Below are 144,179 nucleotides of genomic sequence, written 5' to 3' on the forward strand. Positions count from 1 at the left end.
AAAGGGTTAACAAAACCTACTCGCTCATCACTAGTTATCACAGTATATAGGAGTGCGGTTCAATATCTTTAATGCACAGGCAGGCACATTTAAGTGCAGAACTGACATTTATGGGGGCAGTGCATGCTCCAAGTATACTCTTTGGTGCGCATTGAATCCCGATGTCATGCACTAGATGAAACACGGCATATACGTTATGCCTGTTGTGTTCTTTTTAAATAACAAAGAATAAAAAAGCATGAGTGGTACATTACTCTAAAACATATTAAAGGGAATCTGTCAGCTCAAAATGACTGTTCAAACCAAACGCAGGCACTCTGTGCACACTTAGCACCACTGATCAGCTCTGTACACCTTCCCTGCTACTTGTTTTTATTTTTTTTTATCTGTCACCCAACCCCTAGCTCCTGTAAAATTGTCAATCATGGAAGAGGGGGCGGAAATAGATGGAAAACGAGTAGGTGGGAAGGTGCTTGTTTTCATCCTGGGTGCACCAACTGCCGAAGCTTGGTTTGAACAGTCATTTTGTGCTGACAGCACTTTAATTGGATGTTTAATTGATGCCTTTATATGAAATCTTAAAATCGAAGTAAACACACTTGTCTTGTAAAGAATCCTTGTTATATATTAATGACTCCGTACAGTCCTCTTATATGTAGCGGCAGATGTTTAACCAAAGCTACCCTATAATACAGTGCGTAAGTTACCGATAAGACGCCTACTACTAAGCAATAACCGTGCTTACCATTATTCACTATAAATGGGTTCTTAGCAATATACCAAGCAATACTGGTGTGACGGGCAATGCATTTATTAGGGCTTTTTACTCTACAGTTCGGGAAGCTAATACATGACACTTCTGGTTCTCTCTATTGTAATCTGTTTTTCATTCTGACCAGTAACTATCTGGATTAATACTTTTTTTTTTTTCTGCAAGAATACAAAGCAGAACTATGTAAACCTAGTCGTATGTATACATTATAGCACTTTTAAACGTACATAATCAGAAATGTATTTGTTGTAAGAGCAGGTTACAATACTGAAGCCATACAGATTTATATGGGACTTTTTCAATAGTGAATGAAATAACTTTAATCTACAGGTCGATGCTGGTATCTGCCGAATGTTGTGTGTAGCGAGCTGGCTCTTGCTTTTGTACACCGTTCTATCCTTGTAGCTGCCTCTTGTGTAGATGACTTTGTAAACACTGAAGCTAAAGTACTCCTGACTTTTTATGGAATGTTCTTACTTTTGATTGTAAATTAAAAAAAAAAAAAAAAAAAAAGTTTATCTTACAAAAAAAAATTGTAAATATTTTTTTTTTTTTCATAATGTAAATTTTACAAATTATGTTGCATCTGTAATAAACCTGTAATATATGCATAATTTACGAAACCTACGCAGTTGTGTTTTTTTATCTTTAGGCCCCCGATTCATCAAGACTGGAGTAAGATACTCCAAATTCATTAAAAGTTGTGCACCTCTTAATGAATTCGGTGCATGTGTCAGCTGTTATGCGCCACTGCAAAAAATGTACTCTGGTCAGATACTGGAGAACATTTGTTATAATTTACTCCACTTTTGTAGTGGAAATTTCCATGACTTTGCCAACCGTACTCAATCACACCCATTCCATCTAAGTTTCGTTCGCTTTTCAAAAAGTTAGGAGTTAGCCAGGACTTGCATAAAAATACCAATAGTCACAATTTTTGCAACAAAATTTTACAAAATTTTAGACCGTTTTAAGGTAGGATTCTGGCAAAAATTTTGTTCAATTGGCCCTATTGATTCAAGTCAGATCAGAAGCACATCATAAGGGCCAATTCACACGAATAATGCTCATGAGCAATTGCTGAGTATAGATGGGACAGCACTTGGGCTGAACAATGATCCATTAAACTCAATGGGCCAATTCACGTTGATTTTCTACGTGGACAGTTGGTGCATGCAGAGAAAATCGGGGCATGCCATACTTTTGTCCATCTTTCAGATGAGTCTGTTGCCAACTTGAGTTTTTAATTTTATCAAATAATTACGGACAGACTATTTTTTACGGACACATTGGAAAACCATAATTCATTATGATTACAAGTGATCCATGTCTACAGCCCATAATTCTGATATTAAGACAAGCAACATTCACTGTAAAATGATAGTTACAGTCAAAATCTGTATAAGTTTCTTCAGCTTAAAAGAAAAATCATGGACTCCTCAAATTTCTTTACGGACAGAGCAAAAAAGTTCCATATTTTTACGGACTGTCCCGGAATTTCTGGACGGTTGGCAATCCTGGGTCTTTCCTATTCAAAGTCAAAGTATCTGTGAAAAATGGAAAGCATACAGACACAAAACTGATTCAGCTTGGATGGAAAATAATTTTTCACTGGTGAAACGCAGACAAGTTTTTTAATAACTTGTGTGATTGACTATTTCAGATGCACATATGACCGGCTTAAGCTTCAGCCTGGCCCCAGGTCTAAGGACATAAACTGGCAACATAATTTCTATGAATCTGTTCAGGTACTTTGGCTCGCAGCTGGAAATTGCATCAGTGATACTGGCGCTTTTATAATATTGAAACTGGCCTTGGTTAAACTTCTTTAAGGGGCAACACCTACACCAAATTCAAGTTTTATGAATGTTGAGTATCTAGGTAAATGGAAAGGTCTTCAGCGTTCCCAAAAATAAATGTGGATAATGGTAAATGAAAAGTGGACATGGTGCCAACATAATTTTAGCACCTTCAAATTAGTCTTTGCAAAGGTTGATGGTACCTACCTGGCGCTCTTGTCTTAGAGTACGCTTGTGCTTCCACACCCTGGAGTGATACTGTATTGTGAGAATGCTTGCTCCTGCCCAACATATACCACTGACCTGTTGTCCAGATGTCACGAGGTTCCATAATTCGTCACCAAACTGCTGAAAGGTATCTTTGACTAGAGCATTCAGGTGTCAAACAACGTTATCAGATTTTCCCGACATCCCATCTTGTTGGAAGTCACCAGAGAAGCCTGTGCTGGAGGAACAAGAGTTAGAAGGCTGAGAATATATTATCCTGTTTTTAGCATCTAATACGTCTGTATTTTTTTGTTGTCAAGTACACATCTCTTGCAAAATACAATCCATTCTTTATGTGAAAATAAAGATAAAAAAAATCTTATTGTATGCGCCAGCCAAAGCATAGGGAAGATAAGATGAGAGCAGAATTGTACGTAAAAGATTCCACTTTTTTCAAATACAATTTAATTAACTCCTAGATTTGACTAAAAAAAAACACAAAATCTCAGCAGCCCGTGTGGTAACATCCTCAGGCTGCAATTATTCTGATTAGTTTCCATTGTTTAATATCAGAATCTTGGAGAAATTAAATGGCTATCAGTAGTTTGACTGCTGATGTCTTAGTACACATTAATGCATTTTCCAACCAGTAGTTTGAAGAGAACATCCATTAATGGTTTATATTATGTCCGGTGGTTGGATAGAAGGCGACTCATACAGAGTACATGGATATCGCTGGGTAAATGATTATCCGGTTTTATCTGACAACGGTTTCGGATGTGATGATTCATTGCAATAGTGCAGCATATGAGCTTGATCTTTCATATGTATTGCTCCTCTTTTATGCTGTCTGTTGAAAGCCAGGGCATAGTTCTGGACCGATGTTTATGGGGTTTGTTTTTACATGACCTATGATGAAACCCTATTGTAATGTTCATTTTTGCTTTGTAATTATTTTTTGAGGATCTTCTAGAACTATTAAACACCATTTTGAACAGTGCCTCTCAGTAATTAGAATGTGTTCAGGAAAATTCACTGAAAAAGTGTTTTTAAAAAAATTAACATATGAACTGCATTCTCAAAACGGCATGCTGTGCCTATGTTCAGTCCTTTTCAGCTGCTTTTAATCACTTCAGGCTTCAAAAGTCATAAAAGGAGTGACCTGACCATTTTTCAGGCAGCTTCCATTTGGAAGTAACTCACTAGTTTATACAGTTAAAATAAAAAAAGACACCAGCGTGCAAAAATCAACCAAAAAGACACCAAAGAAAACACTTCAGTGGGAACGCTGGTGTCTAAAAGATGCCATGTGGACATACCCAGACAGTACTTTCCTTTGCTTGTGTGCTGCCTCATAATTGGGACATGGAAAGTTCTACAGTGGGTATGGAAAGTATTCAGACCCCTTTAAATTTTTCACTCTGTTTCATTTCCGCCATTTGGTAAATTCTAAAAAGTTCATTTTTTTTTCTCATTAAAGTACACTGCACCCCATCTTGACTGAAAAAAAACAAATTAATAAATTTGCAAAAATTTCTACAAGAAAAACTGAAATATCACATGGTCATAAGTAGAGATGAGCGGTGTTCGACTCTAACCGTACGCCAATCTCTAATTCGAGCTGTTTTGGACGGTGTTCGAGCCGTTCGACGAACACGAACGATTTGAAAAAAATCCGGCTGTTCGAGGCTATGTTCGATAACTGTTCGTGCACCAAAATCATAACTGGATTTTTTCACAGTAATGCTGTTAATCAATGTTAATACACAGTTTGAGTGTATGGGAGGAGGGGCAGGCGATGGACCTCTGCAGAAATAATGAAGATCTCCATTTTTTTTTTCTTTCCCGCATTTACAGTGGAGCGGTGCAATCTGTCAGCCTATCAGCAGCGCACACACGCAGCAAAGTGCTTTTTTTCACACAAGCAAGGGCATGTGTCATTGGCAGTGTATGTCACATGTCCTTGCCCTATAAGACCCAGCCATTTTCCCCGTCGCCACCATTTTCTCACTGCTGCAGCTGAGTGTTAGACGGCACTGCTGCTGCTGTTAGCGCTATATTGTGTAACTGTATTGCAAGCGAATTTTCTCTTAAATAGAAAGGTTTAGGGAGTAGGGACTAGTTTGTAATTGCAGCCCTTTTGAGGGCTAGGTTACAGCAGTTCTTAGCACTTTTTGCCAGGCAGGTCTGTGCCAGTGCTGTGCAAGTGTTTTTCACAGCATTTGGCTAAATCTAGCTAAGCAAATCCTTTTGGGCCTCTTGCAGTGTGTGTTAGTCAGTGGAGTAGCCTATCTGTGTTGCAAGCTACACCACCTGTGTATGTAATACAAATTTTTTACTGCACCTAGCCGAGTAAAACCTTTTGGGCATAGTAGCAGTGTGTGTGTTACTCATTGTATTAGGCCATCTATATCAAGCTCCACCAGCTTTGAAATTAATAATAATTTTTAGCTGCATCTAGCCCGGAAAATAATTTTGGGCATAGTAGCAGTGTCTGGTACTCATTGTATTAGGCCATCTATACCAAGCTCCACCAGCTTTGAAATTAATAATAATTTTTAGCTGCATCTAGCCCGGAAAATAATTTTGGGCATAGTAGCAGTGTGTGGTACTCATTGTATTAGGCCATCTATACCAAGCTCCACCAGCTTTGAAATTAATAATAATTTTTAGCTGCATCTAGCCCGGAAAATAACTTTTCTTCCCAATAGTGGTAGCAATAGAAATATGGGGCGCACGCCTGGCTAACAAAAATATACGCTTCATAACAAAAAACACCAGCCTAGCGCACTGCATTAATAAGATGGCATCATCGTCTCTCCCAGTGCTAGGCCTACTACGCCGGCTAGCATTCCTGTGCCTAAAACACAATGTATGGGTCCGCGCTAGCCACGATGCTGAGGGGTCTAACACTGCTGCTAATGCTTTATCACAATTCAATTGGCAGATTTTCACAGAGCTCCTCCCCAACGCCCACCCATCGGGCAACAGTTGCCCACCCTCCCTATGGGATCTAGTGGCGAATAGTTGATGCCATTAATCAGAGCGTCAGTTGCCCCGTCGACGTGGCAAGCATACGGTAAGGCATGGGAAGAGTGGACACGACTAGTAGCAGGCAGACGGGTTGACCAAGGTGAACAAGCCAGATTACAAGTCACCAAAGAATTTCTCCACCAGCTAATGATGAGGGGCATATCAGGGGCGTCAGCGCAGCGGTGTCTGACCGGAGTAGCATTTCACTTCCAACTACTGAATTGGGGAGATGTGACAAAGAGATTCATCATCAGACAATCCATAAAAGGGTGGAAAAGGGGTCAGTCAAGTCAGGAGTGTAGACGTCCCGTCCCGTGTCACTAAAACTGATTTCACACATCATATGCCTAACACCATTAACATGACACTCACAATTTGAAGCAACACTACTGTCTACTGCATTTGCGATCGCCTTCTTCGGGGCGCTATGCATAAGCGAATTAGTCCCTCAATCCAAAATTACCACCAGTGGAGGCTTATTACACCAGGACGTAGTCATAGCCAATAATGCAATACGTCTACGCATACACAAATCGAAAACTGTTCCAGCGGGCAGGGGCACTTGGGTACTTCTACAACCCACAAATGGTACACTGAGTCGGGTAACAAAAGTAAAAACATATATAACCATCAGATCACAAATTTCTTCCTATCACACAAATAGATGGAACGCCATTATCAAGATACCAGTTCCAAGCTACATTTAATAAATGCCTAACATCGGCAGGGAACCACCCCAAAGATTACGGGACACACTCATTCCACATAGGCGTGGCCACGGAAGCAGCAAGAGCAGGACTGTCAGAAACGGAAGTTCAGAGGATAGGGAGATGGCGATCCACGTGTTTGGCGAGATACATAAGACCGGACTTATTATCCTAACGTGGTTTGTTTCTTTTACAGGTGACGCTAAGCCAACAGTGTGGGTGATAGGCCACTCGTATATATAGTGGGCAGAAAAGAGGGCGAAAGTCCGCCCAGGCAGGAGGAAATTAGAGTTTCATAACACATATTTCAACTGGAGAGGTATTAGAGGCCTGCAAAGGCCACAGGTACTAATGGAGGTAATCAAGGTAGGGAGAGAGGCAAGAGGTCCAGTCATCTTAGTTATACAGGCCGGGGGAAACGACCTAGGTCATCACAAGAGCGCATAACTAATGGCAATAATGAAACTAGACACTGAGCGCTTCAGAGAATTTTTCACAAAACTAACTATAGTATGGTCAGAGATTGTGCCGATAGCGGTATGTCAAGGTGCGTGAGACATCACGGCCATCGAACGGACAAGGCGGGTAATAAATATTCGGATGGCAAAATTTAGAAGAGACAGAGGCGGTGTAGTGAAACGACACCGACAACTGGAAGGAGATAAAGCAGGACTCATACGGCCCGACGGTGTTCACTTAATATTGGACTGGACATATTCCTGTCAGGACTCCAGGACGGAGTGGAACAAGCGTTAAGAGTGATGGATGGGGGTCAGAGTCCTGCATACGAGTACGCAGGATCCTCCGTGGCCTGGAAATAGAAAGGACATGTTGGAGAGTTACACTTGTTGACCAACTTGCCGGTGTGGAGACACAGGGCATGCTGCAACAAGCTGAATTATTTTAGAAATAAAATGCCTTTCTAATGGAATGAGTATAAAGAGTTAATAAAGCTGTGACCGATCCTCACCCATCCAGTTGTAAGAGTTACATTATTGTATTGTCAAGGACAGGGGGGCGGTAGGGGGGCTGAGCGTCTGGGTTTTGTTGGGGGTCCCCACAGTCTGCCTAGGCTAGATGCAGTTAAAAATTCTTATTAGATACACAGACGGTGTAGCTTGCTTCAGAGCTGGGCTACTACGCTGACTAGCAGACACTGAAGCTTTGGAGCAGACCTCTGAGTAAACAGCTCTTCAGACTCAACTATCTGTGTTACCCCAAGCCATAGTGTATGTAGTTTCTTACGGTTAAAAGGGGGGGAGCGACCCAACCCACCTGGAATTGACGATGCCAACGTCACGTAAAACACTGCAAGGGGACTCCAAAAAGAGTCTCCATTTTTTCCAAAAATTGTGGCACAGACACCACTTAAGTGGCAGCAATTGCCCCAGAGTTGCTTAAAACGGTTGGTGAGGTGATTTTACCAAATCCTCAAGCTTTTAGTCTCCCCAGGATGACACAGGGGTAGAAAAGTCCTTGCGGATCCATGATTTGTTCATCTTTATGAATGTGAGTCTGTCTACATTCTCAGTGCGCTTATCTGTCAGCACACCACCAGCAGCGCTGAACACACGTTCAGAGAGAACGCTGGCTGCGGGGCATGACAAGATCTCCAAGGCGTGAGTGGCGAGCTCCGGACATTTTTCCAGATTAGAAGCCCAAAATGAGCAAGGGTCCAGTGACACAGTCATGGCTTCGATGTTCACTTGGAGATACTCCTGTACCATCCTCTCTAGGCGTTGACTATGTGTCAGGCTTCTTGTCTCCTGTGGCCTTGCAAAGGATGGTCTAAAAAAGTGGTGAAACGATTCCACAAAATTGCTGTTACCAGCAGATACTGTGTTACTATTACGGTTTGAGTGATGAAGACTCGACAGTCCCACGGTTGGCAAGTTAGAACTGTGAGATTCACTACGTGCACCACTGGTGTTTTGTTGAAAAGCACATGTAAGATTCTGCAACAGCCTCTGCTGATACTCCTGCATGCGTGAATCCCTTTCTATGGCAGGAATTATTTTGGAAAATTTACTTTTGTACCAGGGATCTAAGAGTGTGGCAACCCAGTAGTCAAGATTACTTCGAATTCTGACAATCCGAGGGTCATGTTGCAGGTAGTGCAGCAAGAAGGCACTCATGTGTCTTGCGCATCCAGGAGGACCAAGTCCTTGTTGTGTTGGTAGCGAGGTAAGAATCATGCTTCCTTCCTCTGCCCTCTCCCCCCAACCTCGCACAACAGAAATGTGATCAAGGTCTCCCTCATCTGATGAGTCTTCCATGCCCATCGCCAGTTCGTCCTCCACTTCTTCCTCGGCTCCTGCACCTTCCTCAACAGTTTGGCTGCTACCATGCGCCCTGGTTAATCCCTCTCCCCCACCCTCCCATGCCTGCCGCCTTGGTACTGCCGACTGTCTGGACCTTGGAGATGTTATCGTTCCGCATACAACTCCTCCTCTACTTCCTCCACCTCCTCTTGTCCCACCACCTGACTCCGAATTCTGTTTAACGTGTGCTCCAGCATGTAAATCACTGGAATAGTCATGCTGATAATGGCATCGTCAGCACTAAACATCTTCGTCACCATTTCAAAACTGTGCAGAAGGGTGCATAGGTCCCTCATCTGAGACCACTCCTGCAGCGTGATTTGCCCCACCTCTGGATCTCGTTGGCCCAAGCTATACGTCAGAACGTATTACACCAGGGCTTGTCGGTGCTGCCACAGTCGCAGCAACATGTGCAGAGTTGAATTCCACCGTGTCGGCACATCGCATTTCAGCCGGTGAACTGGCAGGCCCAACGACTTCTGTAGAGATGTAAGTCGTTGAGCTGTGGGATGCGAACGGCGGAAGTGAGCACACAGCGACCGTGCCTTCTGCAGAAAGCCATCTAGTCCGGGATAGTGGGCTAAAAATTGCTGGACAACCAGGTTCAACACATGAGCCATACAAGGCACGTGTGTGACATTGCCCTGGGGAAGGGCCGCACCCAGGTTTGCAGCATTGTCGCACACGGCCTACCCTGGTTGCAGGTCCAGTGGAGACAACTATTCATGAAACTGGGTCTCCAGAGCTGACCACAACTCCTCAGCTGTGTGACTCACATTTCCCAGACCTTTCAAAGTAAACACCGCCTGATGCCGTTGAGCCCTGCTGCCAGCATAGTAAGGAGGTGTGCAGGATTCCTTCTGCGCAGTTAGAAAGCGGGTGGCATTACCAGACAGGCTTTGGGTGCAGGTGGACGACCAAGAGGAGGTTGAGGAGGCAGAAGCAGTGGAGGAACTTCTAGATAAAGAGGATTGACGCACAACTCGGGACGGCAAGACTTGGACAGCAGCCCCTTGTCCTGCTGTCACCATAGTTACCCAGTGCCCAGTCAGCGACATGTAACGCCCCTGTCCGTGCCTACTCATCCAAGTGTCTGTGGTGAAATGCACCCTGTCACACACAGAGTTTCTCAAAGAAGCGGTGATGTTGTGTGCGACATGCTGGTGGAGCGCAGGCACACCTTTCTTTGAGAAGTAGTGCCGACTGGGCATCTGGTACTGGGGCACTGCGACGGACATAAGGTCTCGAAAATCCTCTGTGTCCACCAGGCGGAAAGGCAGCATTTCTGTAGCCAACAGCTTGCAGATGGTGAAATTCAACCTCTTAGCTTTGTCATGGCTAGGAGGAAATGGTCTTTTACTTGTCCACATCTGAGGGACCGTGGGCTGGCTGTTGTGCTTAGACGGGGTTGATAAGGGTGTCCCCGGCAAACTGCCGGTCTGTGAGGAAGATGCAGGCGGAAAAGTTAGGTTGCCTTGATCCAAAGGTGGTGCTCTCGATGTCGGAGAGTGCTCAACACCAGCTGGTGTTTCCACTTCCAAATGAAATGATGACCTGCCAATCACACTGGCTGTTGCGGGTAAAGAGGTGGCAGGTCTGCGTCCAAAAACATGTGTGACTGCTGTCCCCCCAGTCACAGAGGATGAAGAGGCCGCGGATGCACAAGATGGGGCAGATGGTGGTTGGCCCGGCCCGCTAGGCCGCATTGTAGCACAGTGAGCTTCCCACTGCAACTTATGCTTCATATCCATGTGACGGCTCATGCATGAAGTACTCAAACTATGAATTTTTTGGCCTCTACTTAGCTTTTGGTGACAAATATTACAGATAACACGAGTTGGGTCATCCTTATCGATCTGAAAAAATGCCCAGGCTATGCAAGGCTTAGAGCCCATGCGACCTGAAGAGCCACCACGACTTGTGGTCAGAGGCAGAGTTGTGGTTGAGGATGCAGTTGTTGACATGCTTCCAGTACTCCGTCTCTGTCCAGGAAGGCGCAACCTAACCTCGTCGTCAATAGCATCCTCCTCCACCTCCTCTGCTGACTTCATCGACTGGCTGACTGTGGGTTGACAGTAAGTGGGATCTCCAACCTCGTCATCATCACCCTGTGTGTTCTCACACCCGTTGTCCTCAGAGCCAACCTCTTCCTGCCCTGACCGAAAAGTCAAGTTGTCGCTCCAATCAGGTATTTGAGTCTCATCATCGTCTTCATCATTGTCTCCACCAACAGGAGTTACAGATTGGGAACGAGAGTGTACAATATGCTCAGAACCTTCTTCATCTGGTCCTGGATCCGACTCATAAAGATTCTGGGCATCAGTGCAGATCATTTCCTCGTCTGGATTAACAGAAGCTCTGGAGCAGACCTCCGTTTCCCAGGCTATAGTATGAGTAAACAGCTGTGCAGACTCAACCATCTGTGTTACCCCATACTCAGATGGGCAGCTGGAGACTTGGGAGCTGTGAGGAAGCAAGTGCGATTGGGGTGACACCTCTGAGGACTGGATTATTTGTGATGTTGAAGTTGAGGTGGAGGAGAGCCCACTTGAAGGAGCACTTGATATCCGTTGAAGCACCTGCTGTTTTTGTGCCTCATCTGGAATTTGTAGCGATGGGCGTGTCCGTAAGAAAGGGATCGTATCACATTGTCCACGAAAAGAAGTAGACATCTTAGTTTGGCTGGAAGATGATCTTTCTTCTGCAGATGTTACTCCCCCCCCCACCGCGGGGGGGCTTGACCCACCAGCAGACAGGCACCAGTATTGGGAGAGGGGGGCTGGCCGTCAGGGTCCATCACGGCTCTGGCACAAACCCGGCGACAAGGAGGTGGCACGGGCAGGAACGGACTGACCGTGTCGGCTTCGCACTCCAACGTAGTCCCTCTGCCCGCTCGCGCCCGTAACCTCAAAGGGATGCGCAAGCGGCTTTTCTTCGCAGGGCTGTTCCCCGCCCTGCAGGAACGTGGGGGAGCTCAGGTCGACCTTCCACTGTACTCCCTTACCCCCCTCGCCCTCTTTCCTTCTTCCGTTCTCCATCTAACCCCTCGGCTCTGTGGTGTCCGCTCTTCCTCCAGCTCTCTCCTTCACACAGGTGGACTACCGCGTGTATTCACACTGAGGCGAATCTTTTGGGCCCAGGCATAAGAAGTTGTCGAGGTAATGGATAATATGTGCCCCCTTAGAAAAGTCCATTACAACCCATTCGAGGAAGCAACTAAACGCCTCAAATAGTGAGCAGGATCTGGACCACCCCATGGGCAAACAGCGATCTATATAGTATGCTCCTTCCCAGAAGCAGCCCAATAGGTGGACACTATTCGGAGGCACAGGTAGTAAGTAACCGGAACGCCGCATCAATGTCTGTTTTGGCCATTAGGGTGACCCTTCCTAACTTCTTGATCCGCCTGATTGCCTTGTCAAAGGATGTACAGTATATACTACTGTACTTGGTTCCGCATCGATGTTGTCATTTACTGACCTGCCCCTTGGATATGACAAATGGTGGATTAGTCCGAATGTATTGGGTTCCGTTTTTGGCACAACTCACAACGGGGATACCACTACGTCTTGTAAGGAAAGTGTTCTGAATGGAACCGCCATTCTACCTAAAGATATTTCATTTTTAATTTTCTTGTCACGACGTCTGGGTGTTGGTAGGCTGATTTTAGATTTTTACTCCAGCCTTTCTTGATTTTAGAAGGACATGACATGCCTATATCTGTGTCTCCCCCTCCTTTTACTCCTCCACCTCTTTTCTTTTCGCATGACTATATGTACTTGTCACTTTTCCATGTGTTAGTTGTGTCTTCTGAGCAGTTTGTCAGCTTTTGGACACCTTTGAAGGTGGTTTCTATGTGTTTTTGTTTGCCTGCCATTGGTTTTAACGGTGTTCGACGGTGTTCGATGAACAGTTCGACGAACAGTTCGGCAAACATACCGGTGTTCGAAGAACCGAACGCGAACACTACGGGGATGGCTCAACACTAGTCATAAGTAGTGTTGAGCATTCCGATACTGAAATATCGGGTATCGGCCGATATTCGTGGTATCGGAATTCCGATACTTAATTCCGATACTTTTACAATATCGAATACCGGAATCGGAAGTTCCCATAATGCATGCGCTCTGCAGTGTCTCTGAAGGATGACAAGCTGGATGGCAGCGCTCAGCTGAGATCCAGCCTGTCATCAGAATGCCATCCCAGCGTGGGAGAATTCTCCTGATTGTTTAAAAGCCGGCGGGCGGTAAAAAGCCGCCGGCTTTTAAACAATCACACAGCCCCATACTGCTTTCCCGCAGCCTCCCACCCCGATCCTCCGCTCCCCTCGCCACCTCCCATCCCGATCGTAAGTTAGGACCGGGCGGGGAGCGCAGCACCAAGGAGCGGGGAGCGAAGAACCCGGGCGGGGAAGCCGGCAGTGAAAAGACTTCACCGCCGGCTTTCCCGTTCTGTGCTGCGCTTTCCCGCCGGTTATTTCAAATGAACAGCTGAGGTATCAGGTGATGCCGATCAGCTGTTCATTTGAAGTAGCCGCGGTGCCCTCAGAGGGTTCATGTGAGTTCATGCTTGACTGCATTGCATGAACTCACATGAACTTTCCCACGGCCGCACAGGTCAGCCTCACCTCCCAGACCGGTCATGATTGGTGTGTGTGGGTGTCTGTGCGGTGTGTGCGGTGTCTGTGCGATGTCTGCGAGTGTGTGCGGTGTCTGTGCAATGTCTGCGGGTCCTTAACAAGGAGGTGGGCACTGCTATGAAATAATAAATGTTATGGGGTGCTATAGTAACCTGATATAGTTGCATAATATAAGAAAGAAGAGAAAAGACTCAGGATATACAACCATGCACACCCAATATTAGAAAAATGAAAAAATCTTTATTACATGATTACAGACTGACAACACAGAAAAATAAAAACAATTAAAAACAGACAAAGCATAGCAATATTCATAGGGGAGGAATAATGTAGTGTTCCAAAGTAATAAATCCCCCTAAAGCCACAGGTATCATTTAATATAATATATTTACCATCTCATAATACAATAGGGCTTATTGACCAAGCTATGTCACCCTAATAAAGGGTGGCACAGTACCACTAGACCAAATAAGGATAATAAACCACGTACTCCCAAATAATCGGACCATACATAATAATAAATAGATCAAAGAATAGAGGAATGAGTGGAAGTAGTAGTCTGCATCTCCTTAATTTTAATTTTACAACAAGCTAATCTTTGGTCATCATTGCAAATGCCATGCCCTTACATCTATATGCATATTATATGTATTGTCATTAGACTTTATCAGCCACCTTGTAATGGCCCACAATCTGTATATGATTGTTGTCTGTTTTATGTTCATTTGTGGTTGGTTTGTCTTATGTCTATGTTTGTATTGTCATGATTGGTCACACTCTTATGCACATTTGGTGACTTTCTGATTCTAATTACATCTTTTATCTTGTTCTTGGCCTAGTCAGGCATTTTTCTTGATTAGGGCTAGCCCTCTTGTCTCTGTACCGGTACATTTTTTGTAGCGGACGCGCTACTTCCGGGGGTGTTTATTTACATATATATATGTTTTTTGCGCCTTGTTTTTTGTTTTCTTTTTTGTGGCTGTGGGACCATGTCCCGTGCGATCCCAATGGGGGCGGCTCCTAGAACCGGATATGATGTTTCCTGTCTAGTTCCGGTTGCGTTCCACCATGGCGTCTGGGTGGAACGCATGAGTGATAGGAAGGGGCGGCGCTTCGCCGACCGGATATGACGTCTTATTCAATTCCGGTTGTGTCATACCATAGCACGTGGGCCGCACGCTGTGGAAACAGGAAATGATCGTTCGATCCGCCACGATACTGGATAGATTTAGTGAGGGTATTTATTTTCACCTGAAGGGAATCACACTAAATTGGATAGACTATTTAATATACACATGTGTCCACTGACAACATACCCCTGACGAAGCTGCGGTCTAGCAGCGTAACGCGTAGGGTCTCTGGTGCCAACAGGTAACTATGTCACTTTATTATTTTTGACCTTTTCCTTTGACCACTTAAGAGTGTCTGCTTGGTTATATATAGGGCCTTCATTCATGATCCCATATCGTATACCAGGTGGGATGATATGTTTTGACATACGCTGATATTACAAGGGCCCCTAGTTTAAGCAGACTACTACTTCCACTCATTCCTCTATTCTTTGATCTATTTATTATTATGTATGGTCCGATTATTTGGGAGTACGTGGTTTATTATCCTTATTTGGTCTAGTGGTACTGTGCCACCCTTTATTAGGGTGACATAGCTTGGTCAATAAGCCCTATTGTATTATGAGATGATAAATATATTATATTAAATGATACCTGTGGCTTTAGGGGGATTTATTACTTTGGAACACTACATTATTCCTCCCCTATGAATATTGCTATGCTTTGTCTGTTTTTAATTGTTTTTATTTTTCTGTGTTGTCAGTCTGTAATCATGTAATAAAGATTTTTTCATTTTTCTAATATTGGGTGTGCATGGTTGTATATCCTGAGTCTTTTCTCTTCTTTCTTATACAATGTCTGCGGGTGTGCGCGGCGTCTGTGCGATGTCTGGGGGTGTGTGCGTGCAGGCAGACATAGGCCGATGTGACACTACTACTCCCATCGGCCTATGTCTGTCCCCCGTCCACTCGTGCCAGCAGGATCAGCTCGATGGGAGCAGTAGTTCCCATCAGCCTGATCCTGCTATTTAAATTGCCCTACTGTGTCCCCAATAAATTTTAAATACATGTCATTGGTGGCCAGTGGTTACCTACAATAAATTAGTTCATACATTACCTGTCCCCGCCGATCGCCACCTAAAATAAAGTAAAAAATAAAAAACTACACCTATACTCACCTAGACACCTAATTCCCCGAAGCCATCGATCTCCTGTAATAAAATATAAAATAATAAACCACAACCTTATCCTTACCCCTCCGTAGTAGTCCACGAGTGTCCCACGATGATCTCCAGTTTAGAGCAGCCACATAGAATGTGACCGCTCTGAACCGCTGCCGCCACTAGAATGATGGGGCCGTAAAGCAGCCCCGTCATTGCATAAGCGGGTTCGCCGGAGTTCAGGCAGCGCTGCTCCGGTCAGCTCCTTTACGGCCCTGCTGTATCGTGAGAAATTCCCACGGTACAGCAGTGCCGTAAAGGAGGTCTCCGGAGCTGCGCTGCCTGAATGCACTCCGGTGACCTCAGTCAGTGGCTCCCGCTGCCGGGAGCGGACGTGTTCCCGGCAGTGTGAGCTTACAGCAGCCATGCACAGCTGTCATCATCTCCAGATGTGACAGCTGTGCATGGGAGATCAGCGCAGGAACGTGGACAGGTAACTATTTTTTTTTAGTAAACTAAGAATTAAATAAAATGGTGTGTTTTATTTCAAATAAATTATTTTTTTCTGGGTGTAGTGTGTGTTTTCTTTTTAACACTTTGTAGGTTAGTAATGGGGGTGTCTTATAGACGCCCATCATTACTAACCTGGGCTTCATGGCAGCTGGCGCTGACATGAACCCCAGCCCCATTATCCCACTGCCACCGCACCAGGGCAGCGTGGAAGAGCGAGGCTAAGTGCCAGAATTGGCGCATCCTATGGATGCGCCATTTCTGGGGCGGCTGACGGCTGGTGTTTCTAGCCTGGGAGGGGGCCAATATTCATGGCACCCTTCCTGGGCTATTAATATCAGCCCCCAGCTGTCTGCCTAGCCTTTGCTAGCTATTAAAATAGGGGGGACCCCACGTCATTTTTTTGGGGGGGTCCCCCATTTTAATAGCTAGTAAAGGCTACGTATTCAGCTGGGGGCTGATATTAGTAGTCTGGGAAGCTCCGTGGGTATTACCCCCTTCCCAGGCTTCAAACATCTGCCCCAGCCGTCTGCTTAACCTCCGCTAGAGACTAAAATTACGGGGAACCCCACGCCAATTTTTTTTTTAAATAAATCCTTTATTTTAACACTAAATGACATTTGAGGAGTTAATAAAGATGCAGTCCCTAAATTATTATTTATTTTTTAATTAATTTTTCCCAAAAATTTTGACATGGGCTTTGCCATATTTTTGTATGCCAGCCAGGTACAGCATCCAGCTTCTATGAACGCGCCATTTTCTGGGGTGGCTGCGGACTGCAATTTGCAGTGGGGGGGAGGCCCAGAAAGCTTGGGTCTCCCTGCACTGCAGATTCCATCCCCCAGCTGCCTAGTTGTACCTGGCTGGACACAAAAATAGGGAGAAGCCCCACGTATTTTTTTTTTAAATTATTTCATGAAATATTTTTTTTAAAAAAGGGCTTCCCGATATTGTTGTGTCCGGCCAGGTACAAATAGGCAGCTGGTGGTTGGGGGCAGCCCGTTCCTGCCTGCTGTACCTGGCTGGACACAAATATAGTGCGAAGCCCCACGTCAATTTTTTTTTAATTATTTCAGGAAATTCATGAAATAATTAAAAAAAAATTGACGTGGGGCTTCACACTATATTTGTGTCCAGCCAGGTACAGCAGGCAGGAACGGGCTGCGCCCAACCACCAGCTGCCTATTTGTACCTGGCCGGACACAACAATATAGGGAAGCCCTTTTTTTCTTAATTATTTCATGAATTTCATGAAATAATTAAAAAAAAAAATACGTGGAGCTTCGCCCTATTTTTGTGTCCAGCCAGGTACAACTAGGCAGCTGGGGGCTGGAATCTGCAGCGCAGGGAGGCCCAAGCTTTCTGGGCCCCACCCGCTGCAAATTGCAGTCCGCAGCCGCCCCGGAAAATGGCGCGTTCATAGAAGCGCCATCTTCTGGCGCTGTACCCAACTCATCCAGGGCCCTGGTGCGGTGGCTCACTGGGTAATAAAGGGGTTAAGGCCAGCTTGGCATTATCAGCTGGCCCTAAGCCCGAAATTCATGGGGTCACGCCAATATTAGACATGACCGCCATGAATTTCTAGTAAAGTATTTAAAAAAAACACAACACCCAGATTAAAGTCCTTTAATTGAAATAAACACACAATTCTTTATTGTTCTAAATTAAACCATACCTACCATCACGCCCATTCCAGCTGAAGCCAACGATCTCCTGCAATAAAAGAAAAATAATAAACCAACCTCATCCTTACCTTCCCATGGATCCCACGACAGCTTCAGCTCTGCTACATCGAGATGACAGGCTGGACCGCAGCAGAATGCTGCCATCCAGCCTGTCATCCCGCAGACACTGAGAAGCGCAGGCATGCTTGCGCTCCTCAGTGTCTCTCTGTGACGTCATCCAGATGAGCCGAGTTCATGTCCAATGAACTCAGCTCACCTCATGCACGTCACTGACAGAGTGGGAAAATTCTCACGCTGAAGCGCTGAGTGCAAGGAGAATTTTCCCACGCTGTCAGTGACGTGCATGAGGTGAGCTGAGTTCATTGGACATGACCTCACCTCATGCACGTCACTGACAGCGTGGGAAAATTCTCACGCTGAAGCGCTGAGTGCAGGAGAATTCTCCCACGCTGTCAGTGACGTGAATGAGGTGAGCCGAGTTCATTGTCGGCTCATCTGGATGCCGTCACAGAGAGACACCGAGGAGCGCAAGCATGCCTGTGCTTCTCAGTGTCTGCGGGATGACAGGCTGGATGGCAGCGTTCTGCTGCGGTCCAGCCTGTCATCTCGATGTAGCAGAGCTGGAGCCATCGTGGGAACCATGGAAAGGTAATGATGAGGTTGCTTTATTATTTTTCTTTTATTGCAGGAAATCATTGGCTTCAGCTGGAATGGGCGTGACGGTAAGTATGGTTTAATTTAGAACAATAAAGAATTGTGTGTTTATTTCAATTAAAGGACTTTATTCTGGGTGTTTGTGGTTTTTTTTTAACTTTGACTATGGGGTTAGTAATGGGGGTGTCTTATAGACGCCTCTCCATTACTAACCTGGGCTTGATGTCAGCTGGTATTATAAGCTGACATCAACCCCAACCCTATTACCCCACTGCCACCGCTACAGGGCAGTGGGAAGAGCGAGGCTAAGTGCCAGAATTGGCGCATCCTATGGATGCGCCATTTCTGGGGCGGCTGACGGCTGGTGTTTCTAGCCTGGGAGGGGGCCAATATTCATGGCACTCTTCCTGGGCTATTAATATCAGCCCCCAGCTGTCTGCCTAGCCTTTGCTAGCTATTAAATTAGGGGGAACCCCACGTCATTTTTTTGGGGGGTCCCCCATTTTAATAGCTAGTAAAGGCTAAGTATTCCGCTGGGGGCTGATATTAGCAGCCTGGGAAGCTCCGTGGGTAATACCCCCTTCCCAGGCTTCAAACATCTGCCCCAGCTGTCTGCTTAACCTCCGCTAGAGACTAAATTATGGGGACCCCCACGCCAATTTTTTTTTAAATAAATCCTTTATTTTAACACTAAATGACAAGTACAGTAAGCAACACTGTCACTGTACTTCATATATATGTGACTGACATGTTTCTATCTATCTAATCTATGTATGATTCTCTATTCCTTCTATTCTAAATTGTCGGGTACAGATGCTGAATTGCCGGCCGGCTTTCTTAAAGAGACGGTGCATGAAAACACTAATATTTTTTTAAATAAATCCTTTACACTAAATGACAAGTACAGTAATCAACACTGTCACTGTACTTCATATATATGTGACTGACATGTTTCTATCTATCTAATCTATGTGTGAAGCTCTATTCTTTCTGTTGTAAATTGTCGGGTACTGGTGTATGCGCTGATGAATTGCTTTTCGCATAATACATTCTACATTATTCTTAGTTGTTTTACTTCATGTAGAATTAACCTACAAGGAAAGAAAGGGTTTATTTTCATTCCGATATTTATGTCCCATTGACTTGCATTGGTTTCCGGTATCGGAATCGGCGATATCCGATACTTTTTGAGTATCGGTCCGATCCAATCCGATACGATATTTCCTGATATCGGAAGGTATCGCTCAACACTAGTCATAAGTATTCAGACCCTTTGCTCAGACCCTCATATTTAAGTCACATGCTGTCCATTTCCTTGTACTCTTCCTTGAGATGGTTCTACTCCTTCATTGGAGTCCAGCTGTGTTTAATTAAACTGATAGGACTTGATTTGGAAAGGCACACACCTGTCTATATAAGACCTCACAGCTCACAGTGCATGTCAGACCAAATGAGAATCATAAGCTCAAAGGAACTGCCCAAGGAGCTCAGAGACAGAATTGTGGCAAGGCACAGATCTGGCCAAGGTTAAAAAGAATTTCTGCTTTAATTTCTGAGAAAAAAAAAATGAACTTTTTAGAATTTACCAAATGGCTGCAATGAAATAAAGAGTGAAAAATTTAAAGGGGTCTGAATACCTTCCGTACCCACTGTATTTCTGAAACTACATGCATTAGGCTGCTACATTGTCCAAGAGCCGACTACATGGCCGCTTCACTATTCCTTCCTGTAGACATGTGCTTGATTTGATAGTTTAGTTTCCTCTTGGCCAGTTAGTCTGATAAAAGCACAGGGCAGATTTTTCGCAAAATGGGATGAAAGTAAATGAGAAACCTGAAGTGTCATGCACACGTTGAATATTTTTGACTTGCTGATTTGGTGCAGAAAATAATCTGCAACATGTCAATTCTCTGTGCCTTTTTGCCTGCTTTTTCCCCACTTTGAATGCAGGCAAAAAATGTGGCACAATTTTGGCAAAAACGCTGCAAAAAATGCAAAGTTTTTGAGGCTGCGGTTTCCTGCCAAGAGATCCAGAAAGGGTGCAGAAATTTCTGCAATCAAATATTCAATGTGTGCACATACCCTACACTTAGTGGAATGAGCACCGATTAACTACATGAATCTTTAAAGGTGAATTTGCATAGTAGGTTGTTTTTTTTGCAGAAATTTGACTAAAAATACAATCCTATACATCAGAATATGAAGGCCTCTGCAGTATGTACTGGGACATTGATTTCTTCAAGTTCCATTCAGGTGATTGTATTTGGAAAAAAAAATAAAAAATCAGCTCACCAACCTAATAGAAATAGACCATGTAAACTGCATACGTCCCATCCACACATTAAGGGCTTATTTACACTTCAGTTTTTCACGTACGCGTATTATCCACATTTTTTTCACGGATAGTACGCATACCCATGATAGTCTATGGAGCTGTTCACATGTCATATTCTTTCCTTAGATGATTGGTCCTTGAAAAAATTGCGGAGATCAAAATTTACAATGTAAGTCTATGGGTTCGTAAAAAAAAAATAAATCAGACATCACTCAGATGCGGTCCGTGTGCCGTTTGGTTTTCACTAACTGATAGGAGAAGTTGGAGATACTTTTTTCTTTTTCTCATCAGTGAAAAAATACTGATGAAACCATTGTTTTTATGTCTGATAATGGCTGGTTTAGCAGGACTTTTATCAAGTGCGGTATTCTGATCACTTACGATTCATCATCTTGCATTCATGGGCTCCCTCTCCTGATGTAATAGGAGGTCATTGGGTGGGAGGGAATAGATCACCTTTTTTTGCTAATTAAAAGCCAATAGTGGAGTTTTTGTTTCTAATAAATTTGTTATCTTCTGTTCTGTACGTATGTATGGCGGCTCCCATCTTGCTTCAGTTTACCAGTGGCCAGAGATATACTCTACAGCAGCCACAAGGACCACAGTAGCCTAAAGATTGGAGCTGTTCATTGATCACTTTGGGGTAGTGCTCTAAGCTTTATGACTTTTGCAGAGAGTGTATTTTATAGCATTTGAGTCCAAATTCCAGAACGTGGGAAGCCCCTTTAATCCAATAGTTTAATGCTCATGGCCTAGGTTATTGGCCACTACTGCAGTGTATCAGGTGGCCAGGTTCCTAGCCAAGCAAAGCGTGCTTTCAAACTCTTAGAAATTGCTAGAGCAACTCTAAACATGCCAGTCACTAGATCCAGCCAGACTCGGGGTCCTTGAGCTTCCCCCAGGCTTTCAGAATGATGGAGCACACAGCTTGGATAGCTTCATGGTTGTTCTGCTGAACTGTCAAAAATTCAGAAGAGTACGGCCCCAGGCAAGCAAGGAGGCGGGAGGCAGTGGAGTGGTACGCTCCTGAAAAAGGTTATACAGCCCCTTTAAGCAGGGCCGGCTCCAGGTTTTTCTGGGCCCCGAGCGAAAGAGTCTCAGTGGGCCCTTTTAACACATACACGATTCATGATGCACAGATACGGCGGAGAAATATATATATATATATATATATATATATATATATATATATATATATATATATAGTACACAGGGCCCAGCCTGCCACCTCATCCTTCACATATGCAGACATGTGCACGCACACACGGTACGCAGACGCGCACGCACACACGGTACGCAGACACGCACACACACGGTACACAGATATGTACACATACAGACAAACACATATTTTTACACAAATTCTTAAAGACATATATAAAACAGACAAATATATATACACAGTCATACACACTGACATTCACATACATGCACTCACACAGACCCATTACAAGTATTTTTAATATGGGGATTGGGGAAGCCTCACTCACCTGTCCCCGGTCCAGTGTCCTGTCCAGCAGCTCCTCAGGTATGGGGCAGTGCAGGGCCCCCTGGACCATCAGAGGGGCCCACTTGCGGTCGTGTCCGGGCCACTCCCCCCCCATCTGTGCAGGACCTCCGCTCCGACGATGTTTGATGGCACTCCCCCAGACATGGCTGCGCGCTGTGCGACTGTGTCTGCTAGTAATGACGCGGCAGGGGCGACACACAAGCAAAATTAAAGGTGCAGTGCTGTCGACCCTGCCGTGTCATTACTAGCAGACACAGCCTGACAGCGCGCGGCCATTTCTGGGACTGGGGGAGTGCCGGCAATCAAGCAGCGTCTGCGTCACTGAACAGGTGCCGAAGATGCGGCCATGGCCCCGACAGTGAGAGGGCGGGTGGGTGTGTGGGCCCGGCCCCGACAGTGAGTGGGCGGGTGGGTGTGTGGGCCCGGCCCCAACAGTGAGTGGGCGGGTGGGTGTGTGGGCCCGGCCCCGACAGTGAGTGGGCGGGTGGGTGTGTGGGCCCGGCCCCGACAGTGAGTGGGCGGGTGGGTGTGTGGGCCCGGCCCCGACAGTGAGTGGGCGGGCGGGTGTGTGGGCCCGGCCCCGACAGTGAGTGGGCGGGTGGGTGTGTGGGCCTGGCCCCGACAGTGAGTGAGTGGGCGGGTGGGTGTGTGGGCCGGGCCCCGACAGTGAGTGGGCGGCTGGGCCCCTCTGATTTTCCAGGGCCCCGGCACTTGCCCGGGTACGCCGGGTGCTGACGCCGGCCCTGCCTTTAAGTAATAGTGAATAATCCGATGACAGCTTCTCCATTATAACAGATACAGCCACATGGTATGTATACAGGCACTAGTTGCTATAATTAGAAGAAAACAGTCATTTTATTAAAACTGCAGCAAGCAGCCCAGTAATTAACAAATCGCTGGAATCAGGGTCTCTGTCCCTACCTCATGCTGCTCTCAGATGGGGGAGCAGAAACCTGCTGACAGATTTCCATTTTGATTGTTGTACACGAGCTAAGGATTATGTAGTTATTTAGTTCTGAATTCTTATGGCCGGGCTTTGTACACAATAGCAGTACTTAAGTCACTGTAAGAAAACCAGTTGTTCAAGCACTTTACTGGTGAAACCGTTTTATAGATTAGAGAAATATTTGAGCCGTGCGATTACACTTCATACCTTTCGTCATACCTTCAGATGATAAGACTGTGGAGAGCTTCAGCACAACCAGTACGTGAACATCCCTCCCTTTGTTCCCTTTTATTAATCAGATAGGGCACAGAATCTTTTGGATCGGCCACAGCTTTATTTGCTTTAATTCTTTTTATCAGTATTAACTCCATTATCAACAACCAACCAGAATGCAACCAACACTTACATAAACTGGACTTGAAGACCTATGCCAACCTCCAGCTTCCCAGTGGTGCAAATCCGTCTTCAAAGGATATCATTTATTGACCGGCAGGAGGATCAACACCAGAACCAAAGAGAACTAGCCCCCTCTACCCAGGAGGAATGCACAGAACGGGAGGGGAGAAGATCATGTACCAAAACCTGCCTCAGGCAGTCAGGAGGCTGCCCACCTATGTGGTGCGTTGCCCGGCTTTTTAGCAGTGAGATTTCTGTAGCTTATATTTGCTTTGAATAGTTAGAATGCATGTGATGTGGCATTTTATTTATTCCAACAAAAAACAAAAAGCTTAGAATATATACAAAAGTAGTCACTCTTACTACTACCAACCAGCCACCATTCTGAGTTACTTCTGACACTTCCCTACTTCCCATTAGTATCTGCCCCGTACTCTCTGCAACAGATTATTTGCTATCCATCTACATGGCCGCTATGTTAATTCTATTGATACGAATGAAAAAAGTTGTGCCAGGTTTTATTTCTTCAAGATGTTTGTACATCCTGGCCCAATGAAGCCTGTATGGATCACAAAGGCTGTGAAGGTCTGAACAGCTTGGGGGCCATAATGCCAATGTGCATGAGTCTTTAAAGGGACTCTGTCAGCACAGAATGACTGTTCAAACCAAGTACACGGCGGGGCGATAAATTTACACTGACGACCAAAAGGGTAACAATGTTTTGAACTTTTGACTTTCAGGCTCCATATCTCACCATCCACTAATGGTTCTAACGTGAGACTACCATAATTTTATAGGCAATCATCTCGACCATCTCATACATAAATTTGACTTGCAACTGTTTAGCATATGATTAGTTATGCAGAGTCTTGTCATGTCACTGCATTGTTACTGTTTTGTTCCTGGTGGTGGAAAAAAATTTTTCTTCCTGTATTTTACAAAATACAACCTGTTCTCACATTCCCTAATAGCTCAGCGTGTTATGAGGTTGATTCCCAAGTGAAAAGTCACTGGCTTGAATTGAGGAGCAGCCATGAAGAATATTTCCCAAGAAAAGAGAAACAGCATCATCCAGCTCATCGACAGCGGTCTCTCGGCCAAGAAAATTGCCAAACTGCATCATGTGAGTGCCATGACAGTTGGAAGAATATGAAATGAAGTCCATCCTTTCATTCAAAAGCCAAGAGGTCGACGTCCAGGCAAAATATGAAGTCAACAAGTCGGCTCATCACAAGGTCTATGAGTTCTGGGCGACAAACACGGCAGTGGAGGTGGCTCATATGTTTCGTAATAGTGAGATCACAGACGTCCATGTAAGCACTGTGCAATACATGTTACACAAGTCTGGAATGGTGGCTCGAAAAAGGTGAAGAAGCCTCGACTTCAATATCGTCATAAGGAAAGTACGGAAAAGTGGACAGTAGAAGATTGGAAACAGGTGATTTGCAACGATGAGACAAAAGTCAATAGACTAGGCTTGGATGGGTGCAAATGGGTCTGGAAGAAACAAGGGAAAAAGGGGCTAACGGATCAAGAAATTGAAGGAACTGTCAAGTTCAGTGGAGGAAGCCTGATAATATTTTGTTGTTTCACAGCCAAAGGCGTTGGATACTTGACCAGGATCGATGGTAGTCTCAATGCTGAGCTATATGTGAGTATCCTACAAGTATCCTATCATACACACCAGTATCCAATCATACACTCGAGTACTATGGGCATGAAAAGGACGATATAGTGTTCCAGCCGGACAGTGACCCGAAGTATACATCGAGATTAGCGAAGAAATGGTTCAATGAAGTAGAGGTGCTGGATTGGCCCTCACAGTCCCCAGACCTCAACCCAATCGAACACTTGTTGGTAGAGTTGAAGAAAAAGCTGTATACATACCCAAGTGAGTCGACTAGTATGCACCAACTTTGGGAACATGTAGAAGAGACCTGGGTTCAGATTTCGGTCGAGACTTGCTTGAGTCTGATCAAGAGCATGCCCGAAAAGATTCAGACAGTGTTGAAAGCCAAAAGGTGGATTAACAAATAATAAAAATTAAAATATTAAAATTTTGATTTTAAGGAGCAAAACAGCAACAATGCAGTGACATGACAAGAATCTGCATAACTAATCATATGCTAAGTAGTTGCAAGTCAAATTTATGTATGAGATAGCCAAGATGATTGTCTATAAAATGATGGTAGTCTCACGTTCGAAGCAGTAGTGGACGGTGACATATGGAGCCTGAAAGTTAAAAGTTCAAAACATTGTTATCCTTTTGCTAGTCAGTGTATATACACATTACCACCTGCTTGGTTTCCATCTATCTCCTTCCTTCTTTGGTTCTATTATGGAAGAGCTGTCAATCGAAGAAGAGGGGGTGGAGATAGAGGGAAAACAAGCAGGTCGGAAGGTGTATATAAATGATTGGCCCTGCTGTGAGGCACAGAATGGTGCTACTTAGTTCGAACAGTCATTGTGTGCTGACAGTCTCCTATAAAGGGAACTTGATAACTTGGAAAATACTACTTATCTGCAAGTGAATTGCTACAAATGCGTGAAAAAAAAAGACTTTTCCTACTTTATCCTTATTTAATCCCTATATGATCTATGACTTATATGTACGTCATAGGTCGCCTCCCTCTCTGATGCGGGCTCCGCCGATGATCCCACATTTTTTCAGGCACATGACAGCTGATTTGATCAGCGGTCATGTGCCCCTCGTGGAATCGCGATCCACCCACAGCTGTTAACATGTTAAATGCCGCTGTTAGTCTCTGACCGTGAACAATAATGGTTTTCCTAAAGGAGAAAAAACGTGGCGCTATCGAAGCGTAGTAAGATTTGATCAATTAAAAGGGTGAGTATCTATAGGAAATTGCTCACCTGATGCGGTTGTGTAAACAGAGGTACAACTCCCTCTTGAAGAATGGATGAATTTGCAAAAGACTGCGGCTGACCTGGTGAGGTCGGATTGAACCCTGAGGCAGGAGTATCCCACAACGAAAATGCCAAAAAGGAGAACCAAGTGATGGCGCTGTATTTACCATTGAGTGAGATCAACATGCAGGAACTTCAGGTTGCTTATAAGTAAGGCTGCGTTCACACATTGCGTATTTTCCTGCGTTTTTTTACGCGCGTATTTTCCTGCTTTTTTTAACTGCGTTTTTTTACGCAGGTAAAAAAGCACCTCCATTCACACACTGCGTTTTTTCCTGCGTTTTTTTACGGAGGTGCAGGAGAAATGAAGTGTGAGGAGCATGGACACCTGTATGTAATGTAATGTATGTGTCTGTATGTGTATGTATGTAATGTAATGTATGTGTCTGTGTGTCCGGTGTGTACTGTCTGTGTCTATGTGTCGTGTGTGTGAGTGTCCCCCTAGCAGTGTATGTACAGACAGCTTCTGGCTGCAGTACATACACTGCTTTAAAAGAAAAAAACTATGGATACTCACCTATCCGATGGATGGGAGAGGCGTCCGCTCCGGTCCCGCGGCTTCCAGCATCTGCCATGAAGCGATCAGCTGACTGTCACGTGATCGGCTTGTAAATCAGCTGACCGGAAGCCGGTAAGCTACAGGCAGCTGAACGGTTCTCCGGCAGATGCTGGAAGCCGCGGGACCGCGGGACCGGACCGGACGCCTCTCCCATCCATCGGATAGGTGAGTATCCATAGTTTCTCCTGCGCCTATGTAAAAAAGCGCTGGAATTACGCAGTGTGTGAATACAGCTGCGTAATTCCATCGCTTATAATGGGCACAATAGGGAGAAAGCGCAGGACGCAGCTGCGTAAAGAATTGACATGTCAATTCTTTACGCAGCTGCGCTTTCGCGCTGCGTAATATTAGACTGTGTCTGAAAGGCAAAGTGAATTTCCCATTCACTTTGCTGGCAGACACAAGGCACATTGCGTATTTTGAAAAAGCGCACGCAAAAAAGCGCGCGAAAATACGCAATGTGTGAACGCAGCCTTAAATTGTTTTATTCACACTAATATCAAACAAATAAAAACTATATACACACACAGCCTTCTTCAGGTGTACACAAATACAGCACCATCACCTGGTTTTCCTTCTTGGCAATCTCTGACAGTGGCATTTAACTCGCACTTACTGCAAGCGCTTCACAAACCATGCCCATAGCCCTGCTATGTGTAGCACAAGCAATCGGATGATGGCAACATCAAGTCTCCTACGGGCACTATTGAAGCAAGAAAAAAGTGTGAACTAAATGTTTTAAAAAATATAAAAAATATTTTGCCCCATTCATTCAAAATAAAATGTAAAAAAAATACATGCTTGGTTTCACTGTGTTCAGAAACCACCCAATCTATCAAAATATAAACTAAATTAATCCGATTGGTAAACGGCATAACAAGAAAAAAAATTAAACCACCAGAATTACGTTTTTTTTGTCGCTGCAACATAGTAATAACAGATACGATATTTTGATTATCTACCCCAAAATGGTATCAATAAAAACTTCAGCTTCGACGCACAAAAAATAAGCCCTCACCCAGCCCCAGATACCGAAAAATTAAGATGCTACGTATCTCAGAGAATGGAGCCTTTTTTCTTACAAACTGTCAGGGAAATATTAAGAAAAATAAAATCCTTTCTTCTCCCATGTCATAAATGTTAAGAGAATATTAACCATTTCTCCCAAGCCCCTCTACCCCTCCCTTATTCCCCATTTGTCGCAGGAGAGCTGACAGTCCAGCATCTGTCCCTCTGCAAATTATCACCTACAGTAGAAGTGACTTGTAAAGCTACAACCTAATTAAAATGCGAGCATCTTTTTCCCTGGCAGACGCAGGGGGCGATTAGACACAGGCTTGTAATAATTTACGTGTAACTGTTGAAGCTTGCTTCCCGAGCTTCAAAAGGAAGTCTATAGTCTCACCGGCACTGATACGGAATATGGAATATTGTAAGTTCCATAATTCCGATAATAATGGTACCTATATTTTTAGTGGCAGGGACAGCCAAGGAGCGATATGCATATTTTCTCATTGCTGTAAGCCAAACCAGGGAGCTGTGGCGCAAAAGTAGCAAAATAGAAGACTGCAACTATGTCATGTGTGGTCTCTAAATGAAGGTAAAATCATAATAGAAAATATGGTACCACTTTTGGGCTTCTGGGATCAACCAGCGATAAGTTATCTCAAAAATCAGATTTTTAGTACAAACATGAAGGTTGAAGCCCCAGCCCATGTGATGTTGGCACAAGGGGGTGTGGACAGGTCTCTCCCTTAAGCATAAAATAGTTTGCTGAGGTTGGAGCAGTACTCATTGCCAGGGGGTATAGATACTATAAGCAACGGGTCACGTTCAATAACGTTCAAATCAAATCGGGGAGCCCTCCTCCACATATGCTGATTCATCCCTGCAAACCGTATAGAGTAAGTTTCTTCTTTAATCCTTATTATTTTGTGTAACTGCTTATGTATCGTATGTCTCCTTTGTAAAATCTTGTATATTTTTCCTAAACACTGCCTCCCTTTTGGATTAAATATAAAATTGAATAGTTCTGTTTCTTTTGTCCTGTAATCGTTCCCTCCCTAGAAGCCATATACGCTACCAGAATGCAGGCGTCCGCCCGGCCTGTATTATATTTCAAATCTGAAGGGTGGTGGCAGAGAATAATAATAATTGGGCTATCGTGAAGCTGACAGTGACTACGGAGGGCATAAACACATATTCCATGCTTTGGAATCCAGAGGGGTGACGCCATACGCTCACTAGTCTCTTGCCGATACCTAAGAAGCAATGGCATACGGTCCATAGAGGCAGACCACGCAGCCACTATGGGGCCCGTGAGCCATCAGGGCCCGGGAGTCGGGAGATGAAATCCGCTCTGTAAAACTTGTGCATCCTGGGCAGCAGAGGATGACTCCCCAGCTGCAGTGCAGTGAAGGAGAGGAGGCTCCGCCCACCAGCTGAGCACAGAGTCTGCTTACAGTATGGCCATTGCTCTCCCTGTCCTCTCCCCTGCTCTGCTCTCCCCCTCCTGCCCTGCAATTACACCAAGAGAGCTCTGCAGTCGGGCCCAAGGAGGAGGGGTGGCTACATTATAGAGAAGATGGAAGAACCTGCATCATGTGCAGCCATCTACAGAAAGGGTAAGTCCATGTGCAATGTGTGGTTATAAATATAGAATGTCTAATATGTTTGTATAGAAGTGTGTAATATGTCATGTCTATGTATTTGTGTACATATGTGTATGTGATGCCCATGTATTTATCTGTGGGTACATCTATATATTCACATATGCAGGGCCGGCGTCAGCACCCAGGCAGGTACTGGGACCCTGGACCATCAGAGGGGCTCACTTGCCGTCGGGAACCGGGCCGCTTCCACAGCATTTGTGTAGGATCTCTGGTGCTGCTTGATTGCCGGCATTTCACCTGACATGGCCGTGCGCTGTGTGGCTGTGTGCATCGCCCCTGCCGCGTCATTACTATCAGACACAGTGGCACATCGCACTGGGCACGGCCATGTCAGGTGAAGTGTCGGCAATCAAGCAGCGCCAGAGGTCCTACACAAATGCTCTGGAAGCGGCCCGGGCCCCGACGGCGAGTGGGCCCCCCTGATGGTGCAGGACCATGTCTGTGACACGCCAGCATCACTGCACTGACACATGCCTGAGGAGCTGGATGAGACACAGGCCGGGGCAGGTGAGTGAGGCTTGTCGCCAGCTTCCCCAAACCCCATAATAAAAATAATTCTGTGTGTATGTGTATGACTGTGTGTATATATTTATGTCTGTTTTATGTGTTTTTAAGAATGTGTTCAAATATGTATGTATGTCTGTATGCACGTGTCTGCTTATTGTATCTGTGCATATCTGTGTACCAGGTGCATGTGTGTGTATGTTTGCTTACCGTGTGCGTGCATGTCTGCGTACTGTGTGTGCAGGTGTGCATGTCTGCGTACTGTGTGTGTGCAGGTGTGCATGTCTGCGTACTGTGTGTGTGCGCATGTTTGCATATGTGAAGGATGAGGAGGCAGGCTGGGTCCTGTGTTGTAAACCTATATTTCTCTGCGTCATGTGACACTCTCTCTCTCATCATTCCTCCTCTGCGTCTGACGCAGCGGCCTGATGACGCGCCACACTCTTGTTATACAGTGGAGCTGGCAGCTGCTGAGGTGATGACAGAGACGCGCTGCAGAGACTGAAGCAGCAGGGAACGAGGAGCGGTAAGTATATATTTATTTTTAAATCAGTGAGTACGGATAATACTGGAGGACTGGGGCTGCATTTTACCCTATGGTGGGGGCTGCATTTTACCCTATGGTGGGGGCTGCATTTTACCCTATGGTGGGGGCTGCATTTTTACCCTATGGTGGGGGCTGCATTTTTATCCTATGGTGGGGGCCGCATTTTTACCCTATAGGGGGGCTACATTATACTGCATACAGGACCATGGGGAGTGTAATATACTGTGCGGAGGACCATGGGGAGTGCAATATACTGTGCGGAGGACCATGGCGAGTGCATTATACTATGTAGAGTGTGAAGGTTTGTGCGGGGCCATTATACTGTATATAGACCCATTATACTGCATGGAGGGCTGTGTGGGGGTCACAGTTGGAGGATCATACTGTGTTGGGGTCACCATACTTTGCCAGGGCAGTTGAGGTGAGGTACAGTAGGGTCATTATACTGCGCATGTGGAGGAATTCACCATGGGGCTATCATACTGTGTTTGGGGGACACTTTTGTTGGCATCACACTTTATGGGGCAAAAAAAAGGAATCTAGGACTTCAGCAGGAAGAAAATTATTATGTAAAGGCTGGAAAGTTGTGAGGTTTACATTTTTTGGGGGAGGGGGAGGGGGGCCCAATGATTCCTATGTACGCCCCTGCTAAGAAGTGAGTAGTCTGGATCGTGTGCTCGCGATTCCGGACGAAATCCGTGTCACAGTGACGGCACGGTGAAATATTGCATGATCTCCCCGGTGTCGTCTCTGTGGAATACCTGACAAATACTTTGACTTTTTTTTTTTTCACCATTTAAATAAAAAACCTATACATGTTTGGCATCTACGAACTTTTAATGACCTAAAGAATCAGAATCGCAGGTCATGTTTAGTATTTACTGAACATGGTAAAAAAAAAAGCAATTGTGGTATTGCACTTCTTTTGCAATTTCACCGCATTTGGATTTTTTTTTCCCCATTTTTCAGTACACTACATGGTAAAATAAGTGGTGTCATTCAAAAGTACAACTCGTCCTTCAAAAAACAAGCCCTCAAATGGCTATATTGACTGAAAATTAAAACAGTCATGGCTCTGGGAAGAAGGGGAGCAAAAACCAAAAATCCCTAGTGCTGTTCATTTTTCAATAACAGCGTGCTAGAATCCTCCCTTTGGGAACAAGTACAATTAATAATATGAAAGATCTTGCATCTGATCTGAACCCTGCTCTCATCCTTCTCCATCATTGCGACATCCCTCTAAAAATATATAAACATTCTATACTGAGACACTTAATTGTGATTGTGGTGGGGCTCTGGTTCTCTAAAATAAATGAAGTTATGTTGATGGAGAAATTGACATCTACATAGTTAGTAATAACAGAAACAAAAAAAAAACTGGGAGAGAGTATAGTTCGGAGCAATGGTACGAACTTCAATCTTCAGGAGCACATCAACCTCGGTAAAGCAGGGAAGGGATCACTCTCTACACCACAAGATCTGTTTTGGACTGCTGTGTATAGTGGGCGGCCCTGCAATCTGCAAATGATTGTGGATTTTCCCTTGGGCAGGACTACAAGGGACACCCAGACAAAGGTTTTGACTCTTTGTGCTAGTGCGGAAAGAAACTTCCCATGAACTACTGATCTACAAGTGCTGATGGAGCCTTCCTGTATACCTGCAACCGCCTGTAGTGAAATATACCTTGACCTGCACAGGTAAGTAATATAGTGGACTGTACCAAGAATACGGTGCTGTCAATTGTGATAAGTGGATCTCATGAGTGATAAACTGTGGGGATATACCTTTTACAATTGCCTGCTGTGAATTATATTGCTAAGTGTAAGCGCCATGCTTTGGTCTCTCTACTGCTCTATGTAACTGCCAAGCCTTGTATCATCTATTATCAAGCTCTACGCCACTATTCTGTGTGGAACCATCAAGCTCTGCGCCACTATTCTGTGTTGAACCATCAAGTTTTTGCCCTCTGCTGTGTTTAGTTGCTTCAAACTGAGCAAAACCTGTCAACGTTATTACCAGATGAGTCTGTGTTCACTGCATTTTCCCCACGTGGGGTACAACATTTAGGGCCAAAGGCCACACTTTGAAATCAACACAGGAGAAGCAGAGCAATTAGGCTGCCACATAGTGAGATGACGCGCCCCCTGGGACATATTCCTTTTTGAGGGGAATACCCGGCACCGGATCAGATGGGGGGTTGTAGTCTCCGAGCGGCTGTGACCCGGTCCCGTGCCCAGGGCGTCAAGCTCAGTGTTATGTGGCAGTCCTACAGATGTTATTAAGAGTTCTTTTGTGTCGACTACGCCACCCGTTGTGATGCGGTCACTGTGGCCGCCGCTGCAGCAGGGTCCGCTGAGGCTGATGGTGGATGTGCAGCTTGGTGGGATAACCCCCAACGGGAGGGGTATAGCCTCAGAGGGGACAGGCGCAGAGGATGGGGGTTGTGGTGGTGCGATGCAGCCGGCAATGAAGACAGACTCGGGTTGTGCAGTTAAGGGTGTTTACTTACTGCTGATGTTGTACTGGTCACTCCAGCTGCTAGTGACCACCCGAGCCGTGCTGCGTCCACCAGGTCCTGGATCCGGCCAACCCCCAAACAAGTCCAGAGCGTGGCCCTGAGCTCTCCCTCTGTCCTTTCTTCAGCCGTCCCCACCAGTGATTCACCTAGGTCCAGCTCCCTCGGGCCTTCTTTTGGGACACCCTTGGCCTTGGGTTCCCTGACCCTCCACGTGGTGTGCCTTCGGGGTGAATGTGGTGGGTGACCGTGACAGACACTGCCCACGGTCTCCGGTCTCTGGCTGGGGAATGTCTTTGCCCCCACCAGCTTGGGTTCCGGTACCCTCTTGCTGACTCCTCACCCGGTGCTCTAATTTGGGTTCTTGGGTCCCTTCAGTCTTCCCCTTCTGGGTCTTTCTCTGCTCCACTCTCTCTCTCTCCAGGGCTGCTGTTTCCTTCTCTCTCCTCTCCAACTGACTTGTTCTCAGCGTCTGACCCTGATCTAAGTTGGTGCCCTCCTTATATATCCCTCTATGTGTGAGCTCAGGTGACCAGCACCCAATGAGCTCCTATCACTACCCAGACTGCTCCCCCTATCTGCCCCTACACTACATGGGATGTACCACCCCCCCTCCCACTCCAGCCAGGAACAGGCTCGGTTGTACCTGCACATTTCTAAGTGGGAGTACCGTCGGCCTGCTCCTCTGGAATGGGATGTATGTAGTGCATGCAGTCTATCTGAGCTCAGTTCCACACTCCTTCCTTACCCGGGAGTGGAATATCACACCTCTGGGTTGAGGTGCAATACCCCTGTAGCAGCCGAATCCTCAGGGTGCTACAGAGACACTATAGAAAAGGGTTTCCAAAACTCCAGTCGTCACGGCCCCCAACACATCATGTTTTCAGGATTTCCTTAGTATTGCATGGGTGAGATCTTGTGGCAGTTTCTGATGCCTTCATAATAATTCCATCACCTGTGCAACACTAAGGAAATCTGGAAATCATGATCTGTTGGGGGCCGTGAGGGCTGCAGTTTGGGAAATACAAATGACAATAAAGTGTCTCAGGTGCCATCACTTTCTCTGCCCTTCTACAGAGCTTTTCCAATTGCATAGAAAGAACATGCAGCAAATCACAGTTCAAATCCTTCAGTCCTGATCTCTAGCAGCATGTGATTGACTTTGCTGATGAGGGCCACCAATGGATTAACCAGGGGATGCAGCCTGCAGTGCATGCATTTTTTAACTTGGATTCTGAAGAGGACTCTGTTCCAAAAATTTTAATTAAAAAATTGCTTCTAATACTTTTTGAATAAGCTTTCTATTCATTCTTATTTGAAACAGACCTATGGTGTAGATGGTTCTATTTTTTTTCCATATAGAAAAAGAAGCATCATGTAGGTTATTGAGGCGTTTCTGCTTGAAAAAATAAATGTTCCAAATTTGACTACCTAACCACATCAAAAACCTACGTATAAATGTAAGGGACCTAGGGTGGCTGTGATGGCGACAGAATACTGTACTCCTTCACCCCGCTCCCAAACAAAGACAAAAGTCCCAATCTTCCCATGTGGTGATTGTGCTGCATATCACTTACTTTCTGATTGTAGTTCTGCTCCATCCGTGATCCATTTCCTTCAGGGACTGCCACATGAACATTAAAGGACTTCCACTCCATTTTTATATCAAAACACAACTTTACTTTCATCTTCAGCACAGCAAAACATTCACGGGAGGACAGTCACATTGGCAGAGTTACAGTTCTTTACACAGCACATGTTCTTGTTTACCGTCCATTTGTTCATCTGTCCTGAGCTATCCCTTTTCTTAGCTAGCCGCTTTGATCCTTGAGATAGCTGAGACACTGCAGCATTGTGAGTCCCACACAGCCTTCTCTGGACTAATCCCCATCCATGTGATCCTCCGCTCTGGGAGGTTTTAGAGGAAGTCTCACGGCTACTGTGGTGCCCCTGAGAGTTCAGTCGCCACAGAGGTACTGCACCTCACCCAGAGGTGTGGTATCTCTCTTCTCTCAGGTAAGGAGGGAGTACTGCACGGAACTCCAACACCTGCATCCAACACTACACTGCTCCAGACCGGCTGGAAGGGCAAGATGCAATGTGTTTTCTGCTGAGCCCTGTCCCTGGATGGAGTGGGGGGAACCAAAGGTAAGGGGAACCAGTAGTGGGTGTGGATGGAGGAAGCAGTTTAGAGGAGCACCATAGAGGGAGGTATATAAAAAAGGGGAGCCATCTTAGAGAGTGTGTTCAGTCAGAGGAGGAGAGTGAGAGGAGCAGAGGCGGGCCTAGCCAGTGAGGCCCAAGTCTGAAGAGAACAGATCAGTTGAGCAGTAGAGGAGAGCAGTTCAGAAGAACAGCTCAGGACAGTTCAGAAGAACAGTCCGGGGGCAGAGTCTCATTAGGAGCTCTGCTCCACAAGTAGGGCATGGTCTAGAGGCCCAAGAGGGGAGCAGGGAGTAGGCTCCGTTCTAAGAAGGGATCCTAGGGGGTACGGCGAGTGCAGGACGGCACCCGTACGCCCCGCACGTAGAAGACAGAGGGATCGTAATCCCCGTGAGGGTCAAGCAAGTCTGTGAACTCCGATGGACAGGAGGGACTTCAGAGCACCCGAACAGGATTGAGAGTGGGCAGCGCAGGGCAGGAGGGAGAAAGACCCAGTGTGAAGACGTTCAATATAGGAACACAAGAAAGTGGGGTTCTGCCAGGTACTCCTAATCTGCCTGAGGAAGAACTGAACCCCTGCCTGGTGAACGCAGCGGGAGGCTGTAAGCTGACAGTGCACCCTGAGGAACTAAAGAACTGTGAGTAAAGACACGGATGACTACACCGCACCGCCTCTGTCTAATTACTTCGTCTGCGCCATCTTTCCCCCTGCACTACAACGCCCAACGCAACTTGCACTTCCTACACTGCCCTGGAGCTAGCTCTACCTGTGGAGAGCCACACCATCCCTGCTGCCGTATCACCAGCTCCAGAGGACTGCTCCACAGCGGCGGCTCCCTTTAGCCGCAATCCACAGGTGGTGTCACGAACACTTATAATCCCATAAAAATATCCCCTTTTGCACTGACCGCCCTGGGTCACGGACCGGGCCAGCCACCGTGATATCCCCGCCATACCGGCATCCAGAGGCCCGGCTGCCGAGTACCCCACGGTCCTGGGGGCGCGTCACTACCTCTTCTGGACCGTAGGTCCAGAACGCTATGGGAAAGCCTGTGTCAGATTTACAGGCCAACGGTTCTCTGCTGCTTGACCGACAGTCTCCTCTTGTTCCTCTGGTGCTGCAACTCACCCCTCAAAACAGAAACTCCCCTAGTCCCCACTGTCCTGCTCCTCCCACACTGAGCAACTCCTAATTCTTTAATTATTTCCTACCTTAACTCTATCCTATCTTAAAGTGCCCACCTCTGCACTACCCCACTCTTACCTACATAAACCGAAACTTGCCCTACAGCTACACGTCCGACAGTAGTCACATGCATGTTCATATACATATAATAAACAGAGTATAATACATTGTGCACAAGGAGGGAAGAGGCGCATGACCTTTCTGGTCACCCCCTTGCATAAATATACCAGAAACAGTGGCTCAGTGAAGTTTCCAATTGTACACTATTTGAGGACAGTGTAAGATATAAGCGATAACACGGAGCTCACAGATATAATGGTAATTCAGTATTCTAATGAAAAAATGTGTTTCCTTGATTCTTTTTATGGTGCAGACCATTTTTTAGGCTATGTTCCCACGATGAGCTTTTAGTTGGTTTTTGGTGTTGCAGATTTTCTGCACCTAGCATTTTTTCATTGCTTTTTTTGAGTGTTTTTCATGCATTTTTATTGCGTTTTTGATGCTGCGTTTTTTGTTTCTTGTTGGTATGTCATGCTTTAAATAAAGCTGCTTTGTTTTTGATACTTCCTGGTATTTGGCTTTGACAAAACTTTATTGATAAAGCCTTGTGCGGATTACATGCATTTTTTTTATGTGTTTCTGACGCGCCCCCTGGGCCAGTGTTGTTTGGGGGATACCCGGAGCCGGATCAGAAGGGGGTTGTAGTCTCCGAGTGGCGGTGACCCGGTCCGTGCCCAGGGTGTCAAACTCTGTGTGTGGCAGTCTTTACAGATGTTGTTAGCGTTCTTAGTGTCGACTACGCCACCCGTTGATTTGCGGTCAATACAGCCGCCGCTGCAGCAGGGTCCGCTGAGGCTGGTGGTGTATGTGCAGCTTCTGGTAGTATAACCCCCAACGGGAGGGGTATAGCCTCAGGGGGTCAGGTGTAGAGGATGGTGGTAGTGGTGGTGCAGTGTGGATGGTAAGAAGACTCAGAGTCGGGCTGTGCAGTTCAGGGTTTTTACTTACTGCTGTTCTGTTGGTCACTCTGGCCTTGAGTGACCGCCCGAGCCGTGCTGCGTCCACCAGGTCCTGGACTCGGCCAACCCCCAAGCAATTCTGGAGCGTGGTCCTGAGCTCCCTTTCTGACTTTCCTTTCTACTGGCCTTTCTCACCAGGGGTCCACTTATGTCCGGCTCCCTCGGGCCTCTTGGTGGGTGCACCTCTTCGGGGTTCCCTGACCCTATACCTGGTGTGCCTTCTTAGTGGACTTGGTGAGGGGCTGCTCCACATGTAATGTCGCAGCCTCCGGTTCTTAGCTGAGGGTTGTTTCTCTCCTCCACTAATTTGGGATCCGGTTCCCTTGCGTGCCAACCCTTCACCCTTCTGGTCTAATTCTGGGTTCTTGGGGTTCCTTCTTCTCCCCCTCTGGGTCCTTCTCTTCTCCTCTCTCTCTTCTCTCTGCAGGCTCTCCTGGACCTCTCTCAGGACTGACTGACTCTCTACAGAAGACTGACCCTGATCTAAGATGGTTCCCACCTTATATACTCCCTCTATGTGTGAGCTCAGGTGACCAGCACCCAATGAGCTCCTACATTTACCCAGACTACTCCCCCTATCTGCCCCTACACTACTGGGATGTTCCACCCCCCTCCCACTCCAGCCAGGGACAGACACTGTCGTACCTGCACATATACCTAGTGGGAGTACCATCGGTCTGTCCCTCGGAAATGGGATGTATGTAGTGTATGCAGCTAACTGAGCTCAGTTCCACACTCCATCCTTACCCGGGAGTGGAATATCACACCTCTGGCTTGAGGTGCAATACCCCTGTAGCAACCGAATCCTCAGGGTGCTACATTTCTGCTGCAGAAATGCACTAAATACATATGGGTGTTTTTTACCTGCGGATTTTCCGCACCTAATGCAATTCCATGGTGAATATCTGCACCTAAAACACATCGTACCCACAATAGAAATTGACAAGTTGCAGATTGAAGCACGTAATGCCTGTCAGTTTATGCTGAGTAAAAATAAGCACAGTGGGCACGAGGTTTGTATGAATCTCATCCACCTTTCTGGAACTGTAAGACTCTGCGTTTTGGTGCAGAAAAAATATGCAGCATAAAAAAAAAGCACCAGAATTGCAATTTACTATGCACATTTAAGAAGCTAATAAAAAAAATAAAATAAAAATCTATAGGGAAAAAATGCTTGAACTGCAAAACACAACATTTTCTGCATATGTGGGAAAAAAAAAAGAAAAAGCTAATCCCCCCCCTCACTATATTTTAACTTAGGCTAAATGCTGCTATGATTCAGAAGGGAAATTGCACAGCTGAAATGTCCTGTAAGGACATGTCCTTAAAGGGGTTGTCCACTACTTGGACAACCCGTTCTCACTCCTTGTGTTTGGCCACGTTAAAACAAAAACACCTATTCTCATCTCCATTGCCGGCGCAGTTCCAGCAGTGCTCATGTGAGGTTATGTCACGTGAGCCCTGCGTTCAATCAGCGCTGGCTTCACACAAATCCGAACATCAAGAGGAAGTGAGAGCAGCCCTGGCTTCCTGTTGATGCTCAATACGTCCAAAAGCGCGGCCAGTGACACCAGCGTTGACTGTGCGCAGGGCTCATGTAACATAACCTCACTTGAGACCCAGGAACGCGAGTGCCGACACCACTGGAACAGCGGCGGGACCAGAGGGGAGTATAGGTGTTTTTTATTTTAACAGGGCCAAGCATGAAGTGTGAGAAGGTGTTTTCCAAGTAGTGGACAACCCCTTTAATTTACACATCTGTACCTAGCAGACTTCCTTTAACAGGATTTCACAATCTAGTAAAAATAACTAATAATTCTAAAAAAAAATAACTGTTTTTTTCCCACATAAAATGTAAATAAAATCGGTGTAAGCTTAAGGCCACATTCACACGGTCAGTATTTTACATCAGTATTTGTAAGACAAAACCAGGAGTGGGGGAAAAATGCAGAAGTGGTGACGTGTTTCTATTATACTTTCCTTCTGATTGTTCCACTCCTGGTTTTGGCTTACAAATACTGAGGTAAAAAACTCACCAAATACTGAACGTGTGAATGCAGCCTACTACTGATGATGGATTAATGCAGGTGATCCCAAATAACAGGAGTAATATTTGAAGATAAGAAGATGTTGTAGGAAGCTGAGGTTTTCTCTCATGTTACAAGTAATGAGAACCATGCAGGTCGCACAGCACGAGGGCTGCGACACCCATCCCTTTTCAATTGTGATTTCGCCCTTGATACTTGAATGCAAATTTCCTCAGCTGAAGGTCAGGGTGTGCCAAGTGTGTGACGTGATGCACGTCTAGCCCTGCTCCTGACAACTCACACATTTCCTGCTTGTATTCGGCCTTCAACATTTATATTCAGGAATCCGATGCATTAATAATAGCAGACGGCATCACTTGGAATCTCACCCTGAGCCGCAGCATCACCAAAGCAAAGTGTAAGCAAATAAGTCATAGAAACTCCATGTAGGCAATAAAAAAAAAAGTTACTTTGAGGACTGTAACATAGCGCCCCCCGAATATACTTCTCATCATGACTGCACCCACTGAAGGGAACGAGGCCGAGATGTGATACCACTAATAACGTGTGGGCAGGGATGCTGCTCTTATTTTTGCAAAAATTCAGTTTTGTTTTTCTGTTCCTGGTCAGCTCTGGTCACTAACAATGACTTAATTCATTGGTAACAAATTGAATTTGTTAGAAATTTCCTGAAAAAATTCAGTCCTAATTTATTAGGATTAGATGTTTGCAAATCCCGTAAAATGGCGGCCATTTGATGGATTATGTCGTGTGATGGGAAGAGTTAAAAGAAAAACCATTTCCTCAGCTGATTTTACCCTACCTTCACAGCTCCCTGGTCCTCCGCACCAGTCTTCTCTTCTTCTGGTGCACCATTGTGATACTGAAGCCAGTGATTGCCTCCGCAGCTCGCTGCTCTACCATCTTTCCATTCCAGTAGTCAGGCCAATGTAAAAACAGGAGGGTATACTTTTTTTAACCCCTTCTATCACCTCATGCTAATCAGGGCAGTTTCGATTTGGACCAAGTCAAAGCTGAGGTAAAAAACTGGCCAAATACTGAACGTGTGAACATGGCCTTAATCTCAATCTACACTCCTCTAGGCTGTGATCTCACACTGCTCAGTACAAGCTGCAGCTGTCAGTCAGGCTGTTTGGGTGGAGATTGAATGCACTTGATCTCTCTCACCCTTTAGCTGGATTCATAAAACACTAATTTTAAAGGGTTGTCGAGTCCTGGGGTACAAGTTTGCAGTCACTTTGTGACTTCAGACTTGTAAAGCTTCACATCTCCAGCGCTGGAATGGGTGACACATGATTACAAGTATGTGATTTGCATATGTAGCACCCTGAGGATTCGGCTGCTACAGGGGTATTGCACCTCAACCCAGAGGTGTGATATTCCACTCCCGAGTAAGGAAGGAGTGTGGAACTGAGCTCGGTAGGCTGCATGCACTACATACATCCCATTTCCGAGGAGCAGACCGACGGTACTCCCACTTAGAAATGTGCAGGTACGACCGAGTCTGTTCCTGGCTGGAGTGGGAGGGGGGTGGTACATCCCAAGTAGTGTAGGGGCAGATAGGGGGAGCAGCCTGGGTAAAGATAGGAGCTCATTGGGTGCTGGTCACCTGAGCTCACACATAGAGGGTGTATATAAGGTGGGCACCAACTAAGAACAGGGTCAGTTGCAGAGAGGAAGTCAGCGAGCAGAGGAGAAGAAAGACCCAGAGTGAGAGAGGAGAAGAGAGAGAGAGACCCAGAGGGGGAAACAGCAGAAAAGGACTCCAAGAACCCAACTTAAATCCCCGGGTGAAGAGTCGGCATCAGGGTACCGGAACCCAAGCTGGTGGGGGCAAAAACACACCCCAGCCAGAGACCGGAGACCGTGGGCAGCGTTTGTCACGGTCACCCACCACATCCACCACGAAGGCATACCATGTGGAGGGTCAGGGAACCCGAGGCCAAGGGTCTCCCAACAGAAGGCCCGAGGGAGCTGGACCTGGGTGGATCAATAGTGGGGACGGCCAGAGAACGGACAGAAGGAGAGCTCAGGGTCACGCTCCGGACTTATTTGGGGGTTGGCTGGATCCAGAACCTGGTGGACGCAGCACGGCTCGGGAGGTCACTCGAAGCTGGAGTGACCAGAACATCAGCAGTGAGTAAACATCCTAAACTGCATAACCCGACTCTGTCTCTGATTGCCGTCTACACTGCATCACCACAACCCCCATCCTCTGCACCTGATCCCCCTGAGGCTACACCCCACCCGTTGGGGGTTATATCATCAAAGCTGCACCTACACCATCAGCCTCAGCGGACCCTGCTGCAGCGGCGGCCACAGTGACCGCAACACAACGGGTGGCGTAGTCGACATTAAGAACTTAGCAACATCTGTAGGACTGCCACATACAACTCAGTTTGACACCCTGGGCACGGACCGGGTCACAGCCACTCGGAAGACTACAACTCCCATCTGATCCGGCTCCGGATATTCCCCCTAAAGAATATGGCCCAGGGGGCGCGTCAACTTTGGCGTAGTCGGCAGGATTACGTGCCCACAACAACCGGGTACTGCGTGCCTGAAAGAAAGAACGAGTTTACCTCAAAAAGAAGTCTCCTGCCGGTTCCGGAGGGTCCCCGCCATCGGACCCCATCACCAGTCGATTCCCGCCGGGTGTCCGCCATTAACAACTTTTTCCCGCCATCTGCAGAGTTTCCCGCCACTGGGAAGCGATTCCCGCCATTTCCAAAGGTTTCCCGCCTTGGAAGAGCGGACGCCATTATGGGCGTGCCAGAGGGTGGCGAGAGGCCACCTCCCATCGTGGGCCAGGACCGAAAATGGCGCCAAAAGTGGAAACCGCCCCCACCAACAGAGACTGTGATGCTAGAGGTGTCTGTCAGCGTGAAAGAACCGCCCCTGGAGCTGACAGTCACCCAGTGGCCCCGGGACCGCCCTCGAAGTGGGAGGAGACGAAAGAAAAGAACGAAGATGGGTGCCGCCTGGAGCAGTCTGGAGCGAGCGCACCCGGAGGCAGGAAGCCTGGAAAGGAGTAGCAGAGGAGCTCACCCGGAGATGGCGAGAGAGCAGAGCAGCACCGGCCCGCTGGCCAGGAGCCTGCTGGAAGAAGAGCAGAGCAGCACCGACCCGTTGGTCAGGAGCCTGCTAGAAACCACGACCCCACTAGGCCTAGTGGAGGTCCTTGCACAGCTCCCCCGAGACCGGGAGTGTGCACAGACTGCCCTGGAGGGCCTCGCACGGAGGATGGCCCGGGTACAGCGAGAGACATTGGCGGAGTGGAGCCGAGAGATGGCCCAGCAAACCAAGACCCGGAGCACGCCAGCCAAGATGAGGAGACAGACCGCCTCTGAGGACGGCGCGGGAGGACCCAAGGCCGGAGACGGCGCCGAGAAGGGAGCCGAACGCATGGAGGCAGGTAAAGGGGACGTCTATACCCCAAATCAGGACACCGCTTGCCTGCCCCAGCTCCCCGTCGCAGAGCCCGAAAGTCCCCCTGCTGTGCCCGAAAACGCCATGTCACCGACGCAGACTAGGCCCCAACCGGAAGCCGCCGCCGCGACCCCTGTGACGTCATGCGCACCGACCCCGAGCGTGGCAAAACAGGAAGTAACACCAGCCTGGTCGCAGGGCCTAGAATTCCCGGGCGTCGCATCACCAACAGCGCCCCCTACCTCCGCGGAGCCTCCGGCCTGGCCGCAAGGCCAGGTAGCCCAGGGCGCCGCCGTCCTAACGGTGCCCTTCACCTTCCAGGTGCCCCAGGCCTGGCCGCAAGGCCTGGGCAACCCGGGCGCCACCACCACCGCGCCCGCACCCGTAAAACCAAGGGTGCCGCGTCTGGGAGAGGACTTGTTTGCCCAGCACACGTGGCCGGACGGGCAGCCTTTCATCTGGCCCCAGGAATATTATGGACTGGAGCACCAGAGGAGGGTTGGGGCCATGTGTGCACCCCTGATTCCGGCTCCGAAGCCCGTGATAAGGATCTCGCCCCCGCTTGAAGAGGCCCAATTTGAGTGGGACCCCACCGGAGAAGACCTAATGGGGTTCACTCAGGAAACCAGGGCAGCTGCAGCGGAGCGTGCTGAGTGTTGCCGACAGCAGCTCGAGGAGTTTGCGAGGGAGCGGAGAGAGAGGCGGGTCCGGGAACAACAGGCCCAAATAAGGAGCGCCGAGCAGAAGAGCCGAACCAGGAGGGACCCCCGTGCAGCGCACAGTCCCCGTACCACCGGGACTGTAATAAAGTTTAACCTGCAGCATGGGTGGGGCTTCATCAGAGACAACAACACCCCCGGCGACGTCTTTGTCACGCGCAGAGACGTGGAGTCCCATCTGCCGGAGGGGCACAGAGGTCGTGACCTTTACATCGGGGACGAGGTCACCTTTACCCGGCACAAGTGTGCCAAAGGACCTTACGCCCTCCATGTGCATCGCCTGACAGAGGAGGAGCTGCGATGTGAGGAGGAAGAGCAAGAGGATCCGGACGGGTCTGAAGCTGAGATCCCCAAAGAAGGAGCAGGAGGAAGACGTTGTTGGGTACAGCGGAGCAGGTGCTGTAAATAGTTACCCGATCGGGGTATAAAGAAACTGTTACTGCAAATATAGTCCCCGTTGGGACCAGCTGAGTGAACTGTTTACCCGTTTACCCTTAATTCCACAGGCTGAGGACTGTGAGCAGCCATTCCCTTTCCCTCCTTAACTGGCCGAGGACTGAGAGCGGCCATGCCCTTGTACATAGTTGCGCTTCCTAAAGCGCCCCCTACCGGTTTTATAGGAAAACCATGTTTTCTAGAAAGACTGTCGCACTGTACCCGGTCACACGTTGCACAGTGACCGGAGGAGGAGCCAGAGGCGACGAGAAAGTTTTATATATATAATGTTTTATATATTTTATATGTTTATGAAAAATTTTGTATGTTTTTGGTGTTATGTCTTACAGCCCGAGGACGTGCTGTGATTTACCAGGGGGGAATGTAGCACCCTGAGGATTCGGCTGCTACAGGGGTATTGCACCTCAACCCAGAGGTGTGATATTCCACTCCCGAGTAAGGAAGGAGTGTGGAACTGAGCTCGGTAGGCTGCATGCACTACATACATCCCATTTCCGAGGAGCAGACCGACGGTACTCCCACTTAGAAATGTGCAGGTACGACCGAGTCTGTTCCTGGCTGGAGTGGGAGGGGGGTGGTACATCCCAAGTAGTGTAGGGGCAGATAGGGGGAGCAGCCTGGGTAAAGATAGGAGCTCATTGGGTGCTGGTCACCTGAGCTCACACATAGAGGGTGTATATAAGGTGGGCACCAACTAAGAACAGGGTCAGTTGCAGAGAGGAAGTCAGCGAGCAGAGGAGAAGAAAGACCCAGAGTGAGAGAGGAGAAGAGAGAGAGAGACCCAGAGGGGGAAACAGCAGAAAAGGACTCCAAGAACCCAACTTAAATCCCCGGGTGAAGAGTCGGCATCAGGGTACCGGAACCCAAGCTGGTGGGGGCAAAAACACACCCCAGCCAGAGACCGGAGACCGTGGGCAGCGTTTGTCACGGTCACCCACCACATCCACCACGAAGGCATACCACGTGGAGGGTCAGGGAACCCGAGGCCAAGGGTCTCCCAACAGAAGGCCCGAGGGAGCTGGACCTGGGTGGATCAATAGTGGGGACGGCCAGAGAACGGACAGAAGGAGAGCTCAGGGTCACGCTCCGGACTTATTTGGGGGTTGGCTGGATCCAGAACCTGGTGGACGCAGCACGGCTCGGGAGGTCACTCGAAGCTGGAGTGACCAGAACATCAGCAGTGAGTAAACATCCTAAACTGCATAACCCGACTCTGTCTCTGATTGCCGTCTACACTGCATCACCACAACCCCCATCCTCTGCACCTGATCCCCCTGAGGCTACACCCCACCCGTTGGGGGTTATATCATCAAAGCTGCACCTACACCATCAGCCTCAGCGGACCCTGCTGCAGCGGCGGCCACAGTGACCGCAACACAACGGGTGGCGTAGTCGACATTAAGAACTTAGCAACATCTGTAGGACTGCCACATACAACTCAGTTTGACACCCTGGGCACGGACCGGGTCACAGCCACTCGGAAGACTACAACTCCCATCTGATCCGGCTCCGGATATTCCCCCTAAAGAATATGGCCCAGGGGGCGCGTCACATACATGCGTCATGTGCTGACTAGATGGGCACGGACTCGCTCAATGCAATTTTACTGAGCAAGGCCAGATACGTCTAGTCGGAATGTGACCGGAAGTATGCAAATCGCATACTTGCAGTCACATGACTACCTGCTCCCAGCATCGGAGAATCCTCACAGTGCACAGTGCAAGAAATGTTAGGATTCACAAGTCTGCAGTCACATAAAGTGCCTCATCAGGTTTAAGAAAGCCATTAAAAAATGTATTCAGTTTATAGTGTGAATTCTGGTGACAGATTTCACACTGGAAAAACCAACACACCCCTTCAGGAAATGCTCATTCTTGAAGCTAAGTTATCAGTTTTTGGTGCAGAAACTCATAAAATACTCATCAAAAAGGCAAAACTCCTCAAAACATGGAGTTCCTGAAAACTGAGAAAAATGACATAGATTTTTAGAAATTTTTCATTTCTTGAAGCAGTTATGAACATATTTTTGAAGCGCTTTAGAGGAATCTTTTTTTTCTTGAATTGTTTTTTTTTTGCAGCCTTCTGATTGGGCAATAGCTAGTTTGGAGCATTTCCCATCAAGAGACACTTCAAAGTGACATGCACTTTTTCTTTTTTTATCCTACCAAGCATTTTTTTTGAAAACCTGAAATGGGCATAGTGGAGGCGATCAGAGTGGGAATGTCAACGTCCCATCTTTTGACCAGTGAGAAGGACAACAATATAGGCTCCATTTAGTACGGTGGGCTGTGGAATCACACCATGGAGTCACATACTGATACAAAATACTGGCTAGAAAGTGGCCTTAGATCAAAACTCCACAGTGAAATATTGTTTGCCATGTACCACTAAGGCCACGTTCACACATTCAGTATTTTACATCAATATTTGTAAGCCAAAACCAGGAGTGGAACAATCATAGGAAAAGTGTAATAGAAGCATGTCACCACTTCTGGTTTGGCTTGCAAATACTGATGTAAACTACTGACCAAATACTGAACGTGTGAACATGGCCTTATGTAAGAACTATGGGAAAGGAAAACACTAATTACACTGTAATCATGGTTGACTTTACACGTTTGCCGTAAAGATAGAACATTTTTCCTTCTATCCCGGCTAACATACTGACTCGGCCATGAATGGCTGCAGAAAATAAGCCTTGCATTCAGGCTCTTGCATGTCGCTTGTCTCCTTTATAGCTGATGGATGCGTTATGACAGCTTACACTGGCTTTATTGTGCTGCTTGCACCACCCAGGTGACAGGTGATTCAGGTGCACCTGGCTGTGCTATTGGTCTGCGGGTGGGGAGCGCCCTTCACACACCCTGTGCAGCAGTTCTGCTGTGATCAGGCGTCACTGCCCACCTCTACTGGAGGGTGCCGAGCGTTCAGCTCAGGTAAGAGGGGAGCACACATTTTCTACTTGGTTCCTGTTTAATGATCAACACCTGGTTCATTTCAGCACAGCACAAGTCCTGGGATATAAGCTCTGTCCTCAACCGGGAGCCATTTATTGTTTGCAGAGGAAAAACAAAAGCCAGTAGTTTGGCAAACCTTCACTTGATATTTGCCCTTTACCCTGAGCCATGCAGCGACGCAGATATCACAGATATATTGTGCAGTCCGCCTCCGATATCCTATTGAATGTTGAATTCTGCAGCCAAATGTTAGATGTGATTGTACTAGAATTGTATATTACCTAGCGAGGAGGGGGCTCTGCTTTTAACTTTGTAATAAGTATTAGGAGTCTCATGGTGTATGGAGAATAAATGACGTAGGATGCTGCAGTATTTGGTGTCCTGGATTATTACAAAGGTTTAAAGTTTTTATCACAACAACAGAGCGTTTTTCTGAAAAATTGCAGATGCATAACTCTGTCAGTGTCACACGGGGGTAATAAAGCCCCATTTTAGGGTTAGTATTTACCCCCATGATGCCCTGATTACCTGCAATTCCACCTAACCATCAGGTACTTTGATGATCAAGTACAGGAATCTGGATTTTGCAGCCATATTATAAATGCCTGAGACAGCCATATCCACGAGAACAAACTATACAATGGAAGCTCTGGCATTGAGCAGCGTGTGAAACTGTAGCAGACCCCAATCCCTTCTACCTTTTGTGGGCTATGAAATTGACAGAAAAAATATTTTAATAAATCAAAGGACTTAGTATTACATTGCATTGTTAAACTAAAAGTCTCCTAAGTTAGCCCATTAAAAATACCTGGAAGAATTTCTTTGCTATTACTTTTCTGTTGCAAAGACTTTATTCACACAAGTATTTTTGATCAGTATTTCTATGCCAAATCCAGGAGAGTCTCCAAAATGCAGAACAGGGGTCAATCTTTCATTAATAGTTTTTCTCTGCAAGTTCCAATCCTGGTTTTGGCATAGAAACATTGATGCAAAATACTGACCAAAATACTGACTGTGTGAATAAGCCCTCAGCGTGATATATAACAAATAGCCGTGACATGCCTTGCTGTGGAGTGTAGCCATAAGAATGGAGGGCTAGATCTATGGAGGCACTTATCAGTGTGTATTTGTGTTACTTTACCTTGGTGCATTGTCAGTGGCATGTACTGAACAGTAATGTGTATTTGTATCACTTCTCTATTGTTCGTGTTACATTACATTCCTGCAGGAAATACATTTGTAGATTTAATCTTTTGCTACATTGTATACATAATCCAGGAATCCAAGCGTAAATGTTGGTGACTTGTTAGCTTTGCTTTATATGGCAGTACATAACCTTAGATTATAATTTACATCCGCTCCTGGTGAAGCTGCCGCCTAGATTCACAGTAGTAGTTCATAAACTAGTTCACAAATTCTAAACCCTCCATTTTGTCCTTAAAATCCAATTCATGTATAACTCTGGTTTTGGATTTTAGCATGCAGTTAAACACGAGGACTTTTGAGATCCATATAGAGGTGCATCTCACTAAATTAGAATATTATCAAAAAGTTAATTTATTTCAGTTCTTCAATGCAAAAAGTGCAAATCAGAGATTATATAGAGTCAAACGGAGTGATCTATTTCAAGTGTTTATTTCTGTTAATGTTGATGATTATAGCTTACAGCCAATGAAAACACAAAAGTCATTATCTCAGTTAATTAAAAAAATTAACAAAAAACACATGCAAAGGCTTCCTAAGCATTTAAAGAGGTCCCTTAGTCTGTTTCAGTAGGCTCCACAATCATGGGGAAGACTGCTGACAGATGTCCAGAAGGCAGTCATTGACACACTCCACAAGGTCTCAGAGTTCCAATTTTCATTTGGAAATCAAGGTCCCAGAGTCTGGAGGAAGAGTGGAGAGGCCACAATCCAAGCTGCTTGAGGTCTAGTGTGAAGTTTCCACAATCAGTGATGGTTTGGGGAGCCATGTCATCTGCTGGTGTAGGTCCACTGTGTTTTATCAAGACCAAAGTCAGCGCAGCTGTCTACCAGGAAATTTTAGAGCACTTCATGCTTCCCTCTGCCAACAAGCTTTCCGGAGATGGAAATGTCATTCTCCAGCAGGACTTGGCACCTGTCCGCACTGCCAAAAGTACCAATTCCTGGTTTAAAAACAACAGTATCACTGTGCTTGATTGACCAGCAAACTCATCTGACCTTAATCCCATAGAGAATCTATGGGGTATTGTCAAGAGGAAGATGAGAGACACCAGACCCAACAATGCAGACGAGCTGAAGGCTGCTATCAAAGCAACCTGGGCTTCCATAACACCTCAGCAGTGCCAAAGGCGGATCGCCTCCATGCCACGCCGCATTGATGCAGTAATTGATGCTAAAGGAGCCCCAACCAAGTATTGAGGGCATTTACTGAACATACAGTAGGCCAACATTTCGGATTTTAAAAAACATTTTTCAAGTTGTTATAAAGTATTCTAATTTACTGAGATAATGACTTTTGTGTTTTCATTGGCTGTAAGTCATAGTCATCAACATTAACAAAAATAAACACTTGAAATAGATCACTCTGTTTGTAATGACTCTATATAATGAGTTTCACTTTTTGTATTGAAGAACTGAAATAAATTAACTTTTCGATTATATTCTAATTTAGTGAGATGTACCTGTACATAGGATAATTTGCAGACTGCTGGGACATCCCAGTGATCAGACCTCTGGAACCCTGTCTTCAATGACATGGGGGTGCGCATGCTTGGCATCTGCACCATTCATTTTCAACTGGACTGTGCTTTGCTTTCTCTGACATCCCATAGGCAATGAATAGAGTAGCGATTGAGCATGCACATCACCATTCCATTAAAGATGAGACTGCAGAGCTCCATTCTTGGGGATTCCTGACCCTGACCTCGGAGTCATTGAGGGTCCCAGAAGTCTAACCGAAGAGATCAGCAAGTTGTATCCCATCCTCTGGATAGCAGATAACTTGTGATTTGGGGAATAACCCTTTAATTGTATGATACAACTGTTACAGGAGTGTCGTACAATTTCAGCTTATCACTTATGCACAAAATTGATGACATGTACCTGATTGCTGGGAAATTTATCACTGGGAGTAAGCAATGTAGTTATATATATCCATCAGTCCCATAGACAATAAATGGAGCTGCAGTGAGCATGTGCAACTACTGCTTTATTCAAATGGGGCACAAAGGACCTTATTGTTGTGTTTGATGGGCATCCAAGCGATGGGACACCCAGAGATCAAAAACCAATTACCTATCTTATAGACAGTTAAGTTGTAATTGTGGGACTCTCCCTTTTTTAATTTCTTTCTAACCATTTTTCCAACAGATCCCTTCTCTTTGGAGGAAGGTGTCCAAACCTGAAATGGAGACCTCACACTGCTTCAGGCATGGGACAAGCAGTTCTACCACGATCAGCAGACTTATATTCTTTATGTATATATTTGGAGGGACCCTCTTTTGTGCTGGATTCCTTTTATCGCTCTATGTGTTCCAGGCCTGCAAAGTTGGTGTCCTAAATTATTGCACCACAACTTTTAAAATAATGGGACCTTCACTTTCTGTGTTGGGACTGGCTTCTGTTGTGTTGGCAAAATCTAGAGCAAGGTTTGAGGCCACCAGAAGGCCATTACCGGATGGAGAAACTGATCCGGACCGTTTTTTTCTCTTTGGAGAAAGTCGCCAGTTTTTTCAGTGTTTGGTATTTGGCATTTTGTTGGTGACTTGTGGAATACTTGTCAGTATTTTAGGTGCCTGGATACCTGGTTGTAAAGAATCTTTTCCAGATCAAAATGTTACTGGCCCAGTCTCGCACACTAGAACATGTGGACTCCTGTCTCTTCAGATTTTGGGACCTGTGATTATTCTGATTGGATTGGGATCTTTCGTGATGGGTCATATAAAAAAGAAAACTCGTCGTCAAAACCATGATGATCTGGTTAACGATGAAGAGCCCCAGGCACCATCAGATGGACAATTTCATGTTACTGTTGGTGAGCAATTTCTAAGATTTATTGTAAAGACTATCTTGAATACATAGTAAATTGTCTAATCTTGCAGAGGATTTTCTGTGTAATTGAAAGCTCTGACAGACCCTCCATAAGGCACACACAGTATTCTCTTTCTGACTGTAGGATATCGCTGTTGATTGCAACTTGCAAGTGTCCCTTACCGTCTTGTTGACTCTCCTCAATCTAATGCAGCTATGCAGCGTCAGACTGGAGTACCTTGGGCCCACCACAGAAAAATCATTCTTGGGGCCCACCATGCAGTTATGTAAAAATACCACACAGGATACATCCTATATACTACACCACACAGGAGAACTGACAGATCCTCTATATACTACACCACACACAGGGGCGGACACAGACTGTAGTGGGCCCCTGTGCAAGAAATTTTTGGGGCCCCCCCCTGCCCTTCATAAGGCAACAAAGTTATGTAAACATAACCCCCCCATGTGCATCTCTCATCCCCCCCCATGTGCATCTTTCATCGCCCCCCATGTGCATCTTTCATCGCCCCCCATGTGCATCTCTCATCCCCCCCATGTGCATCTCTCATCCCCCCCCCATGTGCATCTCTCACCCCCCCCCATGTGCATCTTTCATCGCCCCCCATGTGCATCTTTCATCGCCCCCCATGTGCATCTCTCATCCCCCCCCATGTGCATCTCTCATCCCCCCCCATGTGCATCTCTCACCCCCCCCATGTGCATCTCTCACCCCCCCCCCATGTGCATCTGTCATCCCCCCCGTGCATCTCATCCCCCCCGTTCCTAGTTAATTAATTGTATTTAAAAAAAATAAAACTTGTTATACTTACCCCCATGCGATCCCTGCAGAATCCTGGCGCTCGTCCACGTCGCTGCCACCAGGTTCTCCTGACGTTCGGCCATGTGACGGCGGCACATACATAGCCAGCAGCTTTTGTTTTGGCCAAAAGATTTTTAAAGCCGCCACCACGATAAGGTAGACTCTTCTGGCCGGGCCCTACTCTAACCTATTAAAATTTTCTTAAAACATCCAATACTCTTTTTAGATATATTTTTATTTCGTTTTCTTTAAGGGAATGTGTCATATACATTTTTTTTTAAATGACCAATAATACCACATACAGGGAATACCGCCACACCATGACCAGACCACATATTACCACAACATAGTGACCGAATAATACCACACAGAAGGAAGAAAAACTGCCACACCATGACCAGACCACATATTACCACCACATTACTAATATTACCATAAGTGTCATTATACACGGGAGCTCTATACATGGTATGTATAATTTAAGTGTCCAGGTAATCTAGTGATCACCAGTGACATTATACACAGGAGCTCTGTATATAGTGTCAGTGTACAGGTAATACAGTGATCACCAGTGACATTATACACAGGAGCTCTGTATATAGTGTCAGTGTACAGGTAATACAGTGATCACCAGTGACATTATACACAGGAGCCCGGTACATAGTATATAGTGTAAGTGTACATGTAATACACTGACTCACTGGTGACGTCTCTAGGTGAAGTCCTTCAGCTACGCTTTTCTCCTTCATCCAGCACAGACCGCCATCACGTCTTCCAGCCAGGACTCGTCTCTGCATAAAATAACACAGTTATCTAGAGCACATTCCCCAACTTCTACATTACGCAGCTGAATACAGACGTGCACCCACCATTAATATATAGTTATTATGCCACCCACCATTCCAAATATAAATTGTAATCCACCACGGTGCCCCCATTAACTGTAAATAGGCACTTAATATATAATTTAATTAGAACCTCTACTCTTTCCACCAATTTGTTACCAGTTACACTCCTGCATCCGCAACGCCCCCTACTCTATACTTCCTGCTCCCCGCATTCATTATTTACATGCACCCCCTGCCCCAATTCATTATATCATGTCCGTGCTCTCCCCACCCAATCATCATTTACTCTCCCCCACCCCACATTCATTATGTGCAGCTCTTTATCCCCCTACTCCCAATTCCCCCATGTGCAGCTCATTTTCTCCCAATTCCCCCATGTGCAGCTCTCATCCCCCCCATGTGCACATCTCTCATCCCCCTCCCCATGTGCATCTCTCATCCCCCCACATGTGCAGCTCTCACCACCCCCCCCATGTGCAGCTCTCTCATCCCCCACATGTGCACCTCTCTCATCCCCCTCCCCCACATGTGCACCTCTCTCATCCCCCTCCCCCACATGTGCACCTCTCTCATCCCCCTCCCCCACATGTGCACCTCTCATCCCCCTCCCCCCATGTGCATCTCCCATTCCCCCCCCATGTGCACCTCTCTCATCCCCCTACCCCCATGTGCATCTCCCATTCCCCCCCCATGTTCATCTCCCATTCCCCCCCCCATATGTGCATCTCCCATTTCCCCCCCCCTCCATATGTGCATCTCCCATTTCACCCCCCCATATGTGCATCTCCCATTTCCCCCCCCCCATATGTGCATCTCCCATTTCCCCCCCCATATGTGCATCTCCCATTTCCCCCCCCCATATGTGCATCTCCCATTTCCCCCCCCCATATGTGCATCTCCCATTCCCCTTCCCCCCCATGTGCATCTCCCATCCCCCCCCCCCCCATATGTGCATCTCCCATTCCCCTTCCCCCCCATGTGCATCTCCCATTTCCCCCCACTCCTAGTTAATTGTATTTAAAAAATAAAAATAAAACTTGTTATACTTACCCCCATGCGATCCCTGCAGAATCCTGGCGCTCGTCCAAATCGCTGACACCAGGTTCTCCTGACTTCCGGTCATGTGACGGCGCGGTCACATGACCGGAAGTCAGGGGAATCATAAAGGCCGCGCAGCGCTGATGTCCCGGACCCGGCGCTTAGCATGGGGCCGGGGGCCCCATGAGGAGAGAGACGCACAAGAGGGGGGGCTCCGAGGGGGCCCCTACCGGCCGGGCCCCATACTGGAGTCAGGGCAGTCATGCCCTGATGGCGGCCCTGTTGGAGGCTGGAGGGGCCCCCTCTCCCTCGGGGCCCCCGTTCAATGAACCGGCTGCACGGTCGGTAGTTCCGCCCCTGACCACACAGGAGAGCTGACAGATCCTCTATATACTACACCACACAGGAGAGATCCTCTATATACTACACCACACAGGAGAGCTGACAGATCCTCTATATACTACACCACACAGGACAGATCCCCCTATATACTACACCACACAGGACACATCCTCTATATACTACACCACACAGGAGAACTGACAGATCCTCTATATACTACACCACACAGGAGAGATCCTCTATATACTACACCACACAGGAGAACTGACAGATCCTCTATATACTGCACCACACAGGAGAGCTGACAGATCCTCTATATACTACACCACACAGGACAGATCCTCTATATACTACACCACACAGGAGAGCTGACAGATCCTCTATATACTACACCACACAGGAGAGCTGACAGATCCCCCCGATATACTACACCACACAGGACAGATCCCCTATATTCTACAAGACACAGGACACGTCCTCTATATACTACACCACCCAGGAGAGCTGACAGATCCTCTATATACTACACCACATAGGAGAGCTGACAGATCCTCTATATACTACACCACACAGGAGAGCTGACAGATCCTCTATATACTACACCACACAGGAGAGCTGACAGATCCTCTATATACTACACCACACAGGAGAGCTGACAGATCCTCTATATACTACACCACACAGGAGAGCTGACAGATCCTCTATATACTACACCACACAGGAGAGCTGACAGATCCTCTATATACTACACCACACAGGAGAGATCCCCTATATACTACACCACACAGGAGAGCTGACAGATCCTCTATATACTACACCACACAGGACACATCCTCGATATACTACACCACACAGGAGACATCCTCTATATACTACACCACACAGGACACATCCTCGATATACTACACCACACAGGAGAACTGACAGATCCTCTATATACTGCACCACACAGGAGAGCTGACAGATCCTCTATATACTACACCACACAGGACAGATCCTCTATATACTACACCACACAGGAGAGCTGACAGATCCTCTATATACTACACCACACAGGAGAGCTGACAGATCCCCCCGATATACTACACCACACAGGACAGATCCCCTATATTCTACAAGACACAGGACACGTCCTCTATATACTACACCACCCAGGAGAGCTGACAGATCCTCTATATACTACACCACATAGGAGAGCTGACAGATCCTCTATATACTACACCACACAGGAGAGCTGACAGATCCTCTATATACTACACCACACAGGAGAGCTGACAGATCCTCTATATACTACACCACACAGGAGAGCTGACAGATCCTCTATATACTACACCACACAGGAGAGCTGACAGATCCTCTATATACTACACCACACAGGAGAGATCCCCTATATACTACACCACACAGGAGAGCTGACAGATCCTCTATATACTACACCACACAGGACACATCCTCGATATACTACACCACACAGGACAGATCCCCTATATTCTACACGACACAGGACACGTCCTCTATATACTACATCACCCAGGAGAGCTGACAGATCCTCTATATACTACACCACATAGGAGAGCTGACAGATCCTCTATATACTACACCACACAGGAGAGCTGACAGATCCTCTATATACTACACCACACAGGAGAGCTGACAGATCCTCTATATACTACACCACATAGGAGAGCTGACAGATCCTCTACATACTACACCACACAGGAGAGATCCTCTATATACTACACCACACAGGAGAGCCGACAGATCCTCTATATACTACACCACACAGGAGAGCCGACAGATCCTCTATATACTACACCACACAGGAGAGCCGACAGATCCTCTATATACTACACCACACAGGAGAGATCCTCTATATACTACACCACACAGGAGAACTGACAGATCCTCTATATACTACACCACACAGGAGTGCTGACAGATCTCGCAGCTGTTAGACGCAACACATGCACAGGCAATCCCTGCAAGTGATGCGGCTGTCTAACAGCTGCGAGACATGCAGCCACAGTGACTCAAACATAGTATTCGAGCACGCCGAAGATACTCTGTTAGCACCCGGGCATGCTCGGATAACACCTTATCCGAGCACGTTCATGCATCACTAGAATTAACCCTTTCGTGATGGGGACATTTTCCAGTTTTGAGCTCTCATTTTTTACTTCTCTTCTATCAAGAGCCATAATGTTTTTATTTTTATGTCCATATAGCCATGTAAGGGCTTGTTTTTTGCGGGACAAGTTGTACTTTTGAATGACACCATTCACTTTACCATATAGTGTACTGGAAAACGGGAAACAAATCCAAGTGTGGTGAAATTGTGGAAAAAATGAAATTCTGACATTGTTTTTTGGGACTTGTTTTTACGATGTATATTTTGTGGCAAAAATTACCTTGGAAATATGATTCTGCTCATCAATACGATTACGGCTATACCAAACATGTCCAGTTTTTTTTTTATTATTTTAGTAGTGAAAGAAAAAATAGAATTTGGCAAAAAACATTTTTTGGGGGTTGTGACCATTTTTCGAGGCCCATAACAATTTTATTTTTCGGCCAGTGGAGCTGTGTCATGGCTTATTTTTTTTGTGGGGCTAGATGGTGTTTTTATTAGTACCATTTTAGGATAGATGTGACTTTTTGGCCGCTTGTTACAGCTTTTTTTGTGAATTGCGACGACCAATTTTTTTTTCTGCTTGCGTCGTTTACCAATCAGGTTAATTGTCTTTATATTTTTTTAGATCTGACTTTTCTGAACGCGGCGATATCACATATGTGTATTTTTTTTATTTTTTAAATATTTATCTTTTCAGTGGGATAAAAGGGGAGTGATTTGAACTTTTAGGTGTTTTTTTTTTACTTTTACTTTTCACTGTTATTATTAGTCCCCTTAGGGCGTGTGATCACTTGTGCTATTATACACAGCGATGCCACAGCAGAAAACAGTCTCCTTTGGAGCCCAGCCACATACAGGGTTTTCAAGATGCTCTGTAATGACAGGCACAAGGGTCATCATCAGACTCCAGGCTGTCATGATAACCCATCGGCGACAATCACGTGACGGGCGCGCCGATGGGTGGGAGAATGATGTGCACGCATATCAGCGAGTGTTAAATGCCGCTGTTAGAAATTGACAGTGGCATTTAACATGCGCCATACGTGTAAAGCGGCTGTCGTGAAGAAATGAAATACCTGTGGGCCCCTCCCCCACTGTTACACCTAATTTGCTGTGGGCCTGCTCAGAGTGGATAAGGGGACCCACAGGAAATTAGAGGTGAAACAGTGGAGGAGAGGGCCCACAGGAACTTAAAAATTTACTGTGGGCCCCCCTCCCTTGTGTCACCTTTAGATTGCATGAGGACCCCCTCCCCTAACTGCCTCAGTGGCTGGAGAACTAGTAAGGCTGCAGGCAGCCTTGATTGACTTAGTCAGAATGCCACTGGCTCACACTGCAGGCTGCCGCCATCAGACTCCCTTTGCTCCTCTACAATATATGGCTGTGCTGCTTGGCCAGGACCTTGACCAATCACAGCACAGCTCTTTGCCTAAGCCTTACTGTGAGGTCACACACAGAAAACTAATGCTGATTGGCTACATCAGCCAATCAGCGTTAGACCATTGACGTCCTCGGTCCTGTGGCAGAAGAGCCGAGACACTGGAAACGGGTGATAACTATGCTCTGTGGATCAGCTGTTGCCTGTTTCTGTGCTGTGTGCTTATGCCTCCTCACAGACACAGTCAGCTGTGACTGTGCTGGCTGCAGTGAGAGTTGGCTGGCACTTACCGCCGATCAATAGAAGCCGGCAGCGGTGGCAGATGATGTGAAGGCGCTGCCACTGCACTTCACATCATTTGTGCAGTCTGCCGGCGGCTACGAATAAAGTGTAGGCATGATGACTTAAGGAGGCAGAAGCTCGAGCTGGGGGCGGGCCCACCGGAGGATTCTCGGTGTCCTGGTGCCCCAGTCCGACCCTGGCACTATGCTCGTCACAGTCTACCCCGGAAACAGGCAGAGTAGGGAGATTTGCCTGTTTATAGTTAGTATAGGTATTCCACAACGTGTGTGTATATGTATGTGTGTGTATATGTATATATATATATATATATATATATATATATATATATATATATAATCTATCTATCTATATCTCTATCTCTGCCACTCCAAAAAATATGATGAAAAGGATGTTCAAGAGTTTTTATTATGATTCTTCAAAATGACGTTATGGCCTTCATCAGAACTGTAAATTTAATTAACAGAATTATATATGAGTATAAACCCCATATTACAAAATATGCAACACAACAGTTAATACATATATGAATCAAATTTTGTATACTGAATGTGGAGATAAAGTAAGTATTCAATAGGGATAATTCATGATGTAAAGGACAGTGGCTGCTTGTAACAGGAGTGATTCACAAAAATGAAACTAAATGGTAGACATAACAGCAAAATCTAGCAATATATATCAATATATCGTTCATCATAAATCATTTTGTGTCATTATAAATCATTACCAGGGTTCTGCCCAGTGGATGTGTAGAAAAACCAACCAATGGCTGTAAAAAAGAAAGACATACCACAGATGTAAGTGCACACAACCATATTACAACAGATGTATATAATTTCAAAACCAAAATACAGCTCAACAGGGTCACAGAAGAAGTTGAGGTAGTTAATTGGCGCTTGTGTGAGAAAAGCACTACCGTGCTATAAGGAATGCTCTGTGTGCCCAGGGGATCGAGCATATTTATATACTACTTCTGTACTTCCGGAACGCAGCGCTGATCAAGCGCTAGGGGATCACATGATTAACTTCTAGGCACGTCACAGGAAGTGATGCGTTGGGGAAAATATGTCGCCGCTAGGCGCCATGTTGGTGGGGTAAGAATGGTGTCATGTGATCTATGGTGCGGCGCCTAGAAGTAACATAGCAGTGCGGTGTGCAACTGACAGGGAAGTCAGACTGAACGGAATAATGGAAGGCATCTATAGTATGGTAATACAAAGAACAATGATCAAATATAATTATACTGACTGCAAAAGCATTATTAGATGAAAATGGTAATAGAATAAGGGATGGAAATATGAGTATAAGAAAAATAGGACAGAGAAGAGAAGAGAATTACATGACACAGAAAGTGCATAAAGAAAAAAAGAGAAATAATAAAAATTGGATAATATGAAAAGATGGAATGAAGATAAAAATAGAAAAAAATATTAAAGATGAAAATAAAAATAAATATAAAAAAAATGGAGAGGGGGGAAGAGTCAAGGAAAAATGAAAATAAAAAAATAAAAATGAAAAATAATATATATATAATATATATCAGTCGGTGAGCTGGAAGCTGCAAGCGCTGCTGAAGAACGGCAAGGGTGCTGACTGATCTACGATGTCCCCACGTTTTGGAACTCTACATTGCAGATGTTAGGAAGGATTTGTGAGCAGAAGAGCGCAGCTCTTGACTATCGGCATCAACAAGGCTGTCGATATTCAGGTCAGACTTCACACATAAGACCTCAGGAGTGGACATAGATGTCAGACATATGTTCTATCCTCCAAAACTTTGAGGACTCCACCAAGATGGTGAGCGGCGATGACGCCATAATTAGCATCACCATCCCGCTTCTCTGTCTTCTGAAACGCTCTCTGCTCACAATCAGAGGATGCATTGCAGGCTTAGCATGATGAGATGGAGCAAAGAACCATACAGGGTGATTCCACGCAGCCCAGCCTCATCTCCTTCCAACGTGGATTGGGTGACAATGAGGAAGGGGAGGAGGAAGAACAGGAGCTAGTTTCCTGCGCTATAGACAGTACTACCTGCACAATTGTCATACCGTCTGTTCAGCGTGGATGGCCTGAGGACAGGGAGGATGAGGAGGAGAGCATGGTCAGTCCTCCTCTTGGTGAGGACATGACGGTCTTGCCTGTTTTCAGTCTGGCACACATGGCTGAGTTTGTTACGCTGCCTTTCCTGTGACCCTCGCGTTGTCCAAATTTTGGGTGACAGTCATTACTCGTTGGTGACACTTCTAGACCCACGCAACAAGGAGAACTTTCTGTCTTGTTCCCTTGCAGGACAGGCCTAATAAAATAGTGCAGTATGAGAAGGCCCTGGTTGCGGAATTATTTAAAAAATTCCCATCTGAAAACACTGGCGCCAGAGGTCACAGTTCGTTGGACAACCAAGGAGTACAGGCGAAAGACATCAGTGCAATCCAGCAGAGGCAGGGGAACACTGTCAAAGTACTGGGACAGTTTCCTCAGACCCTCCCATCGCACAGGCCCTGAGGAGCGGGGTACTCTCCCAAGGAGGGAAAAGTTTCGGAAGATGGTGAGGGAGTACCTTGCCGACAGTACCAACGTCCTCCGTGATTCCTCTGTGCCTTATAATTATTGGGTATCCAAGCTAGACACGTGGCATGAACTGGCTCTCTATGCCTTGGAGGTCCTGGCCTGCACTGCCGTTAGCGTTTTGTCAGAGCGGGTTTTTAGTTCTGCCGGTGGAATTATAACCGATAGGCACATCCGCCTGTCAACTGAAAATGCTGACAGGCTGACTTTTATAAAAATTAACAAGGGCTGGATTGGGCCAGACTTCTCAACACCACCAAATGATAGCAGCGTAACAAACTCAAATACAGTGTTTTTTTTTTGGGGAGGTCTAACTCTATTCTCATGCACCTCTGTCTTCACACCCAGACATGGGCATACGCTTCCTGATTGTCTATTTACTCTTGTCCTCCTCCTTCTCCTCATCCTCATTCTCCACCACCATATCACCATAATATCTACCGTATCACCATATCTACGTCTCTTGCAAGGGACATTGGAGTGCCTCCAAATTTTTGGTAGCCATTGCATTCACTGCATAGGCAAACTGTATGGGAGACCCACTTCCTAATAATGGGAACATTGTTTTCAGGAGGCCCTCCGACCTCTGCGTCTCTTGGAAGAGACACTGGAGTTCCTCCACATTTTTGGCAGCCGTTGCATTCACTGCATAAGCAAACAGTATAGGAGACCCACTACTTTTTAATGGGAATGTCGTACTCATTACTGTAGCCCAGCTCCATGTGTCTTTAAATTGTTAGTGGGGATTTTCCTAAATTTTGGTAGCCGTGGGACTCACTGCATACCCTATAACTGGATAGCAGACCCTCTCCTTTCTAATGGGAACATGTCATTACTGTGGCCCAGCTCTGTGTCTTTAAATTGTTAGTGGGGTTTTTCCTAAATTTTGGCAGCCGTTGCATTCACTGCATAGGCAAAGAGTATGGGAGACCCACTTCCTAATAATGGGAACATTGTTTTCAGGAGGCCCTCCGACCTCTGTCTCTTGCAAGGGACTCTGGAGTTCCTTCACATTTTTGACAGCCGTTGCATTTACTGTATAGGCAAACAGTATGGGAGACCCTCTCCTTTCTAATGGGAACATGTCATTACTGTGGCCCAGCTCTGTGTCTTTAAATTGTTAGTGGGGTTTTTCCCAAATTCTGGCAGCCCTTGCAGCCACAGCATGGGAATTTTTTTTTACTGAGACCCTCCTCTATGTCTCTTCATAGGGGTATTGGGTTGCATCCAAATTTTTGGCAGCCCTTGCATACGCAATAACATTATAGGAGACCCACTCTTTAATAATGGGAGCAACAAAGCATAGCCGATTGCTGGCCCTGTAAGAATAGTAAGGCTGTAAAAATAGTGTTTGTGACTTTCACAATCCCTCCTTCATAAATGAAACAGGATGTGTCTGATGATGTGTCACACACCACATGGCCAGATAAGGTTGTAAAATTTTAAAATGACATTTCCCAGTGAATGCATTTTTCACGGTTGAAAGCAAAGCAAAAGTGCAAAAACGCATCAAAAACGCTACGTGTGAACATAGCCCAAGGTGTGGAGGAGTATTTTTGATTTTGGTTATTTATTTTGCCTTGTATACAAGTCATTACCCTGGAAAGGATGTTCCTTAACATATTTCCCAGGAAAATCCATTTTGGTTTCTTTTTTGTATGTTTTATTGTGAGTCCGTAAAAGTGGCGTAATACTGTGACAACCTTGTTGACAGAAGTGACCTGGGAGTCAGAAATGCTTCCAAGGGTCTTCCCCATGCTGTTCCCATGTCATTTGAGCACTGTTCCAATTTGGGCAATTTTTAGGCCCTCTGCAGACCGCCGGGGGAAGCTGCCGGAAAAATGCTCAAGTTTCCCATAGACTTACTTTGGGCCCGTTACTCGGACCGATCACTCGAGCATTCCAATTTGCTTGACCCGAGCAATGAGTACCCGAGCATTTTAGTGCTCGCTCATCACTAAATAGTATGTCATAGTGGTTAGAAGAGCCCACTTCATATAAGCAAGTCCTGTTATACCAGGATTGGACATGAAAATGATATAAATTTCAGATGTGTGTAGACCAGCAGAATAAAGTTTACATGTCATTTATAAAAACAAGTCCTCATAAGGCAACATTGACAGAAAAATGAGAAAGGTATTCATAGCTGCCTTCAATAATTTACTATTTTCTTGTGGGGGGGCAGTCCATGGAGCAGAAAAATCGTGAAAAGCAAGGAACAGTAAGTTATTTCCAATTAATGCATCTGATTCTTTCTGGCGTCTGATTCACTTTGGAATCTTGACTTAAGGGAATGTTCTATGGTCTGAAAAAATGGAGTGGTCTGGCATCTGATCTAATTTTGGCGCTTAAAAGTTTGCCATGCAGTGCAGCATTTTCATGTTATGCCCGAATTTTATCTTCCCATAATCCAGCATTACTTGGTAGCAGTGGGCAGCTCATTAGTTGCAGTAACGGGGGCAATTGTGGCTCCACAAAGCATGGCATTGAAAAAGAAGCTGGATGTCTGTGTTACTGGGGGGCAGGGTGGTAGTTAGTGTCGAGGGAGGCTATGGTTTATTCTTCACCCTGTCCCGCTACAGGAAAATGGAGACTTGTGTGTTCCTGGGTGCGTGTGGTGTGCTGGGTTCGGTGGTGGCCTTTACTCACTGTCATGCTCGGTCCCTCTTGGGTGCAGTTCTTCTGAGGCTTGAATAAGAGACGACACAGGTCTTTTAAAAAAACAACACAAACCAGTTTACTTTGCCAGCATGGCTTTGAGGACAGGTAGGATTACAGGTATAATGCAAGTTGCATATAACTGCATTCAAAGATGTTAAACTACAGTCACAGTCCCCAAACAGTGCTCCTCACTGTGTGTAGTAGACCTAGGGGAAAACTGCCTCTGGAATTACTCATTGGGAAGCTCCTGCTTCACCCCACGGCTTCCACTGCCCGACTCTATCAGGGACCACCTGCTACTGAGGCTGACTTAGGCATTATTGGACGTGTCAGGACTATCAGCTGGAAGAGGCCAGAGTCCACAAATTGACTACTTGAGTATAGGCTGAACTGTAGTGTGCCCATTGCTGTTAATCCTCCATATCGTTCCCACACACACCCGTCCTCCTTCTCTGAAGCACGTCTGTCCTTACTGACTGTTGCTCACTAAAACATGGCTGCCTCCAACTCCCAGTAATCCTTCAGTCCCTGACTGTCACTGGGGGTGGCCCAAACTAGTTAACTCCCTGTATCCTAACTATTTACAGGAGACAGTAGAATAAATAAGCAACCTGCTGTCATCTAATGGCCATATCATAAATAACACATTTTATGATGTCTGCAAAACACACAGTTACTAAACAGTTCTATAGGGGAGTGGAGTAGGAATTCTTCACACACCCCTCACATTTGTGTAAAAAAGTTGTGTGTTGCTGCAGAAGTAAGGGGCCTTAGATGTCTAGATGGCAAACTCTGCCATAGCCAGGAGGTCTGGGTTGGATGGAGAAGAATGGAAAAGTGAATAACTCAAATCATTCAGCTTTGAATCACCTCATTTAAAGGGATTTTGTCAGCACAGAATTACTGTTCAAACGAAGTCCCACCGCTCTGTGTTTCACGGTGGGGCCAATTATTTAAATACACCTTCCCACCTGTTAGAGTGAAGACCATCTCCACTTCCCCACACCCATTATTTGATTGACACGTTTGGCTTCATATAGGCAGAGAAGAGCGGAGATATAGGGAAAACAAGCAGGTGGGAAGGTGTGTATAAATGATTGGCCCCACCGTGAAGTACCGAGCACCTGTACTTGGTTTGAACAATCATTCTGTGCTGACAGTCACTTTAAGGCTATGTGCACACTATGCGTTTTTGGTGCGTTTTCACTGTGTTTTTTTCCTCCATTACTAACCTGGGCTTCTTGTCAGCTGCCAATACAAGGCTGACATGAACCCCAACCCTATTACCCCACTTGCCACCGCACCAGGGCAAGTGGGAAGAGCGGCGACTGAGAGCTGATATTATTAGCCTCAGACGGGGCCAGGATCCATGGCCCCTTCCCTGGCTATTAATACCAGCCCGCAGCTGTCTGCCTAGCCTTAGCTGGTTAGATTTTATAGGGGGACCCGAAGTCAATTTTTTTCTGGGGTCCCCCAGTAATCTAGCCAGTAAAGGCTAAGCAAACATCTGTGGGCTGTTATTAATAGCCAGGGAACATCTTTGACAAATGGCCCCTTCCCCGGCTAGAAATATCAGCCTCTAGTGGTTGACTTTCCCTCTGCTAGTTATGAAAATGACGCGGGAACCCACGCCATTTTTTTAATTTAGGGGTATTTGCCCATGATCTGGACACAGCATATTTTTTGCTGCGTCCAAAATGCTGTATTCTATTGAACGCAGGTAAATCTGCATGTGTTCACTGAACCATGCGGATTTACCGCATTCAATACATTCTAGTGGTAAAATTTCTGTTGCGGAGACTAGTGACTCTGACGCGCCCCCTGGGCCGTGTGGGGAACCCGGAACCGGGCCTCTGGTGGGATGCTGGGGGTGGTGGACCGGGTCGCCGCCACACAGACTGTGGCTCAGGGTGGTCAAACCAGTGGCAGTCTTAGTAATGTGACAAATGTCCGACTACGCCACCCGTGGATTGCGGTCAATGGGGACCGCCGCTGCAGGGCAGACCGCTGAGGCTGGTATTATGTGTGCAGCTTAGAATGGGATGACTCCCCACGGGAGGAGTATAGCCTCAGGGCAGTTAGTGTGGAGATGATGGGAGTGATGGTGTGAGCGTCCCAGTACTGATGGTGCTGGTGCGGCGATGAAACACAGACGTGGGGTTGCGGTTTCCAATGCTTTACTCACAGTTGTTATTCGTGTCAATCCTGCAGGCGATGACTGCCCAAGCCGTGCTGCGTCCACCAGGCAGGAGACTCTACCAACTCCCAGGCAATTCCAGAGCGTGGCACAGGGCTCCCTTCTTTTCCTTTCTCTGGCCGTCCTCACCAGTGACCCACCTTTGTCCAGCTCCCTCGGGCCTTCTCTTGGCGAAACCTATCTCTGGTTTCCCTGACCCTATGTGGTATGCTTTCCTGGTGGATGTAGTGAGGGGTCGCACCAAGATGTGGTCACAACCTCCGGTCCTTGGCTGAGGAATCTGTTGCCTCCACCAATTTGGGTTCCGGTACCCTGCTCTGCCAACCCTTCACCCGCAATCTCCTGGGCCTTTGGAGTTCCCTCTGTCCTTGTGTCTCTGGGCCTTTCTCTGTGTTCCTGTTCCTTGTTTCCTTTCTTTCTTTCCTTTCTGTTCCTTCTCCTCTCTGCTGTTTCTGGCCTCTACTCCAGGCCTGCCTCGTGGAGCTGGGCCCAGACTGAGCCACAGCTCCCTGTCAGCCCTCTCTGGCTGAACTCCTTCTCTCACAGAACTGACCTCACTCTAAGATGGTGCCCACCTCTTATACCTCCCTCTGTGTGAGCCCAGGTGACTAGCAACCAATGGGCTCCTACCTATGCCCAGAGACCCACCCCTATCTGCTCCTACACCACTGGGTTTTCCTTCCCCTCCCCACTCCAGACAGGGACAGATGCTGTCGTGCCTGCACTCCTGTCTCGTGGGAGCACCGTTGACCTGTCCCTCGGAAATGGGGTGTGTGTGGTGCATGCAGCTAAACGAGTCCTGGTCCACACTCCATCCTTACCCGGGAGTGGAATATCACACCTCTGGTTTGAGGTGCAATACCCCTGTAGCAGCCGAGCCCTCGGGGTGCTACAACTCTGCAAGAGAAATTGACATGCTATGGTCCTGAAAGATTTGCTGTATGTCAGTGTCCGCGAGTGATCCACAGCCTCAGATGCACGTGACTCACCCCCTGGACCAGTGCTGTAGTGCGGCGCGCGTGCGCGCGGGGGATACCCGGAGCCGGATCCGATGGGGGTAGTAGTCTTCGTGTGGCGGTGACCCGGTCCGCGCCCAGGGTGGTCAAACTAAGTGGCAGTTATTGGTATGATGGTATTAGTGTCCGACTACGCCACCCGTTGAATGCGGTTATGAAACCGCCACTGCAGGGCAGACCGCTGAGGCCGGTGGTATAGGTGTGCAGCAATGTTGATATAACCCCCAACGGGAGAGGTATGGCCTCAGGGCAGCGGATGTGGGTGATGTTGGGAGTGATGGTGTAGATGTCCCAGCACTAACGGTGCGACAAGGAAGCACGGAGACGCGAGGGTACAGTTCAGGGCCTTTACTGATGGTACAAGGCAAATTCCCCTGGGAGTACTGGCTAGTAGTTGGGGCCTGGTTAGTCTGCGAGTAAGCCGGAGTTCCCCTGGCCAGGTGGAGTTGTAGGCCTTCCCGTTAGTCTGTACCCTTCCTGGCTACCCTGCTTTCAGCGGTTACAAGTAGCCCACGTCCCTGGGTATACCGTGTGGTGCTCACCCGTATGGCTGGTGACCTGGGGCCTCCTGTTAGCCTCCGCTCCGGGATGGCGGTGCTGGTCCCTTCGTTGTGACTGAGCCTCCGGGCTTTTATGGCCAGAGGACCTGGAATCCCCTGCCGAATGGATTCTGCTGCTGGGTATATCTTAGTCCCCACAGCCTCGGACTCCTGTGTCCGGTTTTAGTACCTTCTCCCAGGGCGAGCTCTGCACAGCTCCAGCCCCTGGCGCTTCTCCTTGGCTCCTACAGAGCTCCTGATGTCTGTCTGTCCCTGTTTCTGCGTGTCCAGACCAGACTCCGTCTCTGTCTGGAACTCCTCTCTCTAACCCTGCCTCAGCCCCAGTTTATGTAGGGGAAGTTCTTCCCCTCCCAGGACTGGGCAGGAGGTGTGGCATGCTTAGGATTCCTGCCCAGGAGACCTCCCACCTGCTCACAGACGTAATACTGCTATTACTGTGGAAACCAGACCCCTGGGGTGCCACATTCCCCCCCTAGTGAAATTTAGTACTCCCGGACTAAACCTAACAGGGTATAAACAATAACAATTAAATACATGAGATGGTCACGGCGTGTCCGTAACCGGGAAGCAATAAGGGTGTCCATTTCACCAAAGAACAGGGAGCCGTAACCAGGTAGGGGTCTGTCCTGCCCCGAGTCTTCAACAGTCTTTAGTCCATTCCTGGGTTACGCTCCAAACATATTTACAACAGAGTTCCGGTTACTCACTGTCCATAACCTGTCAGTCCATATAAAGAAATCTGTAACTGAAAAACATAATTAGCAACGGCTACAACAAAACAGGTAAACATAAAATAGTTAAAGCAACTAGCCAACTTAGTTTCTCCAACGTACTGGCATCTGGCCTCTGGTAACCCTAGTGGACCTACGGAGCTCACTAACTGGTCCTGCAGTACAGGGTGTAGGAGGTGTTATGGGCAGGCTGGGCAGCTTTCTGCGCACTCTTTGGCTCACTAGGGGCACGGCAGGCTCACTACTAGCAGAGGGTTGATCCTTCTGTACTGCTGGTGTGGACTCTTCTGCCTCTTGGGCCGGCTGCTTTTCCAGCTCTACTGGTTCCTCTGTAGGCACTTGCGGGGCTGGCTGGAGAAAGGTGAGGACGGGTACCACGACAGCACCGTTTACTTGTGTCCAAGACCGGGGGAAGTCTCCGAGTACAGTCCTGATCATTTCTTCCCTTTCCTCTGCGGGTCGAGGGTTTTCTTGATCTTCTTCTTCAGGGTTTTGCAGCTGCTCGGGACACTTCTTCAGGTGGTCTCTGGAGACAACGGCTGTGGTTTCTCCTCCATCCTTACTGATTACGCAAATCTTTGGGTTCTCATGGCTTGATGGCAGTACGGTGTACGGGTCCTTCTCCCACTGGTCGTCCAACTTGTGGAGCCGTCTTTTCCTCTTCAAGACCTGCTCTCCAGGTACCAGGGGAACAGCGGGAGCATACTGATTATAAGCCCTCTCTTGCCTTTCTCTAGCTTGAGACAGACTTCGCTCCACGCTCTCCTGCACTTTCCGATACTGCTGCTGCCGTCCTGTATCCCAGTCTGCCTCTGGCGAGGTGTCCTCGGGCGTCAGGACTCCCATATCCAGGTCGATAGGCAGCTTACCAGGCCTCGCTCTCATTAGGTAAGCCGGGGTACAGTTGGTAGAACCTACAGGGATGTGGTTGTATAGGTCCACCAGATCAGGCAGCTTCTCAGGCCACAGACTGCGTTCTTCCAGGGGCAATGTTTTCAGGAGGTCTATCACCACCTGGTTCATCTTCTCGCAGAGTCCATTAGTTTGTGGGTGATAGGGCGTTGTTCTTATCTTCGTGCAGCCATACAGGTTGCAGAACTCCTGGAAGACTTCCGCTTCGAAGGCTGGCCCTTGGTCTGTCAGCACTTGGTCCGGGTACCCGTGTGGACGGCAGAAGTGCTGCTGGAAGGCTCTAGCTGCTGTTTGAGCCGTTAAGTCCTTGACCGGGACCACCACCAGGAACCGGGAGTAATGATCTACGATTGTGAGGGCGTAGACATACCCAGATCTGCTTGGAGCCAGTTTCACATGGTCCAGGGCTACCAGTTCCAGTGGCTGTCGGGTGATGATGGGCTGCAAGGGAGTCTTCTGGCTGGCACGGTCCTTCCTTCTTAGGTGGCACGGTCCACAGTCTCTGCACCACCTCTCGATGGCTCCTCTCATGCCTACCCAGTAGAACCGTTCACGCAATAAGAACTCCAGCTTCTTCCACCCGAAATGTCCTGCTCCGTTGTGGTACGCCTCCAGAATCATAGCCGCGTCTCGTCTGGGGACTACTACCTGCCAGGTCAACTCATGTGTTCGAGAGTTAACCATTCTCCGGCACAACTTCTCCCTGTAGAGGAACAGCCTACTTTTATCCTTCCACAGTTGCTTAGTCTCCTCTGGGGCGTCTGGGTCCAGACTGGCATCGGCTTGGGTCAGCATTTCCTTCACCAGACGGACTGCAGGATCACTGTCTTGCGTCTCCGCCCAGTTGTAGTGGGGCAAGGGATTGAACGTCGCGGAGCGCCTGTCCTTCACACGGTGGGAATACAGGGTAATCCCATGACGGTGGAACGCAGGGAGCTCAACTTCTTCCAGATCTTCTGGATCTTCCCCTACATCCGGTAAGTTCGGCATTCTAGACAGGGCATCCGCGTTGGCATTTGAGCGTCCTGCCCGGTATTTAATGGTGAATTCAAAGTTGGACAGGCGAGCCATCCATCTCTGTTCCAGAGCACCGAGCCTTGCAGTGTCCAGGTGTGTCAACGGGTTGTTATCCGTGTACACGATGAATTTGGAGGAGGCAAGGTAATGCTTGAAACGTTCGGTCACTGCCCACACTACTGCCAGGAACTCCAGCTTGAATGAGCTATAATTCTCAGGGTTCCTCTCGGTGGGTCGTAGCTTTCGGCTAGCGTAAGCGATTACTCGTTCTTTTCCTTGCTGGATCTGGGACAGCACGGCTCCTAGCCCGATGTTACTTGCGTCCGTGTGGAGGATAAAGGGCTGGCTGTAGTCTGGATATGCCAGGATTTCATCCCCCGTGAGGGCCATCTTCAGCTGGCAAAAGGACTCCTCTTCCAGCTTTTCCCACCTGAAGGGCGGCTTCTGGTTTTTGGCTTTCCGAGATTGGCCTATCAGGAGGTCCTGCATAGGGGCTGCCATTTTGGTGAAACCAGGAATGAATCTTCGGTAGTAGCCTACCAACCCGAGGAACTGCCGCACTTCCTTTATGCTGGAGGGTCTTGGCCAGTCCTTAATCACGGTGATCTTATCAGGGTCAGGAGCCACTCCGTCAGCACTCACCACGTGTCCCAGGTATTGCACCTTTGGTTTCAGGAGGTGACACTTGGAGGGTTTCACCTTTAGGCCGTAGTTTGCCAGAGCTTCGAACACTTCTGCCAGGTGTTTCAGGTGGTCCTCGTAGGTCTTGGAATAGACGATGACATCGTCCAGGTATAACAGGACCGTCTCGAAGTTCCGGTGTCCCAGACAGCATTCCATCAACCGTTGGAAGGTTCCTGGTGCGTTGCAGAGCCCGAACGGCATGCAGTTAAATTCGCTGAGACCCATCGGGGTGGTGAATGCGGTCTTCTCTCGGTCTGCCTCTGCTACAGGAACCTGCCAGTACCCGCTAGTGAGATCCAAAGTAGAGAAGAAGTTAGCAGATTTTAATGCAGCTAAGGACTCTTCTATCCTTGGTAACGGGTACGCATCTTTGTGTGTGATACGGTTGACCTTCCTGTAGTCTACACACATTCTCATAGTGTTGTCCTTCTTTTTCACTAAGACTAGTGGAGCTGCCCAGGGGCTACAGCTGTCCCTGATTACCCCAGCCTCCTTCATGTCTCTAAGCATCCCCTTGGCGTGTTGGTAGTGTGCAGGGGGTACGGGTCGGTATCTCTCCTTTATGGGAGGATGGTCTCCCGTGGGGATGTGGTGTTCTACCCCCTTTACTCGCCCGAAGTCTAGCGGGTGTTTACTAAACACTCTCTCGTACTCTTGAACCACCCGATAGACTCCTTGTTTCTGGTGTGAGGGAGTGGAGTCAGTACCCAGATGTAGTTGCTGACACCAGTCCTCCACTGGTTTCTTAGAGCCGTTACCTTCCTCTGGTTGAGATGGAGGCAAGGGTTCCACGGCCTGTACAGAATTCTGGTTTATGGTGAACAATTTAGCTAGCGTGGCATACCGGGGCAGGTGTACTTCTCTCTCACCGATATTTATGATGCGAACGGGCACCCTCCCATGGCGTACATCGACCACCCCCCGTGCTGTCAAAATGGTGGGCCTACTGTCTGAGTAGACGGGTTCTACCATTGCTTGGTAGTCTCTACCTCTTAGACCAATAGCTGCCCGGCACCAAATCATCATCTCACTTTTTGGGGGCATGGCAATAGGGAATGGGTCACACATTCTCACGATACCTATCTCACCACCAGATAGTTCCACCTGTTGCTGCTTCATCAGTGCCCGGATCTCTTTTTGGAGCACACGCTGCTGGCCGGAACTGGCGTTCTTGGCAACCTGCTGTAAAATGAGAATCCTCTCTGCAAGACCATTTTCAATTACATTGGTTCCCAGGGTGATTCTAGGGTGACTCTCATGACGGTCTATGTCCACTATAATCAGTCCTTGTGCCGCCAGTTCGACTTTACCGATTTTAATGGTCACCTCCTTGAATCCCACCTGCGGCACGGGCTGACCATTGCTGGCGATGATACTCAGGTCGTCGTCTGGGTAGCGGGTTATGTCCGAATCATTCCAGTACTGCTTGAAGAGCACGTACGGGATGGTGGTGACCTGTGACCCAGTGTCTAGTAGGGCACTCATAGGAATGCTATCCAGTACCACAGGCAAGATTGGACGTCCCCCCTACGTATTTATCACGCCAGTTTGATGGGCCTGATGGTCTTATGCCTGGGGGTTGGCCCTCTACCCCAGGTTGTGCCCGTTTAAATGACAGTACCTTGCCACATGTCCGGGTTGATTGCAGCGGCGGCAAATAGGTCGTCCGTCCTCGTTGTATCGATCGCTGGGTCTTCCTCTGGCCGGTGGGGTCCTGCTTGGTCGGCGCCACGGGATGTCCTCCGGTCCGGATGCCAGCTCGATCTTCCCTGCAGTAGAAACCTGTAAAGACTGCACAGTTCGGGTTAGCGCGGCAACGCTTTTAGTTAGCTCTTGGACCTGATGGTGCAGGTCTGTAGCCGGGTCACTGTTTAAAGCCTGCGCATCAGCTCCCACAGGCCCTGCAGACAAGGGCGCCGTCTCCTGGTGGTAAGTGGTAGTAGGGCGTCTGTGGGTCACAGCGCCACCTGGTGCCGGTTCTCGGAGCACCCGGATGGCTCTGTCCTTGAACTGTGCAAAGTCCAGGTCAGGGTCCTGTAAGGCCATTGCCCGCAACTGGGTTCGGTGGGCATTGCACAGTAGACCCTCAATGAATTGTTCAGTCAACAGCTTATCTTCATTTCCCACGCTGTCAGGGTCTGCCTGCTTAATGGCTCTCAGGGCCTCTTGTAGGTTTAGAGCATAGTCTCTTATACTCTCATGTGCCCGTTGTTTGCACCCATAAAATCTTAGTTTTATTTCGGCTGAGGTGCGGGTGTCAAATGTGTCTTTCAGCCGGGTTAGTATGTCTCTGACAGTCCTCTTCCTCCCAGGTGGCCAGGACTTTACCTCCCTTTGGGCTGCCCCGATTAATTGGGCCACCAGGATGCTCACTTTTTGCGCCTCCGTGAGGGGATACACCTGGAAGAGGCTATCCAGCCTTTCTCTGAAGTCATTTAGGGTATGTGACTCCCCTGAGTACTGGGGTAGCCAGGCTGCCCCCGGGATATAGGGCATGGTGAAAGGCATGACCGCAGCAGCGGTGGCGCTGGCGGCGGCTGTGGCGGTGAAGCTCTCCTCCGTATCCGACATCCTCCTCCCCCCTAGTGGACCGTGGCCTACCTTGCGATGATCCTCTTCCGTAGGCCGCGGCTCCGCAGTCGATCGTCAGGGTTGAGGACCTTCCGTCGCGCTCCTGTGACGTCGGCGTCCGCTGGGCTCCTTCCAGGACCTTACGCAACGTCCGGACGTGAGGCGGGGCTTCAGTTCTCGCGGGCTTTCGGAGTCCACGCCCCTCTTCTTCCCGCGCGGCGCCCTCAAGATGACGTCCAATGGCGGGAAAACTCCACGGATGGCGGGAAGAAGGCAGAAGATGGCGTTGGATGGTGGGAATCGGCTCCAGATGGCGGGAAACGACTCCGGACGGCGGGAAACTTCACCACACGTAAGTATAAAAGTCTCTTTTTTTTTCAGGCACGCAGTACCCGGTGGTTGCGGGCACGTAATCCTGCCGACTACGCCAAAGTTGATTCACCCCCTGGGCCAGTGCTGCAGTGCGGCGCGCGTGCGCGCGGGGGATACCCGGAGCCGGATCCGATGGGAGTAGTAGTCTTCGTGTGGCGGTGACCCGGTCCGCGCCCAGGGTGGTCAAACTAAGTGGCAGTTATTGGTATGATGGTATTAGTGTCCGACTACGCCACCCGTTGAATGCGGTTATGAAACCGCCGCTGCAGGGCAGACCGCTGAGGCCGGTGGTATAGGTGTGCAGCAATGTTGATATAACCCCCAACGGGAGAGGTATGGCCTCAGGGCAGCGGATGTGGGTGATGTTGGGAGTGATGGTGTGGATGTCCCAGCACTAACGGTGCGACAAGGAAGCACGGAGACGCGAGGGTACAGTTCAGGGCCTTTACTGATGGTACAAGGCAAATTCCCCTGGGAGTACTGGCTAGTAGTTGGGGCCTGGTTAGTCTGCGAGTAAGCCGGAGTTCCCCTGGCCAGGTGGAGTTGTAGGCCTTCCCGTTAGTCTGTACCCTTCCTGGCTACCCTGCTTTCAGCGGTTACAAGTAGCCCACGTCCCTGGGTATACCGTGTGGTGCTCACCCGTATGGCTGGTGACCTGGGGCCTCCTGTTAGCCTCCGCTCCGGGATGGCGGTGCTGGTCCCTTCGTTGTGACTGAGCCTCCGGGCTTTTATGGCCAGAGGACCTGGAATCCCCTGCCGAATGGATTCTGCTGCTGGGTATATCTTAGTCCCCACAGCCTCGGACTCCTGTGTCCGGTTTTAGTACCTTCTCCCAGGGCGAGCTCTGCACAGCTCCAGCTCCTGGCGCTTCTCCTTGGCTCCTACAGAGCTCCTGATGTCTGTCTGTCCCTGTTTCTGCGTGTCCAGACCAGACTCCGTCTCTGTCTGGAACTCCTCTCTCTAACCCTGCCTCAGCCCCAGTTTATGTAGGGGAAGTTCTTCCCCTCCCAGGACTGGGCAGGAGGTGTGGCATGCTTAGGATTCCTGCCCAGGAGACCTCCCATCTGCTCACAGACGTAATACTGCTATTACTGTGGAAACCAGACCCCTGGGGTGCCACACACGCATAATGGACATGGGATTTCTAGAAATCCCATCCACTATGCTGTAACATCTGGCCGATGTGGGTTTGATGCTGCATAAATACGCAGCATCAAACCCGCAGCATTTCCTGATCATAGGCACTTACTCAAACTCACCCACAGCATGTCAATTTCTGTCAGATTTTGACTGATTGAAATGTCATTACATGTGGTGGATCCGCATACACTGACAACACAAGTACAGCATTAGGAGTAATGGGATTGGGCTTAATAGGATTAGGTGTCACTGACACCTAACCTTAGCTTCACTAACACAAACACTGAGAATAAAACAAAGTATTTGAAATAAAACAATCACATTCTTTAATCTTTTAAATTAACTAATATTACTCACCCCAGGTCTGATGGTAATCCAAGGATTAAAACGATGTCCCAAGTTTGTTTTTTTTTCAAATATTTTTATTAAGCTCCATAAAGCATTCATTGCTGTACAAAAATGCATCAAAAACACTCGTTTTTGCCACAGCGTTTTTGCTGCCAAGAGATGCAGAAATTTCTGCAATCAAATACTGAACGTATGCACATAGCCTAATAGTATATTATCCTGTATCATCTGCGGTGTGATTATACACTGCTGACCTTGCGTACAACTAGTAACTGAACACTATGTGGTCACTGTATGGAATATTATCGATTTTTATATTTTTATTTGCAGGGGTATCTGAAAAAATGATGGTATACTGCAATGATATGCCACCACTGTATGATTGGTGGGGTCTGACCACTTGCACCCTCACATATATTGGAAATGAAGGGGTTAAAGTGCTTATTTGTATTCTTTTGTATGTTTTTGTTCCACATATTCTATTCCAGTCACCCGCCTGTTGCATGCTTAAAATATAAGGTTTGCTTTCCATGACATTGTTAGGCCTTGTCCAATACTTTGTCAAATTTTTGCTAAAAGTAATATTAATGCAGTTTTTTTTTCAGACTTATTTGTCTGGCTTTTGCCTCTGTGTTGACTCAGATCTTCATGTAACAATCGGAAAACTAATTAAGGACTCGTCCATTTGACCCTTAGACTTTACAAGTGCCTGGTACAGAAAACTGATAAAAAAAATAAAAATAATTATCTTGCTATGGATACATGCTGTAATTATTACACCCAACACCTATAATTACTTCTAATTGTTGTTTGGTGACATAACAGGACCATTACGCACCTAATCAATTGCATAACAGGCTTGTTTGTACACAGAGGTGGCAGAGCGTTTTATCTTACAGGGATTGTCTCCTCTTATTAAATGTGTAAAATTGCAATGTGCTTGTATAAACAAGTAACTGCAATTTAGCTCTTAATAAAAATCCTCTCTGTTCTCAAGAATGGACATTTTTAATTCTATAGTTTACAGCTCGTGAAGCTGTGAAGAATCACTGGATCTATCCAGCTTCAGTGTTGTATATTCTGTCCTCCGAGAGAATCGGATTGACACGCCGTTCAAACTCTGACTGTCAGCCTAGTGCGATCCGATGCTCTCAGATGAGAGAATCGTAGCACAGGTGAGGAGAAGATGGAGAGCAAAATTTCTCCATCTTCTCCATTGTGTGAGTCTGTGGAAATCTGACTGAATGATTTCCATGCACCCATAGACTGGCATGGGTGAGAGGCATCAGATTTGCTTTGCAAATCGCGGCATGCTGCAATTTCTTTTTTCTTGTGCCGAATCTTTGAGAGACAAAAACCGCTGATCAGTACTGCCCCATAGAAGAACACTGGTCTGAGTACTATCTGATAAAACATGGGATAGCACTTGTCTGGTGTATACTCGTGTGAGCGAGCCCTTACTGCACTCCTCTGGTCTTGCAGAAGCAAAGCCTCAGGCATCTGAGAGTTCTCATCCATATCACTGGCCCGAATGGTCAATCAGGAGCACATTGCCCTCGAGCAAGCAGGGGAGCAGTGAGCTCATGAAGATAGAATCCTGAGATGGAATAAAATAGAAAGATGTCTATGTTTCACTAATTTAGGGCATTTTCACATATAGGAAATCCTATCTTCTAATTCGTGCATATATGACGTATTAGGACATGTACAACTCAGGAGCTTCCATCAGAGTCCCATAACGATATTTAGTGTATAATTACATGTGGCAGATTTGTTGCAGAAATTGCTGTGCCTGACCATCCATTCCATACACCTGCAGAGAGGATTGTTTCTGCATCATGTGCACAATTTTTACAAACCACCTATTCAAAAGTCTTTTCTGTTCAAAAATTTGCAACAAATCTGCTACATGTGAACATAACTTTAGAAGTTGTTCTCTTGCACATATGAACTGATTGTGAGGGTCTTCTAATTATGTATCAGTTCATCCTTACTCTCTCTTGTCTACAAATCCGATCCCATTGTTTGTCATGGTTGAATATTTCTGGATAGTAGTAATGTTGTCTCTCCCCTGCCCACAGTTACATGATGTGAGAATAAAGTAGCAGATGTCAGAAATCGATAATACCGCTCCTCTGTCTTATCAAGTGAGGCTTCTGACAGCCCGTTCTTACCTGTCTATTCCGGATACACTGGAAAGTGTTTTCCCCTGTTTGCATTGCATGTTGTGAGGCAGGTAGTTCTTATTCCGGATATCCACATATCTACACAGTATCTGTCTCTGTTGCTGACTTTCTAAGCCGTGTTGTATACAATGTATCCCTGGTCATAATGTTTAGTACAAATATGTGATGAACCGTGTCGAGGTGAGTGTACACAGGTAGTGCAGGTAAGCGCAGATGTAACGATTTTGTATTGGGTTTATACCTGGCACAGTGTAGAATATGGGTTTTTGAATAACCTCCCGCAATGTGGACTGTTGTTGTGCACAATGGATTCATCTATAAAATGGTTTAATATACAATGTAGGAGGTTTGAGTTCTATGAAATTATTCGATTTGTGCTGAGTTTTGGAAAACAAAGATAATAGGGATTTATCGCTTGACTAACGGCTCATGTACATGAGCATATTATGGCTCCACATGAGGACTGCTTATTTAAAAGGGTTTTCCAGACTGAACATATGTTTTTGCAATTGCGTTGTGACTGCAGATTGTGCATAATTCACACTGTCAGGATTCGGCAATCTGTGTTCACCTAGAGTAGCTGCAAAATGTATGTTTGGCTTGGAAAACCCCTTTACCGCTAAGAATCCCCAACATTAAAGATCTGGAAAACCATTCCCAAACGCTTCTTGTTCGATCCGTGATGGGACCGAATCCCATATATGAAGCTGTGTTATTGTAATATCCATGAGAACTCAAATTCATGATGTAATGTAATCTAATCTTATGCATTCATTATATGTGGCTTTTGCTGAGTGACTGGTAGAAGTAGCAATATTAGATATTAAAGTGATTGGTAAAATTGCAGTGGAAGTGGCAACTTTGCCAATCCTGGTGTTCTGTGGCAATGCCAAGCGTCCTGCACGGTGTTGGGCTGTGAGCACAACCCCCATCTGTGGACGTCGGGCCCTCATACCACCCTCATGGAGTCGGTTTCTAACCGTTTGTGCAGACACATGCAAATTTGTGGCCTGCTGGAGGTCATTTTGCAGGGCTCTGGCAGTGCTCCTTCTGTCCCTCCTTGTACAAAGGTGGAGGTAGCGGTCCTGCTGCTGGGTTGTTGCCCTCCTACGGCCCCCTCCACGTCTCCTGGTGTACTGGCCTGTCTCCTGGTAGCGCCTCCAGCCTCTGGACACTACGCTGACAGACACGGCAAACCTTCTTGCCATAGCTCGCATTGATGTGCCATTCTGGATGAGCTGCACTACCTGAGCAACTTCTGTGGGTTGTAGAGTCCATCTCATGCTACCACGAGTGTGAAAGCACAACCAACATTCAAAAGTGACCAAAACATCAGCCAGAAAGCATTGGTACTGAGATGTGGTCTGTGGTTCCCACCTGCAGAACCACCTCTTTGAGTGTGTCTTGATAATTGCCAATAATTTCCATCTATTGTCTATTCCATTTGCACAACAGCATGTGAAATTGATTGGCAATCAGTGCTGCTTCCTAAGTGAACAGTTTGATTTCACAGAAGTTTGATTTACTTGGAGTTATATACTGTTGTTTAAGTGTTCCCATTATTTTTTTTGAGCTGTGTGTATATGTATATGTATGTATAGCGTGTATCCCGTCACCGGGGTGCGTAGCCTCGGTAATGTGAAATCCGGAAGAGTAGGCTCTATAGGCCCAGATTTTGGGTCTGGATTTTAGGAACGACTTGAATAGCTGGGCGGGACTGGTCATTCCCATTCTCCAATCCAGGTTTGCATCTTATTTTAAAGGCAGCTGAGAAAAGTGTCTGGGTTTGAAAGTGGAAAGACCTATTGTTGCATGTTGGCCTGCTCTGCTAGAGACTGGCTATGTGTGGACTGTACTCTAAAAGGGTGAGCATGTATCATCAGAAATAACTGTTTTGATTTTTGCTTATAGACTTTAACCTGTCATGTTTCGTCAAGAAATTGCCTGCCTGTGTGAATGCTACCGAATACCAGAGCGACTGGACCCCTATATATATTTTTTTCTTTTCCTCCAGGAATTGCTCCTGTTATGTTCAAGCTGCCTTTCAAAAAGTTGTTAAATAACTGATGAAAATAAATGTTGCATGTTCCACAAAATGGTTGTGGCTATGAGAATATGGCAGCATTAAGGTGGGGTAGAGTGTGAGACTCCTGATTCATTTAGAGGTGCAGGCCCCTTAATGAATCGGGTGAGGTGTGAAGTGGCTTATGCCTCTATTTGTGCCTTGCCGCAAATCTTGCTCTGGCCAAAAACATGAATGACAAGCAAGGGTCGACATGTGCCGTCATGCCCCAGCTCCACTCACTTTGTCTGAGCTGTGCGGCACGAAAATGTTAAAATACGCTAAATTTTTGTGCAGCCTCAAATTGCTCAAAAATCTCACCAACTTTTTAATGCTTTTCACTGCAGTTTTTTGCCGTAAAAGCTTTGATAATTTGGGGCCAAAAACATTTTGAAAAGTATTTTTATTGTGCAAAAGCAATAAAAAATTTGCCGTCTCTACAATCGTACTGCCCTGAGAGTACAGGTAACCTGTTATTTATGCTGCATGGTAACAGGCAAAAAAAAATAAACCTAAAACAATTCTAGATTTTTTTTATTCCTCCGCATAAAGTTAATCAACAAGTACCTTTAAAATGGTGTCACTGACAAATGCAAGTCATCAAAATAAAAAAAACAAGCTCTTTTATGGCTATATTGGTGAAATAATAACAAAATAATGGCTCCTGGAATTTGACAATGAATAAACTAAAAATAAAAACAAAAAAACAAAATAAGCCTATCCTAGATGCATTTTTAATCATATTAGTGTATTTTATTTATTTTTTTAATTGTATTTTTTTAACAGGTGATACGGTTATAATTTTCCCATCGCCACCACCTCCCTATTTTGAAGATCCTTTGTCACCAGCAGCTGGTTCAGATGGGGCATCATTATCAAGAAGTGATAATCCACCTGCTTACAACAGTATTTTTAACTTAAGGTATGGCATGTTACTTAGTCTGGTCCCCAGTAACTGGTCTGCAGCTAGGCTGGAAGCAACTGAGTGCTTGGAACCTGTTACATGTACAGTCAGGAACACGTGTACTGTAACTGCAAGAATTATGTGGCTTCGCCACGATTTTGAAAAGCAGCAGTAAAAAAAATGCACCAAGGCTGCCACATCTCGTCCTTAAGTCCATCATTTATTAACGTATATACAGTGCATTGTGAAAGTATTTCCCCCCTTGAACATTTCTACCTTTTGCCACATTTCTGGCTTCAAACATAAAAATATAGAATTCTAATTTTTTTGGGAAGAATCAACAAGTGGGACACAATCGTGAAGTGGAACGAAATTTATTGGATATTTTAAACTCTTTTAACAAATTAAAAACTGAAAAGTGGGGCGTGCAATATTATTCGGCCCCTTTACTTTCAGTGCAGCAAACTCACTCCAGAAATTGTGAGGATCTCTGAATGATCCAATGTTGTCCTAAATGGCTGGTAATGATAAATAGAATCCACCTGTGTGTAATCAAGTCTCCGTATAAATGCACCTGCGCTGTGATAGTCTCAGGGTTCTGTTTCAAGTGCAGAGAGCATCATGAAGACCAAGGAACACACCAGGCAGGTCCGAGATACTGTTGTGGCGAAGTTTAAAGCCGGATTTGGATACAAAAAGATTTCCCAAGTTTTAAACATCTCAAGGAGCACTGTGCAAGCGATCATATTGAAATGGAAGGAGTATCAGACCACTGCAAATCTACCAAGACCCGTCCGTCCCTCTAAACTTTCATCTCGAACAAGGAGAAGACTCTGGATGAACTGCAGAGATCTACAGCTGAGGTGGGAGAGTCTGTCCATAGGACAACAATCAGTTGTACACTGCACAAATCAGGCCTTTATGGAAGAGTGGCAAGAAGAAAGCCATTTCTCAAAGATATCCATAAAAAGTCTGGTTTGAAGTTTGCCACAAGCCACCTGGGAGACACACCAAACATGTGGTCAGATGAAACCAAAATCGAACTTTTTGGCCACAATGTAAAACGACATTTTTGGCGTAAAAGCAACACAGCTCGTCACCCTCAAAACACCATCCCCACTGTCAAACATGGTGGTAGCAGCATCATGGTTTGGGCCTGCTTTTCTTCAGCAGGGACAGGGAAGATGGTTAAAATTGATGGGAAGATGGACGGAGCCAAATACAGGACCATTCTGGAAGAAAAACTGTTGGAGTTTGCAGAAGACCTGAGACTGGGACGGAGATTTATCTTCCAACAAGTCAATGATCCCAAACATAAAGCAAAATCTACAATGGAATGGTTCAAAAATAAATGTATCCAGGTGTTTGACTTGGCCATTCTAAGTCCAGACCTGAATCCAATCGAGAATCTGTGGAAAGAGCTGAAAACTGCTGTTCACAAACGCCCTCCATCCAACCTCAATGAGCTCGAGCTGTTTTGCAAGGAAGAATGGGCAAGAACTTCAGCCTCTCGATGTGCAAAACTGATAGAGACATACCCCAAGCGATTTGCAGCTGTAATCGCAGCAAAAGGTGGCGCTAAAAAGTATTAACTCAAGGGAGTCGAATAATATTGCACACCCCACTTTTCAGTTTTTATTTTTTTTTAAATATCCAATAAATTTCGTTCCACTTCACGATTGTGTCCCACTTGTTGTTGATTCTTCCCAAAAATTTTTAGAAATTTATATCTTTATGGTTGAATCCAGATATGTGGCAAAAGGTAGAAAAGTTCAAGGGGGCCAAATACTTTCACAATGCACTGTATATAGGACATGTTCCCCACTGCTACATTAATTACAAGTAGTGAACACGAGTACCTTATCTCACACCAATATGAAAATAGACCCCAGACCAATACTCAGTATAAATACAGACTCTGAACTTAAAATAAATACAGTTACCAAAATAAATAAGGCCACTGAATAATAGATTAGACCCCAGAATAAATACAGATACCAGACAGGATGGGATAAGTGGTACTGCATTGTATATGCATATACTGTATATAATAGATGTAAAGTGAACAAGGGCGGTAGCCATGGTTGAGCTGCTGCTCCATAATGCCCTGGCACTTTACAGGAAAATCATGTACCATTCCCACTATGCTACTTGGGTGTGGGGTGCATCACACTCACTTGTAGGCCCCAGGCCTCCGCTTTCTCCAGGCCTTCATCCTCAGAAGCCGGTACACATAACTCGGGGGACACGCAGTTTGTTTTAAAGGGATTTTCCCACAAACAAAAGTTCATTTTAAAAATTGTTTGTGTCTGACCCTGTACGGAACATACCACAGCTCCTGGGCAGGGGAGGAAGCTAGAGAGTATACAGACATTACAGCAGGGGGTCACAGATGATTCATTTTGTGAGGTAAAACATTTCACTTCCTGTTTTCAAACAATATTTTACCTCACAAAATGAATCCTCTGCGATTCCCTGCTGTAATATCTGTATAGTCTTTTTCTTCCTCCCCTCCCAGGAGCTGTGGTATGTTCTGTACACGGTCAGACACAGACAATTTTTAAAATGAACTTTTGTTCGTGGGGAAAACTCCTTTAACAAGCAAAAGTTTACTGGACAGTTCAAGTTCATCTGTTTGTAACATGCAGAATTGGGCAGAACACTTAAAATTTCCTGTTCCCTTAATACAGTGCATCTTCAGCATTACTATCTATTCCGCCTGGACGATTCCTATATTTACTGTTCCTGTCAGCCCCAGGGATTTCCTGTCCAGTCATGCAGTGCACCCGAGATCCGTTACCTTCTCTTCTTTCGGTTCCATGTCCATCGTCTCCTGTATGCCCGAGGATATGACACTCTTCATTGTAACTTGAGTTCCAGATGTTGCAGGAATGTCCGTAAGGGCTTCCAGTAAGACCTCCCACTGCCCCGAACGATGGATGTTTGCCAACTGAGACTTGAACTTGACCTTGATTACTGTACTTCCCTATCTGCCCATCTAACAGGAAGCAGTCCCCTTTTACTGGGGCTTTCCCCTCCCACTATGGGCTAGTCTCCTTCACAAACATTATACATTACATTTACATACATTAACTGGATTATACTTATCTTAAACGTTACTCAAAAGTTTACATACCCCAGCAAAATTTTTGCTTTCTTGGTCTTGTTTCATAGAATATGATTGATAAAAAAAAACAACTCATGGTTATTGGTTGGGTGAATCCATTTATTGTCAAACTTCTGTGTTTTCTCTTTTTAAATCTTAATGACAACCAAAAACATCCAAATGACCCTGATCAAAAGTTCACATACCCTGTTGATTTTGGCCTGATAACATGCACAGAATTTGACACAAATGGGTTTGAATGGCTACTAAAGGTAACATCCTCACATGTGACCTGTTTGCTTGTAATCAGTGTGTGTGCATAAAAGCTGAGTGAGTTTCTGGGATCCAGACAGACTCTTGCATCTTTCATCCAGCCACTGACGTTTCTGGATTGTGAGTCATGGGGAAAGCAAAAGCATTTTCAACGGATCTACGGGAAAAGGTAGTTGAAGTGTATAACACAGGAAAGGGATACAAAAAGATATCCAAGGAATTGATAATGCCAGTCAGCAGCGTTCAAACTGTGATTAACAAATGGAAAATCTGGGGCTCTGTAAAAACTAAACCACGGTCAGGTAGACCAACAAGTATTTCGGCTACAACTGCCAGGAAAATTGTTCGGGATGCAAAGAATAACACAAATAGCATCAGCTGAAATTCAGGACTCTCTGAAAACTAGCAGTGTGGCTGTTTCAAGATAAGGAGGCGCTTGAAGAAAAATGGACTGCATGGTCGAGTCGCCAGAAGAAAACCATTACTGCGCAAATGCCACAAAGTATCTCGCCTACAATACGCCAAACAGTACAGAGACAAGCCTCAAAACTTCTGGAACAAGGTAATTTGGAGTGATGAGACCAAATTTGAACTTTTTTTCCACAACCATAAATGTTACATTTGAAGAGAGTTCAACAAGGCCTATGATGAAAGGAACACCATTCCTACTGTAATGCAAAAAGGTGGATCGCTGATTTTTTTGGCATGTGTGAGCTACAAAGGCACAGGAAACTTGGTAAAAGTTGAAGGAAAGATGAATGCAGTATGCTATCAGCAAATACTGGAGGCAAATTTGCACTCATCAGCCCAGAAGCTGCGCATGGGACGTATTTGGACGTTCCAACATGACAACGATCCAAAACACAAGGCCAAGTCGACCGGTCATTGGCTACAGCAGAACAAAGTGAAGGTTCTGGAGTGGCCATCTCAGTCTCCTAACCTCAATATCATTGAGCCACTCTGGGGAGATCTCAAGTGCGCAGTTCATGCTAGACAGCCCAGGAATTTACAGGAACTGGAGGCTTTTTGCCAAGAAGCATGGGCAGCTTTACCATCTGAGAAAATAAAGAACCTCATCCACAGCTCCCACAAAAGACTTCAAGCTGTCATTGATGTTAGAGGGGACATGAGGGATGTCATTAAAATTTAAAAAGAGAAAAAGTAGCTTGACAATAAATGGCTTCACCCTACCAATAACCATGAGTGGAGGAAAAGTTTTTTTTTTTTTTTTATCAATCATATTCTCTGAAACAAGGCAAAGAAAGCAAAAAATCTGCCGGGATATATATATATATATATATATATATATATATATATATATATATATATATATATATATATATATATATATATATATATATATATATATATATATATATATATATATATATATATATATATATTTCATTCTTCTCTGAATAGGCAATTTGAATATTTAATTTCCTAGAGGAGAATTGTACTTTCAATAAACCTCCTTACCACTCCACAAGGAGAAACATTACTCCTTAGACCTCAGTCCAGAGCCTCTCATGCAGCCCAATCAGTTCTCGTACTTCGCACTGACGAGGGCCAACAGCCCGAAACACCGTGTTTGCACATTGAGATTCTGATTTGCCTTTTATCCTAAGTCATATTGCACGACTCATTAAAGGGTTGATTGTGACTTGTAGGATTGCTGCTTCCAATAGGTGGCGCTATAGAGTCCAAGTCCTCTTTTTCTCTGAAGAAGCAATTTGCATATACAGTTATATGAAAAAGTTTGGGCACCCCTATTAATCTTAAGCTTAATGTTTTATAAAAATTGGTGTTTTTGCAACAGCTATTTCAGTTTGATATATGTAATAACTGTTGGACACAGTAATGTTTCTGCCTTGAAATGAGGTTTATTGTACAAACAGAAAATGTGCAATCTGCATTCAAACAAAATTTGACAGGTGCATAAGTATGGGCACCCTTATCATTTTCTTGTTTTAAATACTCCTACCTACTTTTTACTGACTTACTAAAGCACTTTTTTTGGTTTTGTAACCTCATTGAGCTTTGAACTTCATAGCCAGGTGTATGCAATCATGAGAAAAGCTACTTAACGTGGCCACTTGCAAGTTGTTCTCCTGTTTGAATCTCCTCTGAAGAGTGGCATCATGGGCTCCTCAAAACAACTGTCAAATGATCTGAAAACAAAGATTATTCAACATAGTTGTTCAGGGGAAGGATACAAAAAGCTGTCTCAGAGATTTAACCTGTCAGTTTCCACTGTGAGGAACATAGTAAGGAAATGGAAGAACACAGGGACAGTTCTTGTTAAGGTCAGAAGTGGCAGGCCAAGAAAAACATCAGAAAGGCAGAGAAGAATGATGGTGAGATCAGTCAAGGACAATCCTCAGACCACCTCCAGAGAGCTGCAGCATCAACTTGCTGCAGATGGTGTCACTGTGCATCGGTCAACTATACAACGCACTTTGCACAAGGAGAAGCTGTATGGGAGAGTGATGCGAAAGAAGCCATTTCTGCAAGCACGCCACAAACAGAGTCGGCTGAGGTATGCAAAAGCACATTTGGAGAAGCCAATTTCTTTTTGGAAGAAGGTCCTGTGGACTGATGAAACCAAGATTGAGTTGTTTGGTCATACAAAAAGGAGTTATGCATGGCGACAAAAAAACACAGCATTCCAAGAAAAACACTTGCTACCCACAGTAAAATTTGGTGGAGGTTCCATCATGCTTTGGGGCTGTGTGGCCAATGACGGCACCGGGAATCTTGTTAAAGTTGAGGGACGCATGAATTCCACTCAGTATCAGCAGATTCTTGACAATAATGTTCAAGAATCAGTGATAAAGTTGAAGTTATGCAGGGGATGGATCTTTCAGCAAGACAATGATCCAAAACACCGCTCCAAATCTACTCAGGCATTCATGCAGAGGAACAATTACAATGTTCTGGAATGGCCATCCCAGTCCCCAGACCTGAATATCATTGAACATCTGTGGGATCATTTGAAGAGGGCTGTCCATGCTGGGCGACCATCAAACTTAACTGAACTGGAATTGTTTTGTAAAGAGGAATGGTCAAAAATACCTTCATCCAGGAAATCATTAAAAGCTACAGGAAGCGACTAGAGGCTGTTATTTTTGCAAAAGGAGGATCTACTAAATATTAATGTCATTTTTCTGGTGAGGTGCCCATACTTATGCACCTGTCAAATTTTGTTTGAATGCTGATTGCACATTTTCTGTTAGTACAATAAACCTCATTTCAAGGCAGAAACATTACTGTGTCCAACAGTTATTACATATATCAAACTGAAATAGCTGTTGCAAAAACACCAATTTTTATAAAACATTAAGCTTAAGATTAATAGGGGTGCCCAAACTTTTTCATATGACTGTGTGTGTGTGTGTGTGTGTGTGTGTGTGTATATGTATATGTATATGTGAGTGACATCATTCACATAACTCAATTGTTTTCTATAGGGGTAGGAGTGCCAGAGTACAGTCCACCACTCTTACATATACCTTATTTTTCAGACTATAAGACATACTTTTTTTCCTCCAAATTTTGGAGGAAAGTGGGGGTGCGTCTTATAGTCTGAACATATGTTCTGTGGCTGTTGGTGGTGGGGCGCTGGGGGGGGCGGTAGTGGCGGAGGAGCGTGGCAAAGGAGGCAGCTGCCGCCTGCTGCAGCCTACACTGTGTCCGCTGCTAAAGAAAATTAATATTCCCTGCTCCCCGCGCACATGGGCGTGGAGAGCAATGAATATTAATTTTCCTTAATAGCGAGGCTCCTGCTGCGGTCGGCGGTCTGTGTGCCCGCTATTAAAGTCCATGAATATTCGCTACAACCCACTCCCATGGGTTGTAGTGAATAATCATGGTCTTTCATAGCAGGCACACTGACCGCCGAGCGCAGCAGGAGCTGAGTTTCGGCTACAGTGTGCGCACTATTGAAGAGAGTGAATGGTCACTGCTCCCCACGCCATGCGCAACTCACACAGTGAGCGTGTCTGCAGGAGAGAGGAGGTGAGTAGGATTGTTTATTTTTTGTGGGCAGCATGATGGGGATCAGAAGGTGCCATGCATACCAGGATGGAGGGGTGCCATGCATACCAGGATGGAGGGTCAAGGGTACCATGCATACCAGAATCAAGGGGTGCCATGCATGCCAGGATGGGGGATCAAGGGGTGCCATGCGTACCAGGATCAAGGGGTGCCATGCGTACCAGGATCAAGGGGTGCCATGCGTACCAGGATCAAGGGGTGCCATGCGTACCAGGATCAAGGGGTGCCATGCGTACCAGGATCAAGGGGTGCCATGCGTGCCAGGATGGGGGATCAAGGGGTGCCATGCATGCCAGGATGGGGGATCAAGGGGTGCCATGCATGCCAGGATGGGGGATCAAGGGGTGCCATGCATGCCAGGATGGGGGATCAGGGGGTGCCAGGATGGGGGATGAGGGCCACGTATACCAGGATGGGGATGAGGGCCATACATCCCAGGATGGAGGATATTAACAGAATTGGGGGACATTACCCCAATACCAATGTCAGCAGCAGACCCCCTCCCCCATAACAGTGCATCATGACCACATTTTTTGCGCCTTATAGTCCAAAAAATATGGTGTATGCATATATTTGGAATAACAGAAGTGATAGTGTGCGCTGCCCATATATACAGGATAAGAGAAGTGGTACTATGTAGTGTCTACAGTGGCTTTATATAGTGAATATACAAAGTCTAAACACCACTTTTAAAATGTCAGTTTTTTGTCACATTAAAAAATCATACCAACAAGAATCATTTAAGAACTGTTTCCAGCTTTAATGTCACTCATAATCTGCATATCCATTGAGAAAAACAGATTTTATTTTTGAGAAGGGAAATAAAAAGAACAAAACTAAAATAATGCTGTTGCACAAGTATGAACGCCCTCTTATAATTGGCTAATTCTAAACACAGCCACATAATCACATTAAACACATGTTGAATAATGGTGCACAGTTGCCATCAATTACAGTGATTATGATCATGCCCATATAGTAGGATTTTCCAGATATTTTCTTAATTGCATTTTACAGCAAAAGCCATGGTCAGTAAACAGCTTACAAAAGAGCAAAGGATCTCATTGATGAAAGTTATTAATCAGGAGAAGGGTGCAAAACATTATCCAAGACATTAGATATGCCATGGAACACTCTGAATACAGTCATCATGAAGTGGCTTAAATTTGGCTCAACAGTGACATTACCTAGAACTGGATGTTGCTCACAAATTGATGAAAAGACAAGAAGAAAATTGGTCCAGTAGGCTGCCAAGAGGCCTGCAGCAATATTAAAGGTGTTGCAGGAATTATTGGCAAGTACTGATTGTGTACTGCATGTGACAACAATCTCCCCTATTCATATTTCTGGCAGATGCAAGACGGAAATCTTTTCTTCCAAAGAAAAACATCCAAACCTGGCTATGTTTTACCAAAACCTACATCCAGTCTGCCAAAAGCATGTGGAAAATGTGTTCTGGTCTCATGAGACCAAGGCTGTTCTTTTTGGCCCTTATTTCAAAAGGTATGTTTGGTGCAAAGCTAACACTGCACATTACCCAAAAGAACATCATTCCCACAGTGAAGCATGGTGGAGGCATTATGCTTTGGGCTGATGCAACTGGAGCTTTGGTCAAGGTGAAGTTAATATGAACAGTTCCAAATATCAGTCAATTTTGCAACAAAACCTTCAGGCCTCTGCTAAAAAGCTGAAGATGAAGAGAAATTTCACCTTTAAGAACGAGAATTCCCCTAAGCATAGTTCCAAATCAACAGAATTATGGCTTGGCCAGAGGAAGATCAAAATTTGGAATAGCCCAGACCTGAATCCAATTGAAAATATGTGGGTTGACCTGAAGAGGGCTCTGTACATAGGAGATGTCTTTGCAATCTGACAGATTTGGAGCACTGCTGCAAGTAAAAGTGGGAAAAGATTGGCAATTCTAGATGTGCCTTGATGATACTGATTGATTCAAAAGTTACTTAAACAAAGTATTAGTTTAAGTCTGTGCATATTTATGCGACCACATTATTTTAGTTCTTTCTTTTCCTTTTTCCACCCGAAAGGATTTCAGTTGTTTTTTTCAATAGAGTTGTGGTGACATTAAAGGTTGAAAAGTTGGTATTTTAACAAAGGTATGTAGTGTCGACTTTTTCTAATCACTATACAGTTCAGACCAAAAGTTTGGACACACCTTTTCATTTAAAGATTTTTCTGTATTTTCATGACTATGAAAATTGTACATTCACACTGAAGGCATCAAAACTATGAATTAACACATGTGGAATTATATACTTTAACAAAAAAGTGTGAAACAACTGAAAATATGTCTTATATTCTAGGTTCTTCAAAGTAGCCACCTTTTGTTTTGATGACTGCTTTGCACACTCTTGGCATTCTCTTGATGAGCTTCAAGAGGTAGTCACCGGAAATGGTCTTCCAACAATCTTGAAGGAGTTCCCAGAGATGCTTAGCACTTGTTGGCCCTTTTGCCTTCACTCTGCGGTCCAGCTCACCCCAAACCATCTCGATTCGGTTCAGGCTGGTGACTGTGGAGGCCAAGTCATCTGGCGTAGCAGCCCATCACTCTCCTTCTTGCTCAAATAGCCCTTACACAGCCTGGAGCCTATAGCACCACAGGTGGGGCACCAAGGCTCATTCAAAATCACTCCATTACAATTAACAACAAAACATTTAGAAAACACATGCACATAATTTATTTAGAAAAAAAGACAGTACATATTATGTAAAAATTCATTAAAAATAGGACAACATACAAGGAAATGGGGCATCCCACACAAATACAGAAAGTGCTAACAGTCCCCAAGAGAGATGAGTAAACTTCACAAAATATAAATGGCACTTGAGCAGATGTTGCCTGTAATGAACCCACAGTAAGAAGAAAGCCCAACAAGATAATATTGTATGTCTTAAAGCCAAGTGGCCAGTTGTAATAATGGCTTATCGGGTTGTCTCTCTTACCAGGGCATGTGCTGGGAAAAAAATAGATAGAACCAGGTGGGGAAGTGGTCCCAAAGGGCCCCCGATGCGCATTTTGCGTGCTGGTGTGTGCTTTTTCAAGGGGAGAATTGCCTGAGTTTCCAAATATTTCATAGATTGCAAAGAACTGAAAATGGTCACTTGTTGAATTTGCAGCAGTAAAAGGTCAGATTTACCAAAATCAAAGCGTTTTTAGATCAAAAACATCTAAACAGGCCAAGTTACATGTTAGCATAGGACCCCTTCTTTATCACCTTCACAATTCTTGCATCCATTGAACTTGTGAGTTTTTGGATAGTTTCTCCTTGAATTTTTTTGCAGGATATCAGAAAGGCCTCCCAGAGCTACTGTTTTGCTGTGAACTGCTTCCCTCCTTCATAGATCTTTTGCTTGAGGATACTCCAAAGTTTCTCAATAGGGTTGAGGTCAGGGGAGAAGTTTCTCTTTTTATGCCCATAGACGTCAATGACTCAGAGGTATTCTTTGCAGCATGAGAGAGTGCATTGTCATGCATAAATATGATTTTGCTATGGTTGGCACCGTTCTTTTGTAACATGGAAGAAAGTGGTCAGTCGGAAACTCTATATACTTTGCAAAGGTCATTGTCACACCTTCATGGACCCTAAAAGGGCCTACCAGCTCTCTCCCTACAATTCCAGCCCAAAACATGACTCTACCACCTCCTTTCTGATATCGCAGCCTTGTTGGGACATGGTGGCCATCCACTACTCCGTCCATCTGGACCATCCAGTGTTGCACAGCACTCATCAGTAAACAAGACTGTTTTAAAATTTAGTCTTCATGTATATCTGGGCCCACTGCAACTGTTTTTGCTTGTGCGCACTTTTGAGGGGTGGCCGAATAGTAGGATTATGTACAACTGCAAGCCTCTGGAGGATCCTGCACCTTGAAGTACTCCAAAGGCACCAGCAGCTTCAACTACTTGTTTGCTGCTTTGTAATGGTATTTTCGAAGCTGTGCTCTTAATCTGATAAATTTGTCTGGCAGAAACCTTCCTCATTATACCTTCATCTGCACAAATCTGTCTATGCTCTGTGAGTCTGTGCAAATCTCTTTACAATATGATGATCTGGCTTCTGGTTTTGCGAAATATCTAATGTTTTCATACCTAGTGCAATAACTTGGACAATTTGATGCTTTTCGGCACCAGAGAGATCCCTTTTCTTTCCCATATTGCTTGAAACCTTTGGCCTACTTAATAATGTGGAACGTCCTTCTCAAGTAGTTTTCTTTTTAATTGGGCTCACCTGGCAAACTAATTATCACAGGTGTTTGAGATTGATTTCAGTGATCCAATGAGCCCTGAAGCACAACACCATCCATGAGTTTATTTGAAAAAGAAAAAATTACATGTTTGATACTTAAATCCAATTTACATAATAATTTGGAACACAGTGTAACCCAATCAGTCTTATCCATTTTTCATCTCACATCATCGGCTTCGGTTTAGGGAATGCAAATGCTGTAGTCAAATCTAGAATGTAGAGATTGGTGGCCACATGCTATTTCTGATGATATTGGTTATTAGGATAACTAGGATAATTGTTCCAAAATAAGAAGTAGCAGCAGTATCCTGGTACATCTTTTGCATTAAAAGGGTTGTCTCCTATTCTTAATTGCAACTTTGCAATTTATTCCTTATTAAAAATCCTTTTTGTTCTTCAGGACAAAGATGTTTTTATCTCTATACTGCTTGCTTCCTATGTTACTGGCCACCTTTGCAGTCTATCAGAGGTGGCTGGTCTCCTAGGCAAGTACCGCTGCACTTACAAGTCCTGTGTTCCTCCAGTGCTGCATAGTTTAGGCCAATGGCGCAACCAAGGTTCAACCTGTCAATTGTAAGGGGTGCACCATCCCCGGCAAGCAGGAAGCCAAGAGTCAGGGGAGCATGTTGTGCTCTTAAAGATACAGTGCGAGATAACCCATTTAACCCCTAGGTGATTTTAAATACATTTCTTTGATATTGATACATTTTCTTGTTTAGCAAAAGAGCTAAATGTCTTGTAAAGGAAATACATTTTACAGTTTTTCTTTTTCTCTTTCTTTCTACAGGACATATCCAAATGATGGAGGCCAAGAATCTACAGTATACACCATTCCATTACCAAGTTACTCCAATGAATCTTATTCCAATGTGTATTTTGCATCTGACCCTCCACCAAAATATGAAGAGAAAGATTCTACTTTACCTGAAACCTCCACATCACCCATTGCCCCAAGGAACCCTACAGAATCTTCATCCAACCCTGTACGAGACGACATCTAGGATAACACAATGAACATTTATCTGAAGTAACATAAATCCCACGACGTGTTAATAACATCCGTATACGACATCCTTGTAAAGGTCACATCCGTTTAATAACCTTCAGTAGTCTGCAATGTGGCAAATCATGAGCTAATATGCTTCAGCTATTCGGACTTTACATGACGTGGAGAACTCGTATCAATCCATTAAACTTTTTGAAGAGTATTACAAAATTAGCTTCTAAAAGAGAAGTCTGTAAAACCTTGTCATATAAAGCATTATGTGGCGTCACGCAGCAAAAAGCTCACTGGGAACGCTGTGTGCTACCGTGGAGTCTCCGGGTTCATGAGGCCTTAAAGGGACACGCTTAGTATAGGGGTCTGGGAGCCAGTGCAAAACTTCATTGGTGTTCTCAGAACGTCTGAAGTCTAAAGGGTACTGTGGAGGTGGCCAGCTGATTATTTCTGGGAAAATATATTCATATCCGCTCTCCTCCAGGAGGAATAAATCTGGCTCTCTAGTGCCACCTATTGGTAAAAACTGTCCTATTAGTCAATAGTTGACCCTTTAATGAGCAAATTACTTAGAATATTTAATGGATGGATGCCTTTTCCTTTTGGAAGAAATACTGGTTTGATAAATATCATTTTAGAGGTGGACATTGGTTTATAGAATAGCTACCTTTGATAGGTGGCACTAGAGAGCCTGATTTCTTCCTGGGAGCATTCTCCCTAGCCTAAAAAAAACTACCCACGCAACCTGGCAGCCTGCATAAGGAAATACAGTACCTCTAGGCCTCTGTCAAAGCCTCTCACCCAGGCAACAAGTGCCCTGCTCTGCACTGATGAGGGGCAAAAACGACAACCCCACTTTCTGAGGATGGGTGTCTTTTCCTATCGAAGAAGGTTCATAAGTCAAAGATGTGGCAAGAAAGATACTGTGTACCATACACATATTTTTATGTGCACTTTTACTTGCATTTTTAACCCATTCATTTTGGTGAAAAGCATTGGAAAAACACTAACAGAATTGACTTGCTGCATCTTGTCAAAAAATGCAGCAGGGCTCAAATTACGCATTGAAAAAAAATCCCAACATGTGCATGAGATTTCAGAAATCTTGCTGAATATGCTGGTACTGTAAAACGCTGCATATTTTAGGCACTAAATAGGCTGTGCAAAAAAAAACAAAACCAAGAAACAGCAAAAACACCTTGTGTGAACATAGCCTAAAAGGCCATATTGCTTCCTCCTAAACAACCCTGTTAAGATGAATGGAAACAATTATCAGTCTGCCAGGTGTTAATATACCCCAACACAATGTATACGCTTTTGTTTTTCACTGGAGCGCGTCTTTAAACAATCAGATAAACTTATTAAAGTCCAGTGTCATATACAGTGGTGGCCAAAAGTATTGGCACCCCTGCAATTCTGTCAGATAATACTCAGTTTCTTCCTGAAAATGATTGCAATCACAAATTCTTTGGTATTATTATCTTCATTTAATTTGTCTTCAATGAAAAAACACAAAAAGAATTGTCCTAAAGCCAAATTGGATATAATTCCACACCAAACCTAAAAAAGGGGGTGGACAAAAGTATTGGCACGGTTTGAAAAATCATGTGATGCTTCTCTAATTCGTGTAATTAACAGCACCTGTAACTTACCTGTGGCACCTAACAGGTGTTGGCAATAACTAAATCACACTTGCAGCCAGTTAACATGGATTAAAGTTGACTCAACCTCTGTCCTGTGTCCTTGTGTGTACCACATTGAGCATGGAGAAAAGAAGGAAGACCAGAGAACTGTCTGAGGACTAGAGAAACGAAATTGTGAGGAAGCATGAGCAATCTCAAGGCTACAAGTCCATCTCCAAAGACCTGAATGTTCCTGTGTCTTCCGTGTGCAGTGTCATCAAGAAGTTTAAAGCCCATGGCACTGTGGCTAACCTCCCTAGATGTGGACGGAAAAGAAAAATTGACGAGAGATTTCAACGCAAGATTGTGCGGATGGTGGATAAAGAACCTCGACTAACACCCAAACAAGTTCGAGCTGCCCTGCAGTCCGAGGGTACAACAGTGTCAAACCGTACTATCCGTCGGCATCTGAATGAAAAGGGACTGTATGGTAGGATACCCAGGAAGACCCCACTTCTTACCCCGAGACATAAAAAAGCCAGGCTGGAGTTTGCCAAAACTTACCTGAGAAAGCCTAAAACGTTTTGGAAGAATGTTCTCTGGTCAGATGAGACAAAAGTAGAGCTTTTTGGGAAAAAGCATCAACATAGTGTACAGGAAAAAAAAAGAGGCATTCAAAGAAAAGAACACGGTCCCTACAGTCAAACATGGCGGAGGTTCCCTGATGTTTTGGGGTTGCTTTGCTGCCTCTGGCACTGGACTGCTTGACCGTGTGCATGGCATTATGAAGTCTGAAGACTACCAACAAATTTTGCAGCATAATGTAGGGCCCAGTGTGAGAAAGCTGGGTCTCCCTCAGAGGTCATGGGTCTTCCAGCAGGACAATGACCCAAAACACACTTCCATAAGCACTATAAAATGGTTTGAGAGAAAGCACTGGAGACTTCTAAGGTGGCCAGCAATGAGTCCAGACCTGAATCCCATAGAACACCTGTGGAGAGATCTCAAAATGGCAGTTTGGAGAAGGCACCCTTCAAATATCAGGGACCTGGAGCAGTTTGCCAAAGAAGAATGGTTTACAATTCCAGCAGAGCATTGTAAGAAACTCATTGATGGTTACCGGAAGTGGTTGTTCGCAGTTATTTTGGGTAAAGGTTGTGCAACCAAGTATTAGGCTGAGGGTGCCAGTACTTTTGTCCACCCCCTTTTTTAGGTTTGGTGTGGAATTCTTTCCAATTTGGCTTTAGGACAGTTCTTTTTGTGTTTTTTCATTGAAGGCAAATTAAATGAAGATAATAATACCAAAGAATTTGTGATTGCAATCATTTTCAGGAAGAAGCTGAGTATTATCTGACCGAATTGCAGCGGTGCCAATACTTTTGGCCACCACTGTATGAGCAATAGGATGAAGGCGGCCAGATTGACCTCCCTTGTCTCGTGTGTATATTCATGTCCAGTATCTGGACACTGTGCTTGTGGAGAGTAAATTAATTAAAAGCTTTGATTTCAGTCAGAACTTTAATAATGTCTTCTCTGTTCTCTCAAACGCACTGTAGGATCTGCTCATAATATTAGATTCCTCAATGTTGTGTTATTTTCAGCTACAGGTGCATCTCACTAAATTAGAATATCATCAAAAAGTTAATTTATTTCAGTTCTTCAATACAAAAAATCAAACTCGTATATTATATAGAGTGATCTATTTCAAGTATTTATTTCTGTTAATGTTGATGATTTTGGCTTACAGCCAATGAAAACACAAAAGTCATTATCTCAGTAAATTAGAATACTTTATAACAGCTTGAAAAATGTTTTTATAATCCGAAATGTTGGCCTACTGAAATGTATGTTCAGTAAATGCACTCAATACTTGGTCGGGGTTCCTTTTGCATTAATTACTGCATCAATGCGGCATGGCATGGAGGCGATCAGCCTGTGGCACTGCTGAGGTGTCATGGAAGCCCAGGTTGCTTTGATAGCAGCCTTCAGCTCATCCGCATTGTTGGGTCTAGTGTCTCTCATCTTCCTCTTGACAATACCCCATAGATTCTCTATGGGGTTAAGGTCAGGCGAGTTTGCTGCCAATCAAGCACAGTGATACTGTTATTTTTAAACCAGGTATTGGTACTTTTGGCAGTGTGAACAGGTGCCAAGTCCTGCTGGAGAATGACATTTCCATCTCCGGAAAGCTTGTTGGCAGAGGGAAGCATGAAGTGCTCTAAAAATTTCCTGTTAGACGGCTGCACTGACCTTGGTCTTGATAAAACACAGTGAACCTACACCAGCAGATGACATGGCTCCTCAAGCCATCACTGATTGTGGAAACTTCACACTAGACCTCAAGCAGCTTGGATTGTGGCCTCTCCACTCTTCCTCCAGACTCTGGGACCTTGATTTCCAAATGAAAATTGGAACTCTGGGACCTTGTGGAGTGTGTCAATGACTGCCTTCTGGACATCTGTCAAGTCAGCAGTCTTCCCCATGATTGTGGAGCCTACTGAAACAGACTAAGGGACATTTTTAAACGCTTATGAAGCCTTTGCAGGTGTTTTTTGTTAATTATTCTAATTTACTGAGATAATGACATTTGTGTTTTCATTGGCTGTAAGCCATAATCATCAACATTAACAGAAATAAACACTTGAAATAGATCACTGTAATGACTCTATATAATATACTAGTTTCACTTTTTGTATTGAAGAACTGAAATAAATTAACTTTTTGATGATTTTCTAATTTAGTGAGATGCACCTGTATGTCGGAACATCAAGTGTCTTTAGCACCTTTCAAAATATGTTTGTGCCTTTTTTAAATTAATTTTAACAATTCTACATTCTTATTCATGTGCAGCTATTTATTGAACAAAATGCGTAAAAGATAGATGTTAAAAAATACAAAAAAACTATTAAAATAAAGCCGACTTATGAATGTATGTGGAATGTTATATATTTCTAGCCACAATGAAGACTGAATGATGATATAACAAGTCAATCAGCGCTTGTTTAATTGTCCATTCACACAGGCAGATCTAAATTAAAACAATTGTTCGTTCTCCATACTACATCCATGTAGTCTGCAGCCCAGCCCTGTTTACACAAGATGTGCTGCCAACAGCCATTTTTTTTTTTTAATCCAGATAGACGACGTGATAAACCAATAAACAGATGTGTTTACAGGCGCCCCTGATCAGAAACGTGATAACAAAAATTGCGTTTCACAAATTATAGTCACTTGTGATGGGCCTTGATATTGCAGCCAACATCATATAATTGTGCACATGTAATATGTATGACTTTAAGAGGCTTTAAATTGGTCTGAAGAAGTTTGGCAATACATATTGTTTCGTTATAGTGTATTAGTAAAAAGGGTATTTTTTTTTTCTAGGAACAGCACCACATATTACATATGTAAATGAGGGGTCCCCTGTGCACCTTTTGAAGGGGTTGTCCGGTCCAAATCAATAAGTCTGCAGTCACTCTGTGTGACTGCAGACTTATGAATCCCCCAGTGCGCGCACTGTGCGCTGTGGGGATTCGCCGGTTTCTGATCCGGGACCGGCGGGTACGTATTAGTTATACAGAGCTTTGGAGCACTGCCAGAACTGAATCCTCAGCCCTGGACACACTGACACTGACACTGCCGGAGCCGAGAGCACACACACTGTCAGTGCAGGCACACTTTCATCCCCCTTTACTGTCTATAGCGGCCATTGGCACATACATTGTTTTTTTTTATTTTTTTTTTAATCGGTCATACGGTCTAATGGATATGGGCATTTTTCTTTAGTGCTAATTTTTAGGATCTTTAAGGGCACATTGCTCACAGGGTTATAATGCAGAGCAGCCAAAAGGCATACCCCCAGATGATAGATATTGTGAGCAACGTCCCCTTGTAAAGGCCATAAAAAACAGAATATTAGGCACACTGAATAAAAAGATCCATATAGCTGGAACTGCATGACAGATAAAAAAAATAAAATAATATTAAGGGGAGTAGCAGGAATAAAATAAGAGGAAAATTGAGCCAGTGACAGGTCCTCGCTAACATGATTAGCTGCAATATAAATAGTTTAGAGATGGTCAGCTTACCACTTAAAATGGTTGTCTCAAGTTTAAAAATGGGTAAAATTGCAAAGTGCTTGTAAAAACAAATACATTTGCAATTTATCGCTTCTCAAAATTGGAGGGATATTTAATCCTATAATGTACAGCTTGTTTCCACGGTTACTGGCCACCCTGCAGCTTCAGAGTGACCAGTTACCTAGGCAAGGAGTCGCGGCACAAGCAGGCTCTATGCTTTTCAGCCTGCTGGCGTCGCTCTGGAGCTGGCTGGTTTGATAGATCCTGCCAGTTTCAGTCCCCTGCACGCCTCCCACATAGCTGCATAGGAGAGCTGTCAGTTCAGACACACAGTGAGACCAAGCTCCAAAATGCTAAGATCTAACTCTGCTTAGTGCAAGCTGCAGCTGTCAGTCAGCCCAGGCAGGCAAAGTTTAAATAATATATTATTTTATAGTAGGACTCGTAAAATGCTCATCTTAGTATCGGGATTATACAGCCTTTTCACATGATTTTCTGAGTAAGTATACCAGTTTCATCAGGTTTAAGATCTATTTAATAATGTATGCAATTTGTATTGTGCAATCTGGTGCCAGATCTGCTTTAATAGTGGCAACAAATATTCAATACTGAAAAGTCCGATTCGTATAAATTAGGTATATTTATACCATATGTTAATGTTCCCAAACCATGTCTCTAAAAACCTGTTGCAAAGCTTATAATAAGCTCTACACTCTTTATTATACAAACGTACAAAGTTTTATGAGCATAAAACAAATAAGAATTCTATTCTGATCTTTGATGTCTGTCCAGTGTTTGCTGTGTAAACCTTGTGAAAATGAGCCTTTAAGGCCGCTCATAAACAGTAATTGCTCAGAGATCTAGAGGTCAGCAGAAGATCACTAGAAGTTACTGCTATAAATAAAGGGGGCTTTTATAGTTTTCTTACTTATAAAGAGGTCCCTGATTTATGCATGTAATTTAATTACAAGGACAAATGTCTATTCTAGAAATAACATAAAATATTTTGGAGAAATACCGTTTCAATGGATCATTCACTCATCATTATTTGGTCAGTATTTTTCATCAGTGTTTGTATGCCAAAACCAAGAGTGGAGCTAACACTGAAAAACTGTAATTGAAAGATTGACTGCTGTTCTGTGTTTTGGAGACACTCATGGTTTTGGCATACAAATTCTGATCAAAAATACTGATGTGCGAATAAAGCCTCAGACCGAGTCCTAGAGGAAAACTCCCAGAAGAACTGATACAATTGGGTTGTTACTCCCTGTCATGTCCTGAACTAGTAAAAACAAGGTATCCATTTTTCCTGGAGTCTTCGCTGTCACAGGCTCCACAACAGTGTTGATCCCTGGATCTATATTGGGGCTCGTTGTCACGGCTGTGTCAGGTTTGACAGACAGTCATTCTGGATCCGGCTATAGAAGGTCGCTGCGCTTGGCCTTGCAGACACTTTCTTGATCCTTTCATCATCCCTTCCTCTCTAGGACCCAGCGGTGATCTCCACCTTCTTCTGATAATTGACACACCCTTGCTGGATCTTTACATACACTCCGTTTCTCCAGAGAATTGCTGCTGATAAGTTATTCCTCTATTCAGGTCTGGAATTCTAGCAGCCGGCTAGATTCTCCTTGGAGTTCCTTTGTAGATTGTAGTCATCATCTCTCTGGTGTCTTCTCAAAGCTAAGTGTATCCCCTTGTATGCTTCCCTTGTTTGTCTTTTGTTGCAGTAAGGTTGACTAGTGCTCACCTCTCCCCCTCCCTACCTAGGCCCTAGCTCTGGGGTCAGCTAGGGCTAAGGTAACCTTCTCCGCAATAGGTGCGGAACCTATTTAGGGATGATGGGGGAGTCAGGGTGTTGTTAGATCTGCTTAGGGGTCTCGACTCCCCCTTTCCGTAGCTGCTGGGCCCCCCCCCCCCTTTCTCATCGTCGTACACTGGGTTCTTCCCATACCTAGCATGACATTATCTTCAGCAATTTAAAGAAAAAAAAATACTTTTTTTCTTTTTTGTGTGTTTTTTTTTTTTCCGGGTTATTATGGATCCCGTTTTGGTGCTGGCAGAGCAGCTTTGGAGTTCGTCATCGGAGGTGACTGACTTTCGATTAGAGGTTCAGCCGCAACTGCAGCGGCCACAGACTCTTAATGTTGGGGACTCTGCAGGTAGGCCGGTCCAGCTTGAACCCAAAATTGCCCTCCCGGACAGGTTTTCAGGAGGTAGAGACAAGTTTTTTGTATTTAAAGAAGCTTGTAAGTTGTATTTTAAGCTTCGAACCTCCTCCTCTGGAGATGAGGAGCAGCTAGTGGGGATTGGGATCTCACTGTTGCAAGGAGATCCTCAATCCTGGGCCTTTGTCTTTGCCACAGGGCTCTGCTTGCCTCAGATCAGTTGAAGAATGGCCCTTATCTATGATGATCTTGAATGAGTGTCCTTGGCTGAATCCAGGCTGCGTCGCCTTCAGCAAGGGAATTGGTCAGTGGAGACTTATAGTTCCAAATTCCATAGATGGGCAACAGATTCCAGATGGAATGACTCAACTATTAGAAGCCAATTTTGTCAGGGCCTTTCAGAAAGGTTGAACTGCTTGGCAGTTTATGAAACCCCGGGGTCCTTGGAGGCTGCCATGCCATACACATGGATAGACTCTTTCGGGATAGGTGGGTGCAGGGCCGGCTCCAGGTTTTCGTGGGCCCCGGGCGAAAGTGTCTCAGTAGGCTCTTTTAACACATACCATGATTCATGATGCACAGATACGGCGGAGAAATATAGATATACAGCACGGGGCCAAGGCTGTCCCCTCATCCTTCACATATGCAAACATGCACACGCACAGTAGGCAGACATGCACGCACACGCACAGTATGCAGACTTGCACATGCACGCCCAGTAGGCAGACATGCACACGCACGCACACTAGGCAGACATGCACGCACACGCACAGTAGGCAAACACGCACACACAGTATGCAACATGTGCACACACGCACAGTACGCAGACATGCATGCACACAGAAACCGTGCCGGCGTGTCTTTGATGGCCATCACAGACATGGCCCTGGATCATCAGGGGGGCCCACTCACTGTCGAGGACCGGGCCGTTTCCCCGGCATCTGTTCAGGACCTACAGCGCTGTTTGAGTGCGTTTGACGCGCCCCCTGGGCTGTTGGGTACTCGTGCCGGGCCGCTCGTTGCTGGGGGAGATGTCACAGTGTCGGTGACCCGGTCCGTGACCCAGGGCGGTCATTCAAAAGGGGATTTTTATAGGGGATTTATGTACAAAGTTCGTGACGCCACCTGTGTTATGCGGCTAAAGGGAGTCGCCGCTGCGGAGCAGGTCCTCTGGAGCTGATGTTAGTGCAGCAAAGCTGGTGTGGCTCTCCACAGATAGAGCTTAGCTCCAGGGCAGTGTAGATGTTATAGGTGATGCTGAGCGTTGTAGTGCAGGGGGTGATGGTGCAGACAATAATCACAGAGACAGTGGGGTGCAGTCTTCTGAGTTTACTCAGAGTTGTTAAGTTCCTCAAGTTGCACTGTCCAGCTTACAGCCTCCCACGTCATGCTGTGTTCACCAGGCAGGGGTTCAGCAATCCCTCAGGTAGTTCAAGAGTGAGTGCCTGACAGGACCCCTTTCTATGTGCCTTCCTCAGTCTTCCTGCGCTGGCTCTCGCCCTCCTGCCCTGCGCCTCACAATCAGTGTCCCAATCCGGTAGCTTCGGGTCTTGTCGGGCGACCTGCAGTCCCCTGGACCCTCTGTGGTCACCTTCTTGGCAATATAATTGTGGTTGTGGCCACTGCACCTTGCAAGTACAGCAGCCTCCGTTTCCTAGCTGAGCCTTGTAGTTCTCCACTAGTTTAGGGGCCGGTCCCCTCTGCGGCTCGATCCCTCCACTGTCTGGCAGATTCGGGCGTACGGGTGGCCTCCAGCACTTCCCGTACCCCTGGGATCCCTTCTGTTCCTGGAGCCTTTCTCCTGCTCCCTCTCCTCTTCCTTCAGTCCTGCGCCTCTCCTCAGGCCCGGTCTGGAGTAGAGCTCGTGCAGAGCCTCTGCTCCCCTCACTTTCCTCCTCCAACTGAACACACTGACTGAACTCACTTCCCAAGATGGTTTTCCCTTTTATATCACTCCCTCACCAGTGCTCCCCTGATCTATGTCCTCCACCCACACCCACTACATGGTTCCCCCTCACTTGGTTCCCCTCCACTCCAGCCAGGGACCAGGGACTGTGCTCTCCCTTAGGAACAATCTCGCCCTGCCCTACTGAAGTGGATGTGTTGGATGCAGGTGTTAGGGTCCCGGGCAGCACTCCATCCTTACCTGAGAGTGGGATACCACACCTCTGGGTGAGATGCAGTACCTCTGTGGCGACTGAACCCTCAGGGACGCCACACTGTCACTTCCCCAGACATGGCCAGTGCGCTGTGCTTTGTAATAATGATGTGGCAGGGTCGACACACAAGCACAATTAAAGGCACAGTGTCACCCCTGTCGTGTCATTACTACCAGACACAGCTGCACAGCGCACTGCACGCGGCCATGTCTGGTGAAGTGCCGGCAATCAAGCAGTTCCGGCGGTCCTTCGCAAATGCTGGGGGAGCGGCCCAGGGCCCGACGGAGAGTGGGCCCCTCTGATGGTCCAGGGCTCCGGTACTTTCCCGGGTACGCCGGGTGCTGACATCGGCCCTGGGTGGGTGAGACCACCTTCTCCTGAGCCCCCTTTTAGAGGCAATGCCCCTTTGCCAGGGGGCTGTCCGGGGGGGAACCTGTACTTATGGAGTTGGAGGAACCTATGCAGTTAGGATGAGCTACTGCGTCACATATTTCCCCTGAAATCCGCAAGAGAAAGGGGATGTGTTTTTTTGTGGTAAAAAGGGACATTTTATTGGAGTCTGTTCCTTTGTTCCTAAGCAAAAAGAAACTTTATTAACCCTGGGTAGTGTGGAGTTGGATAATCAGGTGTTTTGTCTTCAGCATGCAGTTCTCGGTTTGTCCTGACAGCAGAGGTGGTGCTAGAGAGCAGGACAGAGAAAATGTCTGTGTTTGTGGAGCTGGAGTCAACATGGTTGTTGCTCGGTTTGTGAGAACTCATGGGCTTAATTGCTGTACGTTAACTAAGCCCATCCCTATTTATGCCATTGAGTCAGTGCCACTTGCACAGACATCTCTGACTCAGATACATAACATAAGACTGAGGGTGAGGTCTTTTCATTATGAAGTAATTCCTTGTTATGTCCTGGAGGGCCTTCCCACTCCGATTGTACTGGTGTACCCTGTGATGTTGTTACTACATCTGTGATTGGTTGGCTGTTATCCTTGTTTCAGTTTCTGCCTAGTAACGATGATGTAATGGGGAGGAGGGGACAAGGCAGGAGGAGGGTAGCACGCGAGTAACGGAGAGAGAAAGGGAACGGAAGGAGGAGAATAAAAGTATGGCTGTTTAAACCTACCACCCAGCATCTCTGTGTGGCCTTCTGGAGTTCCTTTCGTCTGCATAACAACACCACAACTGGCGACGAGGAAGCGTTCATCATCAACTAAAGGTATTTCAGCTCTACAACAATGGCCTGTTTACCTGCCTTCCCTGCTTTTGATGTACATCAGTCCCCAGCTAACCTAGCAGCATGTTGGGAGAAATGGCTGAAGCGTTTTGATATATTCCTACAAGCCATGAACATATCAGATGATACCAGGAAGAAAGCCATGCTATTACCTTATGCAGGGGAACAAGTCTATGATATCTTCACTACTCTGCCTAATACTGGAGAAGACAAAGACTATGAGCTCAGCAAGGCAGCATTAAGCAAATACTTCTCCCCACACAGAAATGCGGCATTTGAAATCTTCAAGTTTAGACAATTAAAGCAGTCAGCAACAGAAAATATTGATGAATATCATGTCCGACTACGGCACCTTGCAGCTTACTGTGAATTTGCAGATGTCGACAAAGAGATCCAAATGCAGATTTTACAAGGCTGCATCTCCTCTAAGGCTGTGTGCCCACGTAGCATTTTTCAAGCGTATATGCTGCGGAATTTCCGCAGCGTAAACACTTGAAAAACGCATGTATATCCGCACCCCATGGTCCCCAATGGGATTCCGCATGTTCTATGCACATGCTGCGGTTTTTTCCGCAGCGTTTATGCCGCGTTCAAAAATCCGCAGCATGTCATTTAATTTTGCGTTTCCGCAAGCGGAATTGCCTTTGTCCAATGCATAAAAAACGCAAGGCAACTCCGCATGTGGAAAACGCGTGATAAACGCGCGAAAAATGCGCGATAAACGCGTGCGGAATTCCGCATGCGTTTTTCCGGGAGAGGACTTGCATTTATGCAGCAGAAATTTTCTGCTTCATAAATGCAACGTGGGCACATAGCCTAAATTACGGAGACAAGCACTCAGAGATCCCACCATGACTTTAGCAAAATTGCTTGAAACAGCACGTGTAAATGATACCGCCGAAAAACAAGCTAAACTCATAGAGAACATTGAGTGCGAGGCGGAAGCACCATCTTGTATAGCAAAGCTAACACAGAGACCGCCTCTGCCTCGTACGCAGGGGGCAACTTGCTACAACTGCGGAGGGTCGTATCCTCACCAGAATGTCTGCCCAGCAAAAGGGGGAACCTGCCATAATTGTGGAAAACAAAACCATTTTGCAAAAGTGTGTAGATCCAAACCACAATCCCCTCATCCCACAGTACAACCCAGGTCACAAAAAGTCCAAACGCTGCAGCTTACTGACGAGCCTCACAGTACTTATCTATTCTCAGTAACTGCAGAGGGATCTAAACACTGCACGCACTTACCAGTCCAAGGCGACTTATCCTGATAAATGGCAGTCCGGTGGAAGCCCTAGTAGACACGGGGGCGTCAGTAAACGTCATCAGCCGTGCAGTCTATAGCCGACTCCCGAACAGACCTGCTCTATAAAGCACTAGCCTAAAGATTTTTCCTTATGGTTCAGCATCGGCACTACCCCTGTGCGGCAAATTTCAGTCAGAACTTGCAGCTGACGGGAAGTCCATCACCGACACTGTATATGTAGTAGAGTGCTCCGCAGACACGCTTCTCAGCTGCAGTACTGCTATATCTCTGGGTCTGGTCAACCTGGTCAATAGCGTCACGGGTCCTTCGGCCCAACACATCATGCAGAGGTACCCCAATCTCTTTAAAGGTCTCGGTAAGCTAAAAGACGTTCAGATAAAATTGCATATTGACCAGTCAATACAGCCGTCTGTTCAACCTCACAGGCGCATCCCATTTCATGTCCGCAAACTTGTGGAGCAAGAACTGCAAGATCTGGAAGCGTCTGATGTTGTTGAACGAGTTGAAGGCCCGACCCCTTGGGTATCGCCCATTGTTGTTGCACCAAAACCAAAGCAGCCTGGTAAAATCCGGCTATGTGTGGATATGCGGCATGCCAATCTGGCTATTCAAAGAGAAAGGCACATCACGCCCACTATTGATGACATTCTCGCAGACCTGAATGGTGCAAAAGTATTCTCTAAAATTGATTTAAAATCAGGTTATCATCAACTTGAGTTGCATCCAGATTCCAGATACATTACAACTTTTAGTACCCACGTGGGTTTACGACGATTCAAGAGGTTGAACTTTGGTATCTCATCTGCGGCAGAAATATTTCAGAACGTTATCAGTCAGGTTCTATCTGGAATAGCAGGAGTCCTAAACGTCAGTGATGACATTCTTATATATGGTACAACCCAAGAGGAGCATGACAGTCACTTAGAGCAAGTGTTTCAGAGACTGCAAGCCTGCAATCTAACTGTCAATCCGTCAAAATGTGAGTTTAACCAAAAGTCATTAAGCTTCTTTGGATATATCTTTTCTGAGCAAGGAGTTTCAGTAGATCCTCAGAAAATTTCTGCCATAAAGTCAGCTAGCCAACCTCAAAATGTGTCAGAGGTTCGCAGTTTTCTAGGACTAGTCACGTACTGTGGACGATTTATACCTGATCTGGCCACGGTCTCTGAACCCCTGCGACTACTCACGAAAAAAGACACTCCTTGGACATGGACTACTGAACACCAAGCAGCATTCGACTCCATGAAGTCCAGTCTAACTGGCGACACCGTCATGGCCTATTTTGACCCTCTAAAGTCCACCGAGCTTATCGTGGACGCAAGTCCGGTGGGCCTGGGTGCAATTCTCACACAAGTGTCCAAAGCAGGCAACGTCTCTACCATTTCCTATGCAAGCAAAGCCTTAACAGAGACAGAACAACGCTATTCACAAACTGAAAGGGAAGCTCTTGCGGTTGTATGGGGATGCCTTCATTTTCATCTGTACCTTATGGGACATAAATTCACAGTGATAAGTGACCACAAACCGCTCATTCCGCTTTTCAACAAACATTCTTCAAAGCCTCCCCCACGACTTGAACGCTGGTTGCTCCGCCTACAGAACTACCAGTTTCGGTTGAGATACGAGGCAGGAGCTGGTAATCCGGCAGACTACTTCTCGAGACACCCAACACCACAAACTACAAAGGACGACATCCCAGCAACTATCCTTGCAGAGGAACATATCAATTTTATTGTTGCACATTCTGTGCCAAAAGCCATGACTATGGAGGAAATACAACAAACGGTGGATTCCGATCACCAACTTCAGTTAGTTATAGAGACTGTTCGATCTAAAAATTGGAGCAATTTTCTTGCTGAAGCCCGCCTCCAAACACCAGATCAAACAACCTACTTGACAGCTTTCTTTAATGCACGACATGCTCTCTCCGTGTCTGATTCAAATCTACTGTTGCGTAACAATCGGCTGGTGATACCCCAGAAACTTCAAAGCAGAGTACTGGATCTGGCCCACGAGGCTCATCAAGGGGTGGTGAAAACAAAGCAATTACTGAGAGAGAAAGTCTGGTTTCCAGGACTAGACAAAAAAGTAGAGGCACTTATTGAAACTTGCATACCTTTCCAAGCAACTACAATTGACCATAGACGCGCACCCTTACAAATGACACCCCTGCCAGAGGGCCCGTGGACTGCTGTTAGTGTTGACTTCTGTGTTTTACCGGATCACTCCTATCTGCTGGTTGTCATGGATGACTATTCGAGGTTCCCAGTCATTGAACATGTTTCGACAACCTCTGCCAGGGCTGTTATACCAAAATTAGACAAGATCTTCTCGGCATATGGCATACCGGAAACAGTGAAATCCGACAATGGACCACCTTTTAATAGCACAGACTTTCGATCATTCGCAACCTATCTGGGTTTCACTCACAGGAAAATAACTCCTTACTGGCCTCAGGCCAATGGTGAAGTGGAACGGTTCATGCAATCAATCAACAAAAATTTGATGATCGCTCCCATGGAGCACAAGGATTTACAGCAAGAGCTACACAGATTTCTTAGACAGTACAGAGCTACACCCCATTCTACTACCGTGGTACCACCCGCCACTGCGCTGTTCAACAGGCCTATGCGTGTCAAACTCCCGAGCGTTCCGCTGAGTCCTGTTCAAACACCAATTGCTACTAAGGATGCCATATCCAAACAGAAGATGAAGAGGTATGCAGATAAGAGCAGTCATCGTTGCAAGCCGCCGGAAGTTTTGGTGGGAGATTGGGTCCTTGTAAAAAGACTAAGACCTAGTGACAAGTTTGCATCACGATACTATCCTGAACCCTTTCAGGTCACACAAGTCAAAGGCACCATGGTCACTGCTCAAGATCACGGTCGCCAGGTCACAAGGAACGTGTCACATTTTAAAAAACTTTGTGACTATATCCCAGAAACAGACGAGGCAGATGGCGATGACGTTCGGCCGGGTCCCCAGAGCTCGGCAGTTCCAAGGGAGGATACCTCAGAGGACTTGGAAAGTTCATCTGGGACTGAGATGTCTCACCGCTATCCAGCGAGGGCAAATCGAAGACCGCCAGCCCACCTCTTGGACTATGTTCTGCAGTAAAAAGAAAAAAAAAAACGAGAAAAAAAAAAAAAAAAAAAAACCCTTTGTACTAATGTGAATTTTTGAACCGTTATCCAGTTCTATTGTTGTTTTGTTTTGTGAGAAGAGGAGAGATGTGATGTTGTTACTACATCTGTGATTGGTTGGCTGTTATCCTTGTTTCAGTTTCTGCCTAGTAACGATGATGTAATGGGGAGGAGGGGACAAGGCAGGAGGAGGGTAGCACGCGAGTAACAGAGAGAGAAAGGGAACGGAAGGAGGAGAATAAAAGTATGGCTGTTTAAACCTACCATCCAGCATCTCTGTGTGGCCTTCTGGAGTTCCTTTCGTCTGCATAACAACACCACATACCCTGGTTGCTGAAACATAATCCGATAGTGGATTGGCAATCCATTTAAATTGTTGAACAGGGCAATTACTGTCATGAGAACTGGTTAAATGTTTCCCTTTCTACGGTCTCTACAGAGACCTTGCCTGCATTTTTGTCTGGTTTTGAGGATGTATTTTCTGAGAAGGGGTGTCAGGATTTGCCTCATCGTGCATATGACTGTCCTATTAACCTGAATCCCGGAGCTAAACTATCCAAGTCCCGACTGTGTAATCTTTCTGGCCCTGAGAGACAAGCCATGAAGGATTTTAATGCTGAGAGTCTAGAGAAGGGACATATCAGACCCTCATCTTCGCCCGTGGCGGCAGGGTTCTTCTTCGTTAAGAAGAAAGATGTGAGTCTCCGTCCCTGTTTAGATTTCCAGGAATTGAATCAAATTTCCATCCGAGATCCTTATCCTCTTCCTCTGATTTACAGATTTATTCAACAAAGTTGTGGGAGCTAAGGTGTTCTCCAAGTTGGCTTTAAGTGGAGCCTACAATCTGGTTAGAATGAGAGAGGGGGATGAATGGAAAACGGCATTCAATACCCCTGAGGGGCATTTCGAGAGTCTGGTTATGCCTTTTGGCCTGACCAATGCACCTGCGGTGTTACAGCATTTCATAGATGATATTTTCCATAATTTAGTGGGCAGGTTTGTGGTGGTCTATCTGGGTGATATTTTGGTTTACTCACCAGATTTTGAGATGCATCAAGGTCATGTTAAACAGGTACTACAGATATTAAGAGATAACAACAAACTATATGCCAAACTAGAGAAATGTGTTTTCACTGTCCATGAGGTACAATTTTTCGGGTACCTGTTGTCATCTTTGGGGTTTTGGATGGATCCAGAGAAGATCTGTGCTGAACTTGATTGGGACCGTCCCGAGAACCTGAAGGCGTTACAGCGCTTTCTGGGCTTTACTAATTTTTACTGGAAATTTATCCAAAATTATTCAGTAATTGTGAAACCCCTCACTGACATGACTAGAAAGGGGTCTGATCTTTGCAAATGGCCGAATGCCGCCTAGTAGGCTTTTTCCTCCTTAAAGAGATTGTCAGGAACGGCATCGGCAGGATCACACAATATCCCACCGCTGCCACCAATTTGTCAGGGATTCCACCCACACACAGTCAGGATGACATCGGGGAGATCACACAATATCTCACCGTGCCGTCACGCTGTCCGTATTTCGTCCGGAGTCGCGAGCACACGATCCACACTACTCTCTACGTAGGTATTGGAAAGCGACCAGTGAGCATATGGCTCAACATCCTGGGCTCCACAGCCTGGAATCCGTGTTTAATGCCCTCCGTACGGTCACTGTCCGCTTCACGATAGCCCAATTATTAATACTCTCTGCCACCACCGGCCGAGTTTGAAATATCATACAGGCCTGGCCGGACGCCTGCGTTTTGGTTGCGTATATGGCTTCGGGGAAGGGAACGATTACAGAACAAAAGAAACAGAACTATTAAATTTTATATTTAATCCAAAAGGGAGGCAGTGTTTAGGAAAAATATATACAAGGATGTTACAAGTGAGACATTAAAATACATAAGCAGTTACATAAAATAAACAGGGTAAAAAGAAGACAACTTACTCTATACGATCGTGGAGACGATTCAATATAGGTGGAGGAGGAGCTCTCTGGTTGGAATATGCTGTTATTGAACAGGACCCGTTGCTTATAATTCTTATTCCCCCCTGGCAATGAGTGCTCCTGTATTCTCCATAGATTCTCTTATACCTAAGGGGAGATCTGGCCCCTTGTGGTGACATCATGTGGGCCGGTCTCCAGCCTATACATTTTTATTAAAAACGCTGACTTCTGCGATAACTCATCGCTCGTTGATCGCAGAAGCTTGAAAACTATGCCATTTTTTCCCTTATGCTTTTATCTTTATTTAGATATCACACATCCCATAGCTGCAGTCTGCTATTCTGGTGTTTTTGCGCTACAGCTCCCTGATTTTGGTTACAGCCCTGGAAAACTACCTATACATTCCTGGGCTGATTTGGTCACTACACATATGGGTCCTGTTACTGTCGGACCTATGGAACTCACAAGATTTCATAGTTCATATCGGAGTCTAGAAATTTTCCTTTGAGGCTTGGGAAGCAGCTTCAACAGTTACACGCAAATTAGTGCAAGCCTGCGTTTTAATTACCTCCTGCGTCTTTCAGAGATAAGATGCTTGCTTCCTAATGAAGTTATAACACTCCTTGGCTGGCCTTGTTTGCATAAACTATTTTACCAGGCGTGGGCTAATTGGGGCTTTTGTGCTGAGCAGAAGGGGAATAAGGGAGGGGGGGTGAACATCTATGTCAGGCAGATATGGAAGAACATTTTCCTGACATTAATATGTTCCTGACAGAGATGCTTTGCCACAGCACCTATACTCAGTCAATCCGATGTTTCTCAATCTTTCATCGTAGAAGTTGATGTATCAGAGGTGGGGGTGGGGTCTGTGTTGTCTCAGGGTCCGTCCCCTAGTAAATGGCGTCCATGAGCTTTTTTTTCCAAAAAATTGTCTTGGCCGAGAGAAATTATTATGATGTGGGTAATAGGAAGCTTTTGGCAATTAAATTGGCTTTCGAAGAATGGCGACATTGGTTGGAGGGGGCAGTCCATCCCATTACTGTTTTCACGGACCATAAAAACCTGTCATATCTTCAGTCTGCTAAATGTCTCAACCCCAGGCAGGCTAGATGGTTTCTATTTTTTACTAGGTTAAATTTTGCTTTCACTTTCTGCCAGGGGTGCAAAACATCAAGGCTGAAGCTTTATCCTGGAGCTTCCCTGGTGGTGGTGACCATGTGAACCCTGCCCCTATTTTGCAGAAGGGGGTAGTAATTTCAGCTCTGTACCCTGACCTGGAGGGAGAGGTGTTGGAGGCTAAGGGGGACGCCCCTGCTTCCTGCCTTTCAGGGAGGTTATTTGTACTATTTAATCTGCGCCGTAAAGTAATTAGGGAGCATCATAACTCTGTGCTTGCTGGTCATCCTGGTGGCAACTGCGGACCTCCTTTCTTAGTTGTTGTTTTTGGTGGCTGGGGTTGCATTAGGATGTGGTTGAACATGTCTGCTTGCAGTATTTGCGTGCGTTCTAAAGTATCGCATACCTGTCCGTCTGGTCCTCTTCTGCCGCTGCCTATTCCTATTAGACCAAGTACACACTTGTCCATGGATTTTATTACTGACCTACTGGTATCTGCAAGCAAGATTGTGATTCTGGTGGTTGTAGATAGGTTCATTAAAATCGTTTATTTCATCGCATTACTGGCACTTCCAAATGTCAAAACTCTTGCTCAGGTATTCATTAATGAGATCGTGAAGCTTCACGGCATTCCTTCCGATGTGGTGTCAGATCGGGGGACCCAGTTTGTTTCTAAATTCTGGAAAGCTTTTTGTACTCGACTGGGGGTGCAGATGTCTTTTTCTTCTGCTTTCCTCTGTCAGTCGAATGGACAGACCGAGCGCATTAATCAGAATTTGAAGATTTACCTCAGGTGTTTTGTCTCCGAGAACCAGCAGGATTGGGCATTCTACTTACCGTTGGCCGAGTTTGCTATTAATAATTATCACCAAGAATCTACTGGCAGGTCACCTTTCTTTGGTGTATACAGTTTTCATCCACATTTTGGTTCCTTTTGTGAGGGAGGGGCTTTGAGAGTTCCGCAGGAGGAACGTTTTGCTTCGTTGCTCTCTTCTGTGTGGCTGGGGGGTTCAGAGTAATTTGAAGATCATGGGGGACAGATACAAACATATGGTTGACAGGAAAAACTCGCCAAGTCTGGACCTGAATGTGAATGACTTTTTGTGGTTGTCTACCAGGAATATCAAGTTGAAGGTTCCTTCCTGGAAGCTGGGACCTAGATTTATTGGTCCCTATAAAATAACCGCCATCATTAACCCAGCAGCATTTCGTCTTCAGTTGCCTCAAGCTCTTAAGATCCACAATGTGTTTCACATTCTGCTCAAGAAGTATGTGGTACCTCTTGAGTCCTCCCCCCTGCCGCTGCCCCCAATCATGGTTAATGTCAATTTGGAGTTCCAAATTTCGAAGATTGTGGATTCTTGTCTTCAACGTCGTTCCCTTCAGTACTTGGTGCACTGGAGGCGTTATGGTCCAGAGAAAAGGATGTGGGTTTCAGCATCAGAGGTGAATGCTCCTAGGTTGGTTCGTTCTTTCCATGCCTCTCATACAGAGAAACCTGGTCCAGAGTGTCCAGAGGCCAATCGCAGAAGGGGGGGTTACTGTCACGGCTGTGTCAGGTTTGACAGACAGTCATTCTGGATCCGGCTGTAAAAGGTCGCTGCGCTTGGCATTGCAGACATCTTCTTGATCCTTTCATCATCCCTCCCTCTCTAGGACCCAGCGGTGATCTCCACCTTCTGCTGATAATTGACACACCCTTGCTGGATCTTTAAATACACTCAGTTTCTCCAGAGAGTTACTGGTGATAGAGTTAATTCCTCTGTTCATGTCTGGAATTCTAGAAGTTGGCTAGATTCTCCTTGGAGTTCCTTTGTGGATTGTAGTCGTCATCTCTCTGGCGTCTTCTCAAAGCTAATTGTATCCCCTTGTATGTTTCCCTTGTTTGTCTTTAGTTACAGTGAGGCTGAGTAATGCTCACCCCTCCCCTAACCTACCTAGGGCATAGCTCTAGGGTCAGCTAGGGCTAAGGTATCCTGCTCCACAACAGGTGTGGAACCTATTTAGGGACGATGGGGGAGTCAGGGTGCTGATAGATCTGCTTAGGAGTCTTTACTCCCCCTTTCCCTAGTTGCTGGGCATCCTCCCTTTTCCCATCGTAGTACGATGGGCTCTTCCCATACCTATCATGACACTTGTGTCAACCATTTTCTGTCCATCCGATAAAATCAGTCCGATTATGCTAATCACACTCTGATCAGAGTAGGATCCGATTTTCTCGAAGGTGGAGAGAAAAAAAAAGTTTCTCCACCTTCTTCGTTATATCAGTCTGAATTCTGGCCGATTTATTTTTTTCATGGACTCCTAGACCTGAATGGGCGAGTGCCATCCAATTTACTGAGGCAAATCGTGCATGCTGCGATTATTATTTATTTATTTATTTTTCCTTGGATCACTTGGTCCGAGGTAAAAAATCGAACATGTGCACGTCCGCATAGAATAACATGAATATGAGTGCAAGGGGTCAAAACCACATACAGCACTCGTCTGATTAAAATGGTGGTCTGCACGAGTCCTTAGGGCCACCATAACTCCCATAAATTAGCAGATGTTTACACAATTTTATATGCTGACATTTTATCAAATTGACCCTATATTCTATTTTACAATAACTTACAAAAATGATCAATGGGCTAAAAATAAGTGACATTTGGCAAAATGAACTAAAGATGATAGATAGGGGCCGAGACAGTAAACAAATGATAAACTAGAGGCTTGAAAACATTAAAAATCATCATGACCATATTGTGAAACACAAGAAAAACAAGCAGCGGTATGGACTGATAGCGGAGATAATAAATTATCTTTTCATAAATGTTTAAACTCCATGTAAATGCCACAATATTTTATGGTAATTAGAGATGTCATATTATTTACACCAGCAGGATGGCAGGCTGCGGTTTAATGAGGTCGGGGCCAAGATGAATGTGGCCTTCTGTGGACCTCTTTAACATGAAAGATTTTTTTTTAGTATACAGGACACCCCCTACCTGGAATTTTGTGCTAATGCTGTGACCTATGTATATTGCTTTCCCTCGCTGAGCATATCATTGTTTTATTGAGTATGTGGTTTGTGCAGACTTTTGGAGTCATTTATTTCCTATTAGATAATTATATTACAGTGGCGGTAGATGGTGAATATATGATTGCTCCAAGGAAGTGGCAAAATATGGATTATATAGAATAAGGTGAATAATAAGAGAGTATTATACTTCTTGTCATTGAGTCTACCCCACACTGACCATAGATACTGTATAGCCATAGCTTGTTTATTTTAGTATGGACAGAGGATAGATAGGTGGCCTTCAGATAGCAAGGTTGACAACTTGCCTTTTTTTTCTGGACAGCTTATTAAAAAATCACAAACAAATAATATTTTTTACGGACACATTTGAAAACTTTAATAAATCACCATGAGTATAAGTGATCCATGTCTACAGCCCATAGTTCTAATATGAAGACACCAGCTGCATTCACTGTCAACTGTAAAATGATGATAACAGTCAAAAGAATCTATATAAGTTTCTTCAGCTTAAAATAAATTTATGATTTTTTTTTTATGGACAGAGTGAAAAAGTGCCATATTTCTACGGACTGTCCTGGAATTACTGGACTGTTGGCAACCCTGATTTCTAGAAAGGGTATTTTATCAGACCCTAAATATATTAAATACCTTAGGCCTATTGGGACTTCGCTTATTTAGCATTATGACGGACCAGGATATACTAATCAATTCGCACCAATTCTATTTCACAAACCCTATATGAAGCACAGGGACATTTTTGCCCTTTTCAATGTCCTTTGAGAAAACAACTTGTGAACCTTCTATTGTTATACCACTATTTCCCGGCTTCAGAAAAATCGTGGATGTTTCTATGTTTACTATGAACACTGGTGAAATGCCGTCTGTTTTTTGTAATTTTCTATACATTTTAACTTAATAGCAATTTTACTGTGTGTTGATTGTATATGTAACATCCCTTTTAGCTGCGGTCTCTGTAGGCCAGGTGTCTGATAGTTCTCACCTTGCTCTTATGCAGGGCCTCCACCTGAATCTTTCTGGGAGCTCTGTAGGTTGCAGGATGGTCTTCCTCTTCTGCCAGGTGTCCACTTGGGAAGCCCCTGTTCAAGCTACACACTCACAAGAAATGAGAGCAAAAAAAACTTCAATAGATTTATTGTACAGGGGTTAAATGATGAAAAATGCAGGAGATGAAAAAGGAGCAACAAATCATGTAATACAAAACAAGCATAGGCAATACTCCTAGCGGTAAGAGACAGACGTGCTTTACATCAGGCTTGGCTAGTGGATAACATGGAATAATCCCTAGGGTCATATACATGTGGGCCATGTGGACCATGGATTGTTGCACAGTACTTTTCCCAAATCTCACATACTTCTGGCTCCAAGTTGATGATCGTGAACACTCACACAGCAAGTGATAACCTGAAATGGCTGCAGCAATGTAATTAACACAGTAAAGGATAGGGTCCATTGGCCGTGGATGTTGATGCCTTATAGGAACCATTGGTTCAACAGTTCTTTCATAAACTCCTTATCAGTAGAGATGAGCGTTGTTCTACTCGAACTGTTCGCCAATCTCAAATTCGAGCTGTTTTGGGCGGTGTTCGAGCCGTTCGGCGAACACGAACAATTTGAGAAAAATTCGGCTGTTTGAGGTTATGTTCGATAACTGTTCGTGCACCAAAATCATAACTGGATTTTTTCTCACTAATGATGAAAATTTAATGTTAATACGCAGTTTGAGTGTACAGCGGGGTGGGGGGAGGGGAAGGGGATGGATCTCTGCAGGAACAATGAAGATCTCCATTTTTTTTTTTCTCTTTCCCGCATTTACAGTGGGGAGGTGCAATCTGTCAGCCTATCAGCAGCGCACACACAGAGTGAAGTGCTTTTTTTCACACAAGCAAGGGCATGTGTCATTGGCAGTGTATGTCACATGTCCTTGCCCTATAAGACCAAGCCATTTTCCCCGTCGCCACCATTTTCTCACTGCTGCAGCTGCGTGTTAGACGGCACCGCTGTTGCTGTGTGCGCTATACCTTGTTAATTTCAAGCCAATTTTCGCACAAATCTACAGATAGCTTGGGAGTAGGGAATAGTTGTGATTGCAGTCCTTTTAAGGACTAGGTTACAGCATTTCCTATGACTTTTATCAGGCAGGTCTGTGCTCTTAAATAGATAGGTTGTGGGAGTAAAGACTAATTGTAATTGGAGTACTTTTCAGGACTAGGTTACATCAGTTCCTAGCAGTTTTTGCCAGGCAGGTCTGTACCAGTGCTGTGCAAGTTTTTTTCACAGCATTTGGCTGAATCTAGCAAAGCTAATCCTTTTTGGCCTATTGCAGAGTGTGTTAGTCAGTGGAGTAGCCTATCTATGTTGCAAGATATACCACCTGTGTATAGAATACCAATTTTTTTACTGCACCTAGTGAAGTAAAATCTTTTGGGCATAGCATCATTCTATTAGTCCATCTATACTGACCTCCATCAGGTTACAAATTGAATATAATTTTTTTCTGCATCTACCTCTGAAAAAATATTGGGCTTCTAGCTGTGTGTGGGACTTGTTGTATTAGTCCATCTATACTGACCTCCATCAGGTTGCAAATTAAAAATAATTTTTATCTGCATCTACAGTACCTCTGAAAAAATATTTGGGCTTCTAGCTGTGTGTGGGACTTGTTCTATTAGTCCATCTATACTGACCTCCATCAGGTTGCAAACTGAATATATTTTTTTCTGCATCTACCTCTGAAAAAATATTGGGCTTCTAGCTGTGTGTGGGACTTGTTGTATTAGTCCATCTATACTGACCTCCATCAGGTTGCAAACTGAATATATTTTTTTCTGCATCTACCTCTGAAAAAATATTGGGCCTTCTAGCAGTGTGTGGGACTTTCTCTATTAGTCCATCTATACTGACCTCCATCAGGTTGCAAATTCAAAATAATTTTTTGTCTGCATCTAGCTCTGAAAAAATATTTGGGCTTCTAGCTGTGTGTGGGACTTTCTCTATTAGTCCATCTATACTGACCTCCATCAGGTTGCAAATTGAATATAATTTTTATCTGCATCTAGCTCTGAAAAAATATTTGGCCTTCTAGCAGTGTGTGGGACTTTCTCTATTAGTCCATCTATACTGACCTCCATCAGGTTGCAAATTAAAAATTATTTTTATCTGCATCTACCTCTGAAAAAATATTTGGGCTTCTAGCAGTGTGTGGGACTCATTGTATTAGGCCATCTATACCAAGCTCCACCAGCTTTGAAATTAATAATAATTTTTAGCTGCATCTAGCCCTGAAAATAATTTTTCCCAATAGTGGTAGCAATAGAAATATGGGGCGCGCGCCTGGCTAACAAAAATATACTCTTCATAACACAAAACACCAGCCTAGCGCACTGCATTAATAAGATGGCATCATCGTCTCTCCCAGTGCTAGGCCTACTACGCAGGCTAGTATTCCTGTGCCTAAAACACAATGTATGGGTCCGCGCTAGCCACTATGCTGAGGGGTATAAAGCTGCTGCTAACGCTTTATAACAATTCAATTGGCAGATTTTCACAGAGCTCTTCCACAACGCCCACCCATCGGGCAACAGTTGCCCACCCTCCCTATGGGATCTAGTGGCGAATAGTTGATGCCATTAATCAGAGCGTCAGTTGCCCCGTCAACGTGGCAAGCATACGGAAAGGCATGGGAAGAGTGGACACGACTAGTAGCAGGCAGACGGGTTGACCAATGTGAACAAGCCAGATCACAAGTCACCATAGAATTTCTCCACCAGCTAATGATGAGGGGCATATCAGGGGCGTCAGCGCAGCGGTGTCTGACCGGAGTAGCATTTTACTTCCAACTACTGAATTGGGGAGATGTGACAAAGATTCATCATCAGACAATCCATAAAGGGGTGGAAAAGGGGTCAGCCAAGTCAGGAATGTAGACGTCCCGTCCCGTGTCACTAAAACTGATTTCTCACATCTTATCCCTAACACCATTAACATGACACTCACAATTTGAAGCAATACTAATGTCTACTGCATTTGTGATCGCCTTCTTCGGGGCGCTATGTATAAGCGAATTAGTCCCTCAATCCAAAATTACCACCAGTGGACGCTTATTACACCAGGAAGTAGTCATAGCCAATAATGCAATACGTGTACGCATACACCAATCGAAAACGGTTCCAGCGGGCAGGGGTACTTGGGTACTTCTACAACCCACAAACGGTACACTGAGTCGGGTAACAATAGTAAAAACATATCTAACCATCAGATCACAAAGTAATTTCTTCGTATCACACATTGATGGAACGCCATTATCAAGATACCTGTTCCAAGCTATATTTAATAAATGCATAACATCGGCAGGGAACCACCCCAAAGATTACGGGACACACTCATTCCGCATAGGTGCGGCCACGGAAGCAGCAAGAGCAGGACTGTCAGAAACGGAAGTTCAGAGGATAGGGAGATGGCGATCCACGTGTTTGGCGAGATACATAAGACCGGACTTGTTATCCTAACGTGGTTTGTTTCTTTTACAGGTGACGCTAAGCCAACAGTGTCGATGATAGGCCACTCGTATATATATTGGGCACAAAAAAGGGCGAAAGTCCGCCCAGGCAGGAGGAAATTAGAGTTTCATAACACATATTTCAACTGGAGAGGTATTAGAGGCCTGCTATGGCCACAGGTACTAATGGAGGTAATCAAGGTAGGGAGAGAGGCAAGAGGTCCAGTCATCTTAGTTATACAGGCCGGGGGAAACAACCTAGGTCATCACAAGAGCGCATAACTAATGGCAATAATGAAACTAGACACTGAGCGCTTCAGAGAATTTTTCACAAAATTAGCTATAGTATGGTCAGAGATTGTGCCGATAGCGGTATGGCAAGGTGCGCGAGACATCACGGCCATCGAATGGACAAGGCGGGTAATAAATATTCGGATGGCAAAATTTAGAAGAGACAGAGGCGGTGTAGTGATACGACACCGACAACTGGAAGGAGATAAAGCAGGCCTCATACTGCCCGACGGTGTTCACTTAATAGATATTGGACTGGACATATTCCTGTCAGGACTCCAGGACGGAGTGGAACAAGCGTTAAGAGTGATGGGTGGGGGTCAGAGTCCTGCATACGAGTACGCTGGATCCTCCGTGGCCTGGAAATAGAAAGGACATGTTGGAGAGTTACACTTGTTGGCCAACTTGCCGGAGTGGGGACCCAGGGCATGCTGCAACAAGCTGAATTATTTTAGAAATAAAATGCCTTTCTAATGGAATGAGTATAAAGAGTTAATAAAGCTGTGACCGATCCTCACCCATCCAGTTGTAAGAGTTACATTATTGTATTGTCAAGGAAAGGGGGGCGGTAGGGGGGCTGAGCGTCTGGGTTTGGTTGGGGGTCCCCACAGTCTGCCTAGGCTAGATTAATTTAAAAATTCTTATTAGATACACAGGCGGTGCAGCTTGCTTCGCAGCTGGGCTACTATGCCCAAAGTATTGCCTAGGCTAGATGCAGTTAAAAATTCTACGCTGACTAGCAGACACTGAAGATTTGGAGCAGACCTCTGAGTAAACAGCTCTTCAGACTCAACCATCTGTGTTACCCCAAGCCATAGTGTATGTAGTTTCTTACAGTTAAAAGGGGGGTGTGCGACCCAACCCACCTTGAATTGACGATGCCAACGTCACGTAAGACACAGCAAGGGGACTCCCAAAATTGTGGCACAGACACCACTTAACCCTAGAACGCATACCTGTGGCCTTGCAGGCCCGCCCAGTTAATTGTTTTCTATTTTCTGCAAGATTGCTTTAGTTAGAATTTTGAAACTCTAGGTATTCTTCATGTATATAGTTGTTTGTCATTTGAGTTTGAGTTATTCCATGTTATTTGCACACGGGCCTAAAGGGCCCCAGGTATGTGAAAGTGTAGATTTTTATGGTCATGCGTTCTAGGGTTAAGTGGCATCAATTGCCCCACTGTTGCTTAAAACGGTTGGTGAGGTGATTTTACCAAATCCCCAAGCTTTTAGTCTCCCAAGGATGACACAGGGGTAGAAATGTCCTTGCGAATCCATGATTTGATCATCTTTATGAACGTGAGTCTGTCTACATTCTCAGTGGACAGCCGCGTGCGCTTATCTGTCAGCACACCACCAGCAGCGCTGAACACACGTTCAGAGAGAACGCTGGCTGCATGGAATGACAAGATCTCCAAGGCGTGAGTGGCGAGCTCCGGCGATTTTTCAAGATTGGAATACCAAAATGAGCAAGGGTCCAGTGACACAGTCATGGCTTCGATGTTCACTTGGAGATTCTCCTGTACCATCCTGTCTAGGCATTGACTATGTGTCAGACTTCTTGTCTCCTGTGGCCTTGCAAAGGATGGTCTAAAAAAGTGGTGAAACGATTCCACAAAATTGCTGTTACCAGCAGATACTGTGTTACTGTTACTGTTTGAGTGATGAAGACTCGACAGTCCCACCGTTGGCAAGTTAGAACTGTGAGATTCACTACGTGCACCACTGGTGTTTTGTGGAAAAGCACATGTAAGATTCTGCAACAGATACTCCTGCATTCGTCAATACCTTTTTATGGCAGGAATTATTTCGGCAAATATACTTTTGTACCGGGGATCTAAGAGTGTGGCAACCCAGTAGTCGGGATTACTTCGAATTCTGACAATCCGGGGGTCATGTTGCAGGTAGTGCAGCAAGAAGGCACTCATGTGTCTTGCGCATCCAGAAGGACCAAGTCCTTGTTGTGTTGGTAGCGAGGTAAGAATCATGCTTCCTTCCTCTGCCCTCTCCCTCCAACCTCGCACAACAGAAATGTGATCAAGGTCTCCCTCATCTGATGAGTCTTCCATGCCCATTGCCAGTTCGTCCTCCACTTCTTCCTTGGCTCCTGCACCTTCCTCAACAGTTTGGCTGCTACCATGCGCCCTGGTTAATCCCTCTCCCCCACCCTCCCATGCCTGCCGCCTTGGTGCTGCCAACCGTCTGGACCTTGGAGATGTTATCCCTTCCGCATACGACTCCTCCTCTACTTCCTCCACCTCCTCTTGTCCCACCACCTGACTCCGAATTCTGTTTAACATGTGCTCCAGCATGTAAATCACCGTAATAGTCATGCTGATAATGGCATCGTCAGCACTAAACATCTTCGTCGCCATTTCAAGACTGTGCAGAAGGGTGCATAGGTCCCTGATCTGAGACCACTCCTCCAGCGTGATTTGCCCCACCTCTGGATCTCGTTGGCCCAGGCTATACGTCAGAACGTATTGCACCAGGGCTTGTCGGTGCTGCCACAGTCGCTGCAACATGTGCAGAGTTGAAATCCACCGTGTCGGCACATCGCATTTCAGCCGGTGAACTGGCAGGCCCAACGATTTCTGTAGAGATGTAAGTCGTTGAACTGCGGGATGCGAACGGCGGAAGTGAGCACACAGCGACCGTGCACTCTGCAGAAGGCCATCTAGTCCGGGATAGTGGGCTAAAAATTGCTGGACAACCAGGTTCAACACGTGAGCTATACAAGGCACGTGTGTGACATTGCCCCGGCGAAGTGCCACACCCAGGTTTGCAGCATTGTCGCACATGGCCTTCCCTGGTTGCAGGTCCAGTGGAGACAACCTTTCATGAAACTGGGTCTCCAGAGCTGACCAAAACTCCTCAGCTGTGTGACTCACATTTCCCAGACATTTCAAAGTAAACACTGATGCGTTGAGCCCTGCTGCCAGCATAGTAAGGAGGTGTGCAGGTTTCCTTCTGCGCAGTTAGAAAGCAGGTGGCATTACCAGACAGGCTTTGGGTGCAGGTGGAGGACCGAGAGGAGGTTGAGGAGGCAGAAGCAGTGGAGGAAGTTCGAGATAAAGAGGATTAACACACAACTCGTGGGGACGGTAAGACTTGGACAGCAGCCCCTTGTCCTGCTGTCACCATAGTTACCCAGTGCCCAGTCGGCGACATGTAACGCCCCTGTACATGCCTTCTCGTCCAAGTGTCTGTGGTGAAGTGCACCCTGTCACACACAGAGTTTCTCAAAGAAGCGGTGATGTTGTGTGCGACATGCTAGTGGAGCGCAGGCACACCTTTCTTTGAGAAGTAGTGCCGACTGGGCATCTGGTACTGGGGCACTGTGACGGACATAAGGTCTTGAAAATCCTCTGTGTCCTCCAGGTGGAAAGGCAGCATTTCTGTAGCCAACAGCTTGCAGATGGTGAAATTCAACCTCTTAGCTTTCTCATGGCTAGGAGGAAATGGTCTTTTACTTTTCCACATCTGAGGGACCGAGGGCTGGCTGTTGTGCTTAGACGGTGTTGAGTAGGGTGTCCCCGGCAACTGCCGGTCTATGAGGAAGATGCAGGCGGACATGTTAGGTTGCCTTGATCCAAAGGTGGTGCTCTCGATGTCGGAGAGCGCTCAACACTAGCAGGTGTTTCCACTTCCCAATGAACTGACGACCTGCCAATCACACTGGCTGTTGCGGGTAAAGAGGTGGCAGGTCTGCGTCCAAAAACATGTGTGACTGCTGTCCCCCCAGTCACAGAGGATGAAGAGGCTGCGGATGCACAAGATGGGGCAGACGGTGGTTGGCCCAGCCGGCTAGGCCGCATTGTAGCACAGTGAGCTTCCCACTGCAACTTATGCTTCATATTCATGTGACGGTACATGCATGAAGTACTCAAACTATGTATTTTTTGGCCTCTACTTAGCTTTTGCTGACAAATATTACAGATAACATGAGTTGGGTCATCCTTATCGATCTGAATAAATGCCCAGGCTATGCAAGGCTTAGAGCCCATGTGACCTGAAGAGCCACTACGACTTGTGGTCAGAGGCAGAGTTGTGGTTGAGGATGCAGTTGTTGACGTGCTTTCAGTACTCCGTCTCTGTTCAGGAAGGCGCAACCTAACCTCGTCGTCAATAGCATCTGTGATGCCCCGCTGCGCTTGGTATCACAGATCCTACAAGAGTGCATTGATGGAATCCTCCACAAAAGGCCCCCATAAACATTCACACATCTCCACCTTCCACCTCAGACCAGCAGAGGGAGCCCGTTAGGGATATAAATAGGGAAGGTGGAGCTAGGCAGTTCAGTTCCTCTGAAGAGTTCCTGCAGTAGAGAAGCCTAAGAGAGGTCAGTCTGCAGTGGAGCTCAGTCTAGTCTAGAGAACGCAGTTAATAGTTCAGCAGTGGAGCACGAGGCTCCTGCTTGCTAGATTCAGGGAGCCCAGATAGAGCTTAAGGTGTGCCGGTGCCGTAAGATCAGTGAAGCGCGGCAAGCTGCCGTTAGTGTGTATAGCCTAGTGAGGGCCCGAGTAGGCCGAAGGCGAGTGGCGAGTTAGTATATAAGGGGCAGAGGAGCTTAACCAGCTCACCCCGAAGCATTTACCGGACACAGGATCCGAGCTTACCGGTATCTCTATGACCCAGTAAGGCATAACCGGAATCCCTGGAGAACTACAAGTCCCAGGATCGCTAAGGTGCTGATATGTAACAGAGCCAGGAGACGCTTAGGCCCCGCATATTGGGAGCGTGAACTCCAAGAGAAGGCCCTACCACAAGGTCAGCCAGCGCAGGACAGAGACAAAGTTAGGCCTAGCTCCAGGCAGGTCAGAAACTTACTACGCAGAGGCAAGAAACAGGAGGCCCTACACCCGCTCATTGGGGAGGATCCTGATATGCACCCTTCACCCTACAGTGCTCCGGGATGTGCCTGAATTTCCACCAGTAAAAGGTACTGAAGTGACTACCGTGTCCGTTCCCGTTCTTGCTCTGACCCAGCTGGGTCTCGCCTGTCCTGCATTCCCCCTGCATACGCTGCCCTGAGACCTAGCTCCACCTGTGGGGAGCTATACCATCGAGCTGCCTTATCACCGGCCTCAGTGGACTGCTGCAGCGCTGGTGCTTGTCACCAGATACCACAGGTGGCGTCATGAACTCTTATAAAATTAACAATTATCCACCCTTTTAAAGAGAGACCCCAGGGTACGGGCCAGGGAGCCGACCACCGCGACATCCCCAAGGCCAGGCAAATGCCCGGGTACCGAGTCATCCCCATCCCCAGGGCTAGTCACATCCTCCTCCACCTCCTCTGCTGACCTCATCGACTGTCTGACTGTGGGTTGACAGTAAGTGGGATCTCCAACCTCGTCATCATCACCCTGTGTGTTATCACACCCGTCGCCCTCAGAGCCAACCTCTTCCTGCCCTGACCGAAAAGTCAAGTTGTCGCTCCAATCAGGTATTTGAGTCTCATCATCGTCTTCATCATTGTCTCCACCAACAGGAGTTACAGTTTGGGAACAAGGGTCTACATTATGCTCAGAACCTTCTTCATCTGGTCCTGGATCCAACTTATAAAGATTCTGGGCATCGGATCAGATCATTTCCTCATCTGGATTAACAGAAGCTCTGGAGCAGACCTCCGTTTCCCAGGCTATAGTATGAGTAAACAGCTGGGCAGACTCAGCCATCTGTGTTACCCCATACTCAGACGGGCAGCTGGAGACTTGGGAGCTGTGAGGAAGCAAGTGCGATTGGGGTGACACCTCTGAGGACTGGAGTATTTGTGATGTTGAAATTGAGGTGATGGAGAGCCCACTTGAAGGAGCACTTGATATCCGTTGAAGCACCTGCTGTTTTTGTGCCTCATCTAGAATTTGTAGCGATGGGCGTGTCCGTAAGAATGGGATCGTATCACATTGTCCACGAAAAGAAGTCGACATCTTAGTTTGGCTGGAAGATGGTCTTTCTTCTGCAGATGTTACTCCCCCCCCCCCCACCGTGGGGGGCCTCGACCCACCGGCGGACAGGCACCAGTATTGGGATAGGGGGCTGGCCGTCAGGGTCCACCGCGGCTCTGGCACAAACCCGGCGACACAGAGGTGGCACAGGCAGGAACGGACTGGCCGTGTCGGCTTCTCACTTTTTGGATTTTAGAAGGGCATGACATGCCATTATCTGCGTCTCCCCCTCCTTTTACTCCTCCACCTCTTTTCTTTTCGCATGACTATATGTACTTGTCACTTTTCCATGTGTTAGTTGTGTCTTCTGAGCAGTTTGTCAGCTTTTGGACACCTTTGAAGGTGTTTTCTATGTGTTTCTATGTGTTTTTGTTTGCCTGCCATTGGTTTTAACGGTGTTCGAAGGTGTTCGACGAACAGTTCGACGAACAGTTCGGCGAACACACGGGTGTTCGACGAACCGAACTCGAACACTACGGGGGTGGCTCAACACTACTTATCAGTAGAGTCCCAGCAATGTCTACTCACTCCTTGATGCAGCAACTCTATCACCAAAGGATCCAGCTTGTTGCTGCAGCGTTCAGATATTCGGGAGCACATGGAGTGGGGGCAGAATCCTCTTCTGGGGTAGGACAGCAGACTGTGGATATCTCCTGGTAACCTGGCTGGTCGGCAGACATGGTACAACTCTAGAATTGTCTCCTCTCCGCACACATTTTGCTGCTGGGCTGTTAGTAGTGATGGGTCATTCGTGACTAATCCGGTGCAAAGTGAATGATGAGAGCCGGCAACCCAGTGAAAGCCATTTGCAGTCTCTGAATCACTCTCACGGGGACGGAATCTACTTGTTCACGTGCCAAGGAAAATGAAAGCCCGTCCTAGCAAATGCTCTGTTAATAGCTGGGGGTAGGTGGGTGGAGTTTTGACGGCATCAGACTATGCAGATTTTTCCGTATATTATATTATTTTATTATTTTATATTAGGATATCTTTGGGATCCATAAGAGCTGACTCTTTTTGGTGAGTGAAGGTAAATTATCCAGCTTGCCAAAAAGAGACATACTGTCTATCACTAGCTGTCAGTGTGACGCCCAGCTGCGCTTGGTATCACAGATCCTAGAAGTGTGCATTGATGGATTCCTCCACAAGAGGCCCCCATAAACAGGAGCTAGGTAGTCCAGTCTAGTTTAGAGTACAGAGTGATTCAGCAGTTTCTCTGAAGTTACCTCAGAGGACAGAGCCTGTTCCAGCTCCTGCAGTTGCTAGCCTGCAGTGGAGCTCATCCAGACTAAGACTCAGTTGTAGCTCAGAATAGTGAGCTTTAGGTGTGCCGGCGCCATAAGATTGGTGAAGCGCGGTAAGCTGCCGTTAGTGTGTATAGCCTAGTGAGGGCCCAAGTAGGCCGAAGGCAATGTCGAGTTAGTACATAGGGGGCAGAGGAGCTTAATTAGCTCACCCCGAAGCTTCTACTGGACACCGGGTCCGAGCTTACCGGGATCTCTATGACCCAGTAAGGCATAACCGGAATCCCTGGAGAACTACAGGTCCCAGGATCGCTGAAGTGTTGATACGTAACAGAGCCGGAAAACACATAGGCCCCGTAAGCTGAGGAGCGTGTATTCCAAGAAAAGGCCCTACCACAAGCCAGCGCAGGACAGAGACAAAGTTAGGTCTAGCTCCAGGCAGGTCAGAAACTTACTACGCAGAGGCAAGTAACAGGAGGCCCTACACCCGCTCATTGGGGAGGATCCTGATATGCACCCTTCACCCTACAGTGCGCCGGGACGTGCCTGAATTTCCATCAGTAAAAGGTACTGAAGTGACTATCGTGTCCGTTCCTGTTCTTGCTCTGACCCAGCTGGGTCTCGCCTGCCCTGCATTCCCCTTTCCGTACGCTGCCCTGAGGCCTAGCTCCACCTGTGGGGAGCCATACCATCGAGCTGCCTTACCACCGGCCTCAGTGGACTGCTCAGCGCTGGTGATTCTCACCAGAAGCCACAGGTGGCGTCACGAACTTTTATAAAATTAACAACTATCAACGCTTTTAAAGAGTGACCCCAGGGTACGGGACCGGGAGCCGACCACCGCGACATCCCCAAGGCCAGGCAAAGGCCAGGGTACTGAGTAATCCCCATTCCCTGGGCTAGTCATCTCCATTCGCTCTGTACCTCTGCTACTTAATATCAGGCTCTCTGTAGTCTGTAATGGAGTAGCACACACGTCTTCCAGTGGCCAGCTAGATCCTCTCATTTTCCCCAACCAAACAGTTTTCTCCTCTTCTGCAACTCCTCTTTCAAGGCAGTGCAGAGGAAAGAGCGTGCTCTCTTGCCAACTCATCACTTGTCTTTAGATCAGGGAGCACGCAATGAAAGTAACACAGGAGCTAGCAGGAATGGCATATTCTATACTGAGAAGTATTTATTTTACTCACTTATACAATGCCATTAATTTTCTACACTGCTTCAGAGATATTATCATCCACTGTCCACATTAAAGCACACAATCTAAATTCCCTAACACTATGTGTTTTGGAGTGTGAGAGGGATTTGGAATAAAACCACACAAACAAAATTGTCCTTGGTGGGATTTGAACCCAGAACCCAAGCGCTGTAAGGCTATAGTGTTAACCACTGTGCCAATCTCTGATAGTGGCATTTAAATGGAATCTGTGCCACTGTCTACACTTACCGGCTCCCATCAGCATCCTGTTGAGCCCATAATTTACTATGGCAGCCGGGGTCCTGATGAAGGCCCCCTTCATCGCCATCTTGCTACTTACAGTGGTGGCCAAAAGTATTGGCACCCCTGCAATTCTGTCAGATAATACTCAGTTTCTTCCTGAAAATGATTGCAATCACAAATTCTTTGGTATTATTATCTTCATTTAATTTGCTTGCAAGGAAAAAACACAAAAGAGAATGAAGCAAAAATCAAATCATTAATCATTTCACACACAACTCCAAAAATGGGCCGGACAAAAGTATTGGCACCCTCAGCCTAATACTTGGTTGCACAACCTTTAGCCAAAATAACTGCGAACAACCGCTTCCGGTAACCATCAATGAGTTTCTTACAATGCTCTGCTGGAATTGTAGACCATTCTTCTTTGGCAAACTGCTCCAGGTCCCTGATATTTGAAGGGTGCCTTCTCCAAAATGCCATTTTGAGATCTCTCCACAGGTGTTCTATGGGATTCAGGTCTGGACTCATTGCTGGCCACCTTAGAAGTCTCCAGTGCTTTCTCTCAAACCATTTTATAGTGCTTTTGGAAGTGTGTTTTGGGTCATTGTCCTGCTGGAAGACCCATGACCTCTGAGGGAGACCCAGCTTTCTCACACTGGGCCCTACATTATGCTGCAAAATTTGTTGGTAGTCTTCAGACTTCATAATGCCATGCACACGGTAAAGCAGTCCAGTGCCAGAGGCAGCAAAGCAACCCCAAAACATCAGGGAACCTCCGCCATGTTTGACTGTAGGGACCGTGTTCTTTTCTTTGAATGCCTCTTTTTTTTTTTTCCTGTACACTCTATGTTGATGCTTTTTCCCAAAAAGCTCTACATTTGTCTCATCTGACCAGAGAACATTCTTCCAAAACGTTTTAGGCTTTCTCAGGTAAGTTTTGGCAAACTCCAGACTGGCTTTTTTATGTCTCGGGGTAAGAAGTGGGGTCTTCCTGGGTATCCTACCATACAGTCCCTTTTCATTCAGACGCCGACGGATAGTACGGGTTGACACTGTTGTACCCTCAGACTGCAGGGCAGCTTGAACTTGTTTGGATGTTAGTCGAGGTTCTTTATCCACCATCCGCACAATCTTGCGTTGAAATCTCTCGTCAATTTTTCTTTTCCGTCCACATTTAGGGAGGTTAGCCACATTGCCATGGGCTTTAAACTTCTTGATGACACTGCACACGGAAGACACAGGAACATTCAGGTCTTTGGAGATGGACTTGTAGCCTTGAGATTGCTCATGTTTCCTCACAATTTCATTTCTCAAGTCCTCAGACAGTTCTTTGGTCTTCTTTCTTTTCTCCATGCTCAATGTGGTACACACAAGGACACAGGACAGAGGTTGAGTCAACTTTAATCCATGTTAACTAGCTGCAAGTGTGATTTAGCTATTGCCAACACCTGTTAGATGCCACAGGTAAGTTACAGGTGCTGTTAATTACACGAATTAGAGAAGCATCACATGATTTTTCAAACAATACCAATACTTTTGTCCACCCCCTTTTTTTAGGTTTGGTGTGGAATTGTATCCAATTTGGCTTTAGGACAATTCTTTTTGTGTTTTTTCATTGAAGACAAATTAAATGAAGATAATAATACCAAAGAATTTGTGATTGCAATCATTTTCAGGAAGAAACTGAGTATTATCTGACAGAATTGCAGGGGTGCCAATACTTTTGGCCACCACTGTATCTGAAGCTCAGGTATTTGCGTTTAAAAGAAGGCCAAGATTTACATTATATACTGCAATATGTAATGCACACGCCCGGACTGACTGGCGTGTGCGTGTTTAGTGGTTCCACTGTGCCATGAACCGGAGAGAGTGCCTGGAGGAGCGTAACTAAATATCTGCTCGATCCGACCAAGGTCGCACAACGGCATACAACGCCAGTGCACCAGGGAGGAACCGAGCAGAGGGACCAGGGTCTACTCCAGGTCAGACTCCGGACACGGCTGTTGACCCACACCGGGGAATACAGGAACAGGCAGGCTAGAGCGCAGGCTGGGTAGGGTCCAGTACAGACTGGGAGACGAGTTCAGAGCCGCAGATGCGGTAATCAAACAAAGTAAAGCGAAACCGCAGGTGCGGTAGACAGGGCTGAGCAGAGCAAAACCGCAGATGCGGTAGACAAGGCTGAGCAGAGCAGAACCGCAGACGCGGTAGACAAGGCTGAGCAGAGCGAAACCGCAGACGCGGTGGACAAAGCTGAGCAGAGCAAAACCACAGACGCGGTAGACAAGGCTGAGCAGAGCGAAACCGCAGACGCGGTGGACAGGGCTGAGCAGAGAGAAACCGCAGACGCGGTGGACAGGGCTGAGCAGAGCGAAACCGCAGATGCGGTGGACAGGGCTGGGCAAAGCGAAACCGCAGACGCGGTGGACAAGGCTGTGCAGAGCAAAACCGCAGACGCGGTGGACAAGGCTGAGCAGAGCGAAACCACAGACGCGGTAGACAAGGCTGAGCAGAGCGAAATCGCAGACGCGGTGGACAGGGCTGAGCAGAGCAAAACCGCAGACGCGGTGGACAGGGCTGAGATAAATCGCCGAAGAGGTAAACAAAGACAAAGCAAAGGGGACAGGGCTCTGTTCACACGGAACAGAAAGAAAGGCAGAACCAGATATACACTAGATACTTGCAAAGAAGTAGCGAGAGGACTCCAACTCACAAACGGAAGTACAGCGACAACGAGAAGGAGTTAGGTGCAGGTTCAGACACTACAGAAAAAGGGAGCAAACGTACATAAAGGCAAAATAGATAAGAAGCTAGGAGACAGTTCAGACAAAAACAGTTACTGCAACAAAATGCAGGAACGAGCCTAGGTAAAGCCAAGTGCTGGTTCAGACACTGCAGAAAAAGGGAGCAAACGGACATAAAGACAAAACAGGTAAGAAACTAGGAGACAGTTCAGACAAGGACAGTTACTGCAACAAAATGCAAGAACGAGCCTAGGTAAAGCCAAGTGCTGGTTCAGACACTGCAGAAAAAGGAACAAACGGACATAAAGACAAAACAGGTAGGAAGCTAGGAGACAGTTCAGACAGGAACTGTACTGCAACAAATACAGGAGCGAGTCTGGGTATGCGGCCCCCAGAGGGCGAGACGAACAGGCTAGGAGCGCGTTCAGACAGGCCTGGAAATACAGCCTCAGGAAGGCAGACAGACAGCTGGCTAGAGTACACAGACAGGACACAGTTCAGACACGGGAACTGATACCGATAGGCAGGAAACATAGACAGGACCTGGCATGTCAGCGACCAGAAGCCAACTGACAGAACAAGATGCTCAGGCATGGATTCCTGGGAGGAGCTGGGTTAAATACCAGGTGACAGACAGCAATAGGCTGAGGACGCATTAGGGGTGTGTCTGCAGCAGCTACAAGAATCAGGAAGTTCGGCGGGCCTCGCCCTAAACAGCAAGAGCAAAGCAAAGCCGACAACATGGAAAGAAGCCAAAGTGGCAGTCTGGACTGGAGATCAAGTGCGCGCTCTTGCACAGTGGGAGATGGACCACTATGCAAGGACGCCCCCAGGTATGTTACAGTACCCCCCCCTTACGCCCCCTCTTCTTCAGGCCTGCCAGAATCTTCCGCAGGGAATTTGAGGGCCAATCCTTCTCTTCAAGGAGATTACTTCTACTGTCCACAGGAAAAACTGGTCTCATCTGGGTAGCTAGGATGCTACCTCCTATCCATCCATCCTCCGCACCAGACGAAACGAATGGAATACCAGGAACAGCACACAAGGAAGTCTCTCTCCACTCATTATCAAGTAGCACCCCAGAGGGTTCAGGAGACAACTGGAAGTCCTCCGCCGGGTTGGAGGGGTGCAGAGACTCGGGTGTAACCTCTGCTTCGGGGTACATCTTGTCAAGCTCACAGGATGAAATAGGCGAGGTATCAGGTACAAGGTGTAGAAAAGTCACTGTTCCTTTGTTATCTGGTGGTACCCCGGAGGATTCAGGAAACAACTGGAGGTCCTCCGCCAGGTCGGAGGGGTGTAGAGACTCGGGGGTAACCTCTGCTTCGGAGTACACTAGGTCGGACTCACTGGACGAAGCAGGCGAGGCATCAGGTACCAAGTATAGGAACGTCTCTGTCCATTCGCTACCAGGTAGCACCCCGAAGGGTTCAGGAGACAACTGGAGGTCCTCCACCTGGTCGGAGGGGTGAAGAGACTCGGGGGTAACCTCTGCTTCGGAGTACACTAGGTCGGACTCACTGGATGAAGCGGGCGAGGTATCAGGTGCAGAGTATAGGAAAGTCTCTGTCCATTCGCTACCAGGTAGTACCCCGAAGGGTTCAGGAGACAACTGGAGGTCCTCCGCCTGGTCGGAGGGGTGTAGAGACTCGGAGGTAATCACTGCTTCGGAGTACCCTTGGATAGGCTCACCGGTTAAAGTGGATGAAGTATCAGATACCGGGTGCAGGAAGTCCTCCTGTGTGGATTCTGGGTGGGCAGCAGTCTCTTCAGGCAGGAGAACTGGTGCGCTTTTGAGAGTGTGAAATGTGATAACAGCAGGAGAGCACTAGGACCCTGTGACTTTAGCCTGGCTGGGCTCAGAGGAGGGGCAGTGCTAGAAACTGTGTGTATTCTAAGAGCGTCTGATGTGTGAGTCTAGACAGGAAGTCTGTGAAAAGGAGCTGTAATAAGACTCTGTCTTTACACTCTTCTGTGTGGAGTTTGTTTACCCCTTTCTCTGTTTAAGGACAAGTGCTGAGCTGGGGGAGCTGTGTGGCTCTGTGGAGTTTTGTGGAGGTCCATGCTGAGTGGATTATAGACTTTGTGCTGAAGGAGTCATGTGTCGAGTGATGAAGGGACTGAGTAATCCATTTCTGTGACTGAGCATGCGGTTGGTGCACTGGATAACAGTGAGAGACTTCGGAAGGAAAGAAGGTTTCTGGTGCCATTTCCACTGAGAGGATATTGACAAGACTTTGTGAAGAGATCTTCCCAGACCTTAATCTGAGGCTACAGGACTAAAGTCCCCGGCATGAGGGCTCGGCATCGGCCGACAAGACAAGGAATTTTTGCTATTTTGTGAACTTTGTTTTTGTTTTGGCGCCAAAGTTTTCCGGGACTCGCTGCAGCCACCGTGATTCACAGGCCTGTGATAGACTGCATCTGAGGTTAACGGTACCATAACTTTAAGATATCCGGATATCCTGATAATAAGGGTATAAGAGCAATTGATATAGTTTCATGCATTATTATTGTTCATAGTGGTAGGATTGTATGCAGTGTGCCATCTCAGGGGGTCCCCATAGACCGTCCTCACTAGACTGACACAGTGTTTAGGTAAAATTGTTCCAGATCTGTAGAATAATTCACACAAGCTGGAAACCTTGAGATTGGCACATTGATTTCAGCTTTTGCTGATTGTGTGTATTTAGTACAGACCGTGTCCCAGGCAGAACCTGAGACTGATTCATTCAATACTGAATTTTAGTCTAATCCCTGTTTTAGTAAAGACAGTGTTGTTTATTTCTGTCTCTGTCTCAGTTTGTGACTCACTGGATCTCTCTCGGACCTCCGGTCATTACATTTTTGGCGTAGTCGGCAGGATCCAGTGCTTGTCTTGGACGGAGATGAGGAAAGAAATGAGTCTGCCGCACCAGCAGCCCCCCAGCTGGTAGCGGAACCCCTGGCAGCCGTGACGACTGTGGGAGGATATGTGCCGGTAGGAGCTTTACTCCAGCACATGCCGAAATACGACGGGCGTAACATGCCGTTGCAGGATTGGGCTGAGAGGGTTCGGAGTGTGCTGCGGATGTGTAATCTGGCCCCCGCATTACGGGCAGAGTTGGCATTAAATGCACTAGAGGGCTAGGCGGATGGTAATGGTACGTCCAGAGTGAGAGAGGAGCACGTTAGAGAAAATCTTGGAGCTGTTAGAGGGGAGTTCAGGAGGCCGGGCTCGTGTGGCCCAGCTTCGTTCCTTGTTTTTCAATCGGCCCCAAAGGGAATGTGAGACTTTGATGCAGTACTCGTACACTTTACAGGAAACGTTGAATGAGGAGCAGCGACTAGACCCCGGGGCCATGGGGGCATTCTGAGAGGTAGACTGCTTACTCCGGGATCAATTCATAACGGGGTTAGCCAATAGACTCCTTCGAGACAAACTGATGGAGATGTCCCGAGCTACCCCGGAATTATCCTTCTGGCAGATTTATCGGGCCGCGGTGGAAAGGGAGGAGGAGTCTACTCTGGTGGCCGAGGGGGCAGTGGACAGTGCACAGCTGGAGGGAGGTCTGATGCCAGTTTCAGGAGGGGGCGGACTGGTAAACGTTGTACAGGCTCTGCGTGCCGAACTGAAGGAGTTAAAGCTGGAGGTGTCTAAACTCAGAGCTGGGCCGGTCCCTACTCCTACGGAAGGGCCACCTGCCCCATCCTCTGGAATGGTGGTTCCACAGTCTGCCAGGTCGCCCCCCTCGAATGATCCAAGTTCTCGTCCACGAGGAGCAGTCACCTGCTGGAGGTGTGGGCGTCGGGGACACATCTCCCAGTACTGCCGGATGTCTGCAGCCCCGGAGCCTCCTTCGCCGGCGTTAAACTCCCAGCCGCTGCCATGAGAGGGCGAGCAGCAGCGGCCCACCCCCCACAAAGCCCTCGATGGGAAGAACAAGATTTGTTCGCATGCAGTCCAGTACTGAAAGCAGAGTTTGAAGGGCGGAAGATGAGATGCTTGGTCGACACAGGATCCGAATGTACCATAATGCCCTTAGAGGTGTACGAAAGGCACTTCAGTCAACTCGTGGTTCCCGAGGACGGCCGAGTGATAAGACTTACAGCCGCTAACAATGGCCAACTGAAGGTGAAGGGGATCGTGTGGATGCAACTGAAAATGTTTGGTCAAGAGCTGGGTCAGAAAGGGATAGTGCTGGTGGACCACCCTCCCAGAAGAGGGATGGAGGTGACGCTCGGAATGAACGTTCTACGAGATTTAAATCATCAGATGTATGCCAGGGAGGGACCCCGATACTGGGCAAGTGCTACCCACCATCGACCCACCCAGAGAATGTTACACCGTCTAGTGCTGAGTTGCGATCTCCTGAAGAGTGCGGTCCCTGGGGGTCGGGTGGGCCTGGTACGAGTGCCATCGCGGACCACGATCTCGCTAGCACCCTGGCATGAAGAACTCTTAATGTTACCGGTGGGGGCTGTGCAGAGACTAAATGGGCTTGAAGTACTCATCGAGCCAGCCCCAGAGAAGTCCTCATTCGCCAAGGCGCATGTGGCCCGGTCTCTGGCGATTGTGAAGAATGGACGGGTGCCAGTCAGATGTATCAACGTTTTAGATGAGGCTGTTACAATTCCTGCTGGGACCATTCTGGCTGAATTGTTCGTGCCATCAGGGAAGGTGCCTGATAAGACAGTGTTTGAACTTTGCCCAGATGAACAGTCTTCCTGGACATTCGTGATTGAAGTAGGCCAGACCGAATCTCCTACCGAAGAATGGAATGGTCGTGTGATCATGGACCAGATGGGAGTGGATCGGGAGAAACTGACCCCCGTGCAATTGGAGCAGCTGGAGAAGGTCTTGTGGGAACATCAAGAGACCTTTTCGCGACATGCGGAGGATTTCGGTTGTTCCCGGACGATTGAGCATGAGATTCCCACAGCGGATACTCCTCCTATTAGGGAACATTATCGTCAAATCCCCCCAACACTCTATCAAGAGGTGAAGCTCATGGTGGCCAGTATGCTTGACAACCAAATGATCCGAGAAAGCCAGAGCCCCTGGGTGGCCCCTGTGGTCTTGGTGCGGAAGAAGGATGGGACCCTTCAGTTTTGTGTGGACTATCGCAAATTGAATGCTCACATGGTGAGGGACGCATATCCATTACCTCGCATAGAAGAGTCTCTGTCGGCATTGGGTCGGGCCAAATATTTCTCGACGTTGGATCTAGCAAGTGGCTATTGGCAGGTACCAATGGCCGAAAAAGACCGAGCCAAGACGGTGTTTGTCCTACCAATGGGGCTCTTTGAATTCAACCGGATGCCCTTCGGGCTCACTAACGCCCCGGGAACTTTTCAGCGCCTGATGGAACATTGCTTAGGTGATCTGAATTTTGAATCAGTCCTGATATACCTATATGACATTGTGGTGTTCGGGGCCTCATTTGAAGACCATCTTGAGAAGTTACGTCAAATTCTCCGGCGGCTCAGTTGTTATGGCCTAAAAATAAAACCAAAGAAGTGCCAACTGTTAGAGTCAGATTGAGTATCTAGGTCACGTGGTGACTCCGGACGGGGTTCTGCCCGCGACCAGTAAGGTCATGGTTGTGCAGGATTGGCCACCCCCCGTACCCTGCGAGAGGTTCGGGCCTTCTTAGGTTTAGCGGAGTACTATCGGCGATTTGTACCTAAGTTTTCACAAGTAGTGAGTCCCCTGAATGAGCTCTTAAGAGGGACGGCACAAGGCCCCCAAAATCGCCCCATCCCATGAGGACCGCAGCAACGAAAGGCATTTGAGGAGGTGAAGGCCGCCCTAACGAGTGCTCCGTTGTTAGCATATGCCCGGTTCGATTCCCCTTTCCTGTTATATACCGATGGCAGTCTGCATGGGCTGGGGACGGTACTAGCACAAGTGCAGGATGGTCAGGAGCAAGTAATCGCCTATGGCAGCAGGTCTTTGAGAGACACTGAACGCAACCCAGCTAACTACAGTTCATTTCGCCTAGAGCTACTGGCCCTGGTGTGGGCGATGACGGAACGCTTTGCCGAGTATTTAACGGGAGCTGAGGTGCTGGTCATGACTGATAATAACCCTCTGGCTCACCTAGAAAATGCAAAGCTGGGAGCGTTGGAGCAGCGGTGGGTCGCTCGCCTTGCTAAGTTTAACTATCGAATTAAGTTTCGATCTGGGCGGGAAAACGGAAATGCGGATGCACTCTCAAGGGTGCAAATGAAAATGTTGATGACCAACTGGAGGACACTGAAACCCCTGACTTGGGTCAGGTACCTATCTTCCGAAGTGTGGTACATTCAAGTGTGGTGGCATCAGGGATGCCGTGTGTTCTGGGGAAAACACCCTTGGATTGGCGAAGGACCAGAATGATTGCTCTGACATTGCACTAGTGCGCAGTTGGGTACAAAAAGGGGTCTGGCCGCGTGCAGAGGAAAAGGCCCAGCTGTCCGTGGAAGGAGTGAAACTACTGCGACAGTGGGATAAGTTGTGCGTGGAACAGGGCCTCTTGTACCGTAAGGTGTACCTGCCATCTGAGCTGCAGCACCGGTACCAGCTGTATGGTGTCGCACAGTCGAGAACAACACCTTACCATCCCCAAAGTAATGGAGCTTGTGAGCGCTTTAATCGGACTCTGTTGCAGATGTTGAGGACGTTGGAGGGTAAACAACAGGTACGCTGGCCTGAGTATCTTCCCGAATTGATGTGGGCCTACAATAATAGAGTGCACAGCACTACTGGCTACTCACCACACATGTTGATGTTCGGGAGGCCAGGGCAGGACTTTGAGGATTTGAGCATGCCAGATCCCTCCTCCAATCCCCCTCGGACCGCATCAGAATGGGTTCGGGAACACCGGCGGCGATTGAGGGTGGTGTATCAGGTGGTGGGTGATCGACTCAGTCATGTAACCTATAGGGACACGCGCCCCGTGCAAACCGAGCCTTTCTCCCCATTGGATAGAGTGTTGGTGAGAATCAAACGACGGTTCGGAAAGCTGAGTGAACGGTGGGAGGTGACTCCGTACCCGGTAAAAAAATTACTGAGCCCTGAGATTCCAGTCTACGAGGTTGAACCGGTGGGGACAGGGGGACCATCCCGTAATCTTCATCGTAACATGCTACAACGGTGCTGGTTTAAAGATGCCGTCCCCGTTTCCCCGGAACCACAGGCCGTGTCCCGAGGGGTGGGCATCCCTAATGCTCTTGAATTTGATGGTGGGTCTGTCTCCGCCCCTGCTTACTTGCCCCCTGCGACCGATCTGTCCCCGTGTGGAGAGAGTATTGAGAATGTGGTATGTCCTTCAGAGAACGGGGAATCGGGTCAGTTACCTGATCCATATGATGTGGCACCGGGCGCCACACCTCAGGAGGGAGCAGCCTCATTGGCTCCCATTGAAGAGACTTCTGCTCCCTCGGGAGCCGAGCCTGTTGGGGTGGGTCTCAGGAGAACTACTCGAGCTACGGCGGGTATACCTCCACAACGCTATGCACAAGACGATTTTGAGTGGGGAGGTGTGTCGAGGACGCCAACCTCTAGTGGGGTGGCATGTGAGAGTGTGAAATGTGATAACAGCAGGAGAGCACTAGGACCCTGTGACTTTTGCCTGGCTGGGCTCAGAGGAGGGGCAGTGCTAGAAACTGTGTGTATTCTAAGAGCGTCTGATGTGTGAGTCTAGACAGGAAGTCTGTGAAAAGGAGCTGTAATAAGACTCTGTCTTTACACTCTTCTGTGTGGAGTTTGTTTACCCCTTTCTCTGTTTAAGGACAAGTGCTGAGCTGGGGGAGCTGTGTGGCTCTGTGGAGTTTTGTGGAGGTCCATGCTGAGTGGATTATAGACTTTGTGCTGAAGGAGTCACGTTTCGAGTGATAAAGGGACTGAGTAATCCATTTCTGTGACAGAGCATGCGGTTGGTGCACTGGATAACAGTGAGAGACTTCGGAAGGAAAGAAGGTTTCTGACATTTCCACTGAGAGGATATTGACAAGACTTTGTGAAGAGATCTTCCCAGACCTTAATCTGAGGCTACAGGACTAAAGTCCCCGGCATGAGGGCTCTGCATCGGCCGACAAGACAAGGAATTTTTGCTATTTTGTGAACTTTGTTTTTGTTTTGGCGCCAAAGTTTTCCGGGACTCGCTGCAGCCACCGTGATTCACAGGCCTGTGATAGACTGCATCTGAGGTTAACGGTACCATAACTTTAAGATATCCGGATATCCTGATAATAAGGGTATAAGAGCAATTGATATAGTTTCATGCATTATTATTGTTCATAGTGGTAGGATTGTATGCAGTGTGCCATCTCAGGGGGTCCCCATAGACCGCCCTCACTAGACCGGCACAGTGTTTAGGTAAAATTGTTCCAGATCTCTAGAATAATTCACACAAGCTGGAAACCTTGAGATTGGCACATTGATTTCAGCTTTTGCTGATTGTGTGTATTTAGTAGAGACCGTGTCCCAGGCAGAACCTGAGACTGATTCATTCAATACTGAATTTTAGTCTAATCCCTGTTTTAGTAAAGACAGTGTTGTTTATTTCTGTCTCTGTCTCAGTTTGTGACTCACTGGATCTCTCTCGGACCTCCGGTCATTACATGCTACCCACGCACATTACCCGTCGGGGCTGCTCCGGGATACTGGGAAGTGAAGCTTCAGCAGGGACTTCAAGGTTGGGGTCAGGAGGTCTTTGGGAGGACAGACCCTGGCGTGACGGCTTGCCTCTACGCCTAGCACGTCTGGACTGCCTCTTGAGGTTGGGAGAAGTATTCTGGAGAGCGTAGTCATCCTGTGTGGATTCTGGGTGGGCAGTAGTCTCTTCGGGCAGGAGGACTAGTGCGCTACCCACACACATTACCCATTGGGGCTGCTCTGGGATATTAGGAAGTGAAGCTTCAGCAGGAGTCTCTGGGTTAGGGTCATCAAAGACCCTTAGAAAGGCCACCAGGAAGGCCTGAAGGTCCAGGAGGATAGGATCCTGTGTTTCCCATAGGGGGTTGATCCATTCCAAGGCATCACCCGCTAGGTTAGACATCATGAATCCCACCTTGACCCGATCTGTGGGAAAACAAAGAGGGTAGAACTTGAAGTGTAGCATGCATTGCTCCACAAATGCACGACTCAGTCTTGGATCCCCATAGTACCGTGGCGGATCCACAGGAACAAGTGCAGATAGATCCATCTGGACGGGTGCGTAATTCGCCTGGAACTCAGCTGTTAGCAAAAAAAATAAAATAAATAAATAAATTTCTTCTAGATGCACGTATTCGCTGAAAAACGTCTCAGAGAGCGAAGTCCGTGGGGCTCAACGGGAACCATGGCCTGAGCATGCTGTAATGCACATGCCCGGACTGACTGGCGTGTGCGTGTTTAGTGGTTCCACTGTGCCATGAACCGGAGAGTGCCTGGAGGGGCGTAACTAAGTATCTGCTCAATCCGACCAAGGTCGCACGACGGCATACGACGCCAGTGCACCAGGGAGGAACCGAGCAGAGAGACCAGGGTCTACTCCAGGTCAGACTCCGGACACGGCTGTTGACCCACACCGGGGAATACAGGAACAGGCAGGCTAGAGCGCAGGCTGGGTAGGGTCCAGTACAGACTGGGAGATGAGTTCAGAGCCGCAGATGCGGTAATCAAACAAAGTAAAGCGAAACCGCAGGTGTGGTAGACAAGGCTGAGCAGAGCGAAACCGCAGAGGCGGTAGACAGGGCTGAGCAGAGCAAAACCGCAGACGCGGTAGACAAGGCTGAGCAGAGCAGAACCGCAGACGCGGTAGACAAGGCTGAGCAGAGCGAAACCGCAGACGCGGTAGACAAGGCTGAGCAGAGCAAAACCGCAGACACGGTAGACAAGGCTGAGCAGAGCAGAACCGCAGACGCGGTAGACAAGGCTGAGCAGAGCAAAACCGCAGACGCGGTAGACAAGGCTGAACAGAGCAAAACCGCAGACGCGGTAGACAAGGCTGAGCAGGGCGAAACCGCAGACGCGGTGAACAAGGCTGAGCAGAGCGAAACCGCAGACGCGGTGGACAGGCCTGAGCAAAGCGAAACCACAGACGCGGTGGACAAGGCTGAGCAGAGCGAAACCGCAGACGCGGTGGACAAGGCTGAGCAGAGCGAAACCGCAGACACGGTGGACAAGGCTGAGCAGAGCGAAACCGCAGACGCGGTGGACAAGGCTGAGCAGAGCGAAACCGCAGACGCGGTGGACAAGGCTGAGCAGAGCGAAACCGCAGACGCGGTGGACAGAGCTGAGCAGAGCAAAACCGCAGACACGGTAGACAGGGCTGAGATAAATCGCCGAAGAGGTAAACAAAGACAAAGCAAAGGGGACAGGGCTCTATTCACACGGAACAGAAAGAAAGGCAGAACCAGATACACACTAGATACTTGCAAAGAAGTAGCGAGAGGACTCCAACTCACAAATGGAAGTACAGCGACAACGAGAAGGAGTTAGGTGCAGGTTCAGACACTACAGAAAAAGGGAGCAAACGGACATAAAGGCAAAACAGATAAGAAGCTAGGAGAAAGTTCAGACAAGAACAGTTACTGCAACAAAATGCAGGAACGAGCCTAGGTAAAGCCAAGTGCTGGTTCAGACACTGCAGAAAAAGGGAGCAAACGGACATAAAGACAAAACAGGTAAGAAACTAGGAGACAGTTCAGACAAGAACAGTTACTGCAACAAAATGAAAGAATGAGCCTAGGTAAAGCCAAGTGCTGGTTCAGACACTGCAGAAAAAGGAACAAATGGACATAAAGACAAAACAGGTAGGAAGCTAGGAGACAGTTCAGACAGGAACTGTACTGCAACAAATACAGGAGCGAGTCTGGGTATGCGGCCCCCAAGGGCGAGACGAACAGGCTAGGAGCGTGTTCAGACAGGCCTGGAAATACAGCCTCAGGAAGGCAGACAGACAGCTGGCTAGAGTACACAGACAGGACACAGTTCAAACACGGGAACTGATACCGATAGGCAGGAAATATAGACAGGACCTGGCATGTCAGCGACCAGAAGCCAACTGACAGAACAAGATGCTCAGGCATGGATTCCTGGGAGGAGCTGGGTTAAATACCAGGTGACAGACAGCAATAGGCTGAGGACGCATTAGGAATGTGTCTGCAGCAGCTACAAGAATCAGGAAGTACGGCGGGCGTCGCCCTAAACAGCAAGAGCAAAGCAAAGCAGACAACATGGAAAGAAGCCAAAGTGGCAGTCTGGACTGGAGATTAAGTGCTCACTCTTGCACAGTGGGAGATGGACCACTATGCAAGGATGCCACCAGGTATGTTACACAATACTGTGCTATCGCAGTATATAGTATAACCGATCGCATGTTCAAGTTGCCTAAGGGGACGAAAAAATAAAAAAATAAAAGTTTTTAAAAATCTAAATAAAAAATACATAAGTTCAAATCCCCCCTTTTTCCCATTGAAAATAATGAAATTACCAAATATGTTCATTTTTTATCTCCACATCATAAACGTCTGATCTATCAAAATATAAAGTTAATTAACTTGATTATTTTTGTCTTGTTTCAGCATTTACTAATCAAAATACCAGAAATTAGTTTTTTGCTCACTACTTGTACCTAAAAAACTGAAATAAAATAGATCAAAATGTTATACATAGCCAAAATAAGATCAAATTAACCATCGATTTGTCGTACAAAATCAAGCACTGACCCAGTCAATCGATGGAAAAACAAAGATATTATGGGTCTCGGAAAATGGCGATACAAACCACTCAATTTTTTTCCCTGTCCATTCCCCCCCCCCCTTTGCACCACCTCTGTGTGTGCGTCCTGCACATCACTGATTGTCATCGATGCTCACTTCTGGCTCAGGACTTTTTTTTTCCCTGTTCATTTTTTCCACCCTATGCACCACCACCATGTGTGCGTCCTGCAGCCGCTGAGCACTGATCAGTGACGCACATCACTGATTGGCATCTGGTTGTTTTTTCTTTTCTTTCTCAAACAGTGTAGAAAAAAAAAGAAAAAGAATCAAATAAAAATAAATTTAGATAGATTACAGACAGTAAAAATATACTGTAGTAACCAGTTTATACGCCAGTATTTTTTACTTAAATATAATCAGGATCAGCATCAGCATCAGATAGTAAAGTATAAAAAGGATCAAATAAAAATAATAGTTTAGATTAGTTGATTGGCTAGATTAGGGACAGTTTAAAAATTTACTCTAGTAATTTGCTCCTACTATAGTATTTTTTTCTAAAATATAATCAGAATTAGTGTCAGACCTTTAGGATTGCTACTTCCAATACCTGGCACTAGAGTTCTAGTCCTCTTTCTCTCTGAAGAGGCAATTTGCATATTTAATTTCCCAGAGGAGCATGCATGGCATATATAAGTCTCCTTATTCTTATTCTGACATGCCAAACTTGGCTTGTCACTCTCTATAAGGAGAAACATTACCCCTTAGATCTCAGTCTTCAGCTTCTCACCTAGCCAAATCAGATTTCATACTTTCCACTGACGAGGGGCAATACTCCAAAACACTGTGTCTGCAAATTGAGATTCTGATTTGACTTTTATCCTAAGTCATATGACAAGGCTCGTCAAAGGGTTGATATTGACTTTTAGGATTGCTACTTCTAATTGGTGGCACTACAGTTCTATCCTCTTCCTCTCTGAAGAGGCAATTTTCATATTTAATTTCGCAGGGGAGCATGTATGGCGTATATAAGTCTCCTCACTCTGACATGCCAGGCCTGGCTTGTCACTCTCCACAAGAAGAAACCTTACCCCTTAGAACGCAGTGTTAAAGCACCCTATGTCCCTGTCGGGGCATACATCCGAAATCCCGTGCTAAACGGGGTCTGGATGTATGCGCTGACGGGGGCCATACGGGGGTTTTGGGATTTTTCTGCTCAAGTCTTCCAGCCCTACAGTGTGATATGGAAATCTAAAGTGTGGTACAAAAAGCTGGCTGTGCACATTGTACAGATGGCAATGTATAAAGGTTATGTGCTATCACGATGTGCAGGCTATACCGGCACATTCCTTCAGTTTCAGTAGGTAGTGATCAAGACCCTAATATTTGGTAGTCAGGAAGGGGAAGGCCCCAGTACCTCTGGAACTCAAGGTGCCCATGTTGTACCAGGGCAACCTGTCCCCGGTGAGGTGCCCCAATCTGGTAAGAAAGGAAGGTCACAAAAAAGGTGTAAATTGTGTTACAGAAGAGGGATAAGAGAGCACACCATTTTTCAGTGTGACACCTGCCTCGACAAACCTGGCCTGTGCATAAAAGACTGTTTCAAAGTGTACCCCTCATCCATGGA

The 144,179-nt window shown here is 46.4% G+C and overlaps 1 protein-coding gene across 2 annotated transcripts; it reads left to right on the forward strand.

Annotated features, from left to right (window-relative positions):
* Positions 1-47,304: 47,304 nt before the first annotated feature.
* On the forward strand, positions 47,305-94,125 carry TMEM171 (transmembrane protein 171). 2 transcript variants are annotated; one of them, XM_073679694.1, is made up of 4 exons: positions 47,305-47,424; positions 50,799-51,462; positions 80,133-80,268; positions 92,738-94,125. In XM_073679694.1, exons 2-4 carry the CDS (start codon positions 50,835-50,837, stop codon positions 92,949-92,951), a joined length of 978 nt encoding a protein of 325 aa, XP_073535795.1. In that variant the 5' UTR covers positions 47,305-47,424; positions 50,799-50,834; the 3' UTR covers positions 92,952-94,125. The 2 variants fall into 2 exon arrangements, with proteins under 2 accessions (XP_073535795.1, XP_073535804.1); XM_073679703.1 differs by lacking the exon at positions 80,133-80,268.
* Positions 94,126-144,179: the final 50,054 nt, after the last annotated feature.

Source organism: Phyllobates terribilis, unplaced genomic scaffold (genome assembly GCF_046119375.1).
Source record: "Phyllobates terribilis strain yellow unplaced genomic scaffold, ASM4611937v1 Scaffold_1__5_contigs__length_1240528914, whole genome shotgun sequence".
Classification (NCBI taxonomy): Eukaryota; Metazoa; Chordata; class Amphibia; order Anura; family Dendrobatidae; genus Phyllobates; species Phyllobates terribilis.

Bases quoted from the DNA above. Each gene is read 5' to 3' on its own strand.
- TMEM171 (XM_073679694.1), top strand. From the start codon at position 50,835: ATGGAGACCTCACACTGCTTCAGGCATGGGACAAGCAGTTCTACCACG. The intron at 51,463-80,132 runs GTGAGCAATTTC...TTTTTTTAACAG, and splicing joins ACAATTTCATGTTACTGTTG to GTGATACGGTTATAATTTTC. The intron at 80,269-92,737 runs GTATGGCATGTT...TTCTTTCTACAG, and splicing joins AACAGTATTTTTAACTTAAG to GACATATCCAAATGATGGAG.